General features: G+C 42.1%; 4 protein-coding genes across 5 annotated transcripts; all 4 read right to left on the bottom strand.

Annotated features, from left to right (window-relative positions):
* Positions 1-16,153: 16,153 nt before the first annotated feature.
* On the bottom strand, positions 16,154-22,811 carry LOC106571133 (myosin-6). The gene has a single exon (XM_045695585.1). The coding sequence runs from the start codon at positions 22,708-22,710 to the stop codon at positions 16,912-16,914; it is 5,799 nt and encodes a 1,932-aa protein (XP_045551541.1). The 5' UTR covers positions 22,711-22,811; the 3' UTR covers positions 16,154-16,911.
* A 4,562-nt stretch (positions 22,812-27,373) lies between these two features.
* On the bottom strand, positions 27,374-70,888 carry LOC106571135 (serine/threonine-protein kinase PAK 6). Of its 2 annotated transcripts, none has more exons than XM_014143847.2 (10): positions 70,660-70,888; positions 56,550-56,695; positions 42,809-43,048; positions 37,606-38,250; positions 36,949-37,434; positions 34,076-34,209; positions 33,404-33,530; positions 32,839-32,964; positions 29,658-29,792; positions 27,374-29,593 (listed from the first exon to the last, which is right to left on the bottom strand). In XM_014143847.2, the coding sequence occupies exons 3-10, from the start codon at positions 43,010-43,012 to the stop codon at positions 29,426-29,428; spliced, it is 2,025 nt and encodes a 674-aa protein (XP_013999322.2). In that variant the 5' UTR covers positions 43,013-43,048; positions 56,550-56,695; positions 70,660-70,888; the 3' UTR covers positions 27,374-29,425. The 2 variants fall into 2 exon arrangements, with proteins under 2 accessions (XP_013999322.2, XP_013999321.2); XM_014143846.2 differs by lacking the exon at positions 70,660-70,888 and adding an exon at positions 61,259-61,483.
* Positions 70,889-90,792: 19,904 nt separating this feature from the next.
* bub1b (Mitotic checkpoint serine/threonine-protein kinase BUB1 beta) lies at positions 90,793-91,668 on the bottom strand. The gene is given in 1 exon segment (NM_001141511.1): positions 90,793-91,668. A coding segment is annotated over 1 exon segment (273 nt). The 5' UTR covers positions 91,147-91,668; the 3' UTR covers positions 90,793-90,873.
* Positions 91,669-99,785: 8,117 nt separating this feature from the next.
* On the bottom strand, positions 99,786-108,902 carry LOC106571138 (protein phosphatase 1 regulatory subunit 14B). Its single transcript, XM_014143851.2, has 4 exons — positions 108,395-108,902; positions 102,092-102,172; positions 101,776-101,808; positions 99,786-100,778 (listed from the first exon to the last, which is right to left on the bottom strand). The coding sequence occupies exons 1-4, from the start codon at positions 108,581-108,583 to the stop codon at positions 100,716-100,718; spliced, it is 366 nt and encodes a 121-aa protein (XP_013999326.1). The 5' UTR covers positions 108,584-108,902; the 3' UTR covers positions 99,786-100,715.
* Positions 108,903-115,546: the final 6,644 nt, after the last annotated feature.

Below are 115,546 nucleotides of genomic sequence, written 5' to 3' on the forward strand. Positions count from 1 at the left end.
TTTACTGGGTGACTTTCAATTTTTCTTGAGTCATTTTTACTTGACTCAAGTAAAAGTGAAAGTCACCCAGTAAAATACTAGTTATTCTTGGCTTTAGACCAGTTGAAGTGCCTATTGTTGTCTGTATTGTATTTGTCATTGCTAAAAGATCTGGATCAGGCCTTGATCTTTGCCACCCCGGACCCTAGTGGTTAGAGCATTGGGCCGGTAACCAAAAGGTTGCTAGATCAAATCCCTGAGCTGATAAGGTAAAAATCGGTTGTTCCTCCCCTGAGCAAGGCACTGTTCCTAGGCTGTCATTGTAAATAAGAATTTGTTCTTAACTGACTTGCCTAGTTAAATAAAAAATTTAAAAATATATCTTTGCACCATCAAAAGGCTATCTGTAAGATAAACCCCCTTGCCCTTCCACTTCCCTTACTCTCAAAACCTCCTACCGACACTCAACATAACATGAAGTGAAGTAGTATGCATCCATTTCTCATGCTTGAAGGACAGAAAGGCCCACATGACACCTTGAGCCCTGAATGGGCTTTGGGCACTTTAGTGTTCACCAGACTCTCATTTGGACTAGCATCTGTTTGTTAGTTTCCTCCTAAGAAAACACACTGGTCTCTCTAGAAGAAGGGTGTTAAAGACTGAAAGGAGGGGTGCATGTGATAGTCCTCTGAGGGTACAGTTATTTGTGGCAGAAGCTGCCAGAACTAATGCAGGTCCCATTGGGGAGGGAGAGCTATTACTCGGATGAGCGGGAGTGCGGTAACTCATGGTGTTGAAGAGCCCAGCCCAGCCTCGCCTTTTGTTGAACAATGGCCAGGTTTTGCCATCAGAGCCTGGGAGCATACATGGTACGGTGCAGGGCACAGGTAAATGCAGGGTCGGACTGGGACCAAAAAATGGACCTGGCATTTCTAACACACCAGACAACTTTTTCCTCGAGGCCCCATTATTAGCCAGATAATTATCATGCTGCAACAAAAAAAAAAAAAATTGACAAGCCCACTAGGCTTTAAATTGGAACAGCCCATCTGGCATTTCCCCGAAACGCCAGATGGCCAGTCCGACCCTGGGCAAATGATTCTAGAAGGTGGTCAAGGCAACAATTTAAAGCCCACTGTGGCATAGAATGATACAGAGTCAAGCTAAGATTAGTGGAGGACGCTCTTACGACACTGAAGAGTGGAGCCCATTCTGGTCTCAGGAGTATGGAAGGATAGGGTGGAAGGATAGGTTAGAAGGATAGGATGGAAGGATAGGGTGGAAGGATAGGATGGAAGGATAGGAAATAAGGATAGGGTGAAGGATAAGGTGGAAGGATGGGTTGGAAGCATAGGGTGGAAGGATAAGGTAGGTGGTAGGTTGGAAGGATAGGGTGGAAGTCTATCCTGATTAAGAAATTCTATTCCTCTTGAAGTTCAGTCTGATTAGATGAAAACTCTCCCCTTCATTAACCTTTCCCTTCCTCTCTGGTACCGTTTCTTTCTATTTTCATTCACACATTCACAAAGCATTTAATGGGCAATGCCCCAGAACTTTGAAATATATTGTTAATGTAAACGTTATGTGTAATTTATTAGGAAATGTGTCAGCCTGTAAACTGTTGTCACTCTGGTATTTCCCAATGTCTGCAGTTTGCAAGCAACCCATTTCATGGCCCATTGCCAATACACCAATATCGAAACAGCTGTCATACTTTGTAATATGTCATATTTTTTCTCAGCTGAGGGCCGTTGTGTCATCGTTTCCTCCATCCCAGCAATAATTTGTTTACAACAACGAGAACATGCTTTCTTGTACAGAACCTCTGTATATTTTGATAAGACATGGACACGTTCCAAAATGTTTAATGTAGCATATTGTTCTCCACCTGCCCTGAAAAATTATCCCACGCGCCAACAAGCAATATCTAATTGAAAAATATTGAAGACAAAGCAACATTTCAGAGCATAAAGATTTCAATGGTTCCCATTTGAAATAATAAGAACGCCCTACTCTACTTGATACTTGGGTGATTGATTTAGTCAACAAAGGTGTGCGTGCAAAAAAAGTTATTGAAATAAGTGCATAAAGCATGATCTCAAGTCCAAATAACATACTATAGTGTAAACGTGACAAACCATGAAAAACAATATTATTCTCAAAAGGCTTTATTTGTGTGTTCATACAGGCTACGTATTGCACATGGATATTGTAAAAAGGAGGCTACATTTGGCTATAACTTCAACAAAGGTCGGTGCGCACAATGTTACTCCTACTGAAAAGACCAAAACACAGTGTATTTTGCGGCTAAATGTGTAAGTTTATGGACATAGGCTACCTGAGAGGGTCTACATATTTTTCTCTGCCAATCCATTCCTGATATCATCTTACCTTGGTACAGAGACAATAAAGATATACCATACAAATGCCTTCCCCGTTAAATAGCTATAGGCTGTTTGTGTATCATGGCTCCGTTATCCTCCGTAAACAACACATTTAAACATAAGCCTATAGCTCGAATCCAGACGCACAAATTATTTCGTTCATTTCCTCAACATTATGGGGTCACATTTGAAGATGCTTCGATAGAAATGTTGTGATGCCAACAATCCAAATAAGGGTACCAAATGAAGGCATAACTTAAATATTGGAATGTTAGGCTATAATGCTAATTTTCAAAAAGCGTTAATGCATCATAAGAATAGGCCCTATAACGCAGTTTGAATGGTGCCCAAAAAAGCATGTGCGTTTAGGATTGTGTAGTTCTCGCTGGAGCATCTCCGTTTTCCATGGTAACTATCTCCTCCTGCCTGTGCTCTGGTACGTTAGAGGACCGATCCATTATTAAATCCGAATCACGTTGTGCATCGGTAAAGGTAACCGGTCCCCACGTACCCTGGGCCTGGTCAGAGGTAGAGTCGGTGGGCAAAGTCTGATGATCTGCGATTGTAGCCGTTGCGGCTTCCGCCAGCGTCACTCCGCTCATCCGATAAGAATCCGTAGCTTGGCTCTCTTGAATATAATCCAGCCCAGATCCTTCCACAGGCTCGTGTTGTACTCCAACAGCAGGAGAGACCAAGCTAAACATCCACCACTTATCCTCTTGGTCCATGGTTGCGTGCGTCGGCAAGTTCACTGAATCCTCTCCAGTGACACTTGGAGACCCGTGTCTGACTTCTGTTGGAGTTGCCAATTTGTTGTTTGTGGCTGCGTCGCTTTGCGCGGAGATCAAGTGTCCATTCGTTGGTCCGATATTTGCTGTTTTGGGCGTATTGTCGTCCGCGGAGACCGTGGGACTTTTACTACTACTATCCGCCCACTGAAATGCCTCAGTCCCGGACGTCTCTGTTTTGATGGTAACTGGTGATGCCTTGGACCTCGTGTCGTCGCGTATACTAGCGTCCGTCTGCGTACCTGTGTGCATTGTATTATTTGGCGCACTACTGGTGGTTATGTTCGCAGTAGTATTCGCCGCGACAACGGTCACAGCATTGGGGCTCGCAAATGATGAGGAGGCGGCAGACGTCGGTTTCCATATTAGGCTGTAGTATATGGCCAATATTATAGCCGCCAGAGAAACGGACAACACGTATGCGAAAACAGTGGCCAGTCTCACCCACTTTTTGTTAGTCTTCGCAGCCATTTTCGCCTTTTTGTCCCCCGTGTATGTGGCGGGTTTCCCCCGTTCCATGTTGGGCATGAAGTCCCTGTCCCTCATTTTCGACCTTCTCCCTCTTCGCTCCGCCGCGCCGTCCGTCTTGAAGGATTAGATGGTATCCACGGTGCAAGAGAAGATGCTTACCCGCTTAATTAACGCACACAAAATGTGTCTTCCACACCGACGTATCACTTCGTAACCAAACAGATTACTATCGCGCTCATCTTGGCTCGGATATAACACCGGCTCACTTCATAAAGCGGTTGCACCCTTCCGTTATTTACCAGGCATTTACTGGGAAGATAATGAGATGGTGCGGCGCGCTAGTCTCCGTGGTCCATGCGCTTTCTGCTACGCTCACTGCAATTGTTTATCCCGACGAAAGCTCTTGTAGGCGATTATTTAGAGGCTTTGAGTCCAGGCAGCTATGATGTGATTAATTCGACTCATTAAATGAGGTAACGTACAAGGGCGCCTCTCTGTTGTCCAGCAAATTAAGTGGAAGGTCTGGTCTCAAAACATGGTCAGGAGGCGGGCCTTTGATGAAGCGAAGAAATTTCAATATTTTTTTTTACCCTGCATTGATCAATTTTACTGTCCTCAAATGCCATGATTTCAAGACATCAGACTTCATGAAAATAGGCTCCATGTTTCTCTCTCGTTGCATTAGCCTATACTTATTGTAATCTGCATAAGGATAGATGAGTGCACATGGTGATCTTTCTTTTTTACGTCCATGTAAAAACGCAAAGATAAAAACGAACCATACTGGACCACATGCAACACACACAGTATGTCACCTATCAGCCTATAGACTATATTATAGACCTATAGCCTGCCTGCCTGCCAGAACACCCAATTACAGGCAATTAACCAATGCCCACAAACCAGACACACTAAAGGTTATTTTTGTATTATAAATAAAAGATCCCTGAAATGTACCATACGCATAATTCCTTAATCCCCCAGGATCTATTTGGATTACTTTTTTGTTGTTGTCATTGTTCAGTCATCATCAAATACTTGAACTACATAAAGTCTTGATGCGCAATGAGTGATGTTGGCATTGAGCACAAGCGATCGATTGCATGGACAGCTCCGCGTAGTAAAACATTGGGACAAACAGAGGTATGAGCTAAGCTTAGGTGCACCTGTTGGCAATTGTGATAGAATACAGAACTGTCATCTTACTGAAATTTTGTAAAAGCCCAAGAAGGGTCTCTCTGGCTATCAAAGTCTAATTTAGTTTGAAGGATGGAGGAATTGCTTCATGAAGCCCACGCACTATTGCGCCTAGGCCTATACAATAAGCTACTTATTAGTTGTAGCTACCTCTTAAGTTGAGGAAGGCTTTTATTTCTTACCCTTCTATTGTGGTTGGTTGAAGTTAGTGACACTTTTAACTTCGCTGATATAAGACCTATCTATCAATTTCTACCCAAATAAATGTTCAGATCAGATGCTCAGATTACCAGACAAGGAAGGCTGTGCACAAATAATAATTTATTCCATTTCTGTAACTCTTTTAGTAGAATAACAAATACATTTAAGCTACATTGTCTAGGCGAAACAAAGACCACAGGAGACCGTTATTTTTTTTTTTACATGCAACAATCCATGTTTTCACACTTCACATTTTAGTCACACACCGGCGTCGGCTGTGCCTCCATGATGGCATTGCGCGAATCACGTCAGCGCCATGACGCAAGCTACGTTCCAAAGCAAGCAGGCACAGCTCTTTCAGCTCCGTGACGCACCCAGGACTGTCAAGGGAGGGGACCTTGTTGTTCTGGGACACCATCCAACTAGCACAGCCAGGAATGCGGTACTTGTTTCTTTTTACATAGTCCATTTATATTGACTTCCTGTGTTGGGTCCAGACCTCTGTCATAACTGAATGTAGGCTATGAAAAGGTTCATCATGGTCCCCATAGCTGCCTGGTACTTTGATCTAAATTGAATTTGGTGATCAATCATTGATGCTTTAGTGTTTGTTTTCAAGGTCATTGTGGAGCATCATAGTATCATGTTCTGTCTTTGCACAAGGTATAGGCTTGAATAAGGGACATTCCAAATAAAGGTGCTCTTAAAAACAGATATTAACAGATACACCCACTCATTGCCTAGCAGAGAAAAAGGTAATTGCTTGAGAGAGAGAGAGAGAGAGAGAGAGAGAGAGAGAGAGAGAGAGAGAGAGAGAGAGAGAGAGAGAGAGAGAGAGAGAGAGAAAAAAAACAAGCATTTCCTGGATCTTACATAAAATGTGATTTGCATTTAGGCAGAGGCTCAAGGATGAAGCTCATTGATTTGTGCTGATGAGGGTCTTACTTTCTGCCAGATGAGGTGTGTGTGTGTGGCAGGGGCGAAAATCTGATATCAACTTTGGAGGGGACAATTACATGAAATTTTCTCAAGAGCAATTCCTGAGGGGGACACCAAAAGTAGTGCTGTAACACATAGCCTACATTGTAATATGGTAAATGTATATTGAGGAACCAAAGAAATAAGGTGTTTGCCGTACTCCTAACTACCGGTACCCAAAACTACACAACTAATCACAACAGCAATACCATTGCCTTTAACTAATCTTAGTTCAGTCACCAGTTTAAGTTGAGAGTGGGGGTATCCATGGCATTTTCCAATTATGCTCCTATTTTACAAGTCCAAAAAATTGAGAACCTTTCATAATGTTGCCAAACAAAGACTCAACAAACTTACCTGAGACTCCCTGTCTCTGCCAGTCTGTCCCTGCATATCTGTCCCCAACTCTGCTGTCTGTGTGCCATCTGTTGCCTGCTCTGCCTAATGACATCATTGTGAAACATTTCCATTAAAATGTCATTTCTTTCTTATGAACATTTTATCAACTAGTCTTTGAGATATTAGGCTACTAGGGTTCTTACTATGCGTTTTGGTGTATTGAAAAATACTCTGATGTCCGTCTTTTATTTTTCTGCCATTTTTCTACCTGGCTGGCTGGCTGGTTGGCTGGCTACACACACACACACAGTGTGTAGGTTATTTACAGTAGGAGATGGGCTTCTATCATCTTCTATCATTCTATTTGGGCTTCGATCTAAAAGGTAGCTAGCAAATGTGAAACGGATTAAAATGACAAGAGTTGACAGCTGTATGAGTTCACCATTTACACAACATATGCTGCAACCTTTTGTAATTTTAATAGTTTGTTTCATATTGGCTGGCTTCCAACAATAGCTGAATTTGCAAAGCTAGCGAGCACCAATTCAGTTTCAGTGGTGTTTGCTATAATCTTTGCTACCCGGGTTAAATAAAGGTGAAATAAAATAAATAAATAAAAGTTCCCTTGCGACAATTTAGCTTTTGCAACGAGACCATTAAATATATTTAAGACAATGGTAGAAGAGAGTGTAGTTCTGTTCAGTTTGGTCTTCAGTTTATCGCTAACCTTATCACAGGGACTTTGAAGCACTAATTTACATCATCTGCATGCTGATCTTGGAATAAATTGACGATAGCAAAGACGACGCCTTTGACGACGCCACATAAATGGAATAGGTACTAGCTAGCTTAATAGTTAATATTTGCGTGCTAGCTCTGCATATTCAGCTAGTGTGTGTGCGCGATTGACTAGATTAACCTCACGTCAGTTACGTTCATTGAGTGCCTTTCAGACAGTAGATACGACCCCTCTGTTACCTTGCCAACTAAGGAACTGGCAGTGGATCAAACCATTGTGAGGCAAAGGGTGGGGGGTTCGCAATCTTTTGAAACTTAAAAACGCGCTATTAAGTGTCTATAATCAGCACAATTGCTTTCATTGCGTATTATTCATATTATTTAAATTACATAGTTATGTTTCAGTGATATATTGGGGGGGACACATCATATTTTTCCCAGGATGGGGGGGTCTTGTCACGCCGGTCCCACCCGGGATTTCCGCCCCTGGTGTGTGGTGAGAACTATAGCCTATTTATCCCTAATAAGCACATTGTCAACAGATGTTCCATCAGCCCCAAGTTTTACTCAACCATATGCAAACCCAACACCTTCCACTTGTGTATGTTGTAAACACGTGTGTATATGACCAGATCTCTTCATGAAATAGCAGTACATAAATTAGTAGCCTATGTCTGCACTACTGCTCATGCCAACCACTGCCCAGCTTAGGTGTGCGACTGAGCGTACCCGTCTTCGTGAAAAGGGACATATTCTGTGCTCTGTAACCTTTTCCATATTCCCTCTGGGATTGCTGTATGAATTTTGGATGGATGGTCTCCTGGGAGGCAGAGACAGGGGCCACTGGGTTAATGTTGCTGACTGACAGCAGGCCTACGTCAGTCAGTCTCCCCTGGTGACTGTCTCCAATGGCGACAGCCTCCGGCACACATCTGTGCTCCTCTGCGTTTCATCCTCTAGAAAATGGGGGGAGTGAGTGTATCTGTAATATTTTAATGAAAAAATAAGCACACACACTGTACATGCTTATTCCTGCAAGTGTGTGAAATGTAGGAAATGTGTACTTTTTGCAGTTTTTGCTCTTTTTTGTGAGTGAGTGTGCTCATTCATGTGTAACTAGTGATCTGTGTGTTAGAGTGACAGATGTAACCAGTCACTGCAGATTGGCAATCCACTTGTATCCATTTTGGTGCTCAGCAGGTGGCCTCCAAATCTGTTCTGGAACATGGCCTCTATCATGGCATCATGACGTCCTCTTTAGAGCAATAGTTAGCCCATCTGTCAATACTCCTGTGACATCATTTCCTGTCTTTACGTAGTTTTTTATGCTATTGGCATCTTGTGACACAGTAACAAGAGTGAGAGTGTGTGTGTGTGTGTGTGTGTGTGTGTGTGTGTGTGTGTGTGTGTGTGTGTGTGTGTGTGTGTGTGTGTGTGTGTGTGTGTGTGTGTGTGTGTGTGTGTGTGTGTGTGTGTGTGTGTGTGTGTGTGTGTGTGTGTGTGACAAAATCCCTTGATGCCCTTTGAGCAGCGGGGTTGGGTAATAAAGTGTCTGGCGCCAACAGCAGCAGCTGGGCACTATAAACTCAGGGGAAGAGGCACTCTGACTCTTTGGCGCTGCCAGGCATTCAATTACAGCCAATTAACCAATGCACACAAGCCAGACAACCTGAAGATTATTTTGTATTAAAAATAAAAGATCCCAGAAATGTTCCATACGCACCAAAGGCTTATTCCTCTCAAATTTTGTGCACATATTTGTTTGCATCCCTATTAGTGTCCTTTGCCAAGATAATCCATCCACCTGACAGGTGTGGCATATCAATAAGCTGATTAAACAGCATTATCATTATACAGGTGCACCTTCTGCTGGGGACAATAAAAGGCCACTCTAAAATGTGCAGTTTTGTCACAAAACACTGCCACACATTTACATTTACGTCATTTAGCAGACGCTCTTATCCAGAGCGACTTACAGTAGTGATTGCATACATTTCATGCATTTTTTTTTTGTTGTACTGGCCCCCTGTGGGAATCGAACCCACAACCCTGGCATTGCACACACCATGCTGGCGTTGCAAACACCATGCTCTACCAACTGAGCCACACATGCTTCAAGTTTTGAGGGAGCGTGCAATTGTCATGCTGACAGCAGGGATGTCCACCAGAGCTGTTGTCAGAAAATGTAATGTTAATTTCTCTACCATAAGCCGCCTCCAACTTCGTTTTAGAGAATTTGGCAGTAGGTCCAACCGGCTTCACAGCAGCAGACCACGTGTATGGCGTTGAGTGGGCAAGGGGTTTGCTGATGTCAATGTTGATGCCCCATGGTGACGGTGGGGTTATGGTAGGGGCACGCGTAAGCTACGGACGACAAACTCAATTGCATTTTATCGATGGCAATTTGAATGTACAGAGATACCGTGATAAGATCCTGAGGCCCATAGTCGTGCCATTCATCCGCCGTCATCACCTCATGTTTCAGCATGATAATACACGGCCCCATGTCGCAAGGATCTGTACACAATTCCTGGAAGCTGAAAATGTCCCAGTTCCTGGATCGACGTGTACGACAGTGTGTTCCAGTTCCCGCCAATATCCAGCAACATCGCACAGCCATTGAAGTGGAGTGGGACAACATTCCACAGGCCACAATCCAGCTTGATCAACTCTATGCGAAGGAGATGTGTTGCGCTGCATGAAGTAAATGGTCACACCAGTTACTGACTGGTTTTCTGATCCATGCCCTGAACTATTTTTTTGAAGGTATCTGTGGCCGACAGATACATATCTGTATTCCCAGTTATGTGAAATCCATAGATTAGGGCCTAATGAATTTATTTGAATTGACATTTATATTTTTGTTCAGTATGTTTTACAATTGTTTTTCATTCATATTATTTCAGCACTTTTGTATGGCTACACAATCTATGTTTCATATGTTACATAAAGAAGTGTCGTGTTTGACAGGTATGAGGTGTTTGACAAGAATGTCCGATTTTATCAGGGATGGGTGTGTGTGTGTGTGTCTGTTTGTGTCTCTCTCTGTGCGTGAGCATGCGTGTGTGTGTGCACGTGTGTGCACGAGCGTGCGCGTGTCCCAAAGTTATTATAGTTTTTTTTTTGTACTTTTTATTTCCATTAGTTGTTTATTTGGAATTCAGTTTAGTTTCAGTTGTCAGACCTGATTGGCTAGTATTTACTTCATTTCAATTGTGTAGAAGTATTTCTATTTTGTTTTGATATTATTAAGTTTCAGTTTTAGTGTTAGGGAGAGAAAACATGCGTGGCTTGGAGACATTATGTTGTCTATGTCTGGGGGACAGCAATGCATAATGGGATGGGTCAGGTCATAGGTCAGGTTTAAAAGGGGCAATCAGCAGTTGCTCCATCCATTTTTTTACTTATAAATTATGTGTACACATTGATTCTTGAAGAATATTACTTATAAATGCCTCATTAGCTTAGTTCGATTGTCGTTCCCCATCAGAACCCAAAATATAAGCTTGTTTTACTTCAATGTTTGTAAATGTGAACAAGCACTGTGCAGCTTCAAAACATGGTTAAAACTATAATCCTTGTCTGTTAATTCTAGAGTGGTTGCAATTCTCCATCCCCATCCTTCAGCTTTTTACCAAAACAGTGGCGGAGAGGATGCTTTGTTATTGTTTAACCTGCTGATTGGTCCTTTAAATTAGGAGGTCATTTGCAATTTGACTTGAATTTAAAAGGAATAGCGCTAAAACTGGTGTAAAAAGATATGGTGGAAGGAAACTCTTTCTCGCCCATGTTTACACCAATCCAATGCTTTTTCACCTTAGTAGGACAAGTTAGCTACATAGCCTGTTTTTGCCCTGTTAGCTAGTGATAGTGATGTAGTCTCATATATCACAGACCTTGGAGCATTGTAAGCTAGGCAAGCAACTCATCTGTCTAGAGGCTAAAAGTGACATCGCCATCTCCTGCCAGCATTTACCCCACAGATTCAGTAGCTTGAAAACGCCTCGGAATGCTTGAATAACCCATTGGAAACCCAATTGGATTTTTGCCCAAAGCTTAGATAAAAACGAAAACAACATAACTCATGAGAGTTTTTAAAATGTATTTTAGTTAGTTAGTTTTGGAGTCAAAGATAATAGTTTCATTATTGTTTTAGTTATAGGTTTGTTAATTATTTTTATTTCAGTTTACTAAATTGTTTTTTCATCATTTGTTTTCATTTTAGTTTCAGTTTTAGTTTACTGTAATAACCTAGGTGAATGCTCTGAAAAATGAGTCTTGATATTCACAACACTTCCAAAGATGGCGTAGAATATCTTTGTCATACAAACCAATACCCAAACTATCTTCACCTTATGGTTCTACAAGCTGTGCTGTGATTCATCGCTTCTGATTTGACCACCACCAAACAGAATGAGATACAGCCTCTGTAGACTGTAATGCACGGACACACAACCATACTAGAGATAAAGGGTCTCAATGCCTGGTTCTAATTGGCCTCTGTCTGCACATCAAACAGGCATCTCTAGAGAGGCATAATAGTGTTGAAACGCAATGAGTGAGTGTGCATGCACCTTTATCTGTCAATGCGTGTGCGTGCACAAATTTGTGTATACTTGTATCCCCCCCACCGATATATCTTGTAGTTTTCAATGAATTCCCTTATTCATTTAAACGTGGTTTCATATGATTCTTCTCATCACGTGTATACATCTTATTTATTAAGTACGAAATGACATTTGAGGAAATCTTCATAACACTGTCCTGTTTTTGTCCTACACAAGAGCAAGAGCACAAATAGAACTATATCTCATGACTTACCAATCATAAAAATATTAATCATATTTGGATGATCAACTGTAAATTTACTGTACTGTACACTGTACGCACACACACATGCATACATATATACACTGTATATACAGTGCCTTCAGAAAGTATTCAGACCCCTTGACCTTTTCCACATTTTGTTACGTTACAGCCTTATTCTAAAATGTATTAAATTGTTTTTGTCCCTCATCAATCTATACACAATACCACATAATGACGAAAGCAAAAACCTTTTTTTTTATTACAAATAAAAATGGAAATATCACATTTACACATTTATTTAAGTATTCAGACCCTTCACTTAGTACTTTGTTGAAGAAACTTTGGCAGCGATTACAGCATAGAGTCTTCTTGGGTATGACGCTACAAGCTTGGCACACCCGTATTTGGGGAGTTACTCCCATTATTCTCTGCAGATCCTCTCAAGCTCTGTCAGGTTGGATGGGGAGCGTTGTTGCATAGCTATTTTCAGATCACTCCAGAGATCGATTGGGCTCAAGTCCGGGTTCTTGCTGGGCCACTCAAGGACATTCAGAGACTTTTCCCGAAGCCACTCCTGAGTTGTCTTGGCTGTGTGCTTAGGGTCGTTGTCCTGTTGGAAGGTGAACCTTCGCCTCAGTCTGAGGTCCTGAGCGCTCTGAAGCAGGTTTTTATCAAGTATCTCTTTGTACTTTGCTCCGTTCTTTGCCTCGATCATGACTAGACTCCCAGTCCCTGCCGCTAAAAAACATCCCCACAGCATGATGCTGCCTCCACCATGCTTCACCGTAGGGATGATGCTAGGTATCCTCCAGACGTAACGCTTGGCATTCAGGCCAAAGAGTTCAATCTTGGTTTCATCAGACCAGGGAATCTGAAGGTGCCTTTTGGCAAACTCCAAGCGGGATGTCATGTGCCTTTTGCTGAGTGGCTTCCCTCTGGCCAATCTACCATAAAGGCCTGTGGTGGAGTGCAGCAGAGATGGTTGTCCTTCTGGAAATTTCTCCCATCTCCACAGAGGAACTCTAGAACTCTGTCAGAGTGACCATCGGGTTCTTGGTCACCTCCCTGACAAAGTCCATTCTCCCCCGATTGCTCAGTTTGGCCGGGTGGCCAGCTCTACGAAGAGTCTTGGTGGTTCCACATTTGATGGAGGCCACTGTGTTGTTGGGAACCTCCTTCAATGTTGCAGAAATGTTTTTGTACCCTTCCCAAGATCTGTGCCTCGACACAATTCTGTCTCGGAGCTCTATGGAAAATGATTTCGACCTCATGGCTTGTTTTTTGCTCTGACATGCACTGTCAACTGTGGGACCTTATATAGACAGGTGTTTTCCTTTCCAAATCATGTCCAGTCAATTGAATTTACCACAGGTGGACTCCTGGATGATCAATCTCAAGGATGATCAATGGAAACAGGATGCACCTGAAATCAATTTTGAGTCTCATAGGAATGGGTCTGAATACTTATGTAAATAAGGTCTGTTGTTTTTATTTTTATACATTTGCTAAAATAAAAAATTCAACATTTTCACTTTGTAATTATGGGGTATTGTGTGTAGATTGCTGAGGGTTTTTATTTATTTAATCCATTTTAGAATAAGGCTGTAATGTAACAAAATGTGGAAAAAATAAAGGGGTCTGAATACTTTGCGAAGGTACTGAGTACATACAGTACCACGCAAAAGTTTGGACACATACTCATTCAAGAGTTATTCTTAATTTTTTTTAAATGTTCTACATTGTAGAATAATAGTGAATACATCAACTATGAAATAACACATATGGAATCATGTAGTAAACAAAAAAATGTTCAACAAATCAAAATATATTGTCTAATCTTCAAAATAGTCACCCTTTGCCTTGATGATAACTTTACACACTCTTGGCATTCTCTCAGTCAGCTTCATCTGGAATGTTTTTCCAACAGTCTTGAAGGATATCCCACACGTGCTGAGCACTTGTTGGCTGCTTTTCCTTCACTCTGCGGTCCAACTCATCCCAAACCATCTCAGTTAGGTTGAGGTTGGGTGATTGTGGAGGCCAGGTCAAATAGCCCTTACAGAGCACCTACTCTGCGTCTCATAAAGACACAGCAGTTGGAACCAAAAATCTCAAATTTGGACTCATCAGACCAAAGGACAAATTTCCACCAGTCTAATGTCCATTGCTCGTGTTTCTAGGCCCAAGTCTCTTCTTCTTATTGGTGTCCTTAAGTAGTGGTTTCTTTGCAGCAATTCGATCATAAAGGCCTGATTCACGTAGAAACCTCTGAGCAGTTGATGTTGAGATGTGACTGTTACTTGAACTCTGTGAAGCATTTATTTGGGATGCAATTTCTGAGGCTGGTAACTGTAATGAACTTATTCTCTGCAGCAGAGGTAACTCTGGGTCTTCCTTTCCTGTGGCGGTCCTCATGAGAGCCAGTTACATCATAGTGCTTGATGGTTTTTGTGACTGCATTTGAAGAAACTTTCAAAGTTCTTGAATTCTTCCAGATTGACTGACCTTCATGTCTTAAAGTGATGATGGACTGTTGTTTCTCTTTGCTTATTTAAGCTTTTCTTGCCATAATATGGACTTGGTCTTTTACCAAATAGGACTATCTTATGTATACCACCCCTACCTTGTCACACAACACAACTGATTGGCTCAAATGCATTAAGAAGGAAAGATATTCCAGAAATGAACTTTTAACAAGACACACCTCTTAATTGAAATGCATTCCAGGTGACTACCTCGTGAAGCTGGTTGAGAGAATGTCCAAGAGTATGCAAAGCTGTCATCAAGGCAAACGGTGGATACTTTTTTGTGGTTACTAATTTCATACTTTTCACTATTATTGTACAATGTAGAAAATAGTTTAAAAAAGGAGAAGAAAAAAGGCTATGTGTACTGTGTAGGTTGTATGACACTTCTCCATACAGAGTCTGAATTAAAGGAGAATTACATTTATATTAAACATTTTGTTAGTTTGTCTTTACCGTGAGTACTATGAATGTGTTTCACATGCTGTTGTTAATGTTATTAATTTTCTTTGTACAGTAGTTTTAACGAATCACAAACATTCCCCGTAAACACCTCTAGAGGTCAGTATTGGTCAAGAAATGCTGTCGCTGATCAGCGAGAATACAATTTACACAATTTGAAATACTGTGCAATCCCTGATTCATGTTTGTTTCAGTAAAACGATAGATCTATTTACATGTAGGGAATGAACTAGCTCATTTTAAAGAGACAGATATATGACCCTAATAGGAAAAGGGCGGGATATAACGCAGTTCCCCCTCAGACACTGCCAAAACAAGAGCAATAGATTTGTTTGGCTACCTCTGATCGGATCGGTGTGTGACTGAGTGTACCTGTATTTGCATGTGTAGCCTTTGGCTATGTAGATAAGCAGGCCTCAGCGATCATGCTTATGGTGCTTTTTAACCCTACTGTTTTGACACTACAATATTGAAATAATCAATTTTCTAAAACGGAGCTTAGTAGAACTAGTGTATGATTTTACTTAACAAAAATGAATTATTTTAAACCAAACCCAGCACAGTTGCAGTCACAGTTTCAGTCTGGTCGGGCGAAGATCCTCTCTCCCTTGTTTGATGAGAAGCTGCGGGGTTGGGATCGAGTACAGGCCTGTTACCCTGTTTCCCCTGTATTCTGATGTATGATACACCTGCCAAGTATTTTACATTCCTCAAACTTTATTCATCATATTACATAATCCTTAGAAAAACCACGGGATACATTAAGCAATGTGCCGGAGGCAGTTTTTAGTGCAGAGCAATGCTTCATTTTCATAGTTGTAATACAATGTTGTTAGTTTAATCCTTTAAGGATTTAAGATGTTATGGTGCACAATTGGTAGCATTCATTTCCAATGTACTTTACAAATGTGGAGACAGTTTGTCATTGTTACATTGACAATGGACACACTGTTGGAACAGATTAAAAGGAAAGTCTGACAATAACTCATGTTTTGAGAGTTATATATCTGACAAAATCATTTCAGGAAATATCTTTGTTGACATCAAAACATTTCCCATCCTTTTTCTCTGCTTTAGATCAACAATATTACACAGCATGTCCCCGCTACGGTTTACAGACTATCCTCAAAAACAACATGACCACTTACTAGACATGAAGCCACGCTTACAAATCCAGCAATGCATCTTTCTCCTGTATAGTTTAAACATGTGTGTACGATGCGGTAAAGACATGCACAGGCCCTAAGCAAGACATTTTTGTAATCATCATAACCAACCATGGTATTCACATTTCACTTTAATTGTGTAATTACAATACAATGTGATTTATGTAGCACAGTGAAATGATTTAGGGCATTACAATTAGGTATGTATTCTTAAACTAATGAAGCCTATTCCTCTTAAATAATTAGGTACATGTACATGCATTCAATAATATTATTATTGTGATTACTCTCATTACTATAATAGCTTGATTAAAACATTTATATGCTTTGCAAGAAGATCGATTTCCCTTAGAATCCGGTTAACATGGACAGCTGTTAATCAGGCTACCTGATGAGGCTTTGAAAAATGCAGAAAATACCCTATCAACTTAAACGTTTTATCACAGTGATCATATACTTTTTGGGAAGCCTATTTGATTCTGAGTTTAGACATATAAAGTTTGCATCTGAAAATCATTTCTATAATGCATACTTTCCAAACTCACTTCACTCGTGCCGAAGAGGGAGGCTCGCACTGCTGGTGAGAGCAGATCAAATACACAACTCCGATTAAGGCGTTTACATGTCCTAATTATTTAAAAAATCTAGGTATTTTAATCGGTTTATGCTTACTTAGCTTATGACCTTATACCGATTAAGATTATCAGAGTAAGTAAGGAAGTAATATTGAATTATAAGTATGCATGTAAAATGTACTCATTGTCTGGAATATATTCTTCATATCCTACATTCTGCTCTATAATGCAATTGTGAGAAAAAGGTGTAATTGTTCTAATCAACACACCTGTGACATTGCTGTGTTGGGACCTCCTCACTCATCCAAGCCCTTCTTGCCAGACCCGTCCCTGGTCTTGGCCCGGAGTTTGTTCACCTGGGACTCGGCGATGTCTGCTCGCTCTTCAGCCTCCTCCAGCTCATGCTGCAGCTTGCGGAACTTGGCCAGGTTAGCATTGGCCTGTTCCTCTGCCTCCTCGGAGGCGCGCTTGTAGGACTTCACCTTCAGCTGCAGCTTGTCCGCCAGGTCCTGGATGCGAGCCATGTTCTTGCGATCCTCCGTCGTCTGGTAAGTGAGCTCCTTGATGCGCCGCTCGTACTTGCGCACCCCCTTGATGGACTCTGTGCCCCTCTTCTGCTCCGCCTCCAGCTCGCTCTCCAACTCCTTAATGCGTAACTCCAGCTTTTGGAGCTGCTTCTTCCCACCCTTCATTGCGATTTGTTCCGCCTCATCCAGACGGTGCTGCAGGTCCTTAATGGTCTGCTCCATATTCTTCTTCATACGCTCCAGGTGGGCACTAGTGTCTTGCTCCTTCTTCAGCTCCTCTGCCATCATGGCTGCATCGGTGATGGCCTTCTTGGCCTTCTCTTCAGCATTGCGGTTCTCCTGTACTGCTTCCTCCACCTCGGTCTGCAGTTGGAGCAGATCAGCCTCTTGTTTCTTCTTCTGGTTGATGAGGCCTGTGTTTTGAGAGTGCAGGAGCTGCATGCGCTCTGTGGCTTCAGTGAGCTCCTGTTCGGCCAGCTTGCGGCAACGCTCTGTCTGCTCAAGAACAACCCGAAGTTCCTCCAGCTCCGCTTGGAACAGATTGTTCCTGCGCTCCAAGAGAGCAATGTTCTCCTTCAGGTCTTCATTCCCATGTGTAGAGTCATCCAGCTGCAGCTGGGTATCCTTCAGATATGACTGGATGCTCTTAAGCTGCTTTTGGGCATCAGCCGCTTGTCTGTTGGCTTGGCTAAGCTGGATCTCCATCTCGTTGAGGTCGCCCTCCATCTTCTTCTTGACTCTCAGGGCCTCGTTGCGGCTCCTGGTCTCAGACTCGAGGGAGGTCTGCAGTGACTCCACCATGCGCTGGTAGTTTCTCTTGACCTGTTCCATTTCCTCATCTTTCTCTGCCAGCTTGCGCTCAATATCCGCCTTCACCTGGTTGAATTCCAGCTGTGCCCGAAGGATCTTGCCCTCTTCGTGCTCCAGGGAACCTTCTGCCTCCTCCAGTGCTGACTGGAGCTCTGCTTTCTCTTGCTCCAGCTGCTTCCGAAGTTTCTCCAATTCATGGGCGCTTTTTCCTCCCTCACCAAGTTGATCAGTAAGGTCAGAGATCTCCTCCTGCAGGTTCTTATTCTCCCTTTGAATGGTCTCCAGGTGATCCAAGGACTCCTCATAGGCATTCTTCAATTTGAAGAGCTCAGTGCTGAGAGACCGAGCCTCCTTCTGGGAACCTTCAAGCTCACACTGTGACTCCTCATACTTCTGCTTCCACTCAGCCATGACTTTGTCAAAGGTTCTCTGCTTCTTGTCCAGAGCTGCAGATGCTGCATTAGATCTTTCAAGATCCAACATCAGGTCCTCAATTTCATTTTGGAGGCGACTCTTGGTCTTTTCGAGGGAGGAACACTTTGCGTTCACAGCCTCCACAGCCTCCTCTGCTTCTTGCAGTCTTTGGACTAACTTCTTTTTAGCTTCCTCCAGCTCCTCAGTTTTCTGGATTCCATCAGTCTCATACCTTGCCCTCCATGTGGACACTTCAGTGTTGGCCTTGGATAGTGCCCTCTGCAGCTCTGCCTTGGCCTCCTGCTCCTCCTCAAACTGTTCCCTGAGCAGGTCACAGTCATGACGGGAAGATTGCACAGCATGGGCCAGTGAATTCTTCGCCTTGACCTCCTCCTCGAGCTGCCTGCGCATATCCTCCACCTGCTGGGTGTAGGAGCTCTTGCCCCTGGTGAGTTGTGAAATCAGGCACTCTTTCTCCTCCAACTGACGTCCCAACTCTCCATTTTCAGTGAGCAGCCTGGCCCTCTGTGAGGAGAAGTCATTGAGGGACCTCTGGGCCTCCTCATACTTGGTCTTGTTCTCATTCATATTGTCTTCCATCGATCGGCACATCTTCTCCATGTTGGATTTGGCCTTTACCACACTCTCCATATTTGAGGACAGGTCGTCTAGCTCCAGCTTCAGCTCACTCTTCTCTTTCTCTAGCTTCTGTTTGACACGCTGGAGGTTGTCGATTTGCTCACCCAGTTCGGCCACACTGTCCGCATGCTTCTTCCTCAAGGATGCAGCAGTGGCCTCATGTTGAAGCGTGGATTCCTCCAGGTCCCTACGAAGTTTCAGAAATTCATTCTCCCTCTTCTTGTTGAGCTCCACCTGGACAGATGTGGCCCCTCCCGCTTCCTCCAAACGCTCACTTATGTCCTCTAGCTCGCGGGAGAGATCAGATCGCTGCTTCTCCACTTTGGCTCGGGCTGCTCGCTCAGCGTCCAACTCCTCTTCAAGCTCTTCGATTCGTGCCTGGCTTTCCTTCAGTTTCTTCTGGAGCTGAACTCCAGCCACCTGCTCATCCTCAATCTTTACAGTCAGGCTGCTCATCTCAAATTCTTTCTTCTTGAGTTTCTCGTCTTGCTGCTGTTTGTCGTTCTCCAAATCCATCAAATTCTCTTGGTTCAGTTTTAGGTCTCCCTCAAGCTTTCTCTTGGAGCGCTCAAGCTCCATTCTGACTTTCTTTTCGTGTTCCAGGGAGCCCTCAAGGTCATCCACCTGTTGCTCCAGCTTAGCTTTAGCTTTGGTCAAGGTGTTGGCTTTGTCCTCCTCACTCTGTAGGTCATCGAGTGTCTGCTGATGAGCCTCCTGCAGTGCCTTCTTCTCTTTGGTCAGCTTCACAATGTTTTCATCCTGGGAAGCCATCTCCTCTGTGAGGTTCTTCACCTTGTTCTCTGTGGCATGTTTCTCTTTCTCAACCTTGGCTAATGTCAGCTCAAGGTCATCTATATCTTTCTTCAACTCAGAGCATTCATCCTCCAGCTTGCGTTTCTTTGCTGTGAGATCTGCATTCATCTCCTCTTCATCCTCCATACGTTCTGTCAGTTCTTTGACTTTTGCTTCCATTTGGATCTTACTTTTTATGAGCTGCTCACAGCGCTCTTCAGCATCTGTTAGTGTGTCCTGCTCAGACTGGCATTGTAGGAGCAGGTCGTTCTTCTCTTGGAGAATACTCACCACTTTCTCCTCAAGCTCCTTCCGTCTTGCTTCAGATTTCTCAAAGGCCTCTTTGAGCTTAGTGAACTCGTCCTTTATGTTTGCCATCTCCTTGTCAGACTCAGCACTCTTCAGCAGTGGCTTGATTTTGAAGAACATCTTCATCCAGGGCCAGTTCTTAACCCCTAAAAAGGCACGAAGGTTCCACTGGATGACCATTAGAGCATCCCTGCGTTCCACAAGCTTCTGGTACTCTGCCCTCATGAGTATGGCTCTTGCGTTGGCCTGGATCATTGTAATGATGCGGGAGAGTTGTTCATCTCGCATCTCCTCCAATGTACCCAGCAAGCCTGCTTTGAAGAAGACCTTGGTGTTGCCAAACCGGTACTGAGTGTGATCAATGTCCAATGATCCCAGTAGCTTTTCAGCGGCTTTCTTGGAGTCAATAAACTGGCCCTCAGGAATGACGGATGCATTCAGGATTCTATATCTCTGTTTGAAGTCGCCATAGAGGACTCTGTTTGGGAAGCCCTTTCTGCAGATTCGAATGCCCTCCAGCACACCGTTACAGCGAAGCTGGTGCATCACAAGGCAGTTGTCCATGGTCCCTGGCGTTTTGCTCTCATTTGGGATCAAGCAGCGGACAAAGTGGGGATGGGTGGTTTTCAGGGTGCTCATCAGCTTGTTTAGGTTTTCCCTGTGAAGTGCAGATACAGTCTGGAAAGCAGACCCTTTCTTTTTGCCTCCTTTTCCACCAGCTTTGTCACCTCCCTCCGTTGCTATGATGGCAAAAAGATGGCTCAACAGCTTGAGGGAGGATTTTGCATAAAGACCACACACTGTTTCATTCAATGGATCTTTGTTCTTCACCAGCCAGCCAGAAATATTGTAATCAACAGTGCCAGCATAGTGGAGCAGGGCAAAGTGTGCCTCTGCCTTGCCCTTACCTGGAATTGGCTTCTGAAACATTCTATTCTTGCCCAAATGGTTGTCATATAGCTTAGCCTTAAAGGTCTGGTCACTGGCCTTGGGGAACATGCACTCTTCCTCTAGAATTGACATGATCCCAAGTGGCTTTTCAATGAGGTCAATGCAAGCTTGCAAGTCCATCCCAAAGTCGATGAACTCCCAGTCAATGCCCTCCTTTTTGTACTCCTCTTGCTCGAGCACAAACATGTGATGATTGAAAAACTGTTGCAGTCTCTCATTTGTGAAGTTGATGCAGAGCTGTTCAAAGGTGTTGAAATCAAAGATCTCAAATCCAGCAATGTCCAGTACGCCTATGAAATGCTGGCGTGCCTGTTTTGTGTCAAGAGAGTGGTTGATTCTCACCACCATCCAGTTGAACATCTTTTCATACACTGACTTAGCCAATGCACCGAGGGAATAGTAGACCTGATCTACACCTTGACCTTTGGTGACATACTCATTGCCAACCTTGACTCTGGGATGGCAAAGTCCTTTAATCAGATCTGCAGAATTTATCCCCATTAGGTAAGCTGACTTGTCAGCAGCCTCTGTACCGTCAGGCTCTGCCTGCTCCTCCCGCTGCTTTTGTTTGAACCTCATGTTGCCGTAGTGCATTATGGCACCTGTCAACTTGTAGACCCCCTGTTTTTCCTCTGCAGTAAAGCCGAGCACATCGAAGGCACTATCAGTGGCCATCAGTTCCTCAGAATCATTGATGGATGCTACTGTTACCTCTCCTTGGGAGATGTAGGAGTAGTCATATGGATTGTTGGTGATTAACAGCAAGTCCAACAACTCTGGCTTTTGATTGGACAATATCTGGAAGAAAATATGGTAGTTCCTCTCAGCTTTGAGCTGAAAGGTGATACGGGACTTCTCAAGAAGGTAAGTCTCTATGTCGGCAGAGGACAGTTTCCCACTGGTCCCGAAGTGAATACGGATGAATTTGCCGAAACGTGATGAGTTGTCATTTCTCAGTGTTTTTGCATTACCGAAAGCCTCTAGTGCAGGGTTAGCCTGGATGATTTGATCTTCCAGGGTGCCCTTGCTTGGATCCCTCTTAACCCCACTAACTGCTGCAATGCTGGCAAAGTACTGGATGACTCTCTTGGTGTTGACAGTCTTTCCAGCACCGGATTCTCCTGTGATAAGAACAGACTGGTTCTCCCGATCAGTAAGCATATACTGGTAGGCATTATCTGAGATGGAGAAGATGTGAGGGGGGGCTTCAGTCCTCTTCTTTCCCCTGTAGGCAGACACCACCTCAGAGTCATAGACAGGAAGCCACTTGTATGGGTTCACTGTCACACAGAACAGCCCTGAGTAGGTGTAGATCATCCAGGCTGCGTAACGCTCTTTGAGGTTAAACAGAACAGCTGGCTCGTGGAGGAAGGTGAACATGGCCATGTCTTCGATTTTATCGTATTTTGGCGGGTTCTGGGGATGGACGTCCACCTCCTTGACGGTCACGATAGTCTGGTCCTCCCTCTTTACGATCACCTTTCCCCCCTCTTTGCTTTGGATCTGCCCCTTGACATATTCTACTTTGTCATCAACCACGAAGCACTCGGTCTTGATGTCAAAAGCCCTGGTCTGGGCTTCCAGGCGCTCCTTGTCTGACTTCCTCAGAAAGTGAGCAGCCTTCCCAAACTCGGCCATGAGAGCGTCACCCATTGTTGCTGTTGGAGGTCCACAGACAAAGAGATAATCAGTTGGGGTGAACACAGAGCAAAGATCTTGTTTCTGTTGACTCTGTGGGTAACTGCGAGCTCATCTCTGCTGTCTGATCCTTATAAAGGGGGACCGAAGGCCAAATTAGGATGTAGCTGGTGGCATGACAAAAAAAGAACCCAATTTTATCCCAAGACTGAGAAGTGCCTTGGGGGCAGTTTCCAAGACCTTTAGCTGTTAGTATCCATTTTAGGGAAAGTGACATGTCTCTGCTTATCTCCTGCCGTTCACCCTCCTTGAAATATTTTCCACACAGCTCTGCCTAATAGACCTAGCCTGAAAGTTTACTGTAGCTCTTTAGCATTGGGTGTCCATTCATATTTGTTATTATGAACCAACCGTATTATGCAAGAGTAGTACACAAAATTGGACAATTTTGAGAGGTATCATAAATGACAGTAGATATTGCTGTGTTTAGCTGAATAGTCATGACATGGTGGTTCGGCTGAATTGGTTCCTTATCTGTGGTCGGCTGCTTGCCATGGTCCCTATCTAAGAGATGACATAGACACCTCTCACAGCTCTCACAAAACAAGCTGTCTCGGCTCATCTCCACTCAACAATGCCCTTCAAATAGCACAGCACACAAAGGCACTCTGGCCTTTTTAATGGGGTGTTTCACTGATTCAGGTCTGCATGTAAGTCGTGTATGGACTCTCAAACTGTGTAGAGGTTATTTAGTTTCATTCTACTGTATATTGCAGTCTGGTAGTTACCTAGCATCTACTGGACAATTACATGGTAAAAGGTAATTGCGTCATAACAACCAAATTATTTATATTTTGTTTGTTTGTGATGAATTAAAGCCCCAGTGCAGTCAAAAACTTGATTGTTCTGTGTTTTATGTATATTTCCACTCTATGAGGTTGGAATAATAGTGATATTGTGAAAATTATGATAATGCCCTTTTAGTGTAAGAGCTGTTTGAAAAGACAGCGTGAAATTTCAGCCTGTTTTGGTGGGATGGAGTTTTGGCCTGCCTGGTGTCATCACCAGGCGATTAAATAGTTACCTAACCTCTTTGCCAATAACAGCTAGTTTTCCGCTCCCCACTCAGACCACTCCCAGACAGTCATAGCAAAACTCTTGCTTAAGAAATTGCTCTTTGCTAAGAAGATATTTTTGTTCATTTTTGACCATTTTAATTTAAAATGGGTACTTAATTGTTACACAGAAAGGATTTGATATTCAGATAAAAATGGCTGCATTGGACTTTTAAAACAAGCACCATTACATAGGACTTGGTAAGGCCACAAATTATGTTGAAGTATTTTTAAATTATGTTTTTGTCTTTTTCTTTACAGATGTCACATTTTAGATGACGATACCACTGCCCCTCTAAAACAACTATGCTAAAGTGTATGTATTTTGAAAAGTAATGGGATTGAACAACACTGAACAAAAATATACACGCAACATGTAAAGTGTTGGTCCCATGTTTCAAGAGCTGAAATAAAAAAATCCTAGAAATGTTCCATACGCACAAAAAGCTTATTTGTCTCAAATATTTTGCACAAACTTGTTTACATCCCTCTCAGTGAGCATTTATCCTTTGCCAAGATAATCCATCCACTTGACAGGTGTGGCATATCAAGAAGATGATTAAACAGCATGATCATTACACAGGTGCACCTTGTGCTGGGGATAATAAAAGGCCACTCTAAAATGTGCAGCTTTGTCACACAAAACAATGCCACAGATGTCTCAAGTTTTGAGGTAGCGTGCAATTGGCATGCTGACTACAGGAATGTCCACCAGAGCTGTTTCCAGATAATTTAATGTTAATTTCTCTACCGTAAGCCTCCAATGTCATTTTAGAGAATTTGTCAGTACGTTCAATCGGCCTCACAACCGCAGATCACGTGTATGGCGTCATGTGTGCGACAGTTTGCTGATGTCAAAGTTGTGAACCGAATGCCCCATGGTGGCGGCGGGATAATGGTAACGGAAGGCATAAACTAAGGACAACAAACCCAATTGTATTTTATCGATGGCAATTTGAATGCACAGAGATACCGTGACGAGATACTGAGGCCCATTGTCGTGCCATTCATCCACCTCCATCACATTACATTACATTACATCACCTCTTGTTTCAGCATGATAATGCACAGCCCCATGTTGCAAGGATCTGTACACAATTCTTGGAAGCTGAAAATGTCCCAGTTCTTCCATGGGCTGCATCACAGATGTGTCACCCATTGAGCATGTGTGGGATGCTCTGGATCGATGTGTATGACAGCGTGTTCCAGGTCCAACCTACTGGTTTTCTGATCCACGCCCCTACCTTTTTTTTTAAGGTATCTGTGACCAACAGATGCATGCATGTCTGTATTCCCAGTCATGTGAAATTCATAGATTAGGGCCTAAAAAATGTATTTCCATTGACTGATTTCCTTATATGAACTGTAACTCAGTAAAGTCATTGAGTCATTGAAATTCTTGCATGTTGCGTTTATATCTTTCTTCAGTATATACATATACTCCACAACTCTGAACATAGATGTTTACTATATAATCCACAACTCTGAACATAGATGTTTACTATATAATCCACAACTCTGAACATAGATGTTTACTATATAATCCACAACTCTGAACATAGATGTTTACTATATAATCCTATATAATCCACAACTCTGAACAGACTAACCCTATATTCTTGCTGCCACAATTGGAGTTGAGCTATGTTGCCATGCCTAATTATAGAAACTGAGAACATGCATAGCCTTAAATTCTCAATGACTCTTGAAGAGTATGTTGATAACAAGGCCTATCATCACAAAGTGCCTCACTAGCTTGCCATACGTCACTCCTGCACACTTTCAAGCACTCTCCGTCCTTAATTCCGAGATAAGTTTTACAGAGTGTCACACATAGGGCTTTTGAAACCGCTTTGCTATAGCATTTCTCTTCATAAGACTGCATTAAGAAGTCCTGTGCATTTGATATCATCTAAATGTCCATGGACAGCCAAAGTTCATATTTCACAGTTGAATTGATTCAAATTAAATTATGGTTTCAGGACATGGACATACTGTTTAATTCCACTGTTTCTGACTCTAGAAAATGTTGAACAACTTCTAATCTTTAGTGGCTGTGAGGGACATAAAAAAAGCATTGCCTGCCATTTGCCAGATCTATTGACAGCAGTGTAGGTTTGTAAAACTCCCGGTAATTTACCAAAATAACTTTTTATTTTTTAGAAATGATTGTAATTTAAAGGTAATTTTGGAAATCTAAATGTATTCATATTTTCTTCATATTCTTTATATCTGTTTCCACGATGTCCATCGTTTCTAGTAGATAGGCCATGTGGTTCAGGAGAAAATAACCTAATAATGAAAAACACATCTAATGAACAATGATGTAATTTCCAATTATCTCTGCAACTCTTCCAATTACCTTTTTTCACAACTGCCACCAATTTGTCCCCAAAACATTTACAACAAAGATATATTGGCATTGTAAAATAAATAAAACCCCAAAATATAAAGGATATTGCATGCTGAAACCCTCATTAAAGAGTAACAGCGTTCACTAAGTTGATGGGTTATATTTCCGATAATGTTTTACAGCTTTGAGATTTTTTTTTCATATTAAAACAATTTATTATTTTATATTTTTTTTACGTTATGAAAACTCAAGTTTCCAAAAATCTGTTTGTTTACTGGTACATTTCTAGAGTTACTGGTAAAATTCCCTCCCTTTGCAATCCTACAGCAGTGTTAAATCTCTTCTGAGACGGTTCATTCTCCTTCATACTTCAAGTTGAACATTCTTAAAATGAGGGGGAAAAAACATGGCTGTGTTAAACGCTATGAAAAGCTGCAGTGCCAGTTTAACTGCTCTTACGTGTTACATACTGTGTACCAGTTTTGTGCTGTATACAATAACTGATATGACATTTCATTTGTAATTACGAAACTATTGTTAAGGAAACATATTGAATATCTTTATCTGTATCTATCTATTTGATTTCTTCACCCAAATTGTCATGCTTTATAAGTGATGAAAATGTTTTCAAAATGACCGAAAAGGGTTTTCATTGCAAACTTCATCGCACATTATTTAGGTGAAAACTGAGTCACGCTGAAATTCACTGGGTTGTTTGCTACCTGAAACTTTGTTTGTCATCCTTTTTTCAACAAGATTTCCATATTTCTTACTCATTAACGTAAGGCAGGTTAATACAGATCGCTCTGGGAAACCTTTCTCTCACATCACTTATTTTACATTGGTATAGTGTGTGTTGTAGAAATTACTGCAATTATTAAAACTCTGTGAAACACTTTGTCACTCATACCATAATTTAGTGCTTTTCATCACATTAAAAGATGCCATGATAAGGTGTAATGACAGTCACAGAAAGCTCGGTCACAAAACACCTGATAAAAAAAAAACACAAAATTAAAGAGATCCTGGGTATCCTGTGAAATTGTTAGGACATCGATGATCTTACCTGAATGGCAATGACTTGTATACGTATTTGATCATTTATCAGAGGCTCTTATATATATATATATCATATATGCTTATATCATGTTGTAGGCCAATTAACTGTATTTAAATCATAATCAATATGATATTTGCAACAACAAAAAAATAATTTGTTCACAGATATTTATTTTAAAAAATGTAAAGAAGTACCTTCATAGGTTTTGTCCTTTACCAGTACTTACCAAGTACTAACGTGCAAAGTGAAGTCACATTTTTGAAGTGTATGAAAAATATAAACTGCTGTACAGGGTCAGATACAGAACATTCTGAAGGACAAAAATGCATGTGAAAATGGGTGTTGACATAAGAAAGCTACAATACATAGGTATCCAGTGTTGGCAAACAGTACAGTAGCCTAGTCAGCTAACAGAGGTACATCAGTAGCCTAGTCAGCTAACAGGGGTACAGCAGTAGGCTAGTCAGCTAACAGGGGTACATCAGTAGGCTAGTCAGCTAACGGGTACATCAGTAGCCTAGTCAGCTAACAGGGGTACATCAGTAGCCTAGTCAGCTAACAGGGGTACATCAGTAGCCTAGTCAGCTAACAGAGGTACATCAGTAGCCTAGTCAGCTAACAGGGGTACATCAATAGGCTAGTCAGCTAACAGGGGTACATCAATAGGCTAGTCAGCTAACAGGGGTACAGCAGTAGGCTAGTCAGCTAACAGGGGTACATCAGTAGCCTAGTCTGCTAACAGGGGTACATCAAAAGGCTAGTCAGCTAACAGGGGTACATCAGTAGCCTAGTCAGCTAACAGGGGTACAGCAGTAGGCTAGTCAGCTAACAGGGGTACATCAGTAGCCTAGTCAGCTAACAGGGGTACATGAAAAAGGCTAGTCAGCTAACAGGGGTACATCAGTAGCCTAGTCAGCTAACAGGGGTACATCAGTAGCCTAGTCAGCTAACAGGGGTACAACAATATGCTAGTCAGCTAACAGGGGTACATGAAAAAGGCTAGTCAGCTAACAGGGGTACATCAGTAGGCTAGTCAGCTAACAGGGGTACATCAGTAGGCTAGTCAGCTAACAGGGGTACATCAGTAGGCTAGTCAGCTAACAGGGGTACATCAGTAGGCTAGTCAGCTAACAGGGGTACATCAGTAGGCTAGTCAGCTAACAGGGGTACATCAGTAGGCTAGTCAGCTAACAGGGGTACATCAGTAGGCTAGTCAGCTAACAGGGGTACATCAGTAGCCTAGTCAGCTAACAGGGGTATGTCAATAGGCTAGTCAGCTAACAGGGGTACATCAGTAGGCTACAAAACAATCCGGACTTGAGATTTTGAACTACCTCATGTCCGTGTTATATTCCATTTCAATATATTGCATGCCTATTTTGTCAAAAACATGTTTAACCAAAGTATGGCGGATCCCTTTTTATACTTTAAATACAGGTGATCGGTTCTGATTACAATAGTGTTTTCCCAGGGATACCTGTCCCAGAATAGAACATTGACTATACTTAGTACAGTCTTACTCTTTACTATACTCCTCACATTCATATCTGCAATATCCCAAAATACTTTATCCATTTTGAAATTCTATAAAAACATGTTTCTCCAGCAATACCAAAACAAAGCTTCTGCTTGGGACAACTTTGTAGATCATCCCCTTATCAAGTCCAGGGGTACCCCTATGTGATCTGGTAGAAAGGGTCTGGTCATTCATTTGTTTAACAGAATGAATTACCGAACAAGTATAGTACCAAAGTCAGTCGTAATTGTTACATTTCAAAGTCAGTAAGACAAATTGGACAGCGATGGTGGGGATGATCAGTGATCAGGTCACTGTGATTCTGCATTGGGGCTTGTTGCACTTTTTGCATAGAATTAATTAACAAATCCTTAAATTCAGATATCCAATTCCATCCTGCCCTACACTGCCCAACAAGGGAGCGAGGATGCTCCTGTGGATCTGAAGGGATTCCAGAGAAAAGGAGCAAATAAAAAGGGACAAGATAAAGAAAGAGAGGCTTTTCTGATCGACTCCATATCTATCCATCCACACACCGAGTGACAGTAAATCCACTTCCTGTAGTGGGCATTGAGACTCAATACCAATGCGGTGGATGGAGCGACAGGTTGCCTGTTAACCTAGGGTCAGACGTCAGGGGATCAGCCCATTCTTCGGCCATCATGGATCCTGTGCGTTTGGGTGAGTCAGCAGCGGGACATGCGCTTACGGTATCGTTCTACTAGGGGCACCAGGCACTGCCGCGAGCCACACTGCAGCAGGAAGGGGTGCTCCAGCAGGTCGCTAGCGGTAGCCCGCTCCTGGGGGTCCCGTGTTAGCATACGATCCAGGAAGTCCTTCAGCACAGGGGAGATCTACAGAGAGAGAGATGGGGTGTGAGTAGTGTGTGAGTGTGGTATGTATCTATATGTATTTCACCTTCTGTGTGTTCCTGACTGTGGGTGGCGGCTCGTCCCTCAGTTTCTTCATAGCTGCCACTGGCGTGTCACTGAAGTACGGAGGCTCTCCATCCACCATCTCTACCACCATGATACCCAGGGACCACACATCCACCTGCCAGACATCACAGAGACATTTACAGTAATAAACACACACAGAGCCTCACGTACCCTCTAACAGCATATCCAGAGACCTTCCATCCACCTGACTGACACAGGAACATAAACACACACCAGTGGAGGCTCCTCAGAGGAGGAAGGGGAGGACCATCCTCCTCAGTTAATTTCATAAAAATAAAAATGGTAAAACATTAAAAAAGTGATCCCTTTTAGATAAAACTATACTAAATATTATCAAGTCACCAAAGAACTGATTCAATTATTATATTTTGCAAAGAAGGTCTACAGTAGCCTCAACAGCACTCTGTAGGGTAGCACCATGATGTAGCCGGAGGACATCTAGCATCAACCCTCCTCTGGGTACATTGACTTCAATACAAAACCTAGGAGGCTCGTGGTTCTCATGTGGTGAGTAGCTGACTCAGAGAGAGAAAGACAATAGTTGAACCGTTTTGAACAAATTATTTTCTTCCAAAATGAAGGAGATGCAAGAGTGAAATATATATATAGAAAGAGATTGAAACTGAAAAAAAGGACACTTTCTGAGCTAGCAAATGCAGCTAGCTAGTTTAGCCTACTGATACACCCTGCTCAAACAGAGGGATGCTATGTTAGCTATCTGGCTATGACTAGCCAACACAACACTGGAACTCTTCCAAGTCAAGGTAAGCTTTTGGTTTTACTAATGTATTGCCACCGGGGCCCGCCGGTGTAACTGCTAAACTGCTTACTGACTATACACTGTAACGTTACTGCATGATTGTAGTGGGTTTACCAACGCGTTAGTTCTATTAGATATGCTGATTATGACGTTACTTTATCTAATATGGTGACAACGATGTAGGCTGTGTGTAGCGGTTTGGCTTGTAAAGTTTTTTTGTTGCCTGGTCACATATAGCTGATGTGTTGTGCATTGAAGTCCTCAAGCGAAGGGGAGCGGTGAGAGGAGGTGAGCGCATGGATGCGAGAAGGAATACAAAGTGGCTGTGAGTGGTCAGGGGTGTATTCATTCCGCGGATTCTGTTGAAAAATGTTTCTTAAACGGAAACAAATGGAACAAAACGGGGATAAACATACTTGAATTTGTCCAATAGAAACTCTCGTTTGCGACTGTTGGACTAATGATTACATCCTATATCAGCTAGATGCAAGGCGGTATTGAATGTCACTGTCTGTTACCTCAAATGCGTCTCTCGACCTGTGTGCAACTACGTTGTAAACTTTAATTCATAGGCTAGGTTGTAGCAACCTCATGATGGGAACAGGGAACATTAGAGTATCATGTAGTAGCCTAAACCTATCGATGTTACATTGAACTAGGTGAATTGAATGTGAATGACAGTCATCCAATAGCTGTAATAGGCCATGCTCAGGAAAAAAAAATCATCCTCACTCATTTTAAACTGCACTCATCGCCACTGACACACACCAATAAAACGGCATGTTCATCCATGTCATATCCTGTACAAGCATTCATTGAACATCACAGGAAAAGGCAGACACCATCACACACATTCAGTGACAGTACACACACTGTCTTTCTCTCACATCAAACACACATTTAAGGATGGAAAAAGGTCCCTCCATCTCTGTTGAATCCCAATAAGAAAATACCTCGGTGGGTAACATTCATCTTCTGCACATCTACCATTCCAGTGTTTAATTGCTATATTGTAATTACTTCGCCACCATGGCCTATTTATTTCCTTAACTTACCTAATTTGCACTCACTGTATATAGACTTTTTGTTTTCTTTTGTTCTACTGTATTATTGACTGTATGTTTTGTTTATTCCATGTGTAACTCTGTGTTGTTGTATGTGTCGAATTGCTATGCTTTATCTTGGCCAGGTCGCAGTTGCAAATGAGAACTTGTTCTCAACTAACCTACCTGGTTAAATAAAGGTGAAATAAAATTTAAAATAAATAAAAACAGATAATCCTGTCTGTCTGTTTTAGGCAGTATTCTCTAGTGCAAGGAGTATCCGGCCTGAAGTGGTGAAGGAGTGGTGTAGGCAACAGTAACAGGATCATGTGTGTGCTTTGTGTGTGTGTTTTTGTGAGTGTGTGCGTGCTTTGTGTGTGTGTTTTTGTGAGTGTGTGTGTGTGTGCGTGTGTGTGAATAAAACACAATGTGCAATACAATAAGATCAAAACATACAGTGAGCTCCAAAACTTTTGGGACAGTGACACATTTTTGGTTGTTTTGGCCCTGTACTCCAGCACTTTAGATTTTAAATGATACAATGACTATGAGGTTAAAGTGCAGACTGTCATATTTAATTTGAGGGTATTTTTACCCATTTCGGGTGAACAGTTTAGAAATTATAGATTTTTTTGCATACAGTCCCCCAAAAGTATTGGAACAAATTCACTTATGTTTTTTTGTATTTTTTATTTAACCTTTATTTAATTAGGCAAGTCAGTTAAGAACAAATTCTTATTTACAATGACGGCCTACCCTGGCCAAACCCTAACCCGGATGATGCTGGGGCAATTGTGCGCCGCCCTATGGGACTCCCAATCACGGCCGGTTGTGATAGAGCCTGGAATCAAACCAGGGTCTGTAGTGACGCCTCTAGCACTGAGATGCAGTGCCTTAGACCGCTGCGCCATTCATTTCTATTGTGCACAAAATAATCTGAAACACAACCTAAACAAACAGCAAATGCATCCAACAAGTTTGTAGAGTCACAAGCTTGATGTGATCATTGCGTGCTAGGAATATGGAACCAAATACTAAACGTTTGACTACTTTAATACACATAACTGAATTTGTCCCAAAACCTTTGGTCCCCTAAAATGGGGGAACTATGTACAAAAAGTGCTGTAATTTCTAAACGGTTCACCCGATATGGATGACAATATCCTTCCATTTAAGCTGCCAAAACAACAACACAATTGTCACTGTCCCTAAACGTGTGGAGTTCACTGGATGTGTTTGAGGGACACATCAGTGTATCAGATACTCTGTTCATATTGTAGAATGAGACAACCTTCTAGCAGTCAAACAAACACAGTTTTGGTTGGTTGTTCTGTTACCTGAGTTCCATATGGCGTCTTTGACACAACCTCTGGAGCCATCCAGTACGGTGTTCCAACCAAGGACTTCCTTTTGGGGATGTCTTTGCTGATCTGAGCACAGAATCCAAAGTCTGACAGCTTGATCTAGGAAAATAATACAATAAGACATAAAAAAAAATACAAAATAAAAGGCCATAAAAATTATTGGATACATTAGAAATCACTGAAAGGGCCAAATTCCAACATGCTCATCATAGCTTTAAATTTAGCTTTAGCTTGAACTTTATGCCATTGATATCAATACAATTTGTATTATCTCAATTTAAGATTTGGTCTTCAGTGATTGAGAGTTTCTAGAGGTTATCTGTAGGGATGGACTGGTAAATAGGGGATGGATAGGTAGAGGTGCTGGGTAAGGGCTTTTGGAGACAGTTTCTGCCCTAATTTTGTTAGTTCAAACCCAGCCACTGCTGCCCCCAGGAGTAAATACAGTTAGCTAGCAAGCTAGCTAGAGCAATATTTTGTCATCTGTTCTGAGGCTACAGACCGGGTAGAAATTATTTCTGGATGTGGCCGTACTTACCCTCCCATCCAGCGTGAGCAGTATAGAGTCACTCTTGATGTCACGGTGGATAACTCCCTGGGAATGGAGATAGGCTAATGCCTGTAGTACAGCCTCGCACACGGTGGCTATCTGCTCTTCATTCAGCCTGGTATGAAATGACATGCAACTTAAACTTGTTATCCAACATTCTAGTCAGCCTTTGATAGAACATTTTAGTTTTTTGCCTTTGACACAACATCCATCAGGTTAATCATGTTAGCATTAGCATCATGTGAATCGTTCTCTTCTTTTGTTGTCAGATCAACATTGTACTGTTCTCCAGTGGACCAAAACGTAGCAGGCAATTACAGAGGAATCTTGTTGCAACACGTGCCAACTTGTGTTATTGTTAGACCCTCCTTTACTTTGGCATTTAGAACAATTACATTTCTCCTTTAATGCAAAAGAAGGTATGCAGGAGTGGGTGGCAATACAGTTACTTGACATAACTTCTTGAACAAATGGGATTTTCCCAAAACAAACTACTACTCATCTCATTCTACCCAATGGGTTTGGTTTGTGTACATTGTAATGGCATTCTGAAAATGATTATTAATATATATAATATGATTAATGAACATCACTGTTGCTAGGAAGTATTCCGTGTTTTAAGTTTCACAACATTGCTCCTCTTATTGACAGACCCTTTACCTGGTTTCAGACACAACGTTGGTTAGAGCGCCGCCCTGCAGGTACTCCATGATAACCCACAGCTCCTCTTCCACCAGGGCACTCCTGTACATCTCCACAACATTGTTGTGCCGGTAGTCCCTCATGATCACCACCTATGGTTACAAATATACATGAGAAGAGGTGCTTAGAGGGCCAGTATGTCTATACAGTTGAAGTTGGAACTTTACATACACGTTAGCCAAATACATTTAAACTCAGTTTTTCACAATTCCTGACATTTAATCCTAGTAAAAATTCCCTGTATTAGGTCAGTTAGGATCACCACTTTATTTTAAGAATGTGAAATGTCAGAATAATAGTTGCGAGAACGATTTATTTCAGCTTTTATTTCTTTCATCACATTCCCAGTGTGTCAGAAGTTTACATACACTCAGTATTTGGTAGCATTGCCTTTAAATTGTTTAACTTGGGTCGAACATTTCAGGTAGCCTTCCATAATCTTCCCACAGTAAGTTGGGTCAATTTTGGCCCATTCCTCCTGACAGAGCTGGTATATCTGAGTCAGGTTTGTAGGCCTCCTTGCTCGCACACACTTTTTCAGTTCTGCCCCCACATTTTCTATAGGATAGAGGTCAGGCCTTTGTGATTGCCACTCCAATACCTTGACTTTGTTGTCCTTAAGCCATTTTGCCACAACTTTGGAAGTATGCATGGGGTCATTGTCCATTTGGAAGACCCATTTGCGACTAAGCTTTAACTTCCTGACTGATGTCTGAGATGTTGCTTCAATATTTCCACATCATTTTGCCATCTATTTTGTGAAGTACACCAGTCCCTCCTGCAGCAAAGCACCCCCACAACATGATGCTGCCACCCCCGTGATGGGATGATGTTCTTCGGCTTGCAAGCCTCCCCCTTTTTCCTCCAAACATAACAATGGTCATTATGGCCAAAATGTTCTATTTTTGTTTCATCAGACCAGAAAACATTTCTCCAAAAAGTATGATCTTTGTCCCCATGTGCAGTTGCAAACCATAGTCTGGCTTTTTTATGGCGGTTTTGGAGCAGTGGCTTCTTCCTTGCTGAGCAACCTTTCAGGTTATGTCGATATAGGACTCGTTTTACTGTGGATACAGATACTTTTGTACCGGTTTCCTCCAGCATCTTCACAAGGTACTTTGCTGTTGTTCTGGGATTGATTTGCACTTTTCGCATCAAAGTACGTTCATCTCTAGGAGACAGATCGCGTCTACTTCCTGAGTGGTATGACAGCTGCGTGGTCCCATGGTGCTAATACTTGCATACTATTGTTTGTACAGATGAATGTGGTACCTTCAGGCATTTGGAAATTGCTCCCAAGGATGAACCAGACATGTGGAGGTACATTATTTTTTCTCTGAGGTCTTGGCTGATTTCTTTTGATTTTCCCATGATGTCAAGCAAAGAGGCACTGAGTTTGAAGGTAAGCCTTGAAATACATCCACAGGTACACCTCGAATTGACTCAAATGATGTCAATTAGCCTATCAGAAGCTTCTAAAGCCATGACATCATTTTCTGGAATTTTCAAAGCTGTTTAAAGGCACAGTCAACTTAGTGTATGTAAACTTCTGACCCACTGGAATTGTGATACAGTGAATTATAAGTGAAATAATCGGTCTGTAAACAATTGTTGGAAAAATTACTTGTGTCATGCACAAAATAGATGTCCTAACCGACTTGCCAAAACTATAGTTTGTTAAGAAGACATTTGTGGAGTGGTTGAAAAACGAGGCTTGCAAGCCGAAGAACACCATCCCAATCGTGAAGCACTGGGGTGGCAGCATCATGTTGTGGGGGTGCTTTGCTGCATGAGGGACTGGTGCGCTTCACAAAATAGATGGCTTCATGAGGGAGCAAAATTATGTGGATATATTGAAGCAACATCTCATGACATCAGTCAGAAAGTTAAAGCTTAGTCGCAAATGGGTCTTTCATATGGACAATGACCCCAAGCATACTTCCAAAGTTGTGGCAAAATGGCTTAAGGACAACAAAGTCAAGGTATTGGAGTGGCCAACACAAAGGCCTGACCTCTATCATATAGAACATTTGTTGGCAGAACTGAAAAAGCGTGTGCGAGCAAGGAGTCCTACAAACCTGACTCAGTTACTCCAGCTCTGTCAGGAGGAATGGGCCAAAATTGACCCAACTTATTGTGGGAAGCTTGTGGAAGGCTACCGGAAACATTTGACCCAAGTTAAACAATTTAAAGGCAATGCTACCAAATACTAATTTAGTGTATGTAAACTTCTGACCCACTGGGAATGTGATGAAAGAAATAAAAGCTGAAATAAATCCTTCTTTCTACTATTATTCTGACATTTCACATTCTTAAAATATAGTGGAGATCCTAACTGACCTAAGACAGAGAATTTTTACAAGGATTAAATGTCAGGAATTGTGAAAAACTGAGTTTAAATGTATTTGGTTAAGGTGTATATAAACTTCCGACTTCAACTGTAAGTAATCAATCCATTTAGATAGGCTATCTGTCCATGTAGATAAGCAAACTTGACAGACAGATGATATCTAAAGGTAGCTTTTCAAGCTCATTGGGAGAAAGTCCGTGTCTATCTACCTTTCAGACTAGACATGCATTGATTAATTGAACAGAATGTTCAAATTCCAAGAAACTGTTGTATAGTGAGTTTTACATGTCATTAATTGTAACTCACTATACAATAAAGTCCTCTGTTCTGTCCTATACCATTTATAGAGGCATGCTGTTTCATATCTTGTTTTAGTCCTTCAGGCCAGATAGGAACCCACAACCTAATGATATACTAACATAGTTTAGCCTTTCTTACAGTCCAATTCTGACCATTTACCTCCCATTAACATACTGCATACCTCATTAAAGAGCAGCTCTCTGCGCTGCTGCTTACGGAGATCCATCATCTTCACTGCCACCTGCCGACCACTATGCCTCTCGCGGGCAATGCACACAACCCCCGTGGAGCCCTCCCCGATCTTCACAAAGTTCTCCAGGGAGGTGCGTGGGTCGCCCTTGTCCACCACCATCTGCAGGGCCGCCTTGAACTGTTCATGGGTCACTTTGGCCGGCTCGGGCTCTGGCCCAAGCTTGGGTTTGGGCTGTTGCTGCTGGGCCGTTCCTGTTGAGCTGGTGGCCGGGGAGCCCGTGGGAGAAGGCCGGGGCTGGGATGGGCTGTCCTGTTTGGGGAGTAGGGGCATGGTAGCCCCCTGAACTATGGGTGATAACAATCCAATGGTGTAGCTGGAGGAGGAGCGTGAGGGTCTGTGGGTTCGCCCTCGGCCTGCGATCAGGCTGCTGGTGCCATTGGGTAAGGACATGGCCGAGGGCCCTAATGAATTCATCTGGGAGATGACAGGAAAGATATTTTAGCATAGGCCTTCGACAAACTACAAATTCAGGTGATCTGCAATGACAGGTGTTGGCAACTTCAGTCTTGAGGTGACCACAATGTTTCCTTCCAACAAGACACAGCATCAACATATCAATGCTAAATGGAAACGGAAGAGGCTTACCTTCAGGTCACAGGACGAGTGGGGTCTCTGAGGAGAAGTATCCTTGGAGGAGGTCAGAAGGTCCGGCAGATGACTGACCCCAGGCTTGACCCTCATGTTGACCTGCTGCTGCGTCTGCAGGGTCTGCAGGTTATAGCAGGATGCCGGCCTCTGATTGGCTACCTTGCCCTTTTGCGGCATCCCCATCTGCTGTCCCGGCCTATTTATATGTCCGGCCCATTCGCTACGTGTATAATGACCTGTGCCTCCTCCTCTAGGGGGCGTGGGGACTGGCCCCTTCGGCAGAGGTGCAGGTTTATCCCCAGCCGCCGTGCTCATCTCATGCGTCGACTTTGCCCGAGGCAGTACCCCATTGGGCTGGAGGGTGGAGGTTTTCCTAAGAGCCAGTTTTGGGCTGCCGCTCTCGCTTTGTACCTGCCAGTAGTTGTTACCGCCGTTATGACGCGTCTCTTGGCCCAGCTCCTCATACTGATACGTGTCCCCTTCGACGAGGTCGCCCAGGCGCCCCATGGAGCGTGCCCGTTGCCGCGCCGAAGGACTGCTCTTCCGAAGCGAGTTGGAACTGGTGACGGTAAGACGAGTCATCTCGGAGATGACGTGGGAGATGTAGTCTCCGTGTCCAATGAAACTCCCCCTACAAATGGTCTGAAAGGGAGAAATTGGACATGAACAAAAACAGTCAATATTGGTTCTGGAACATGGTAGGCACAACCAGGGCCCTATTTCATGGGCTGGCTGATAATTAGAAATGATATAAATTGTTAATAATCTCTTTAGATGCGCTGTGTAAAAAAGACACCTATACTGATTTTTATCCCTTCCTATCCCTCTCTGTGCAAAACAGACTTGCCTCAGGTCAGAGGTCATTGGTCAAGGATATTTCAACCTCTCCTACAGTACATAAAGTGTTCTTACCGCTGGTCTCGCCCAGAGGTCATAGTTCAACTCTCAGGCCCCAGTCTTCAAAATACTAACTGCAAAGACAGACCACTTAAGGAGCAGTTTAAATTTACGCAATTGTTACCCGGAGGAAAATGGGGGAGGGTCATGCTTTTTTCATTTCAATCAGGGGGAGAGTTTAGTATTTTTATATTTAGTCCATGGGAGGGTCATGTAATTTGTAAACGATTAAATGTCATATTGCTCAAGTGTTAATACTTAGTTGCTTATAATATCTCAATGTGTGCCCGACGCTGCCCCTCATCCCTGATTCGCTGCTGGGCGCTCATTATCAATTATGCCCAGTGTGGTCTTAATGAAATTATTCAAAGCCTATACTACAGGCTATAGGCCTCGGCTATATGACGATGCTGGGAGAAGCACAGGGCAAAGCTATGTTTCTAACAAAATGTACTTCCTTACCAAGTTTTTGCGTTGCTGAGATGGTTTACATAAAACTAGGCTACACTGCATTACACACTGCCATGGATAGGCGTTCCCAATCATGGGCCCTGGCCTGCCCTGCTCTTGCTGATGTAAACCCTATTGTGCTGCCTAACCAATGACTGTGCTGTGTACAGTGGCACTTCAGGAGGCAAGTCAAAGGCTTCTTCCAAAAATGATTGTTTATTTTGTTTAAAAAAAATGCAATATCTGTGCGTGCGGACTAGACCTACTGATGTCCTTTTAAGTTTGAGAGGGAGAGTGCGAAGATGAGAAGGAGGACCGGAGGTATGCTTGCTACTGCTATAATTGATTTAAATAAAATCTGTATATTCCATTGCCCATAATGAAGCTATGTGTCAGAGTTATTGACCTCACAATAAGCCATATTTCAGTCATTTACTTAACTTACATTACTATGAAGCGGCAACCACAAAGATGGACTGCGCATGGGTGCTGAAAGTAGGCTAATTCATTTAAACAGTTTTCATTTCAATTTGACTTTAGGCTACTAACAACGAGGGCTTTGTGTCGGAGCCTATTTCTTCCTATTCAAGAAATAAGAGGTAGGCCTACCTGTTTGACAGACTAAATGATAGTCTACTATCCATAGATTTTGTCAGCCAATTCCTTCAGTCACTGTGCATATCTCAGTGTCAGTGAAGGGCTTGGTGTGTTAAGTTAAAACCAGTGCTCGAATTGTAATAATTGTATTATTATTTTGGGTATAGGGGAGATTCACTTGTTTTTTTTAAGCATTCAGTGAGGGTTGGGTAAAAATATATTTCACCGAGGGGGGGGCCATCCATTTTCATTTCACAGAAGCCCATTTTTCTTTAGGTATCCCTCATTATAAATAATGTAGTCAATGACAGGAGCCCCCAATGATCTTTCTAATGAACAACAGAGAGCGAGAAAGTAAGAGAGAAAAATAAAGAATGAGAGAGGGAGAGAGATGATGATGATGATGATGATGGGTTAGCTATCAGGGTCAGGAGCATGTTCTTGACAGCCTCTCAGCTAATGAATTACTAGGCATGACTTAACATTGCTCGTGTTAAAATTCTGTGTGACAGTTTAGTACAAAATTAACTTCAAGAGTATCACCATTATCTCTTATTTGAATCCTCTCGCCAAGTATATCAATAGACATCCAGTCTGCACGTAGAAATCCAGTCGGCAGAACCTGTGGTCTAGCGGTAACACTCCTGGCGTAGACAGGCCGACTGGATTTCTACGTGCAGACTGGATGTCTATTGATATACTTGGCGAGAGGATTCAAATAAGAGATAATGGTGATACTCTTGAAGTTAATTTTGTACTAAACTGTCACACAGAATTTTAACACGAGCAATGTTAAGTCATGCCTAGTAATTCATTAGCTGAGAGGCTGTCAAGAACATGCTCCTGACCCTGATAGCTAACCCATCATCATCATCATCTCTCTCCCTCTCTCATTCTTTATTTTTCTCTCTCACTTTCTCGCTCTCTCCTATCGGAGACTGGGGTTCAATTCCCACTCCTAACCCTTTAATCAGTTTTCCCCTCCTGTATCCCCTCTGATTTACTCCCTCGCTAAATAAAGCGTGTAAAAATACCCTAAGAATATATTTAAAAGGAAGAATTCAGAATTCCAGTCTGAAATGGAGTGTATATAAACTAACAATATATAGGCGGTCTAAGAGTGTGACACTATCTTGGAAACTATTTTCATTGCTCCTGTTGTGTACCTTGAAACCAGGTCAGGTCTAAATGGTGCGTGAAAATAGAGCCCTGTGTGTAAACAGTTGCACCCAACACGAAGCTTGATAAAAGTGGCTTGAGATTGCTGGGAATGGTTCCATAAACAAATGCGTGCAAATAGAAGGTAAGAGCAAAGGTTGGTTATGGTAGGCCTAAACTGTGCTCTGCTGGTCAACGATGTGTGTGTGGTCATGATAGTTAAAAAAGTTAAACATCTCTGTGCGGTATTACACAATGAATCAAGTTTTTGAGTTTTGACAGTATATTGGTTTAGTTAGTCGCAAACAAGTTTCACTTAGTTTGAATGCACAGATACATTTTTGCAAGATTACGTTCATTGGTGAGTTATGTTAAATGTAGGACTGACACAAAATCAGTTTGTGGGTTGTTGAGTAAAAAGAGCTCCTTGATTAATTTACATGCTGCAAGTATTGGTACTTACCTACTATCTATTAACTTAATTTCATCTCATTCCATTATTTGCTATACTCAATCTGTTTAATACCAATATCCCCCTAAAGCATGTTTGTGTATACACCATTCTAGTATACCATCCTGTTTGCAATGATTGAAGATAATGAACATATCAACTTTCACATTTTGAACATACCCATAACAATTGTATTATTTTCTTGAGGGACTTTTTAGGTGTGAGGTTACTTTTTAAACACAAGGACAATGTATCAATCAAAACGTGCCGTAAAAAGGGTAATTTGTGCCAATACATGGGGAAGTGGTGAGGGTACAACAGGCACATAAGGTAACCAACCTATATCCTCAGGGGTTTTCTCACAGTTTTTTGTTGTTGTTGTTGCAATTTCTCCCCATGGTACGTTAACACACCATGGATGACATGTCAGTGTGTCATGCAAGGTGTAAACTAAGCTAAGATTCTCTTTTTGTCACAGGATTAAATATGACCTAAAAGATCAACATACTGACAGGGAGAATGTTGCCTCGAAAGACTACCACAAAAAGTTGGCTCTTTAAGCGCTTTACCAAACACTTCCTCTAACTGTGTCTCTGTCTCTATTGTACTAACAAACTTATAAACCCGTCATTCAGTATTTCATATGCATGTCCTGGTGTCACTAAAACAGGTGTGTATTTTTACCAATGCTTTCATATACAGTACGTATAAAGACACACAGATATTTATCTGAGTCCTGTATAATAAAGTATATGCATGAAACACACTGAATACACAGAAGCATGCATTATTGTTATTTACTTGAATTGGGACAGGTTAAACTGAACATCAAATGTACAGTAGTTGACAACAGCAAATCCACTTCCGTACATTTAACTCTGAAGGTGTTAAATATAACACTTTCAGTGCCCATATTAGTTCCTCTGAATCCAGTGTTAAATTAACACTTTCGAGTGTTGAAAAAAGAACACTGCCTTTAGAGTTAATTTGTTAATGATAATAATAATGATGATAATGATAATAATGCTGATAATAATAAATATGACAATAATACTAATAATGGTAATAATAAATATGATGATAATGATAATAATAATAATGAATATAGATAAGATAATAATAATGATTATAATAATAATAATAATAATAATAATAATAATAATAATAATGACAAGAATGATAATGATGATAATAATGATAATAGATAATAATTATTAGAATCATTATTATGATCTTATTATTATCATTATGATAATAATGACAAGAATGATAATGATGAAATAATGATACCGATAATGATAATAACGATAATGAAAATAATGATAATACCGATAATAATAATGATGATAATAATGATAATAATAATAATAATGATGATAATAATAATAATAATGATGATAATAATGATAATAATAATGATGACATGGCTCAGTTGGTAGAGCATGGTGTTTGCAACGCCAGGGTTGTGGGTTCGATTCCCACGGGGGGCCAGTACAAAAAAAAAAAATAATAATGTATGAAATGTATGTATTCACTACTGTAAGTCGCTCTGGATAAGAGTGTCTGCTAAATGACTAAAATGTAAAAAATGAAAATGTAAATAATGATGACAATAACAATGATAGGGCATGAGGCACCCCACTGTACCTTCTTGGGCCTGAGCTCCACATTGGTGATCCGGGACGGGTCCACCACCGGTTTTGGCCTCCTCAGGATGTCAATGACGCTCTGCCACTGGGGCGGCAGGCCCACGAAGCACCCCTGCACTGCGTCGAATGACGTGTGGACCCGATGCTCAAAGTCCTGTGGTGCCGAGATCTCTGGCCTCCGCTTCTTTTTCCGCCGGAACATGACGAGACAGCCGGCGAGGGGCGGGAAGAAGGAGGGCTGGGGAAAGCAAGGGGAACCCTGTTACCACAGGACGTCAACAGCTTCTCAGCCAAAGCCATGGTGGCAGTATATCAAGAACACACACACACACTGACACACACGCACACTCTCTTTCGGTAGTGACACACTCAAGCAGACATGCAGGGGTCCAGGTAAGATAACCCTCTGGTGCGTTGCAGTCAATGGGAAAAGGCGAGTATCACAGGGTTGATGTTTTTCTCAACAAATTGCAGTCGATGGGAAAGATGAGTGTCACAGGGTTGATGCTTAAGTGAATACATTGCATTCAATGAGGTAAGATTAGAATCACAATATGGACGCATAGACAAAGCCATCACAAAAATGACACCCTCCCTCCCTCCCTCCCTCCCTCCCTCCCTCCCTCCCTCCCTCCCTCCCTCCCTCCCTCCCTCCCTCCCTCCCTCCCTCCCTCCCTCCCTCTATATTTATCTTTCTCATCCCTCCTTCACCCTCTCCCGCTCTCTCTCCTTCCATTCTCTCTCTCCTTCTTTCCCCCTCCCTCTAATCTATGTATTTTTCTCATTCTCTCCCACTCTCTCGCCCCTCTCTCTCTCGCCCTTCTCTCTCTCCCACCTCTTATTGGTATGGGAAACGTGTTAACATTGCCAAATCAAGTGAAATAGATAATAAACAAATGTGAAGTAAACAAGAAAAAAATGAACAGTAAACATTACACTCACAAAAGTTCCAAAAGAATAAAGACATTTCAAATGTCATATGATGTGCAAATAGTTAAAGTACAACAGGGAAAATAAATAAACATAAATAGGGCCAAATAGCATTCTAGTTGGCTCTGTTTTTTGTTGATTATTTTCAATGCTTCAAGTAATTATCTTTTTGATTTCTCGTGATTTGGTTGGGTGGAATTGTGTTGCTGTCCTGGGACCAGCTTGTTAGAGGGCTCTTCTCCAGGTTCATCTCTCCGTAGGTGATGGCTTTGTTATGGCAGGTTTGGGAATCACGTCCTTTAAGGTGGTTGTAGAATTTAACGGCTCTTTTCTGGATTTTGATAATTAGCAGGTATCGGCCTAATTCTCCTCTGCTTGCATTATTTGGTGTTTTGCATTATCCATAGAGGATATTTTTGCAGAATTCTGCATACAGAGTCTCAATTTGGTATTTGTCCCATTTTGTGAATTCTTGGTTGGTGAGCGGACCCCAAACCTCACAACCAGAAAGGGAAATGGGTTCTATAACTGATTCAAGTAGTCAGATCCTAATTGGTATGTCGAATTGTATGTTCCTTTTGATGGCATAGAAGTCCCTTCTTGCTTTGTCTCTCAGATCATTCACAGCTTTGTGGAAGTTACCTGTGGCGCTGATGTTTAGGCCGAGGTTTGTATAGTTTTTTTGTGCTCTAGGGCAACGGTGTCTAGATAGAATTTATATTTGTGGTCCTGGCAACTGGACCATTATTATTGTCTTACTGAGAATTACTGTCAGGGCCCAGGTCTGACACAATCCGTTCAGAAGATCTAGGTGATGTAGGCCTTCCTTGGTTGGGGACAGAAGCACCAGATCATCAGCAAACAGCAGACATTTTAATTCAGATTCTAGTAGGGTGCGGCTGGGTGCTGCAGACTGTTCCAGTGCCCTCGCTAATTTGTTGATATACTGTACAGTCATGGCCAAAAGTTTTGAGAATGACACAAATATTAAATTTCAAAGTTTGCTGCTTCAGTGTCTTTAGATATTTTTGTCAGATGTTACTATGGAATACTGAAGTGTAATTACAAGCATTTCATAAGTGTCAAATGCTTTCATTGACAATTACACGAAGTTGATGCAAAGAGTCAATATTTGCAGTGTTGACCGTTCTTTTTCAAGACCTCTGCAATCCGCCCTGGCATGCTGTCAATTAACTTCTGGGCCACATCCTGACTGATGGCAGCCCATTCTTTCATAATCAATGCTTGGAGTTTGTCAGAATTTGTGGGTTTTTGTTTGTCCACCCGCCACTTGAGGATTGACCACAAGTTCTCAATGGGATTAAGGTCTGGGGAGTTTCCTGGCCATGAACTCAAAATATCGACGTTTTGTTCCCCGAGGCACTTAGTTATCACTTTTGCCTTATGGCAAGGTGCTCCATCATGCTGGAAAAGGCATTGTTTGTCACCAAACTGTTCCTGGATGGTTGGGAGAAGTTGCTCTCGGAGGATGTATTGGTACCATTCTTTATTCATGGCTGTGTTCTTAGGCAAAATTGTGAGTGAGCCCACGCCCTTGGCTGAGAAGCAACCACACACATGAATGGTCTCAGGATGCTTTACTGTTGGCATGACACAGGACTGATGGTAGCGCTCACCTTGTCTTCTCCGGACAAGCTTTTTTTCCGGATGCCCAAAACAATCGGAAAGGGGATTCATCAGAGAAAACGACTTTACCCCAGTCCTCAGCAGTCCAATCCCTGTACCTGATATTTTTCCTGGAGAGAAGTGGCTTTTTTGCTGCCCTTCTTGACACCAGGCCATCCTCCAAAAGTCTTCGCCTCACTGTGCGTGCAGATGCACTCACACCTGCCTGCTGCCATTCCTGAGCAAGCTCTGTATTGGTGGTACCCCGACCCCGCAGCGGAATCAACTTTAGGAGACGGTCCTGGTGCTTGCTGGACTTTCTTGGGCGCCCTGAAGCCTTCTTCACAACAATTGAACCACTCTCCTTGAAGTTCTTGATGATCTGATAAATGGTTGATTTAGGTGCAATCTTACTGGCAGCAATATCCTTGCCTGTCAAGCCCTTTTTGTGTAAAGCAATGATGACGGCACGTGTTTCCTTGAAGATAACCATGGTTGACAGAGGAAGAACAATGATTCCAAGCACCACCCTCCTTTTGAAGCTTCCAGTCTGTTATTTGAACTCAATCAGCATGACAGAGTGATCTCCAGCCTTGTCCTCGTCAACACTCACACCTGTGTTAACGAGAGAATCACTGACATGATGTCAGCTGGTCCTTTTGTGGCAGGGCTGAAATGCAGTGGAAATGTTTTTGGGGGGGATTCAGTTCATTTGCATGACAAAGAGGGACTTTGCAATTAATTGCAATTCATCTGATCACTCTTCATAACATTCTGGAGTATATGCAATTTGCCATCATACAAACTGAAGCAGCAGACTGTGAATATTAATAATTGTGTCATTCTCAAAACTTTTGGCCACGACTGTATGTTTTGAAGAGGGTGGGGCTTAAGCTGCATCCCTGTCTCACCCCACGGCCCTGTGGAAAGAAATGTGTGTGTTTGGATTTTATAATGTTGTATGTTTTTCCCCAACACCACTTTCCATCAATTTGTATAGCAGACCCTCATGCCAAATTGAGTCAAAAGCTTTTTTGAATTCAACAAAGCATGAGAAGACTTTGCCTTTGTTTTGGTTTGTTTCTTTGTCAATTAGGGTGTACGTGGTCTGTTGTATGGTCATTTGGTAAAAAGCCAATTTGACATTTGCTCAGTGCATTGTTTTCACTGAGGAAATGTATGAGTCTGCAGTAAATGATAATGCAGATAATTTTCACAAGGTTGCTGTTGACACATATCCCACGGTAGTTATTGGGGTCAAATTTGTCTCCACTTTTTTAGATTGGGGTGATCAATCAGTCCTTGGTTCCAAATATTTGGGAAGATGCCAGAGCTAAGGATGATGTTAAAAAGTTTAAGTATAGCCAATTGGAATTTCTGATCTGTATAATCATTATCATTTCATTTAGGATACCATCAACTCCACAGGCCTTTTTGGGTTGGAGGGTTTGTATTTTGTCCTGTAGTTCATTCAAAGTACCCGGAGAATCCAGTGGGTACTTGTAATCTTTAATAGTTGATTCTAAGATTTGTATGATCATGTAAATGTTTTTGCTGTTTGTTCTTTGTTATAGGGCCAAAAAGATTGGAGAAGTGGTTTATCCATACATCTCCGTGTTGGATAGACAACCCTTCGTGTTGTTGTTTGTTAGAGTCTATGGATTCTTCAATTACATTGAGCTGATCTTTGATGTGCTGTTCCTTCTTTTTCTGTAGTGTATTTCTGTATTGTTTTAGTGATTCACCATAGTGAAGGCTCAAGTTTTCTGGGTCTCTGGGTTTTGGTTGGATAGGTTTCTCAATTTATTTCTTAGGTTTTTGTATTCTTCATCTAACCATTTGTCATTGTTGTTCATTTTAATGTTTAATTTTATTTTTTAGATTTGATAGGAAAGCTGAGGTCAAATATACTGTTTAGGTTTTCAACTGCCAAGTTTACACCTTCACTATTGCAGTGAAACATTTTGTTCAGGAAGTTTAGTTTTTTTGGTACGTTTCCACACTACTTTCCTTCCATATAGGATTCCTTAAATATGATTCAGTTCCTTTGGCTTTGATGCCTCATGATTGAATATTGCTTTGTTCAAGTAGACTGGGATTTTGCTGGGATTTTGCTCCTCTCTGTCTCCCACCTCTCTCTCGGAGTAAAGATGTGGAGATGAAGCGAGGGTTAGGGTTAGGGTTGATCTGCCCCTCCCCACTACATGGTAGAAGGTAGGCCTCACTTGAAGCCTGGCCTATATTTACTATGCTTTTGAGTGACATCGCTAGAACAGTTGAGGATAGAAATAAAATTCACACGGGATCGTTCAACAGAACTGTTGAGGATAGAAACAAAATTCACATGGGATCGTTCAACAGAACAGTTGAGGATAGAAACAAAATTCACACGGGATCGTTCAACAGAACAGTTGAGGATAGAAACAAAATTCACACGGGATCATTCAACTGACGCTTCCGATGAATGCAAGCCTACATCTGACCATGTGAAATGAACTCTTCACAGAGAACAAGGCTTTTCTTCCATAGAAAAGCATTACCTATAGCCCTCACATAACCATGAAGCCCCTGTTGACTGCGATTGAACCGTCGTTGCAGACAACAAATCATGACCATAAAGGGATGCCCTGTATTGAGGTTCAGCTTCCTGTGGTAACAGGAAGTGTCTTACTTCATCTTCAACATGGTCCTTCATTCTCTCCCTGCAGTCACACAAAAACACTGTCTTCCATCCTCTGTAGAACGGTCATTTCTGAAGAACGTACAGACTTGAAGGGGACCGTTAAAGTGTCCCCAGTAGGCTTTACATTGAATTTCAGCTTCCTGTGATTACACGAAGTGACTTAATTGGGGGTCATAGGGGTCACATATTTTACATATTTGTGATTGGGGGACTGTCATGACTCAGCATATAAAATGTAAATTCAATCGAACCAAAAGCCTTTTTAACAGGCAGGCAGACAGACAGACAGATTCAAGTTAAGTCAATCTAAAACAAATGTGACCAATATCCTCTTCAGAATTCATTCAAGAATTCATAAAAAGGATCTTAGTTTCTAGAACTGCAAGACCCTTGTGTCCACTACAATGCCTGTCTGTCAAATCAAAAATCGAATCAGATTTATTTTTCACATGTGCCTGATAGGACAGGGCCAGCGCTACAGATGGCTATATCGGTCCATTGAAACACAGCTAGTAAAGGCTCAGTACAATACCTTTGTGATAAAAACATAAATACATAACATTACTTTTTTTTATGTATTCCAATTTTTCAGGAGGTGCTGCAGCAGCACACCTTTTTCTCCCTCGCTCTGTCGGGCCACATCTCCCCTTGTTAATTAAAAAAAAAAATAGAGGCTATACAGTGTTTGTTTACAAATATTGGAGTAAAACAAGCTTAAATGTTGGGTTCTTCCATACTGTAGTCCAAAAATGTATGTAGCAACTGCAGATTGCCACTTTAATGATTAGGAGGGAAAATAGAAACTGACCTTAGATCAGTTTATAGGGTCAACTTCCCTACTCTATCTCCTTCAGTTAGCACAACGATAATGGTCCCCGTTAAGCCATTACTACACTACATAGACAGTCACCCACCACAGCATTACTACACATGCTATTGTTAGCTGTCTGTCACTTTCTGCACTAACAAGCACTGCTAGGACGGGCACCTGAGCGTGATTGTTCTGTTAAGGGTTTCAAGGCCGTTTTCCCCAGACCCAGATTAAGCTGGTTCCTGGACTAAAAAACACTTCCATAGGATATTCTCGATTGAGTGTGTTTTTTAGCCCAGGAGTTAGGGTTTGAAACGATTTCAGCGTCAATGACACAATAGGCGACCTGTCATAACCTAGAAAACACGGATGGGAAGAGGCTGTGCTGTCTTATCCAGTGGAGATGGATTGATCTCCAGAGAGTATAGAGAGGATGTGAATTTGGTAGTTGTTTACTGCTTCTTCAAATGACAGACATGACTTTAAGCACTTCCAGGAAGCCTTTAAGGTTTTGACCACGTGTGTATGCACAAGGGTGAGCTTGCATGTGCATGCACGCAGGACTAGTCAATGGTATGTCCTGTAACCTGTACAAACCACAGGCCCTACTTTATTGGCTATGTTTTTCTTAAACGCTTGTGTAAGAAACTACGATAAGCCTCTTTGAAACTTACATGTCCCACTTCACACCTAAAAACAAACTATCAACATTTTCTTACTGAAGGTTGAAAAGGCTCTGAAACCTCGATCAAACTAATTATTTCTACGTCATATTATATGACAGGTAGTTCCGGTCCTGGCTGCTCCACTTCTCAATAAATAACAAAACAAATCCCTGGATTACGAAATGTAACATAAATATCTTCCTTTTCAAAAGGACGGAAACAGCCGAAATGGAAATAAGAAACACTCGTTTTTCTGTTGCAAAAAGTTTTTGCTACTGTGAGCTCTTAATGAATACACTCCAGATCTACAGTGATCATCCATGTGACATGAATTATCATGATTATTAGCATACCTGACATTACCCAGATGCCGATTTGCTGTTATATCTGATTCATCACTGTGAATCCAAAACAATATTTCACTGTCACTTTTCCTTTCTATGTCCAGCTTGGCAATGCATAACTTCCCCTCCACTGAAAAAAGCAACCAAAACTGCTACCAGTGTTGTACTCTCTGTAAGTACCAGAATTTACCATTTGCCAATCCACATAGACAAATATCATGTAGATACCTGTAGAAACATGACAAAAATATATACTTTAGAAAGAAAATGTATCCATGTGAGAGACGCAGACTTTATTAAAGACTCATGGCTTCAGTAGGTCCTATGATTGAGTGTAGTCTGGCCCAGGAGTGTGAAGGTGAATGGAAAGGCACTGGAGCGATGAACCGCCCTTGTTATCTCTGCCTGGCCAGTTCCCCTCTCTCCACTGGGATTCTCTGTCTCGGACTCTATTACGTGGGCTGAGTCACTGGCTTACTGGTGCTCTTCCATGCCATCCCTAGGGAGGGGTGTGTCACTTGAGTGGGTTGAGGCACTGACGTGATCTTCCTGTCCGGGTTGGCGCCCCCTCGGGTTCGTGCCGTGGGGGAGATCTTCGTGGGCTATACTCAGCCTTGTCTCAGGGTAGTAAGTTGGTGGTTTGCGGAGTTGGCCCAGTTCGGGGGTATCGTTGGACGGGGCCAGTGTCTCCCGACTCCTCCTGTCTCAGCCTCCAGTATCTATGCTGCAATAGTTTGTGCCGGGGGGCTAGGGTCAGTCTGTTATATCTGGAGTAATTACCCTGTCTTATCTGGTGTCCTGTGTGAATTTAAGGATGCTCCCTCTAATTCTCTCTCTCCCAGAGGACCTGAACCCTGGGACCATGCCACAGGACTACCTGGCCTGATGACTCCTTGCTGTCCCAAGTCCACCTGGCCGTGCTGCTGCTCCAGTTTCAGCTGTTCTGCCAGCGGTTTTAGAACCCTGACCTGTTCACCGGACATGCTACCTTGTCCCGACCTGCTGTTTTCGACTCTCTCTCTACCGTGCCTGCTGTCTCTAACTCTGAATGCTCGGCTATGAAAAGCTAACTGACATTTACTCCTGAGGTGATGACCTGCTGCACCCTCTACAACCACTGTGATTATTATTGTTATTATCTTTGAACATCTTGGACATGTACTGTTATAATCTCCACCAAGCACAGCCAGAAGAGGACTGGCCACACCTTAGAGCCTGGTTCCTCTCTAGGTTTCTTCCTAGGTTCCTGCCTTTCTAGGGAGTTTTTCCTAGCCACCGTGCTTCTACATCTGCATTACTTGCTGTTTGGGGTTTTAGGCTGGGTTTCTGTATAGCACTTTGTGACATCGGCAGATGTAAAAAGGGCTTCATAAATACATTTGATTGATTGATTGATTGATCATTGGGGCATTGATACTTCCCCAAATGATGGTGTGATAATGGCTCTGGAGGGGATGGCTGCCGTTTTACGGGCTCCTAACCAACTGCCCTATTTTGTTCGTTTTTTTGCATTGTTTGTAGCTCATTTTGTACATAATGTTGCTGCTACTGTTTCTTGTGACCGAAAAGAGCTTCTGGACATCAGAACAGTGATTACTCACCTCAAAGGATATACTGCTTCTGAGACAAGGCCCAAATCCCTGTCATTTGCATGAAGAAAAGAAGGGAGGAGGGCAGGAGGGAGGAGGGCAGGATGCCCTGTAAGAATTTGCCAACGAGTAGGTTAAACCACCACTACCGTCCATATAATTGGCCAACGTGCAAGCATTGGAAAACAAACTGGACATTCTACGATTAAGACTATCCTACCAACGGGACAGTAAAAACTGTAATGTCTTAAGTTTCACCGAGACGTAGCTAAACGACGACATGGATAATATAGAGCTGGCTGGCTTCTCCGTGCAGCGGCAGGACAGAGCAGCTACGTCTGGTAAGACAAGGGGCGGGGCTGTATGTCTATTTGTCAATAACTGCTGGTGCACAATGTCTAATATTAAAGAAGTCTCGAGGTATTGCTCGCCTGAGGTAGAATACGTCTTGAAAATCTGTAGACCACACTATCTACCAAGAGAGTTCATATCTACACTGCTCAAAAAAATAAAGGGAACACTTAAACAACACAATGTAACTCCAAGTCAATCACACTTCTGTGAAATCAAACTGTCCACTTAGGAAGCAACACTGATTGACAATAAATTTCACATGCTGTTGTGCAAATGGAATAGACAACAGGTGGAAATTATAGACAATTAGCAAGACACCCCCAATAAAGGAGTGATTCTGCAGGTTGGGACCACAGACCACTTCTCAGTTCCTATGCTTCCTGGCTGATGTTTTGGTCACTTTTGAATGCTGGCGGTGCTTTCACTCTAGTGGTAGCATGAGACGGAGTCTACAACCCACACAAGTGGCTCAGGTAGTGCAGCTCATCCAGGATGGCACATCAATGCGAGCTGTGGCAAGAAGGTTTGCTGTGTCTGTCAGCGTAGTGTCCAGAGCATGGAGGCGCTACCAGGAGACAGGCCAGTACATCAGGAGATGTGGAGGAGGCCGTAGGAGGGCAACAACCCAGCAGCAGGACCGCTACCTCCGCCTTTGTGCAAGGAGGAGCAGGAGGAGCACTGCCAGAGCCCTGCAAAATTACCTCCAGCAGGCCACAAATGTGCATGTGTCTGCTCAAACGGTCAGAAACAGACTCCATGAGGGTGGTATGAGGGCCCGACGTCTACAGGTGGGGGTTGTGCTTACAGCCCAACACCGTGCAGGATGTTTGGCATTTGACAGAGAACACCAAGATTGGCAAATTCGCCACTGGCGCCCTGTGCTCTTCACAGATGAAAGCAGATTCACACTGAGCATGTGACAGACGTGACAGAGTCTGGAGACGCCGTGGAGAACGTTCTGCTGCCTGCAACATCCTCCAGCATAACCGGTTTGGCGGTGGGTCAGTCATGGTGTGGGGTGGCATTTCTTTGGGGGGCCGCACAGCCCTCCATGTGCACGCCAGAGGTAGCCTGACTGCCATTAGGTACCAAGATGAGATCCTCAGTCCCCTTGTGAGACCATATGCTGGTGCGGTTGGCCCTGGGTTCCTCCTAATGCAAGACAATGCTAGACCTCATGTGGCTGGAGTGTGTCAGCAGTTCCTGCAAGAGGAAGGCATTGATGCTATGGACTGGCCCGCCCATTCCCCAGACCTGAATCCAATTGAGCACATCTGGGACATCATGTCTCGCTCCATCCACCAACGCCACATTGCACCACAGACTGTCCAGGAGTTGGCGGATGCTTTAGTCCAGGTCTGGGAGATCCCTCAGAAGACCATCTGCCACCTCATCAGGAGCATGCCCAGGCGTTGTAGGGAGGTCATACAGGCACGTGGAGGCCACACACACTACTGATCCTCATTTTGACTTGTTTTATTAAGGACATTACATCAAAGTTGGATCAGCCTGTAGTGTGGTTTTCCACTTTAATTTTGAGTGTGACTCCAAATCCATACCTCCATGGGTTGATAAATTGGATTTCCATTGATTATTTTTGTGTGATTTTGTTGTCAGCACATTCAACTATGTAAAGAAAAAAGTATTTAATAAGATTATTTCTTTCATTCAGATCTAGGATGTGTTGTTTAAGTGTTCCCTTTATTTTTTTGAGCAGTATATATTTATTCATAGCCATCTATTTACCACAACAAACCGATGCTGGCACTAAGACCGCACTCAACGAGAAAAATACTCTAGACCACCTTTACTCCACACACAGAGACACATACAAAGCTCTCCCTCGCCTTCCATTTGGCAAATCTGACCATAATTCTATCCTCCTGATTCCTGCTTACAAGCAAAAACTAAAGCAGGAAGTACCAGTGACTCGCTCAATACGGAAGTGGTGAGATGACGCGGATGCTACGCTTCAGGACTGTTTTGCTAGCAAAGAATGGAATATGTTCCCGGGATTCATCCAATGGCATTGAGGAGTATAACACCTCAGTCACCGGCTTCATCAATAAGTTCATAGACACGGATTACAGGCAACATTCGCACAGAGCGAAAGGCTAGAGCTGCTGCTTCAAGGAGCGGGACCCTAATCCAGACGCTTATAAGAAATCCCGCTATGCCCTCCGACGAACCATCAAACAGGCAAAGCGTCTATATAGGACTAAGATTGAATCCTACTACACCGGCTTTGATGCTCATCAAATGTGGCAGGGCTTGAAAACTATTACAGACTGCAAAAGGGAAACACAGCCGCGAGCTGCCCAGTGACACGAGCCAAACAGACGAGGTAAATGCCTTTTATTCTCGTTTTGAGGCGTGCAACACTGAAGCATGCACGAGAGCCCCAGCTGTTCTGTACGACTGTGTGCTGTTCTGTACGACACGCTCTCTGTAGCCGATGTGAGCAAGACCTTTAAACAGGTCAACATTCGGGAGGGTTTGACCGGCAGGCATGATCTTCTCCCATCGTGCAGTAGCGGCTCCTGTGGTGGACCGGGCGCAATGCATGCTGACACGGTCGCCAGGTGTATGGTGTTTCCTCTGACACATTGGTGCGGCTGGCTTCCGGGTTAAGCGGGCATTGTGTCAAGAAGCAGTGCGGCTTGGTTGGGTTGTGTTTCAGAGGACGCACGGCTCTTGACCTTCGCCTCTCCCTAGTTCGTTTGGGAGTTGCAGCGATGGGACAAGACTGTACCAATTGGATACCATGAAATTGGGGAGAAAAAGGGGTAGAAAATGTGAAAATATTTATAATATTAAAAAAATATATAAAAATAATAAACATTCACAAGGTCGCAGTGCCAGATGGATTACATGCTTGGACCAACTGGCAAGTGTCTTTACTGACATTTTCAACCTGTCCCTGACCGAGTCTATAATACCTATATGACTCAAACAGGCCAGATCCTCTACAGCTGCACCATTGAGAGCATCCTGACCAGCTGCATTACTGCCTGGTATGGCAACTGCTCGACATCTGACCGTAAGGCTCTACAGAGGGTAGAGCGACGGCCCAGTACATCACTGGGGCCAAGCTTCCTGACATCCAGGACCTCTATACCAGGTGGTGTCAGAGGAAGGCCCAAAAAATTGTCAATGACTCCAGTCACCCAAGTCATAGACTGTTCTCTCTGCTACCGCACAGCAAGCATTACGGGAGCTCCAAGTCTAGGACCAAAAGGCTCCTTAACAGCTTCTACTCCCAAGCCATAAGACTGCTGAACAATTAATCAAATGGCCACCCAAACTATTTTAAATTGACCCCCACTTTTGTTTTTACACTGCTGCTACCCGCTGTTTATTATCTATGCATAGTCACTTTAAAAATTACCAAAACTAACCTGTACCCCTGCACATTGACTCGGTATCGGTACCCCCTGTATATTGTTATGTAATTTTCTTGTTACTTTTCGATTTTATATATATTTTTTTTACTTTAGTTTATTTAGTAAATATTTTCTTAGCTCTATTTCTTGAACTGCATTGTTGGTTAAGGGCTTGTAAGTAAGCACTTCACGGTAAGGTCTACACTTGTATTTGGCGCATGTGATAAATACAATTTGATTTGATTTGACAAAAGGAAGGAATGTAGTTTGCTCCCTGCACCTGATAATTGCAGACAAGAAGGCATTTATAAATGCCAAAATGTGATACTTTGATCAACTGTTCAAGGCCCACATTGTCATCCCTCTGCCTAGGGCTAGAATGGTCACCCCACCCCTCTTTTGTTGTTTAGTGGTACAGTCCATGACTTAGAAGTGCTGGTTGGTGTGTCTCCAAGTCCAGGTAGGGTTGGCAGATGCAACATAAAGTCTCACTAAAGTAGATAAGTCAATATTTATCTAAGGTCGGAAAGTAAACTAAGGGAGCTGTCCCGAGAAGTGGGATATTGAAATGACACATTCACTCTAAGCTAAACGGTTGTGTCAATCTCACTTACTGCACTGTACTGAATGTACAGACGAGTTTACATTTTGAACGTAGGTCAAGCTTACAGTTACAATAACTAAACATGGTTAAGAAAACATTTATTATTAGATTTTTTGTCATGGTTCAGTCATGCCATTGAACCAGGAGTTTATTCTAATAGTATGTCAGTACTCCTACCAACATGAATCTTTCTCTAAACTGGCCATACTGCACTAATGTCCTTTCACTCAGCCCTCGCTTAGTTGCTCCTCATTAAAGCACACTATTCACAAGATCAGAGGGGTCGTCACGGTAATATGTTATGACACTATACATAACTGCTTCTGCTACCCTCATGAGCAAAGTGTTCCGAATAAAAGTTCTGTGCGGGACATCAGAGAATGAAACTGATCAGGGTTGGCAACATTTCAAGTAAATTCAGGATATTAATTTAAAGGGGAGGTTCATTCATTTATCTCCAATGATGAAATGTTCAATTCTTGATTTGAGATGAATGGCTTAACTTTATTTGAAGGCTACCTACATAAGGACTTCATAGCACAAATACTTATTTTATCATGTACTCATTCTCCATGTCTCATATAAAATATATTGATTATAATGTACAGTTTCCATATCTGGTGTCAAACATCACATAATAAACAGATTAGCCACAGATCTCGGGACATGCTGTAGTTGAAGTATAAACACTGTCAAGAAACAAGAGTCCTCTGGAGGCTAGAGAAGAGAGGAAGCTGTGTTGAGCCTTACCTGTCTTTGCCGTGGTCTTTACTGTGGTCTTGTGTCTTCTGCCTCTCTTAGTCCCTTTTTAATCCCGGACGAGCGAGGGCTTTATGTCCAACGTCTGTCTGTCCGTCTACCCTTAACCCACCACTGGGGTCTTAGTGATTCTCGACCTGGAAGGGAAAGAAATGTTAGATAAAATGAATGTTATTTTCTTTCCCTCTCCCTCTCTTTATTTCCCTCCTACTGTTTGATCTGTGGGTGTGGTGGAGGATACAGAGAGACAAAAAATTAGATCTAGAATAGTGTCACTCATCTGCCGCTACGGAGGATCTCTTCCACTCCTCTAACTGGCTTGATCCAGAGTGTAGATTGTGGAGGCTAATGGATAATAATGTGTCGTGGGATCCCTGTTCAAGTCAATTTATTACACTTTATTTATCCCCAAGGGCCAATTATTTCTGATAATTAACAGGCATGGCATGCAGACAACACATGACAACAGGATAAATACATCTCCTACAACATATGCCATACTGTACGTTGCATGAACAATATGTTGACTATTTCATTGTTATTAGAAAGATGTGCAATTATGAGTATTCAGGACATGTATTTCAAAGTGCATACAGCAAAAACACATCTGTTTATCCAAGCGGCCATGGTATGAGTCCCAAATGCAGTGGTGTAAAGTACTTAAGTAGTACTTTAAAGTATTTTTACTTAAGTAGTTTTTTGTGGGCTACCTGTACTTTACCTATTTATATTTTTGACAACTTTTACTTCACTACATTCCTAAAGAAAATAATGTACTTTTTACTCCATACATTTTTCCTGGCACCCAAAAGTGCTTAAATTTTGAATGCTTAGCAGGACAGGGAAATGGTCCACTTCACACACTTATCAAGAGAACATCCCAGGTCATCCCTACTGCTTCTGATCTGGCGGACTCGCTAAACACAAATGCTTTGTTTGTAAATTATGTCTGAGTTTTGGAGTGTGCCCCTGGCTATCTGTATATTTAAAATTAAAATTGTGCCGCCTGGTTTTCTTAATATAAGCAATTTTAAATGATTTATACTTTTTACTTTTGATACGTAAGTATATTTTGCAATTACATTTACTTTTGATACTTAAGTACATTTTAAACCAAAAAGTTTTAGACTTTTACTCAAGTAATATTTTACTGGGTGACTATTCACTTTTCTATTAACGCATCTTATGACTATACTCAAGTATGACAATTTAGTACTTTTTCCACCACTGCCCAAATTACACCATATTTCCTATAAAGTGCACTACTTTTAATCAGAGCCCTATGGGCCCGAATCAAAAGTAGTGCAATACATAGGGAATACAATTCTATTTGGTATGCGCTCATGGTGAGTCATTGTCACACTGTAGAAGATAAGACTTATTGGGCCAATATCTCATCATGTAGACAAATACAGATAGTACAGGAAGTACACTTCAGCGGATGAAACCAAACACTAAAATAAATGAATTGACCATAAACCTACAGGGTAGATGATCCTGGAGACAGACTGGAGCCTGCAGGATGCAGTGCACACACACCAAAGAGAGGAAAGCAGAAGAAAGAGAGAGAAAGAGAGAGAGCAAAAAGAGAGAGAGAGAGAGAGAGAGAGAGAGAGAGAGAGAAATTAGAGAGAGAGAGAAAGAGAGAAAGAGAGAGAGAAAGAGAGAGAAAGAGAGAAAGAGAAAGAGAGAGAGAGAGAGAGAGAGAGAGAGAGAGAGAGAGAAAGAGAAGGAGAGAGAGAAAGAGAAGGAGAGAGAGAAAGAGAGAACGGGAGAGCGAAAGAGAGAAAGAGAGAGAGAGAGAGAGAGAGAGAGAGAGAGAGAGGAGGTGGTAAGGGGAATGTGCCAGCTATTTCATGATTCCAGTTATGATGCATGGTTCAGAGTTGTTGTTGTCATGACAACTCCTTCAAAAGAGTAAAACAGCAAATAATTCCAGTTTCAGATAATGAATAGGCTAAAAATTTCACAGCTTAGAATCTGTCTCTACAGCGGAGCACTGGATTGGTATGAGAGCTAGGTCCTGTGACATGACAACATACAGTGAGCAAGGTGCTCCTGGAATGGTTGTAGACGTTTTGAATAATGTCTCCACTCACTGGTGGGGGGGGATGATGGCATTTCACCAGGAAAGGTAATCCAGTTATTTTGGTTGGAGGATACCAGGGTAGTATTCATTAGGGCACACACCTTAGATAAACGTCTTGCAACAGAAAATGAAAAAAAAAGACTGTTTCTTACTGGACAAGTTCAGGTAGTCCCTCCCTGTTTAGTGGGTTTTCCTCTGTTTGGTGCTTAATGAACATGACCCAGGCGTTCCACAGACCAAACAGGTTCAAGGGGATCTGGGACATCTCTTGGTCTTTGTGTTCGTGTCACAGTCAGTAATCTAAGTCAGGGTTTCCCAAACTCGGTCCTGAGTTGATTATTTGAATAAGCTGCGTAATGCTAAGGCAAAAACCAAAACATGCACCTAGGGGGTGCAAACTAAGATGGAGTCTGAGACTGAGTTTTAGTCTACTTCTAACTATTCATGTAGGAAATGACTTCATAGTGACTCGCATACCTTGTAGTATTATTTCTACACGAGGAAAGGACCCCCCCCCCCCCCACCCCCACCATTGTCATTAGCTATGAACTAGTAATAATATCTAACATACAGTGAGGGAAAAAAGTATTTGATCCCCTGCTGATTTTGTACGTTTGCCCACTGACAAAGAAATGATCAGTCTATAATTTTAATAGTAGGTTTATTTGAACAGTGAGAGACAGAATAACAACAACAAAATCCAGAAAAACGCATGTCAAAAATGTTATAAATTGATTTGCATTTTAATCTCGGCCTACCGTTCTCATGGTTTTGGTGTTAACACAAGCCTTACGGCAAGTTTGAGATCGGTTCCTCTGTCATGTCCTTGTCACAACTGACAGAGTCATGTTAACCATACAGAAAACCTAAGTAGCTTTTAATTTAAACTTTAATTTTAAATTGTTCTATCTTTTATCTTTTCCCCTCTCTCTTTTTTTGCTGTACAGTGTCCTGGGTGTTTTGAAAAGTGCTTAAAAAAATGTATTATATTATTATCATTGAAACCCATCATTCATATTGTACGGACAAACCCCCTAAGATGTGGTATTGTAACAATAGAAAAACGTATGTTTGATGCTAACTTGAAGGATTTAGGATCTATGCCTTTGACACCACCACTATGTGAGATTTGTGAGGTTTTCCTTTATACTATGCTGTAGGACTAGGACTAAATACCTGAGGAGTCCATGCTCCTTACAGGCTGCATGACCAGACATCTCTGAGATGCCTCACTATTCAAAACAACACATATCCAACTCAACTGAGCTGCCAACAGCTCAACTGCCAACACCCAGTGTTCAACTAACAAGTTGACTGTTGAAATGTGTAGCAGCCTAGGCTTGTCACGAAGAATGCAGATATTTAAAAAAGAATGTAGTTAAATTGGGACTGGTGAACTACAATGTGCTTTCGGAGTTTGGCACTGATCAGGAGTCAGCTGTAGATATTGTATTAAGTCACATCCTGTCCAATGGTGGTAGTGGTGGTACCACACAGATATCAACCTGACTAAATATCAATGCATCTCAAATGGGTTAACTGGTGTGTTGATTACAGCATTGGTGAAAAGCCAAAAGAATAGTGCCAATTTAAACAGGGGTATATTCACTAGGAACCGAACGGAACCGAACAGAAGCAAAATGTTGAAACGAGGGACTAAGATGAACTTGTCCCATATGAAATGCTTGTTTTTGTTATAAGAAGTTTTCAGTTGCAAAACATTTTGCTATGGTTTGGACTAATGAATACACCCCAGGTAGGTAACAGATAAGTAACAATACCCAAGCACCGTATCAGTGCCCCAGTAACCACCTGTTTCTTGCTTTTGTGAATCCTGCAGTGAAAATAGAGGCTAAACCCTCTATTGAAATGTATCCCATTCCCATTGTACACTGTCCTCTACCCAAGACATGCACTGTCCTCTACCCAAGACATGCACTGTCCTCTAAGACAATAATTATATTCAATATCAATTGAAGTGTTGGTTCTGTTTGTTTGATCTTCATTTCTGAAGCCAAACATCCCACGTTTTGTTCCATCTGATCTATGTTCAATTCAGCGTTGGGGTCAATACAAAAAGTAAACCAAATTTACTTTTTTTGAATGGACCCCAACCTTGATTTGAACATGAATCAGATTAAACATAACTTGGGATGTTTTACTTCCTGAATTGACTGCAATTTACCCTGATTCAAATGTCAACTCAAGCACCAGATAGAGTTGCAGTACTCCAATCTCTGTACAATGACTGGCAGAAGTACATAATGAGCTACTGTATGCCTTCAAACAGTGTTCATTGTAGCAGCCTGATGCCTTGTCTGTATCGTAGCGGATCAGAAGCAACCCTTTTGAACACACACCAAAGAGAGACTCAGAGAAGAAGAAGACCAGAAGTCATTCCCACTACCAGCTCAGAGACAGTCCCTTCAGGCAGTACCACGTTGGATCTCTCTCTATTCTGGCCTGGCACTGTTGTTGGAAAACTGCATGGTTCAATGCTCTGCTCTCAAATTCTGTCAAATGAACAGAGGTACTTGCTAGAGCGGGTTTTAAAAGAGACGAGAGAGGTGGTGAGTAGAAGCAGCAATTTCAGTTCCATTTGTTCACTCACCTGGTGGGAAGGGGTTTAGCTTCTTTGCGGGGAAGGTGAGGGGAGAGGGGGAGAGGGATTGGACCGGATCGGTGGATAAAGCTGGTTCCTCTGTGGCATGACGATGACCTATCTGTTCCTCCTTAGTTTACTCTATTCTAACGCTTGCCGTTTTGCCACATGGTCTGTAATGACTCCTCTCTCTCCTCCCCCTCTTCACCGAGCCAGTAGAGCGTAGCTTTTTTTTTCTTTGTCCAACTCGCTCCCTTCTACCTCATCCTGCCTCCTCCCTTCCCCCGCCAAACCCCTGTCTCACCTCTTTCCTACAGGTAAGAGAGAGGATGAGAAGGGGAATCTGAGACAGAAAACAGCTCTTACATCATTACCATCACCGTCTAATGAATGTGGCTCCTCTGTGAGGGAGGTTGGAGTGGGAATGTGGTCTTTCTCTCTGTCACAAATCAAATTGTATTTGTCACACACACCGAATACAACTGGTGTAGACTTTACAGTGAAGTGCTTGTTTAGAAACCTTTTCCAGTGATGTAGAGTTAAAAAAAAATGTTAAAAAATGTTTAAAAAAATAGTTACTAACACAAGAGGAATCAAATTAAATACATAAGAATGTTGCTATAATACAGGGAGTAACAGTACCAGATCAATGTGTAGAGGTATGAGGTATTTGAGGTAGATACACTACATTACCAAATGTATGTGGACAGCTGCTTATCGAACATCTCATTCCAAAAACATGGGCATTAATATGGAGTTGGTCCCCACTTTGCTGCAATAACAGCCTCCACTCTTCTGGGAAGGCTTTCCACTAGATGTTAGAAAATTGCTGCAGGGACTTGCTTCCATTTAGCAACAAGAGCATTAGTGAGGTCGGGCACCGATGTTGGGCGATAAGGCCTGGCTCGCAGTCAGCGTTCCAATTCATTCCAAAGGTGTCTGATGGGGTTGAGGTCAGGGCTGTGTGCAGAGCAGTCAAGTTCTTCGACACCTATCTCCACAAATCCTTTCTGTATGGACCTCGCTTTGTGCACAGGTGCATTGTCATGCTGAAACTGTTGCCACAAAGTTGTAACCACAGAATAGTCTAGAATGTCATTGTATGCTGTAGTGTTAAGATTTACCTTCACTAAGGGGCCTAGCCAGAACCGTGAAAAACAGCCCCACACCATTATTCCTCCTCCACCAAACTCTACAGTTGGCACTATCCTGGCATCCGCCAAACCCAGATTCTTTCGTCGGACTGCCAGATGGTGAAGCGTCACTCATCACTCCAGAGAATGCGTTTCCACTGCTCCAGAGTCCAATGACGGTGAGCTTGACGCCACTCCATCCGACACTTACAGTGAGGGAAAAAAGTATTTGATCCCCTGCTGATTTTGTACGTTTGCCCACTGACAAAGAAATGATCAGTCTATAATTTTAAAGATAGGTTAATTTGAACAGTGAGAGACAGAATAACAATAAAAAAATCCAGAAAAACGCATGTCAAAAATGTTATAAATTGATTTGCATTTTAATGAGGGAAATAAGTATTTGACCCCTCTCCAAAACATGACTTAGTACTTGGTGGCAAAACCCTTGTTGGCAATCAGAGGTCAGATGTTTCTTGTAGTTGGCCACCAGGTTTGCACACATCTCAGGAGGGATTTTGTCCCACTCCTCTTTGCAGATCGTCTCCAAGTCATTAAGGTTTCGAGGCTGACGTTTGGCAACTCGAACCTTCAGCTCCCTCCACAGATTTTCTATGGGATTAAGGTCTGGAGACTGGCTAGGCCACTCCAGGACCTTAATGTGCTTCTTCTTAAGCTACTCCTTTGTTGCCTTGGCCGTGTGTTTTGGGTCATTGTCATGCTGGAATACCCATCCCTGGCTGAGGGAAGGAGGTTCTCACCCAAGATTTGATGGTACATGGCCCCGTCCATCGTCCCTTTGATGCGGTGAAGTTGTCCTGTCCCCTTAGCAGAAAAACACCCCCAAAGCATAATGTTTCCACCTACATGTTTGACGGTGGAGATGGTGTTCTTGGGGTCATAGGCAGCATTCCTCCTCCTCCAAACACGGTGAGTTGAGTTGATGCCAAAGAGCTCCATTTTGGTCTCATCTGACCACAACACTTTCACTCAGTTGTCCTCTGAATCATTCAGATGTTCATTGGCAAACTTCAAACAGGCATGTATATGTGCTTTCTTGAGCAGAGGGACCTTGCGGGCGCTGCAGGATTTCAGTCCTTCACGGTGTACTGTGTTACCAATTGTTTTCTTGGTGACTATGGTCCCAGCTGCCTTGAGATCACTGACAAGATCCTCCCGTGTAGTTCTGGGCTGATTCCTCACCGTTCTCATGATCATTGCAACTCCACGAGGTGAAATCTTGCATGGAGCCCCAGGCCAAGGGAGATTGACAGTTCTTTTGTTTCTTCCATTTGCGAATAATCGCACCAACGTTTGTCACCTTCTCACCAAGCTGCTTGGCGATGGTCTTGTAGCCCATTCCAGCCTTGTGTAGGTCTACAATCTTGTCCCTGACATCCTTGGAGAGCTCTGTGGTCTTGGCCATGGTGGAGAGTTTGGAACCTGATTGATTGATTGCTTCTGTGGACAGGTGTCTTTTATACAGGTAACAAGCTGAGATTAGGAGCACTCCCTTTAAGAGTGTGCTCCTAATCTCAGCTCGTTACCTGTATAAAAGACACCTGGGAGCCAGAAATCTTTCTGATTGAGAGGGGGTGAAATACTTATTTCCCTCATTAAAATGCAAATCAATTTATAACATTTTTGACATGCGTTTTTCTGGCTTTTTTTGTTGTTATTCTGTCTCTCACTGTTCAAATAAACCTACCATTAAAATTATAGACTGATCATTTCTTTGTCAGTGGGCAAACGTACAAAATCAGCATGGGATCAAATACTTTTTTCCCTCACTGTAATATTGCGCATGTTGATTTTAGGCTTCTATGCGGCTGCTCGGCCATGGAAACCCATTTCATGAAGCTCCCAACGAACAGTTCTTGTGCTGACGTTGCTTCCAGAGGCAGTTTGGAACTCAGTAGTGAGTGTTGCAACCGAGGACAGAATATTTCTACGTGTTTCAGCACTCGGCAGTCCCGTTCTGTGAGCTTGTGTGGCCTAACACTTTGCGGCTGAGCCGTTGTTACTCCTAGACGTTTCCACTTCACAATAACAGCACTTACAGTTGACTGGGGGCAGCTCTAGCAGGGCAGAAATTTGACCAACTGACATGTTGGAAAAGTGGCATCCTATGACGGTGCCACGTTGAAAGTCACTGAGCTCTTCAGTAAGGCCATTCTACTGTCAATGTTTGTCTATGGAGACTGCATGGATGTGTCCTCAATTTATTACACCTGTCAGCAACGGATGCGGCTGAAATAGCCAAATCCACATACACTATATATACAAAAGTATGTACATAAAGGCAGGGTAAAATGACCAGGCATCACGATAGATAACAATAAGAGAAAATAAAGAACAGAGTAGCAGCAGCAAATGATGAGTGTAAAAGTGTGTGTGTATGTATGCATGTGTGTGTTGTGTGTGTGATGTGTGGGTGTGTGCGTACGTAGTGTTGGAATGTGTGAGGGATTTGTATGGGAGTGCAAGTGTAGTGTGTGTGAATGATTGTGTATATATAGTCTAGTGAGTGTGTATATGGTGTGTATATATAGTATAGTGTGTGAATGATTGTGTATATATAGCCTAGTGAGTGTGTATATGGTGTGTATATATAGCCTAGTGAGTGTGTATATGGTGTGTATATATAGTCTAGTGAGTGTGTATATGGTGTGTATATATAGTCTAGTGAGTGTGTATATGGTGTGTATATATAGTCTAGTGAGTGTGTATATGGTGTGTATATATAGTCTAGTGCGTGTGTATATGGTGTGTATATATAGTCTAGTGAGTGTGTATATGGTGTGTATATATAGTCTAGTGAGTGTGTATATGGTGTGTACGTGCAGTTGAAGTTGGAAGTTTACACACACTTAGGTTGGAGTCATTAAAACTTGTTTTTCAACCACTCCACAAATTTCTTCTTAACAAACTATAGTTTTGACAAGTCGGTTAGGACATCTACTTTGTGCATGACACAAGTAATTTTTCCAACAATTGTTTACAGACAGATTGTTTCACTTATAATTCACTGTATCACAATTCCAGTGGGTCAGAAGTTTACATACACTAAGTTGACTGTGCCTTTAAACAGCTTGGAAAATTCCAGAAAATTATGTCATGGCTTTAGAAGCTTCTGATAGGCTAATTGACATCATTTGAGTCAATTCGAGGTGTACCTGTGGATGTATTTCAAGGCTTACCTTAAAACTCAGTGCCTCTTTGCTTGACATCATGGGAAAATCAAAAGAAATCAGCCAAGACCTCAGAAAAAGAATTGTGGACCTCCACATGTCTGGTTCATCCTTGGGAGCAATTTCCAAATGCCTGAAGGTACCACGTTCATCTGTACAAACAATAGTACGCAGGTATTAGCACCATGGGACCACGCAGCTGTCATACCACTCAGGAAGTAGACGCGTTCTGTCTCCTAGAGATGAATGTACTTTGATGCGAAAAGTGCAAATCAATCCCAGAACAACAGCAAAGTACCTTGTGAAGATGCTAGAGGAAACAGGTACAAAAGTATCTGTATCCACAGTAAAACGAGTCCTATATCGACATAACCTGAAAGGTCGCTCAGCAAGGAAGAAGCCACTGCTCCAAAACCGCCATAAAAAAGCCAGACTACGGTTTGCAACTGCACATGGGGACAAAGATCATACTTTTTGGAGAAATGTTTTCTGGTCTGATGAAACAAAAATAGAACATTTTGGCGATAATGACCATTGTTATGTTTGGAGGAAAAAGGGGGAGGCTTGCAAGCCAAAGAACACCATCCCAACCATGAAGCATGGGGGTGGGCAGCATCATGTTATGGAGGTGCTTTGCAGCAGGAGGGACTGGTGCCCTTCACAAAATAGATGGCATCATGAGGGAGGAAAATTATGTGGATATATTGAAGCAACATCTCAAGACATCAGTCAGGAAGTTAAAGCTTGGTAGAAAATGGGTGTTCCGAATGGACAATGACCCCAAGCATACTTCCAAAGTGGTGAGTCAAAATGGCTTAAGGACAACAAAGTCAAGGTATTGGAGTGGCCATCACAAAGCACTGACCTCAATCTACATAACATTTGTGGGCAGAACTGAAAAAGTGTGTGCGAGCAAGGAGGCCTACAAACCTAAATCAGTTACACCAGCTCTGTCAGGAGGAATGGGCCAAAATGCACCCAACTTACTGTGGGAAGCTTGTGGAAGGCTACCCGAAACGTTTGACCAAAGTTAAACAATTTAAAGGCAATGCTACCAAATACTAATTCAGTGGATGTAAGCTTCTGACCCACTGGGAATGTGATGAAAGAAACAAAAGCTGAAATAAGTCACTCTACTATTGTTCTGACATTTCACATTCTTAAAATAAAGTGGTGATCCTAACTGACCTATAACAGGGAATGTCAGAAATTGTGAAAAACTGAGTTTAAAATTATTTGGCTAATGTGTATGTAAACTTCCGACTTCAACTGTATATACACACCATATTCACACTCAGTAGACTATATATACACACCATATACTGTACACACACACCAGACTATACATACACACCACATACACGCTCACTAGACTATACATACACACCACATACACACTCACTAGACTATATATACACACCCACTAGACTATATATACACACCATATACACACTCACTAGACTATATATACACACCACATACACGCTCACTAGACTATATATACACACCATATACACACTCACTAGACTATATATACACACCATATACACACTCACTAGACTATATATACACACCATATACACACCCACTAGACTATATATACACACACACACCAGACTATATACACACCATATACACACTCACTAGACTATATATACACACCATATACACACACACTCGACTATATACACAGTAGACTATATATACACACCATATACACACACACTAGACTATATATACACACCATATACACACTCACTACAGTTGAAGTCGTAAGTTTACATAGACCTTAGCCAAGTAAATTTAAGCTCAGGTCCCATGGTCTTTATACTTCCGTACTACTGTTTGTACAGATGAACGTGGTACCTTCAGGTGTTTGGAAATTGCTCCCAAGGATGAACCAGACTTGTGGAGGTCTACCATTTTTTTCTGAAGTCTTGGCTGATTTCGTTAGATTTTTCCATTATGTCCAGCAAAGAGGCACTGAGTTTGAAGGTCGGCCTAGAAATACATCCACAGGTACATTTCCAATTGACTCAAATGAGGTCAATTAGCCTATCAGAAGCTTCTAAAGCTATGACATAATTTTCTGGAATTTTCCAAGCTGTTTAAAGGCACAGTCAACTTAGTGTATGTAAACTTCTGACCCACTGGAATTGTGATACAGTGAATTATAAGTGAAATAATCTCTCTGTAAACAATTGCTGGAAAAATTACTTGTGTCATGCATAAAGTAGATGTCCTAACCGACTTGTTTGTTAACAAGACATTTGTGGAGTGGTTGAAAAACAAGTTTTAATGACTCCAACCTAAGTGTATGTAAACTTCCGACTTCAACTGTATATAGTCTAGTGAGTGTGTATATGGTGTGTATATATAGTCTAGTGGGTGTGTATATGGTGTGTATATATAGCCTAGTGAGTGTGTATATGGTGTGTATATATAGTCTAGTGAGTGTGTATATGGTGTGTATATATAGCCTAGTGAGTGTGTATATAGTGTGTATATATAGTCTAGTGAGTGTGTATATGGTGTGTATATATAGTCTAGTGAGTGTGTATATGGTGTGTATATATAGTCTAGTGAGTGTGTATATGGTGTGTATATATAGTCTAGTGAGTGTGTATATGGTGTGTATATATAGTCTAGTGGGTGTATGTAGGATCAGTGCAGATCGTTTCTGGTACCATTAATTGACTATTTAGCAGTCTGGCTATTTAGCAATCTGGCTATTTAGTAGTCTTATGGCTTGGGGTGGAAGCTGTCTCTGAGCCTGTTGGTCCACTCTGGTACCATTTGCCAGATGGTAGCAGAGTGAACAGTCTATGGCTTGGGTGGCACATTACACACACAAAGAGTTTGAAAGGGCTGCTCTCCTACACAGTGCAGGCTCAGGCTTGTCTTTGAGAGCTGGGTGCGTTCCTGCCTTCAGGCCCTGAAGCACATAGCTGCTTTAAGCCTCTCTCTACGGCTGGTGACTCATCAACACGCCACGGCTGAATTAGTGTTCGTGTGGAGTCACCCAGCTTGGGACAACTCCCCTTGGTAACGGTGGACGGCCACGGTTACAGATCCACGCCAGAGAGGTTAGAAAGGGAGCTTTTACGGTCCTTACTACCTAACTATTCCTGAACAATAAATATTGACCAATGTGTTTTTGTATGAATGAGGAAGAAAGAGCTGTAGGATTTTCAAACTAAATTTGCCTTTACTGAGAAGCATAGAATGAGAATTGTGAACAGGGCGGAGTGAGTGAGTGAGGCTACGTGTAACAATTTATGGTCTCAAACACCTGAACCTCTAGAAAAAAAGACAGTGATGTCAGTTAGTTTTAACAACCCCTTTCCCCATTCGTTCCCATCCCCCCACTCTGACAGCTGAATGGCTATTCACTAGCCGATCCCCTAACTTCACACATGGCTCCCCAGTGAAGTTTCCCCTAGGTACAGATCTAGGATCAGCTTCCCCTACTCCAATCCTAACCTTAAACCAGTAGTGGGTAAAATACAAAACAGACCCAAGATCCCCATGAAGGGACAACTTCCCCCTATTCCCCTCACATGCTACAGAGAGGTCAAGGCAGTGCTGCTTCTGAAGACGTGTCATTGTATTTGAGTCATTGCATTTCCAAACCACCTGAGCAACCGTGACAGAATTTACATAACCGGTCACAAGACTGGGACTGCATCCCATATGGCACCCTATTAAGTACGTAGTGCACTACCTTTGACCAAAGTGTCGGCCCAGCACCACAGTGAAAAGTAGTGCAATATATAGGTTGCCCTTTGGAATGTACACTGGGGTTTCCCTTTTGCTAGTAACAACCACTTTAGTGGTTGAATCACAGATAAGCCAGGTCCTTGGGATGACAATCCTTCACTCTTGTAAACTACCACAGGGCAAGTCCAGACAGTGTAGTCACATGATTACTGTTAAGTTACAGTGTAACTAGGTAGTGATACTTTAAAAGGTCAAAGTGTCGGCCCGGCACCTTCAGTGGCCCAGAAACAGCAACATCTTCCTGGTTCACTGCCATATATAATGAGAAGTGTGAATTAACTCAGTGTACTTAATATATGCAAAGAAAATCAAAACGCATGTGTCAACAGGCACAGAGCCGAACCAAAGTCCAAACAATTTCAGATGTAAAAAGAAAATGAGTATTTCTTATTGGACAAGTTGGAGATTGAGTACCTCACACTCTACTTCAGCCGGTCTTCTTCTGTTTGGTGCCTAATGAACATGACAGACGTCTCAACAACACCTGGTTGTCATTAGCGGCTGTGACACATTGAAGTCATGCAGGTATAGGAGAGGGAGTTGTGACTCACAAAGACAACTTTCTGCACAGTAGTGATAGGAAGAATGCCTGTCTTCAAGGGTTGCAGTGTTTGCTGGTTTCATTTATAACCTTTTAGGATGGAAAAACCTCTAAACCAGGAACAACAGGATAGAACATAAAATGGAAACCGTTTAACACTCCTTTTTTCTCCTTTTAACTCATATTTTGACCTTTATATCATTCTGGAAAAATGAGAGCAAACTTGCACTGCAGGAAAGCTTAGTAAATTCTGCTGACAAACGATATGTCTATCTTGAAAGGACAGACAACAAAGCCAACTGAGACCAATGCACAGTCAGTGGGCCTTAAAAACTAACATCAAGCTCCTCCGTTATAGGCCTACTGGTACAAATTCTGTATGTAAAACAGCAAGAGAAGGATGAGTCCAGGCAAGTGCAGAAACGTTGGCTGATTAAGAGAGAGAGAAGTGGTTGGCTGACTCAGAGGAAGAAGCCGAGCCAGACATGGTATCGGTGAACAAACTGACTACCCACAAAGCATGAGCAATAGCTGGTCCGACAGCTGCATGAAACAATTTCTAATTAAATTAGGCCAAGCAGAGCTGCTCTGTATTTAAAAGCCATGAAATACAAATACTGTACATTGCAATGATTAATATTACAAATTAAGGCTATTAAGTAATATGCTAGCCAGACCAACTTCCTTTTTTGTCAGTCTATATGCACTTTATCCAAATCCTCATCATTTTATCTTTATACCAATGGCACATTTTTTTTTACTTACCACAGTTGAACTACTGTGCTTCAGACACCAATACCCCATCTCTGAACTGAATTGCTTATCATTCTACCAACTTCGTTTGCCCTTGGACTGGACAAGTGTGTGACTTTTCTCAGTGGAGGCACTAGGTAGGGTAGAGGGAGGGAATGGACCGTCTGTACTGTCAAGACACCAATTCATGAGCGACCAAGCGGGTTCCTCCTCTCTCTCTAGCAATATTCTGATTATGGAGGATTTTACTTGCAAACTAGCCGCCACTCCTCTCCTATCAAATATTAACTTCACCGTGGGATAAGCTTGTACGCCTCACCACCTGTCCAGGCAGGCAGACAGACGTCCTTGGGAGAGAGAGCGATTTCCTTGAGCCTCTGGCCTAAAGGCAGAATGTTCTAGTGTTATTGTTTAGAGTTAAAGAGCTACTTCCATCTTTTGGTCATTAGTCCACTTGCGATACAGTGGTATTCAAACTTTTTCAGCAGGTATCCCATTTTTCTGCCAGAATTTCTGGGGACCCCATTTTTTCTGCCAGAATTTCTTGCGACCCCACCACACCCCAAATCTAAGGAAACAAACATAATTGAAAAAATGATCAACATTTTTTTTTTTAAATAAGCAAAATCAGTCCATTTCCATTTTTACATCAACAAATAAGCTTAAACTCATTGAATTGTTTTGTTTTCTCTTATCAAAATGAAAAGAAACCAATTAATACATTTACATCTTTCAAATGATCTAAAAAAATGTTGTATATTGTCTTTTTTTTTTTTAAATACACTGCTCCAAAAAATAAAGGGAACACTTAAACAACACATTGTAACTCCAAGTCAATCACACTTCTGTGAAATCAAACTGTCCACTTAGGAAGCAACACTGATTGACAATACATTTCACATGCTGTTGTGCAAATGGAATAGACAACAGGTGGAAATTATAGGCAATTAGCAAGACACCCCAATAAAGGAGTGGTTCTGCAGGTGGGGACCACAGACCACTTCTCAGTTCCTATGCTTCCTGGCTGATGTTTTGGTCACTTTTGAATGCTGGCGGTGCTTTCACTCTAGTGGTAGCTTGAGACGGAGTCTACAACCCACACAAGTGGCTCAGGTAGTGCAGCTCATCCAGGATGACACATCAATGCGAGCTGTGGCAAGAAGGTTTGCTGTGTCTGTCAGCGTAGTGTCCAGAGCATGGAGGCGCTACCAGGAGACAGGCCAGTACATCAGGAGACGTGGAGGAGGCCGTAGGAGGGCAACAACCCAGCAGCAGGACCGCTACCTCCGCCTTTGTGCACGGAGGAGCAGGAGAAGCACTGCCAGAGCCCTGCAAAATGACCTCCAGCAGGCCACAAATGTGCATGTGTCTGCTCAAAAGGTCAGAAACAGACTCCATGAGGGTGATATGAGGGACCGACGTCCACAGGTGGAGGTTGTGCTTACAGCCCAACACCGTGCAGGACGTTTGGCATTTGCCAGAGAACACCAAGATTGGCAAATTCACCACTGGCGCCCTGTGCTCTTCACAGATGAAAGCAGGTTCACACTGAGCACGTGACAGACGTGACAGAGTCTGGAGACGCCGTGGAGAACGTTCTGCTGCCTGCAACATCCTCCAGCATGACCGGTTTGGCGGTGGGTCAATCATGGTGTGGGGTGGCATTTCTTTGGGGGGCCGCACAGCCCTCCATGTGCTCGCCAGAGGTAGCCTGACTGCCATTAGGTACCGAGATTAGATCCTCAGACCCCTTGTGAGACCATATGCTGGTGCGGTTGGCCCTGGGTTCCTCCTAATGCAAGACAATGCTAGACCTCATGTGGCTGGAGTGTGTCAGCAGTTCCTGCAAGAGGAAGGCATTGATGCTATGGACTGGCCTGCCCGTTCCCCAGACCTGAATCCAATTGAGCACATCTGGGACATCATGTCTCGCTCCATCCACCAATGCCACGTTGCACCACAGACTGTCCAGGAGTTGGTGGATGCTTTAGTCCAGGTCTGGGAGGAGATCCCTCAGGAGACCATCCACCACCTCATCAGGAGCATGCCCAGGCATTGTAGGGAGGTCATACAGGCACGTGGAGGCCACACACACTACTGAGCCTCATTTTGACTTGTTTTAAGGACATTACATCAAAGTTGGATCAGCCTGTAGTGTGGTTTTCCACTTTAATTTTGAGTGTGACTCCAAATCCAGACCTCCATGGGTTGATAAATTGGATTTCCATTGATTATTTTTGTGTGATTTTGTTGTCAGCACATTCAAATATGTAAAGAAAAAAGTATTTAATAAGATTATTTCTTTCATTCAGATCTAGGATGTGTTGTTTAAGTGTTCCCTTTATTTTTTTGAGCAGTATATATATATATATATATATATATATATATATATATATATATATATATATATATATAGGCGGCCCCACTGCAGTTTCACCACGATCCCCGAATTTGAATACCAGTGACTTAATACAATCTCAAAAAACAGCCTGGTCTCAGACTAGACTTAACAAACATAAATTACTATATGTTACATTTGGTAGGGTTACATAAGACAGAAACTAAACATAGGGTGGTTGGTCAGGGTGGGAATATTATGCAAATGTCTAGCAACCCAAAGGTTGCGTGTTTGAATCTCAGACAACTTTAGCATTTTAGCTAATTAGCAACTACTTATTAGCTACTTCGCATGTTAGCTAACCTTTCCCCTAACCTTCACCCCTAGCATAGGTAACATTCACCACCTAGCTAACATAAACCCAGCAAAAAAATAAACTTTTTCAGGACCCTGTCTTTCAAAGATAATTTGTAAAAATCTAAATAACTTCACAGATCTTCATTGTAAAGGGTTTAAACACTGTTTCCCATGCTTGTTCAATGAACCATAAACAATTAATGAACATGCACCTGTGGAACGGTTGTTAAGACACTAACAGCTTACAGACGGTAGGCAATTAAGGTCACAGTTATGAAAAACGTAGGACACTAAAGAGGCCTTTCTACTGACTCTGAAAAACACCAAAAAGATGCCCAGGGTCCCTGCTCATCTGCATGAACGTGCCTTAGGCATGCTGCAAGGAGGCATGAGGACTGCAGATGTGGCCAGAGCAATAAATTGCAATGTCTATACTGTGACACGCCTAAGACGGTGCTACAGGGAGACAGGACGGACAGCTGATTGTCCTCGCAGTGGCAGACCACGTATAACAACACCTGCACAGGATCGGTCATCCGAACATCACACCTGCGGGACAGGTACAGGATGGCAACAACAACTGCCCGAGTTACACCAGGAACGCACAATCCCTCCATCAGTGCTCAGACTGTCCACAAAAGTCTGAGAGAGGCTGGACTGAGGGCTTGTAGGCCTGTTGTCAGGCAGGTCCTCACCAGACATCACCGGCAACAACGTCGCCTATGGGCACAAACCCACTGTCGCTGGACCAGACAGGCCTGGTGAAAAGTGCTCTTCACTGACGAGTCGCGGTTTTGTCTCACCAGGGGTGATGGTCGGATTCGCGTTTATCGTTGAAGGAATGAGCGTTACACCGAGGCCTGTACTCTGGAGCGGGATCGATTTGGAGGTGGAGGGTCCATCATGGTCTGGGGCTGTGTGTCACAGCATCATCGGACTGAGCTTGTTGTCATTGCAGGCAATCTCAACGCTGTGCGTTACAGGGAAGACATCCTCCTCCCTCATGTGGTACCCTTCCTGCAGGCTCATCCTGACATGACCCTCCAGCATGACAATGCCACCAGCCATACTGCTCGTTCAGTGCGTGATTTCCTGCAAGACAGAAATGTCAGTGTCATGCCATGGCCAGCGAAGAGCCCGGATCTCAATCCCATTGAGCACGTCTGGGACCTGTTGGATCGGAGGGTGAGGGCTAGGGTTATTCCCCCCAGAAATGTCCGGGAACTTGCAGGTGCCTTGGTGGAAGAGTGGGGTAACATCTCACAGCAAGAACAGGCAAATCTGGTGCAGTCCATGAAGAGGAGATGCACTGCAGTACTTAATGCAGCTGGTGGCCACACCAGATACTGACTGTTACTTTGGATTTTGACCCCCCCCCCCCTCCTTTGTTCAGGAACACATTATTCCATTTCTGTTAGTCACATGTCTGTGGAACTTGTTCAGTTTATGTCTCAGTTGTTGAATCTTATGTTCATACAAATATTTACACAGCTTGCTGAAAATAAACACAGTTGACAGTGAGGACGTTTATTTTTTTGCTGAGTTTATATGTTTTGCACACACAAATTGTCATTCATAACATCAGAAATGGATCGACATCCACAAATTAATAAATACAGTGCCTTCAGAAAGTATTCACACCCCTTGACTTTTTCCACATTTTGTTGTTAAAGTGGGATTAAAATTGTATGTCACAAAATACTCTGTCAAAGTGAAAGAAACATTCTAACATTTGTTACAAATGTATGTAAAGTAAAACACTAATATCTTGATGAGAAGTATTCATCCCCGAGTCAATACATTAGGCACCTTTTGCAGTGATTACAGCAGTGAGTCTTTCTGGGTAAGTCTAAGAGCTTTCCACACCTGGATTGTGCAACATTTGGCAATTACTCTCCCAAAATTCTTCAAGTTCTGTCAAATCGGTCGTTGATCATTGCTAGACAACCATTTTCACGTCTTGCCATAGATTTTCAAGTAGATTTAAGTAAAAAAAATAATAATTCAACCACTCAGGAACATTCAGTGTTCTTGGTAATTAACTTGTGTAGACTTGGCCTTGTGTTTTAGGTTATTGTTCTGCTGAAAGGCGAAGTCATCTCCCAGTGTCTGGTGGAAAGTAGACAACCCGGTTTTCCTCTAGGAATTTGCTTGTGCTTAGCTCCATTCCATTTATTTATCCTGAAAAACTCCCTAGTCTTTAATGCAGGGTTTCCCAAACTCAGTCCTCAGGACCCCAAGGGGTGCACCTTTTTTTTGTCCTAGCACTACACAGCCGATTCAAATAATAAACTAATCAAGCTTTGATATGAAATCAGCTGTGTAGTATTAGGGCAAAAAAATAAAAATGTGCACCCCTTGGGGTCCCGAGGACTGAGTTTGGGAAACTGCTTTAACGATTACACGCATACCCATAACATGATGCAGCCACCACTATGGTTCAAATATGGATTGGTATTCAGTAATGAGTTGTATTAGATTTGCCCCAAACAGGACACTTTTCAGGACATTTGAATTGCTTCACATTGTTTTTGCAGTTTTACTTTAGTGCCTTGTTGCAAACAGGATGCATATTTTGGAATATTTGTATTCTTTACAGGCTTATTTTCACTCTGTCAATTAGGTTAGTATTGTGGAGTAACTACAATGTTTTTGATCCATCCTCAGTTATCACAGCCATTAAGCTATGTAACTTTTTTATTTATTTTTTAAATCACCATTGCCCTCATGGTGAAATCCCTGAGTGGTTTCCTTGCTCTTCAGCAACGGAGTTAAGACAGATGCCTGTATGTTTTCAGTAACTTGATGTATTGATACACCATCCAAAGCATAATCAATAACTTTACCATGCGCAAAGGGATATTCACCCCCCCCCCCCCCGGGGTTTGAAATTCACTGCTTGACTGAGGGACCTTACAGATAAATTGTGTGTGTGGGGTACAGAGATGAGGTAGTAATAAAAAAGTCCATGAAACTAGTGACTTAAACAAATGTATACTTCTGATTTTATTTAGTCTAGACATTTCAGCTTTTCATTTGTACAAATTTCCCAAAACAATTTCACTTTGACATTTTGGGGTAGTGTTTAGGTGACCAAAAAAAAAATCTACATTTATTCCATTTTCAATTCAGGCTGTAACAAAATGTGCAAGAAGTCAAGGGCTGTGAATACCTTCTGAAGGCACTGCATGTCAGACCAAATGTAACTTACACTAATTGGAGTGTTCTAGATTTACTATGTTATTTTTACCCCCCCCCCCCAAAAAAACCACACAATACAAGTCTGGCTGGTTAACTGCAAGTGTATGCCGTGCTCTAACATAAGACATAAATCTGAGTTATGTCAGAACAGAATTCTCTCTTTATGTACCATAAAACTGTTCAGGAGGTGACTGTGGTCCATGATCGATGCCACCAGGACAACACCCTCTACAGGCCATATGTAGGCAGTACATCCTAAAAATGAATACTACCATTGAAAAAAAAAAGAAAGAAGCAAAACAGTCAATGAATAAGACCTATACTTTATTATGAACAAGCAATCAATTACAAGAAAAACAATTACATTGAAATTAGGAAAAAACAAAAGGGACTAGCAAAACAATAACAGCAACATCTAGGAGACAAATAAAATCTAAATAGCCACACTGATAAATCACAAGGAAGGCAGTGCTAAGAAAAATAACTAGGCGCCATAGCAAGCAAATGTAGACTTCTTCATGTCTTCAAGTAGCTCTGTGAGAACTGATACAGAATCCCTGTCTCCGGGATTCAGAATGGTCCGGAAGAACTTGCTCCAAAACGCATCGCTCCGGTCACTGTAAATAAAAAGAGTTTGCTTGAGGGACAGGGGATGAAAGACAATATCTGCATCCCAATAATCTAATAATGTGTCCTTTCTCCCGAATTGTGCACTCCTTCATGGATTTGGTACAAGGCCGCAGGACCAGACGGATTGCTAGGACGCATACTCAGAGCTTGTGCTGACCAGCGTCTTCACTGACATTTTCAACCTGTCCCTGTCTGAGTCTAATACCAACACGTTTCAAGCAGACTACCATAGTGTTCTTGGGCACAGGGACTACCGACCCGTAGCACTCACATCTGTAGCCATGAAATGCTTTGAAAGGCTGGTCATGGCTCACAACACAAGTATCACAGAAACCCTGGATCCACTTCAATTCGCCTCAGATGTCGCAAACACTATTGTACTCCCCACTGCCCTCTCCAATCTAGACAAAAGATTAGCCTATGTGAGAATGCTGTTCATTGACTACAGCTCAGCAGCGTTCAACACCATAGTACCGTCCAAGGTCATCATCCAAGCTAATGACCCAGGGACTGAACTTCTCCCTCTGCAACTGGATCCTGGACTTCCTGACGGGCCATCTACAAATGAAGGGTAGGCAACAACACATCCGCCACGCTGACCATCAACACGGGAGCCCCCCAGGGGCGCGTGCTTGGTCCCTCCTGTACTCCATTCACCCACAACTGTGTGGCCGTGCACGACTCAGACGCCATCATTAAGTTTGCTGACGACGCAATGGTGTTAAGTCTTATCACCGACGACATGACCTAGCAGTTTGGTGCCAGGACAACCTCTCCCTTAACATGAGCAAAACAAAGGAGCTGATCATGGACTAGAGTAAACAGAGGGTCGAGCACGCCCCCATTCACATCAACAGGGCTGTCGTGGAGCTGGTCAAGAGCTTCAAGTTCCTCAAAGTTCTACAGCTGCACCATTGAATGCATCTTGACTGGCTGCATCACCACTTGGTATGGAAACTGCTGTCAGAGGAAAGCCCTAAAAATGGTCAAAGACTCCAGCCACCCAGGTCATAGACTGTCTCTGCTCCCGCACGGCAAGCGGTACAGGATAGAGGGCAACCGATTAATCGGCATGGCCGATTTCAAGTTTACATAATCTGTAATCAGCATTTTTGGACACCGATTACATTGCATTCCATGAGGAAACTGCGTGGCAAGCTGACCACCTGTTACGCGAGTGCATCAAGGAGCCAAGGTAAGTTGCTAGCTAGCATTAAACTTATAAAAAAACAATACATCTTAACATAATCACTAGTTAACTACACATGGTTGATGATACTAGGTTACCTAGCTTGTCCTACGTTGCATATAATCAATGCAGTGCCTGTTAATTTATCGAATCACAGCCTACTTCGCCAAACGGGGATGATTTAATTAACAAAAGCGCATTTGCAACACAAAAAGCACAACCGTTGCACGAATGTACCTAACCATGAACATCAATGCCTTAAAACCTGCATATTTAGTTAAGAAATTAATGTTAGCAGGCAATATTAACTAGGGAAATTGTCACTTCTCCTGCGTTCATTGCACGAAGAGTCAGGGTATATGCAACAGTTTGGGCCACCTGGCTCGTTGCGAACTAATTGACTAGAATTTTACATAATTATGACATAACATTGAAGGTTGTGCAACGTAACAGGAATATTTAGACTTAGGGTTGCCACCCGTTCGATAAAATACTGAACGGTTCCGTATCTCACTGAAAGAATAAATGTTTTGTTTTCGAAATGATCGTTTCTGGATTTGACCATATTAATGACCTAAGGCTCGTATTTCTGTGTTTATTATAATTAAGTCTATGATTTCATATTTGATAGAGCAGTCTGACTTAAGCAGCAGCAGGCTCATAAGCATTCATTCAAACTTTACTGCTTTTGCCAGCAGCTCTAAGCAATGCTTGTTTCACATCTCTGTTTATGACTTCAAGCCTATCAACTCCTGAGATTCGGCTGGCAATACTAAAGTGACTATTAGAACATACAATAGTCAAAGGTATATGAAATACAAATGGTATAGAGAGAAATAGTCGACGCGTCATAAGTCCTATAATAACTACAACCTAAAACTTAACTGGGAATATTGAACCACCAGCTTTCATATGTTCTGAGCAAGGAACTTAACCGGTAGCTTTTTTTTAACATGGCACTTTTACTTTCTTCAACACTGTTTTTGCATTATTTAAACCAAATTGGTTTCATTTTTTATTTGTGAAATTTTTTGTTTCATTTTTTATTTGAGAATATACATAAAATCTATTTTGTAAATTAAAATAAAAGTGCTTGTCCAGTATTGTTGTAATTGTCATAAAAAACAACAACAAAAAACTGGGCCGATTAAATCGGTATCGGCGTTCGAAAAAATAAATAAAATAAAATTTAAAAAAATAATAAAAAAAATAAAAAAATCACAAAATTGGTCAACCTCTAGTACAGGAGCACCAAGTCTGGAACCAAAAGACTGCTGAACAGCTTCTGCCCCCAAGCCATCAGACTGCTGAACAGCTTCTGCCCCCAAGCCATCAGACTGCTGAACAGCTTCTTCCATCAGACTGCTGAACAGCTTCTGCCCCCAAGCCATAAGACTGCTGAACAGTTCATCAAGTGGCCAACCCGACTATTTACATACACAGGGTATTATCTATCCCGATTGCCTATTCACCTTTACTCCTACCTAAGTGTAGATATTACCTCTACCTCATATCCCTGCACATACTCCTTGTATATTGCCTCTGTCATTTTATTGTGTTGCCAAAAAATAAATGGTAAATCTGTAAAAAAAAAAAAAAACTAAACTCTGCATTGTTGGGAAAGGGCTCATAAGTAGGCCTTTCACAGTGAAGTCTATACCGGTTGTATTCGGCGCATGTGACAAATGTGTTTGATAATATGGTGAAAAACAAGAGGATTGGAAGACAGGAGTCAGTTGTGTTCCAACATACCTAAATGGCTTCCTAACCTCATCATGTTCTCTCCATGACCACTTATCAGGCAGGGTCATCACTAGTTACCACAGGCACAGTCAGAAGGCCCGCCTACTGGACCAATCAGATGAGGGTGTGTGATGAGGCATATTCCGGTTGGAGGGAAATGCCTCACTTTCGAAATAGCATCTCGAGTTCAAGTTTGATATATAATGTGTATATCAAAACATAATACTGTGTATTAAAAGTAACGTATGTAAAGTGCAGGAATAAATGTAACAAAATATCAGTAAAAAACTAAAAATGTAAAACAAAGTTACATTTGTCCTCCTAAGAAGGGGGTGGATGGGCTAATAGAACATTTCCAGACAGGATTCACCCCAGTGTTTTACCCAAAAGGCTCAGACTTAGTTTCCATCTATGCGGGCCGGCACCCATCTCTCACTTGGGGCCAAAGCCAGGCCACTGGTACTTTTCAGATTTCATTAACATAAATGGCTAAGTGAACTTTTAACACCTCACAAAGCAAAAAAGGTTGAAGTTGTCATATATATATATATATAAAAAAAAAAAAATGAAATATGTGAAACTACATTTTACAAAATCAAGGTGTCAATTTGTCAACATTCCATTTTAAAAACAATGCAGATATTAAACCTATTTTGGTTTAACACAAGTAGTAAGGGAAAACAAGCTCGCTAGGAGAGTTTGAATAAGACATCAATTAGGACTCTGCATTTAAAACGGTTGGTTTATTAGATAATAAATAAGCTCATCATCGATGAACACTAGATTCAAGCAACGCAAGTCTCTCCTGCATACACATACTCCCTCATCTGATTGGTCGTTCCCCACAAACCGTATGCCGGGGTACACCTCATCACACCCCCTCATCCGATTGGTCGAGTAGGACAGGCCTTCTGACTGTGGCAACTGGTGAGGACCCAGCGGCAGGACATGACAAGAGGAAACCGTACTATACCTTGGATGTGCTTCCTGATATTCCTCCAGTGTCCACACAGAGTCTTCCTTAACCAGGCGCATGGTTCTCTTCTTCAGCAGAGTGTGGACAGTCTCTGCAATGCCCAGGAGATCCACCTGTAATCAGGGAGAGCGACAGCTACTGAACTAGGGGAGAGCAACTCTCTCAATTGTAAATGGAGGTATCGGGTAGATTTTTAGAATGGGTATTTTTAAATATACGTGCCACATTGGAACATTTTACATGAAAAGAAAAAATAATTGCAGTGCAGCTTACATAAGGGAACATACATCCTACATAATGTAAATAAAGTATAAAGATGCTGATGGGGCAGGCCAGGGGTTTTTGGGGCGTGCATATCAATTAAAAATAGTGAAACTGACTTTATTCTTGAAGTCTTTCAACTTTCCTCTGGAAAGCATGTAGCGATGTGACGATGCCAACAAGAGGCTGTAGAGGTGTACCGTACCTGATAGGGGCTGGCAGAGGGGTCTAGTAGGCCCTGTGTGATGAAGTTCTGGGCTGCTGGGAGGCTGTGTGCTGCCGTCACCTCTGGCTGAAGCTCCAGGTCTACGCAGCAGGAGAAGTCCAGCGCAACGGCAGCACCAATCTCATCCATTGGTTGATCATAAGGACTGAGGGGGGAGCAGAGAAAAAGAAGAAGACTTGACTAGTAGATTATATGACTGGATTTAAAGACCAAATCCACATGTAGGGAAACGGCCCTACTGTTCATCTCCCACAGCGAGTGAATGCAAGCATGCAAGGACTACAGTGAGTCTAAGTAATATGCTTGTATGTCAGGAGTCTGAACTACGCATGCAAGTCTGCGTTCAGCAACTCATATGCATGCGTGGCTGGCCGTGTCTGTGTGCATACCGATTCATGACCAGTGTGTCTGGACTGAGAGCTCCGTGGATCAGGTGGCAGGAGTGCATGAGTCTCACCAGCTCCACAGTCTGCATGGCCAGGGAGGCCACGATTTCCTCAAAGGACTCCTCAGCCACCTCCTGTGTATGCCAGAAGGAGAGGAACCACAGACCTTAATGGTTCTTTCTTATCAGAATGCTGTTCTTCACATCATAACTATGTTTTTTTTGCAAAAAGAACACTCAACAACTAGCGGTTCTTATTGGACAAGTTCAAATAGAACCTCCTCGTTTCAGATCCCTTACTTCCGTTTGATGCCTACTGAACACAACCCAAGGTCGACTATAAAATGACATCTTGCAAATGGTTTATACACCGAGCTATTGTTATTTTATGGGTGGGGAAAGGTTGCAAGATCGAATCCCCGAGCTGACAAGGTAAAAACCTGTCATTCTGCCCCTGAACAAGGCAGTTAACCCACTGTTCCTAGTCCGTCAATGAAAATAAGAATTTGTTCTTAACTGACTTGCCTAGTTAAATAAAAGGCAAAAAATAAAAAGCAGATTCTATAAGGGTACAATAATGCAAGGAGGACAGGGGTGGAACTACCCACACGCAGTGTGCTCTGCTGGGGGGCCTTGTGGACCGTGACGCAGCCATCCTGGAACAGGAAGCAGCGCCCCGCGTCGTGGACAGGTGCCTGGGAGTCCCGGGCTAGTCGCTCCCTCAGTTGTGAGCCGATGTAGAAGTCCCACGGCACCGCGGTGCGCTCCAGCTGCACAAGGCAAGAGTGACGTGTTAGATCTCAACTCACTGGAGAACACCTTGTAAAGTAAATGTCAAAACCATCATGTTGATCTCATGGACTGTCAGTCATTGCATCCATAGAACCATATATGGACTTGATTTCTCCAGCTACATCCCTCAGCTTTATAGCAAAACAAGTGGCGGGGAAAAACTAAACTTTGCCGTTATAATAAAGCCAACGTTCCGAACGAACCAGCAGTGCAATTTTGCTTAATCTGCAATTCTAGAGCGATAGAGGTGGAGTCTACATACAAACAGTTTGAGGTGGAGCGTGCATGTAGGAAATTATTCAACTCATCAACTCACATGAAGGACAGATATTTAAATCTACTTTGAGTTCAGTCATTCACTGCCTTACCTTAATGGCAACGTCACCCCCACCTTGGCCTGCATAGATGGAAAAGTTCTCATAGTCCATCTTGGAATAGGTAGCAAAGGTGTCGTTCCCTTTAAGCAAGATGGTACAAAGAAGAAAAAAAGATGAAAAAGCGGTGTAGAATTATAATCCGTCATTTAAACCAACCGTCCAGCCTTTTATTAGTTGAACTACCTAGAATCAGCACATCATCTTCCTCAGCCATGGGAAGGGGACCATCCTCTGAGTAGAAGTTTAGAAAGGAGCTCAGGTCCACTTGATCCAGCAACCGTTGTCTCACCCTCACACTGCAAGGGTCCTCAATCACAGGTTGTACTGCAATACCAGGAAGGAAGAACAAGGCATTCCAACATCAAATAGACTTTCCTTATTCCTTACAGCGCCTAGTGAAGCCAGGAGTCTTAAATATACTAGTCATACAAAATGAATAGAATCCAAAGTGAATGGGCACTGGGTTGAAGCCCCAAATAGTCAGATTCAGCAGTGTTAAATAGGTGAAATGAAATGTCAGTGTGCAATTGAGCACATGAATTCATAACTAATAGTTTCTTATGGACCACATGGAGTTAAGTTACCTACTATGGACCAATGCTTCTACTGTAACATAAGATTACAAACAATCAATGAAAAGGTATTTTAATAAAATGCTTATTGTTTTGTCCACTAAACTGCCATGTGCCACACAATTCCATGATTTTTACATTGATTGAGGTGAAATACAGCTTTCTTGGACAGCCAAAGAAAAGGCAGGCAAGAATTTATACTGGAAGTAGGATTGTGTGTAATTCAGCACTGGCAAAGTTTTTTTTAATTATTTTTTAACATTTACGTCATTTAGCAGGCTCTTATGCAGAGCGACTTACAGTAGTGCATACATTTCACAGACCCCCCCCCCCTTCTCTGTCTTGGTCCCCCATGGGAATCAAACCCACAACCCTGGAGTTGAAACCGCCATGCTCTACCATCCAGATACTCACTGCATGGTGAATTCTGGTCCATGGCTTCGGGGTGGGGTTCTGCGTGGCTCTCCTCCAGCCTGCCGAGCTGGTGGACGGCCTTGCCTCCAGAGTTTGTGCACACAGAGGAGGCGGAGGTGGGGCCTGAAGCCATGGAGCCCCAAGCCTCCAGACTGGCTTCTTCGATGGGGCTGCAGAGCAAACATCAAGGAGATGGTCACAAGTGCCCTGTTCAAATAGATATTATCTTGAAGTAATTACTGTTCTGACATAATTGGTGAAAGCAATACAATGGGTTTTAGAATGTTGGTAGCTCATTAGAGCTGCACGTTATGACTTTTCCCTTTATTTTCCATTTGAGCGGGGTTGTGTTCATTAGGCATGAAACTGAAGAAAAGGTGTAAAGAGGGGAGGTACTACCTGAACTTGTCCAATAAAAAAAACGGGTCATTTTCAGATACCGTCACAAAACATTTTACAACGGTGTGCCCGCATCAATGAACACAGCCCCGGCTTATCATCATGACTTGCACTGGCAGAGACGGTTTAGAATGACTCTGGGAATGACTCCGGGAGGGAAAGGGGACAAGCGACAGAGCTCGCTGCCATCAAACTCTCAATAAGGCTCGTGGACCCTTGTCCGTCAGGTCAAGACATTGGGTGGTCAAACTATACCTGAGCTTCTTCCTTCCGTCTGAGTCAGCGTCAAGTTGAGGGGTAATGCCGGGCTCCTTGGTCAGAATGCCAGCATTGGGCAAGACCACCCTCTGTCCCATGGCGTGATAAGGAGAGGAGGCCATCTTGGCAGCCTTCACAAAGTCCTGCGTGTCCTCTGGGCTGGAGCACAGAGTCTTGTTCTTGTGGCCGCTGACCACCTCCTCGTTCAGGGACTCTGTTCTCTCTGGGAAGTTCTGGAAGGTACAAGTCAATCAATCTACCTATTGATATGATTTTTTTGTGCAACCAGGAATTTCCAACAGAAAACATACGTACACTAGACTGAGCTCAGGTCTGAGTTAGCAAGACCACACAAACAGATCTGGAAACAGGCTATACATTCAAAGGCAGCGGATCATTGATGGTCTTGCCTGAGCTGTACTAGATTAGAGAGGTCACTTCGTAGCACAAAATAAAAAAATTCTGTTCCAAAAACTGTCCAAACCTTAGATAGAGTCCGTTCAGAGTGGGGGATAGTGCCAGCTGTCAACAAAAACAAAAACACGATCACCTTTGAACCTCTGAAACACTTTGATTAGTGTCATTGTTCCCACATAATTATTAGTTATCCAAATAATACTGTGTTAAAATAACATGTTTTAACCCATGTTACAAAACTTCCTTAATACAGTTTTGAAGCAGGTTGGTATTTAGAAGACTTGTGTACATTCTGAATTACCTGGAAACGGGTATGGAGTCTTAAAGCAAAGACCTCTGTCTCCAGCAGGTAGGAAAACATCATCTAAAATAGCAATCAAGTCAGATAAAGGCCAAGTACAGGTCAAAGTTGATAATTGACTATCAAATACCTATATTTTTGTACATGTTGCATGTATAGCACAGATGCATACTGTAATGAACACAAACCTGTACACATGTCCTTTTCACGGGGAATAGAGTTTCTGTAAAGTAAAATGGGGGGAGATATTTCATTGTCAGAGCCTAATTCATGCATGTCAAAGTATGACTTGTTTGACTGTCCATGACAATGTAAACCAGACTTAAGTAATCAGGCCTGAGGTGTGGCATACAGCCAATATACCACGGCGCAACGCGGAGTGCCTGGACACAGCCCTTAGCCGTGGTATACTGGCCATATATATTATTAACTAACCCTAGAGGTGCCTTATTGCTATTATAAACTGGTTACCAACGTAATTAGACCAGTAAAAATAAATGTTTTGTCATACCTGTGGTATATGGTCTGATATACCACGGCTGTCAGCCAATCAGCATTCAGGGCTCGAACCACCCAGTTTATAATGTTTATTAATGCAGTGACATATGACAGGAGTCTCAATGGCTTACCCAGACCCATGTGCGGCACCAGACTGGGATCCTTCATCAAAGATCTGGAAGGCCATTGCATTCTGTTGGCTGGTAGGTAGGGCAGATCCAGACCTACACTCTGTTATTTGCATGTACTCAGTCCCAGTGACCTAGGAGCAAAAAGTCAGGAAAATTGTTAATTTTGCATGAAAACACTTTTAGACAGCAGGGTTGTGTTCAGTAAGGAGAAAAATGTTTAGAAACTAACTTGTCCAATAAGAAACTAATTTTCCTGTTGCAACCCCTAGGATATTTTTCAGAAGCAGTGGCAGAGTGGTGTTGGGTATTCCTGGGGCATACATCTACACAAATAAAAAAAAATGCCTGATGCATACAGGGGAAATACTGGCTACGGTGCGCTCTACTGAACACGACCCAGATAGTCTAGTAGCAGATAGTTAATATGGTTATCCCAAACAAGTTGCTTTCACAGTCGACGTCAATGACCTCTGCAGTTTGTCAAAACACTTTCTAGCTGGGTTTCCTAAACAGACCAACTGAAAAGAAAAAGGGACGGCAAATCACAATTGCAAAACACATTGGACATTTGCAATGCAAGCTCGGATATCTCAAACCAGGGTAGTGTTCAGTAGGCACAAAATGCACCGAAAGGGGTAGATAATAGCTGAATTTGTCCAATAAGAAACCTTTTCTGTTACAAAATGTGTCGCTACGGTGTGCCCTAATGAACACAACCGTGGATTAAGAGTCTTTGCCACTTGCCTGTTGTGGTCGTTGCTGTGATTGCTGCAACTGAAGCAGTCGTTGCGTCTCATCTATCTGTTGCCTCAGCCTCTCCTTGGCTTGGCTCTGCTGTTGAATCGTCTCTATCCAAAGGAAAGGGAGGGAATAAACAATGAATAAAGGGGCATGGGTGGTTGACCTTGAATATGCCAATATGAATTGAGAAAAATCTGTGAAAAAGACAAAAAGGGAGGCCCCGGGTGACGGTGTGAAACAGCAGTCGAAAGCAGAGTAGCCCATGTTATTCCCCGACAATTTGCATGAACATGGGATACACACACACAGCTTTACCCAATTATTTTGTCCAAAACAATATCGGTTGTATCTCTATACTTTGGATGCATGTGAAAACAGGAAATATGTCCTGGAACATCCCAGGTATAATGTGACAGTTACTGTCCAATGGTAACCTTCGATTTCTTGCCGCTTGCGTGCAAAGTAGTGTTCGGCGCGCAGCTCTTCGATGCTCAGCTCCACAGGGCCATTCAGCAGCAGCTCTTTGAGGTACATGCTCTGTTCATTCACCCCGCCTCCTCCCTCCTCCAGCGCAGACTCCTCTTTGGAGGGGGGCGGGCGATCAGAGAGGACCGTGTTCACTGCCGGGTCAACCTTACACGCAGACCTGTAGCCGTGGAGAAAGGGGAGGAGATTATTTTTGCAGCATTTAGTCAGAGATAAAACATTAGCTAGCCTACTTGGTTAGTTAGCTACTACAAACAAGAGTTTCCATGGTTTCTAAGAGCGTAACCTGATCATTGAGAGTTTATGCATCATCAACTTGTTGTAATTTACTCCTTTTACTAAAACACATTTTTGACCAGAATATGCACCAACATTAATTCTGAACAGGTAGAAAATTCATGCGAGTGGTCTTTATATGCATTTATGAATCTTACTCTTTACACTTGAGACATTTGTAACAACGAAATTAGTTGGCAGAGTCCATCTTTAACCATGAGGGGACTTACTCTAAACTGGCCCTAGATCAGCTGCTTGAGATAACTTTAGTCCTCCTCCATTACTCACACAGAAGGGGTCTGGTCTAGAGGTCAACCGATTAATCAGAATGGCTGACGAATTAGGGCCGATTTCAAGTTCTCATAATCGGTAATCGAAATTTTTGGACGCCGATTATATTGCAATCCACGAGGAGACTGTGTGGCAGGCTGACCACCTGTTACGCGAGTGCAGGCAGCAAGGAGCCATGGTAAGTTGCTAGCTAGCATTAAACTTATCTTAACATAATCACTAGTTAAACTAGTAATATCAACCATGTGTAGTTAACTAGCTTGTCCTGCGTTGCATATAATCAATGCATGCCTGAAGTTGTCACTTCTCTTGCATTCAGTGTAAGCAGAGTCAGGGTATATTAAGCAGTTTGGGTCGCTTGGCTCGTTGCGAACTGCGCGAAGACCATTTCTTCCTAACAAAGACCGTAATTAATTCGCCAGAATATTACATAATTAGGACATAACATTGAAGGTTGTGCAATGTAACAGGAATATTTATACTTAGGGTTGCCACCGGTTCGATAAAACACAGAACTGTTCCGTATTTCACTAAAACAAGCGTTTTGTTTTCGAAATTATAGTTTCCGGACTTGATCATATTAATGACCGAAGGCTCGTATTTCTGTGTTTATTATAATTAAGTCTATGATTTCATATTTGATAGAGCAGTCTGACTGAGCGGTGGTAGGCAGCAGCAGACTCGTAAGCATTCATTCAAACCACACTTTCCTCCGTTTGCCAGCATATTTTTGCAATGCTTGAAGCATTTTATTAATTTTATTATATAAGCTGTTTATTACTTCAAGCCCATCAACTCCTGAGATTCGGCTGGCAATACTATAGTGCCTATAAGAACATCCAATAGTCAAAGGTATATGAAATACAAATGGTATAGAGAGTCCTATAATAACCTAAAACTTCTTAACTGGGAATATTGAAGACATGTTCAATGACAAGGAACTTAAACGGTAGCTTTTTTTTTTTAACATGGCACATATTGCACTTTCACCTTCAACACCGTTTTTGCATTATTTAAACCAAATTGAAAACGTTTCATTATTTATAAAACTAAATTGATTTTATTTATGTATTATATTACGTTAAAATAAGTGTTTATTGAGTATTGTTGTAATTGTTATTATTACAAACATTTATTTAAAAACACATTTTTAAACTATCTGCTTTTTTTGGTCCTCCACTACTCACACAGAAGGGGTCTGGTCACCCCCCTCCACTACTCACACAGAAGGGGTCTGGTCACCCCCCTCCACTACTCACACAGAAGGGGTCTGGACATCCCCATCCACTACTCACACAGAAGGGGTCTGGACATCCCCATCCACTACTCACACAGAAGGGGTCTGGACATCCCCCATCCACTACTCACACAGAAGGGGTCTGGACATCCCCCATCCACTACTCACACAGAAGGGGTCTGGACATCCCCCATCCACTACTCACACAGAAGGGGTCTGGACACCCCCCTCCACTACTCACACAGAAGGGGTCTTGACACCCCCCTCCACTACACACACAGAATATGTCTGGTCACCCCCCATCCACTACACACACAGAAGGGGTCTGGTCACCCCCATCCACTACTCACACAGAAGGGGTCTGGTCACCCCCATCCACTACTCACACAGAAGGGGTCTGGTCACCCCCATCCACTACTCACACAGAAGGGGTCTGGTCACCCCCATCCACTACTCACACAGAAGGGGTCTGGTCACCCCCATCCACTACTCACACAGAAGGGGTCTGGACACCCCCATCCACTACTCACACAGAAGGGGTCTGGTCACCCCCATCCACTACTCACACAGAAGGGGTCTGGTCACCCCCATCCACTACTCACACAGAAGGGGTCTGGTCACCCCCATCCACGAAAGGCTGGAAGTTGAGCCTGCTGGCAGGGACCGTAACACTGGAGGCAGAACACCACGACTTCTGGGGAATCTGCCATGACAAAGAACACCCCCTTAAAATGGCTTAATAATAACAGTTATAAACAGCCAAATACAAAAAGGTTTCACAGAAAATGGTATTAGTTCCATATTAAAACAAACTCAAGTCTACCAACTCAATTCACTACCGGCAAGCTATCTCGACAGTCTCAGATTAGAAACAGTGCACATTGATGCAATGAAAATGACAGGTCAAGTTATCTGTGGAGATGGGCATCTGCGGTCAAACCTTGATGTGGACCACTTGCTCAGGTACGACTTCGTTGTCTTTGGCCCTGCTGCTGGGTGGTGCCATCCAGGGTTCCAGCTTCAGTTCTGCAGCTTCAAGGGAATCCGCCTGGTTCTCGTTAAACCCCGGGATCGGGTTTTTCTGGATGTGGCGAGCAGACCGTCTGGGCAACTGCAAGTTCAGCCTTCGAGAGTGTCCTACCAAAGACAGCAAAACAGTTCAACCTCTTCATCCCTACTTTACTTTTAACCAAAGACTCAGTGGGATTTTCTTGCGTCAAAGTACAGAATTCCATCAGAAAATACTGCATTTTAGAACATTTTCTAAACATCAACCAAGATCGACTCTGGAGCCACTTTCCTCTAAGACGGTATTGAATTCAGAACAGCGCCGATTGGCTGAGAAAGCCCCATCTACCCACCCATTGGTAGAGGAGCAACTTTGCAGCAAAACCCCTAGTAACGACCACAAAGGGCTAACCTGCAGCCTCTGTTCGATTGACTGGTGCAACAGCCTTCTTCCTCCCCCGTGGTCTCAAGTCTACCATACTGGTTCTTGCTGGTTCTGTTTCCTCCTCAGCTGCAGACATAGCCTGATGGGCCACCCTGGCCTGGAAACCACTAAAAGGAAAAAAATAATAATCACCAAACCACAGATATGCAAGGACAAGGGCTGTGCCTGAATACTCATTAAATCACTATAAAGTAATGAACTAATAGTACATACTGTTCAGTACAAATGAAAATCTAAATACTATGGCTTATTTGTAATGAATGATGTGGCATGTTGTTTACAGCCTACTCCCTTCCGTATATGACGTAGACAGAGGCAGACATTGGACAGCTAACAAGGAATGGACAGAGACAAGGAGCACACACTTGTGATATTGCTGAAGTTTATCCATGGGCTGGGCTCTGCACTTAAGTCCCTCTTGGAAGATGGCGTCTGCCTTCTGGAAGTTGCCGTGCTTCTCGAACTCCTCCGCCCAGGTAATGTAAAGGTCAGCTCGAGTGAGTCCGATGCCGTTGGCCTGCATGTAGCTGAACATTTCCAGGGGCTCCATGCTGTTCTGGGCCTACAACACAACCCAAGATGGGTCAATTGTTCAGAGTTCTGTATTGATGCAAACAGGTGGGTAGTGATAGCATGCAAGTCAATGTCTGTGCTTTACCCACTAGTAATGTACAGTATATTGAACGGCAGGGGTTGGAACAGAACCCAAAAAATAACATTGAGGAAATGAAACAAACGTTCTTTTCAAATCTTGAGAACCGGTTAATGTTGTTTTTTGTTCCAAAAATATTCCTAATGTCTAGTCTATAATTCAGTGAAATGATGATGCTAGTAATAGCCTAAACACATTCCAATCCACATCATGATGTTCTGTATTTTAAGCCAAGCTCCCTCCATGTCCACCCTCTCTCCTCACCCGCGAACTGTCCGTTGCATCTATCGCTTGCACTTACAGTATCTGTCCATCAAACTAGCTTACCCATTCCATAGCCAGCTGCTCTATCCATGCTAATAAGTGGAGTAAATTAAATAATTAAATAGCCAAATGTAAAAACGATTGATTTCACTAGGTAATTAAAAAAAAAAAAAAAAGTAACTTTGAACTGATACTTTTTGGGGTTCTAACTGGTTCAGAACTTTATTCTTCCGGTCGGAACACGAACAGAACAAAATAAATAGGGATTATTTTCAGAATGATTGGAAAATGTATGTTCCAACACATTCTCAATTTGTTTGAAAATGTTACGAGCATTTAAATATGGCTGTAAATATACATTTTTACACCTAGTATTAGCTTGGGGAATACAGCGAATATCGCTCCATTTCACTATTGTCAATGAAGGGAAACAGTGAAACTGAGCAATATTTCATTTGGATTACAATATTCCAGGCTATACTTAGTAAAGCATGTGTTTGCAAATGCGATATTGTATGAGTGGGCAATAAACTGCCTTAGCTCTTGCTTAGCGCAATAAACAAATTGGATATGAACAAGATCACGCATAAAATGTAGATATTCTCATTGACCACCAGAGTGTGATCATAGAAGCGAGGCACACAAGGCTGTCGGTATTCCTTAATCTTTTGGCAATCCATGTCATGTTGCCGCTCACTAGCTCTGGTCCAGGGCGTTGGCAGAGTTTGTCTATGGAGTTCAACGTCGTTCAATACAGGGCGGTAGTGGAGGATCACGCACTAACGACCTGGACTAGCAACTCACCAAATTGATCCAGAGGTTGATGTAACGGGGGTCATCGTAGTATTTCTTGTCATGAGCAAAGAGCTGCACAGCCCTCTCCAGCATGACCGTAAGACTGCTCTCCTTACTACCCTGGGGGTAGGTCTTGAGTGTCCATTTTAGGTACCTGCACAACACAGAAGCCAAAGTTGTGTATGGTCCCAGAGTGTGTGTGTCTGTGGTCAAACTATTGTCCCGAGGGACATTTAGGATTGGAAGCAGGTTTAACAAGATAAAAAAATAAAAAAAATTAAATGCTTTATACAAAAGTTAAAAACAGATCACACAAAAACACAGAAATACCATCATGGCAGGTGAAGTTAGGGAGCATGGGGAAGTGTATGTCTAACTGTGTGTGTGTGGTGATATTGAGTGAGGTGAATTGCATATACTGCTGCACATCTCACCTATCCCAGATATCAAGTGGATCATCTCCAGTGTACATACGGAGTTCCAATTCAAACGCTCTGTGGGGCACAACACGGAGCTTTAAATTTTATAGACTGAGCCTTGTGAACTTTTAAAGATATGCCTCATGTAGAAACGCACCAAATCCACACAATACCAAATTCTAGAACATATATCTCTACACAAAACCAAAACAGAATAGCCCGGACAGTGATTCTTATCATCAAACCTAAAATGGTTGAATATAGCTAGCTAGTAACATTGTGAAGACAACGTTGTCGACATACTGTCTCTGTTGCTGGATAGCTGCATGGCTGGACCCCTCTTGGTGGCTGAGGTGCAGACCAGTCACAGCCAATCCCTCTCTCAATGGCTGGATGTTCTCTTTACAAAGCTCCCGTTCTGCCATAACCACAACTTTGAAAGAAAGGGTACGTTCACTAGCTAGTTACTTTAAAATTGTTAATATATAAAAAGTAGCCTACAATATAGATTACAACATGACACCGTACATACGCACTTCACTAAAGTTTTATTGAACGTATTGTACTGAATTTGTCAGTGTTCATTCTACATTACTAACGCCAGCTAACTAACGTATATTCATTTACGACTAGAATGCAAAACAAAAACACTTAGGCACTTACACTTGGTAATAGTAACCGAAGCTAGCTAACAGACAGTATGTGGCTGAAGTAACACTTACAGTTCAGTCATTTAGCAGACGCTCATATCCATAGCCATTGACAGGATAAATTAGGTTTAAGTGCCTTGCTAAAGGGCACATCGACAGACTTTAGGCCAACTTAGATTTTATCAACGACACATTTGGTGATTTAACTAGCCAGCAATCTGCTGTTCATGACACACTAGCTAGCTAACTTTCTTGGTTTGCATTTTTGTTATTTTAGTAATAGTGAAACGCCACTCGTTAAAATGCTAACGTTAATTTGGCAGCAACACAGTTATTGTATAGCTAACGTTAGCTAGCCTAATGAAAGGGACCGGTCGAGTTTGTGAGCTTGTAACGTTAGTGGTAGCTAACGTTACATACATTATGTAACGTACAACTCAAACTTAGCTAGCTAAAGACAACTTACAGTTTCTGTAATTATACAAAATATATTTACCGTTTCTTTTCTGAAATCTTAGATTGCAAAAGGTGGCTACAGCTGGTTACGCCTGTGCTTTACACACATTTAAAATGAACCGCCAGCAAAGGACGAAAGCGATTGGATGATTTATTTTTTGATCCGCCTATTCGTCTTCTTCTTCTGTGGGTTTTATGGCGGACTACAACCCCAAAAGGTGTGTTGCCGCCACCAACTGGACGGGTTGAAGCCAAAACAAGGTCAAAAGAAAAGCCATATGTTATAGGGAAACTAACTTAATCCACCCAAATAAAAATAGTACAATGATAAAGCAAAACAAAACTCCCACTTCTTCCTTCTTTCAATTCTCCATATCTCCCTTCTCAGGCTCTAGGGCCTGAGAGGGTGGTACGGCTTGTGAAAATATTCCATGTAACTCCTTCTTCGGAAATCTTTCAGCCCCAGGAACCGCTCTGCCGCTTCCACAATGATTTCTATCTTCCTGAACCTTCTCTCCACCTTGGCAGTGCCATTTATCACCATAGCTATAAAGGCCACAAAGTCCCCCTTCTTAACCTTTTAAATGTCAGGATCCTGCAAGTGAAAGGCAACCCCTGCAGCCTGCAGTGAAGGCCTATCTACCACCATGGACTCCATTCACACCTCATTTTCTTTCACCCTTGTGGGGCATTTGAAAGACGTGGCTTCATGGTTCCAACCACAATTGCAACATGTCACATTTTCATCACTTTTATAACATATAATATGATATTTTCCACAACTTGGACATCTCGGTTTCTCCCTTCTGCAAACACTTAAAACATGACCAAAATCTTTACAATGATCATTGGTCTTGGGATAAATGCTCTAACTCCGTAGTTAATATACCCTAACTGCACTTGAGTAGGGAGAGACTCCATATCAAAAAACAAAAGAACAGATAGACTCTTCACTTTTTCTTAATTCACCACACAATTAATCCGAAGTACATCAATCACTCCAGGAATATTTTTCATCTCTTCAACATCTACTTCCCATGAGACTCCAGACATAACCCCCTTGAGGGGTGCCCTGTTCCTAAGAGACACACACACACACACACTTCAAACTTATCAAATCGGGTGAGACGCAACACACGTTTCTTCTGATCCTCAGAAGCACAAAAAATCTAAACCAACCCGAGTCTCCTGATCCTCACAGCCTTCACTTTACCCAGCACTCTCTCCACCAGTCTGGATATCTCAAATGGATTCCTCAAGATTGGTAATTCGATGATCTGCTTCTAATTTATAAACCGTACTCCTACAAGATACGAAGTGACATTCTCATCACTGTAGTATAGTTTGCTCCGTTTTCCATTCTTTTGGACAATATTCCAATTCTCCTTGATTTTACCTCTATGAGATTCAGAATCCACTTCTTCATTCCCCTTCCTCCATCTTTTTCTCCTTTCTGAGTGGATAATGTCACTGCACTTCCATAGAAATGGGTAGATTCAATTATTCTGAGCCGCGGGGCACCGGCCAATGGCCTGTGACATGACCAGGCAAAAGGGGTATTGGAGGAGCACCCTTTTGAAATGGAACAGTAATCTGAGCTGCTCCGTTATGTTGTCAACAAGGCAGCATGGTGCATCGTCCAGAAACATCTCTTTTCCATAAAATATATGTTTGGATTTTCAAAATAGTTGTCATTGGGAAGGCAGATTTTTACCAAAAGCAATCCCTTTTGCATGTGAAAACATAGAAGCGTACCTCGTGTTTAATTACGTTACTTTGTTTTAAGGCGACTTCCCGTGGGCTTTAAACGAGGCATCTGGCCAAACGGTTCCAAAACGAATGCAATTAACTTTCGCTCTATGCAAATTACCCAGGTGCCTGAGACAAATATGACTTAACTAAAGGTAAAAAAATATATTTTATATATATATATATTTTATATTTTATATATTTTTTTACCTTTAGTTGAGTCAGTTAAAAAACTTCTTCAGAATCGGTGGGTCCCCTGTGGGACGGTTGAGCTAATGTAGGCTAATGTGATTAGCATGAGGATGAAAGTAACAAGAACATTTCCCAGGACATATACATATATGATATTGCCGGAAAGCTGAAATTCTTGTTAACCGAACTGTACTGTCCAATTTACAGTAGCTATTACAGTGAAATAATACCATGCCATTGTTTGAAGAGAAAGCACCGTTTTGAACATGAAAAATTATTAATGAAGAAATTAGGCACATTTGGGCAGTCTGATACAAAATTTTGAACAGAAATGCGATGGTTCATTGGCTCAATCTAAAACTTTGCACATACACTGCTGCCATCTAGTGGCCATTAATAATACATTATGGGTTTTCTACATTATGGCCTTTAATTTCAAAGATGATAGTACAAAAAATACATTTTTTTTCATTTTTTTTCTTTGTATTATCTTTTACCAGATCTAATGTGTTATATTCTCCTACATTCCTTTCACATTTCCACAAACTTCCAAGTGTTCCCTTTCAAATGGTACCAAGAAAATGCATATCTTTGCGTCAGGGCCTAAGCTACAGGCAGTTAGATTTGGGTATGTCATTTTAGGCTAAAATTGAAAAAAAATTGTCCGATCCTTAAGTTAAGAAGGTAGAGCAGCGCTTTATTATGGACAGACTTCTCCCCATCCTCGCTACTCTTCAATATATACTGCTCAAAAAAATAAAGGGAACACTAAAATAACACATCCTAGATCTGAATGAATTAAATAATCTTATTAAATACTTTTTTCTTTACATAGTTGAATGTGCTGACAACAAAATCACACAAAAATAATCAATGGAAATCCAATTTATCAACCCATGGAGGTCTGGAGTTGGAGTCACACTCAAAATTAAAGTGGAAAACCACACTACAGGCTGATACAACTTTGATGTAATGTCCTTAAAACAAGTCAAAATGAGGCTCAGTAGTGTGTGTGGCCTCCACGTGCCTGTATGACCTCCCTACAATGCCTGGGCATGCTCCTGATGAGGTGGCGGATGGTCTCCTGAGGGATCTCCTCCCAGACCTGGACTAAAGCATCCGCCAACTCCTGGACAGTCTGTGGTGCAACGTGGCGTTGGTGGATGTAGCGAGGCATGATGTCCCAGATGTGCTCAATTGGATTCAGGTCTGGGGAACGGGCGGGCCAGTCCATAGCATCAATGCCTTCCTCTTGCAGGAACTGCTGACACACTCCAGCCACATGAGGTCTAGCATTGTCTTGCATTAGGAGGAACCCAGGGACAACCGCACCAGCATATGGTCTCACAAGGGGTCTGAGGATCTCATCTCGGTACCTAATGGCAGTCAGGCTACCTCTGGCGAGCACATGGAGGGCTGTGCGGCCCCCCAAAGAAATGCCACCCCACACCATGACTGACCCACCGCCAAACCGGTCATGCTGGAGGATGTTGCAGGCAGCAGAACGTTCTCCACGGCCTCTCCAGACTCTGTCACGTCTGTCACGTGCTCAGTGTGAACCTGCTTTCATCTGTGAAGAGCACAGGGCGCCAGTGGCGAATTTGCCAATCTTAGTGTTCTCTGGCAAATGCCAAACGTCCTGCACGGTGTTGGGCTGTAAGCACAACCCCCAGCTGTGGACGTCGGGCCCTCATACCACCCTCATGGAGTCTGTTTCTGACCGTTTGAGCAGACACATGCACATTTGTGGCCTGCTGGAGGTCATTTTGCAGGGCTCTGGCAGTGCTCCTCCTGCTCCTCCTTGCACAAAGGCGGAGGTAGCGGTCCTGCTGCTGGGTTGTTGCCCTCCTACGGCCTCCTCCACGTCTCCTGATGTACTGGCCTGTCTCCTGGTAGCACCTCCATGCTCTGGACACTACGCTGACAGACACAGCAAACCTTCTTGCAACAGCTCGCATTGATGTGCCATCCTGGATGAGCTGCACTACCTGAGCCACTTGTGTGGGTTGTAGACTCCGTCTCATGCTACCACTAGAGTGAAAGCACTGCCAGCATTCAAAAGTGACCAAAACATCAGCCAGGAAGCATAGGAACTGAGAAGTGGTCTGTGGTCCCCACCTGCAGAACCACTCCTTTATTGGGGGTGTCTTGCTAATTGCCTATAATTTCCACCTGTTGTCTATTCCATTTGCACAACAGCATGTGAAATTTATTGTCAATCAGTGTTGCTTCCTAAGTGGACAGTTTGATTTCACAGAAGTGTGATTGACTTGGAGTTACATTGTGTTGTTTAAGTGTTCCCTTTTTTTTTTGAGCAGTGTATTTTGACCATGACAGTTTACAATCCAGGGTTACACCAAGCAGTTTAGTCTCCTGAGCTACAGGCAGTTAGATTTGGGTGTCATTTTAAGCAAAAATTTTAAAAAAGGGGTGGATCCTTATTAAGAGGCATTAAGAACAAATTCTTATTTACACTGACAGCCTACCGGGGAACAGTGGGTTAACTGCCTTGTTCAGGGGCAGAACAACAGATTTTTACTTTGTCAGCTCGGGGATTTGATCCAGCAACCTTTTGGTTACTAGCCCAATGCTCTAACCACTCAGCTACTTGCTGGGATTTGTAAAATTGTTTTTCTTTAATTTGACTGTTTTCCACCCAACAACATTCAAAAAGGGTATTTGCCACCCCTGTATCCAACTGCAATCCATCTTTCACTGAAGTGTAACTCCCTATTACTCCTCCATGGTTAGATAAGAGCCGATGAAATGTATCTGGCAAAGATAGACAGTCATGTACAGTAACTACAGTAAGGAGAAAGATACAGTATGGTAAGAAGAAAAATATTATCCTCTTATCCAGTTATGGAAACAGTCTATATAGGCTATATCATTTTGTGACCGTTTTGCAAAGGTATGCTCATTACTGTAATATGATACAGTATATACCGTTTTATATATTGTATGTTATATTATAAAACTTAACACAAAAAAAACAAGCTCATTTGTATCAGTTGGTGGTTGTTGACGTGGTCGTTGGCTAACATGTCTCTACCTGTAATCCCTTAACCTTTGTTGTCTGTCAACTGCTGTACGGTGTCAAATTATGAGCTGGGCGTTAAACCATATTCCCTTACGTTATATTTTTATTCAGTATAAATAGATAAAAAAGGGCAGTAGCTATGCCTAGAGTATAGACTAGCAAGCAAACATGGAGCAAGACAGAAAAGTCAGAAAATGCAATATAATACATAAACTAATTCAATGGTAAGAACATTTGGGAGTAGTTTGAACCAGCCTCAAATGAAATAAATTACGTTTAATTAAATATTTGTGGATAGGTGCAGTGAAATGTGTTGTTTTACAGATAGGTGCAGTGAAATGTGTTGTTTTACAGATAGGTGCAGTGAAATGTGTTTTACAGATAGGTGCAGTGAAATGTGTTGTTTTACAGATAGGTGCAGTGAAATGTGTTGTATTACAGAGAGGTGCAGTGAAATGTGTTGTTTTACAAATAGGTGCAGTGAAATGTGTTGTTTTACAGATAGGTGCAGTGAAATGTGTTGTTTTACAGATAGGTGCAGTGAAATGTGTTGTATTACAGATAGGTGCAGTGAAATGTGTTGTATTACAGATAGGTGCAGTGAAATGTGTTGTTTTACAGATAGGTGCAGTGAAATGTGTTGTTTTACAGATAGGTGCAGTGAAATGTGTTGTATTACAGATAGGTGCAGTGAAATGTGTTGTATTACAGATAGGTGCAGTGAAATGTGTTGTATTACAGATAGGTGCAGTGAAATGTGTTGTTTTACAGATAGGTGCAGTGAAATGTGTTGTTTTACAGGGTCAGCCATTGTAGTACAGCACCCCTGGATCAATTTAAGGTTAAGTGCCTTGCTCAAGTACACATCGACACATTTTTCACCTTGTCGGCTCGGATATTCGAACCAGCCACCTTTTGGTTACTGGCTTAACGCTCTGCTACCTTCTGCCCTGAAGAATGTCACAACTCTGATATGCTTCCACTGATTTATTGAAATGCACAAACAGCAAAAGTTTAGATCCCCCATTGGGATCTTTCGCGGTTCCTCAGCTCATCGACATTTTGTGATGCCTAACTGCCCTTTTATGGATTGAAGTGAATTTGTTTTAGGTGAGATATTTTCCAGAATATCATAAGTAACATCACAGTACACATATTTTCTATTAGAGATCCCATTTGAAATTCCGATGTAACAGTTGGGGCAAGTTAATGACAGCACTGCTTCTTTTAAAACAATACCTTAAGCTAAACACAAACATTAGTAACCATATTCACAGTACATTCTTGGGCTAGTCATAGCAGGGGATTAATCAGAGAAAACATTTCATTCAAAATAAAAAATAAATAAAAAAGAATGTCAACATAACAATAAGCTGTGATCTGATTATTCAAAATGCCAGAAGTGTCCATTAACACTGAAGAACTAAACAAACCAGGCCATGGTGAATTGGTGAACCATTCTGTAACATAACAGTGAAAAACATCGACATAAACGATAGACTGGATAATCCATCAATACTAGACTGCATGATCTCTCATTCTACTTCAGAGGCAACTGATACCAAGAGGTGTTTGAATCTAGTAGGATATCTCTATGCTATATTACGTCATATTTAAACTCAGTTTTACACAGATGCCCCATTGGAAGACCCACCAGGCTTATGTGAGTAAGACATATATGGTATCAAATAGTCCTAATAATATAAGGCCAAGACGGACTGGCCATGGGGACCCTCTTTGACAAGGGCTGCAAACCACTAATATAGACACTGATAGTGCAGATTGTGGATACATAAGGATATATCTAGATACATGAGGACTGTCACTGTACACACATCCACAGCTACAGGTGAGAGAGGATGGTGTCTCATTTCACATGGTCTCCGCTCCAACTAGTTCGGTTCATTTTTTCAGGGACATCTTGCGAAGACCCTTCATCCGATACAGCAAGCCGTCGATGAAGTCCTGCCAGGAAACAGTGGAGAAGATGTGAGTGAGAGGTGGTTATACTGTGTACAGGTTAAACAGTCAATACGTGCATGCACAACACAGTTTTAGGTGTGTTCATGGAAACTTAGTGGAAGTATATCTCACTTGTTGTGGTTGTAAGAGCCATTTTGATAGGGTGTATGTTTGGGTTTGTTTTGGGCTGTCACTTCTCACCACTAGAGAGCAGTCTCACTGGGGTAAGGGGTTGTGTGGTGGGGTCAGGTCCTGGGGTCGTGTGTATGAGGGCCCAGGTAAACAAGTAGCAGTCATGCATGGGTCAAAGGAAGAGTCACCGTTTTTTACCGCACCTCACAAGATAATAATCAATCATTTAGGGGCTGCTTATATTTGTCCTTTTACACACTTGTACAAGTGTCAGTGTGTCATGGAAATGTGTTTCTTGCATATCCCAACTCTCCCTGAGACACCCACAGGGAGTGGGGTCAGGGCCAGGGTCACCATTGTCCAGCGCCCCTGGAGCAGTTGGGTTTTCACCTTGTCGGCTCTGGAATTCAAACCACCAACCTTTAGGTTACTGGTCCAACGCTCTAACCTCGAGGCTATCTGTCTCCCGTTAGAAAGATTGCCTGTATCATTGGATTATTCATTAAACGGTGCCTCACCCATCATTAGCTTGTCAATAACAGTTTCCACATCCTTCATGAATCATGTAGGTAACTTTGAAATAGCCAATACCGCGGTAGTTACTATATCAGGCTTTTAATTTCTCTCAGCTGAATGTGCATGGGGCTCAGAGGGAAGCTGCTTAGGGGAGGACGGCTCATAAAATGACTGGAATGGAGTGTAACGGCTATGAATGGAGTGAATGGAATGGTATCAAACACGTGTTTGATACTATTCCATTCCGGACATTATTATGAGCCGTCCTCCCATCAGCAGCCTCCACTGCTAACTACATTATCAAATCCAAAGGGCCTTGCCTCTCAATACAATTTGTTTGGTGCTTCCTTACCTCTTTGGGCTTGCCACAGTCTTGAAGAAGGTCCTGTAGAAATAGAGATGGGAAACATGAACCCTTTCACTCTGACTCTTTATTCAAAAAACATAAGGTGTTTTTGACAGATTTAGAACAGGGTTGAAATAGTTTCATTTCTCGTTAAAATAGTGTGAGCGTTTGGTTGAGCCTGTCAATGCCAGATGGGCTGAGTTTTGCACTTTGGCGACCGTTCCAATGCCAGCCAAATTCAATTAAGCACAGCTACAGTATTTGCAGGAAGATGAATAGTGTTTGTACCCAGGTCTGAGTAGACCAAGGATTTTGCGCTCACATGTAGCTTTGCTCTCTGTTCTGCGTCTGACAGATCCAGCAACTCATCCATGTCAATTTCTAACTCTGGAATATCCTCCTCCTGAAAAAAGGGCAAAACACAAACAAAAAGAGAACTGGAATAAAACAAGAACCCAAATGTCAACAAGAGAACTCTCCATTTATTCTAATAATACATTTAACCAATGAAAAAAGGCTACTCTGAGTCTGAATGTCCTCTCTGGCAACTGTACACTACTGTATTTCTTCATCCAGAATATACATTCTGAGAAAGGGCATCCTTTGCTTTCTCACTCAACAATTTTCATTAACCTGATTGTTGATGGATGAACACACACAATGATCACTGTGAAATGAACAAAGCAAATAAGAACATTCCCTTTTTTTTCTCCGGTTTTTTTGTTGTTGGTTGCCAGCAGATTTCCATGTTGATAGGAAGTGATAGCATTTTTGTGACCCACACAGTCACGCACAGATAATAGTTTAGACACTTAGTCTTTTGTGTTGACGGCCAACAAGCTCAACATTCCCTGGCATACACTGGGCTTTGGTGGACCACAGTTGTCCCACTAATCATGCAGCCACAGCTACCAAAGAGCCAATGACATACTTTAAAAGTAAACAACCACAAAAAAAAGAGAGAGAGAATATATTGTGCATCTATAACTACAATTCCCATTCACACTGTTCTTCCATTTTAATATCAATGAACTATCGCAAACTTCTGACATAATGTGGATGGTAGATCTCCAGGAAGAGGTTTAGGCATACAGAGGGCTAATAGATCATACGATTTACCTAGAGAACACTTTCCCTGGCAAATTAGCTTCCATTGAAATGACCCTTAGGTTTCAATGATCATTTCATGAGTATGTTGGCCTATACTAGTAAATCTGTTCCCTATTGTATCTACAATTTGCCTAATGAGACAAAATGGCTGGCGATCCTGACAGTAGAAGATGGGAAATGACTGTTGACATCATTAATGAGTGGAGAAACAGCCAGGAAAACAAAACGCAAGTGCACCTAATGTTCCCTGCACACTTACAGAAAGACAAAAAGGTTCTTATTCCACGCAGCAGAATTTTTTGTCTAATTAATGCATGAAGATCATTTGTCATTTGTGTTGAGATGTTGCTTTTCAACAGCATTAGGGAGGATAATGGAGAAATGGGTTGGGCACTGAAATGGTTTTCGAGAACCGCAATCAAGAGTACAGTGCATACATTTTTCAAACCTCAAAATGACTTTGCAACTTATTTACAGCTGCATTACAACTGACAAACGGGCTAATTATAAAGCTCTTAATTTACAGTTGTCATCTCCTGCATTAAGGCACTTTTTTGTTGTACCACTCCAGAACAGGAAATTGTGGTAAAGAAGGAAGTTAGGCCTTGCCCTGTTTGTTTTCTGTTAGGTTGAGATAAAACAAGGACACTTTCCAAAATACATTCTAGCTTATTGTAGTGACATTTTTTATCAACTTTAACTTCCTTTATTTTTTCTCTTAATTAGTTCCACTAACTGAGAAGGCATCAAGAAGCAAATACATATTCTGCCCAATAGATAATATAGTTATAGACCAATGAGGGTAGTACGCTACAGAGGATAGTGCTTCAATCAATCAGAGGGTAGTGCTTCCTGCCATCCAGGACCTGTCTACTTCTTCCATTTAAGAATGCTGGAGGCCACTGTGTTCTTGGGGACCTTCAAATGCTGCAGATTTTTTTTTGCCACCCTTCCCCAGATCTGTGCCTCGAATTCCTTCGAACTCATGGCTTGGTTTTTGCTCTGACATGCACTGTCAACTGTGGGACCTTATATAGAAAGGTGTGTGCCTTTCCAAATCATTTCCAATCAATTGAATTTGCCACAGGTGGACTCCAATCAAGTTGTAGAAACAGCTCAAAAAATGATCAATGGAAACAGGATACACATGAACTCAATTTCGAGTCTCATAGCAAAGGGTCTGAATACTTATGTAAATAATGTATCTGTTTTGAAATTTTAATACATTTGCAAAAATGTATAAAAACTGTTTTTGCTTTGTCATTGGGTATTGTGTGTAGATTGATGAGGATTTAACAAAATGTGGAAAAAGTGAATGGGTCTGAATAATTTCCGAATGCACTGTACATATTACCTCAAATACCTCGACCAACCTCTATCCCCGCACATTGACTCGGTACCCCCTGTATATAGCCTCGTTGTTGTTATTTTATTGTGTACCTTTTTTTCTTTTACTTTAGTTTTTTATTATTTCTTATTTTTAGCAAATATTTTCTGCATTGTTGGTTAAGGGATTGTAAGGAAGCATTTCACAGTAAGGTCTACACCGCATGTGACGAATAATGTTTGATTTGATGAATGGGTGTACTTTTTGTCCCCTTGGACCTGGAACTAAATGTAGTCCCTCTGGCTCATCTAAATCAACAAGACAGCCTATTCCGCTGACACGGCAGCCTTTAGCATCACAACTCTGGAAAGCCAGAACAAGCTTGTCAGCAACAGTCAGACTCTTAGATGTAATGATCATAAAACAAGGACAAGGAAAATCATTAGGCTATAAAGCTAGATAAGGCTAACCCTGCAAGCTAAATGGGCCATTATCCCTTAAATGCAATACATTAGCTAATGTTTTGTATTGTATGACCTTGGAGCTTTAAAGTTATGTTCACCCCTCCTGCGGTAAACTTCAGTTGTAGGATCTTAATTTGAGCCAATTTGTTAGAGCAGGAAAATAATCTTGCAGCAACAGGAAATGTGAATTATTATGTGGATTATAATTTCTGGACATTTTTGTAGGGGTTGATACATTTTTCATTTGGGCAAATCAAGTCAAATTTCGAAGTGAAAATGACAAATGTTAGAAACCTTTTTAAAACTCAAATACACGACAAGTTTGCATGTCCTGATTTGCAAAAATTCTCAGTAACAAAAGAGTGATCAAATTAAGATCCTACAACTGTAGTTGTGCATTAAACTCTATTCAAATCCACACAATGACACCTCTTTATAGGTATAGTACAGGGGTTCCAATTAAGGTAATTTGGCAGCTGATGCTTAAGGTTACGCTGTGGGGTATTTCGACACAGACGCCTAGGGTCATGTGTTGAATTATTGAAGGTTATTCCTTAATTCACGTGTGGTTCCAGGGGTAGACTTTATCGGTAGCTTGATATCTTTTTTGCAATTTTTCTCTTTAAAACACACATTGTTCTAGAAACCCAGTGGAATTTAACAACAGCTAGGACTAGCTTCATAGATTGTGTTTATGCGGCCTGTATGTACCAGCCCTGCCTGCATTCAACACCATACTCTCATCATCGGTACTCTATAATCTGAAACCAACTATTACTAAACCATTAAAGGTCAGGTTCTATAATTTAGGGGGAAATTAGTTTAGGTATTGGGAAGCCAATGTCATTCACCGTGTGAAGCTAAGAGGAGATTTAAGCACAAATAGCTGAGAAATTAAGCTGATCCCCAGAATATTAATCAAGTCAAGGATATTTGAGCAAGAAATGTTCAGTGCCTTTATCTACGCTGTGGGCAAACGTTAAATCTTGGTAGGCTAACTGATGGAGGTAATCGCTTACCTGCCGTAGCATGCAGAGAGGATTTTCTCTGCAGGGGGAAGTCAATAAGTCAGCCATTTTGTTTTTTGGAATGAACCCCACACACAAAAAAGAATGTGACCTCTGACCTGTGTGTTATTGGAAGCTTAAACCACCTTTGTGGCATACTGGAGGGTAATGGATATGTTTCTGCTTCTACAATGTTTTCCTTTTAGTTTAGTGAATATTAATAAAGTCCAGATTACTTTCGTTTTCCCCCTCCCATAGCAAACCACTTCAGAGCTTCCTTGTATCACTTGGCAAGCTCCTTTACTCAATTCCTACTTTCTTTCCCCTGGCATAAATCAAATAGAACACACGTACTGACTGCTACTTAGGAAGCTTCAGTATTTACTCTATGAGTAACAAGTAGATTGTTATTGTCTTGATCTTTCCATCCTTTCTCAAACATATATGAACTATTTCTAACCTCAGTGTCTTGGAAAATAATAATGCTATCTGATACTTTATCATGAATGCAATGCGGGTCCAATCCCTCAGATCTGGCTAGGTCATCCTGGAGAATGTCAAGATTAAATGGCTTTGTCTTAATTTGAACCCACAACACAGTCTGTTGTACACTACTCTGGTATTTCCATTAATATAGGAACAAAGAAACAACTATTGAGAGACAACAATGAGTGCCTACAAGGGACGAAATATCTAGGAAACTTTCTAGAAAATTAACAATATTCTTTTGAAGGAATATGATAATAAGCTGGTGGTGGTTTCTCAGGCCAGTTCACTGTACTTCTCCACCCATACAAATGTGAGGCCTTACACTGTGAAAGCAGCTTCAGTTTTAATAATCCATATTTATCTTTCAATCAGAGCTACTGGATATGGTGTTAGTACTAAAGATGCAAATACATTGTATTTCAATGATTCTATTATTGATTATGTAAAAATTTTTTGACCACCACTGTACTATACAGTGCATTGTATAGCAGCATACCACCCTGCATCCCACTGCTGGCTTGCTTCTGAAGCTAAGCAGGGTTTGTCACCAGACACCAGATGCTGCTGGAAGTGGTGTTGGAGGGCCAGTAGGAGGCACTCTTTCCTTAGGTCTAAAAAGAATGTCCCAATGCCCCAGGGCAGTGATTGGGGACGCTGCCCTGTGTAGGATGCCGTCTTTCGGATGGGACGTTAAACGGGTGTCCTGACTCTCTGAGGTCATTAAAGATCCCATAGCACTTATCGTAAGAGTAGGGGTGTTAACCCTGGTGTCCTGGCTAAATTCCCAATCTGTCCCTCATACCATCATGGTTACCTAATCATCCCCAGCTTACAACTGGCTCATTCATCCCCCTCCTCTCCCCTGTAACTATTCCCCAGGTTGTTACTGTAAATGAGAATGTGTTCTCATTCAACTTACCTGGTTAAATAAAGGTAAAATAAATTGTTTCAGGCCAACTTTTATTATGGACTTTCTTACAATGGGGGCAAAGGGGACATTGGATGGGGGCCAGCACACCGACTCTATTGTCACCCACGCTGCCAGTCATATGACGCCTTAGTTGAACCCTGACTGGGCCCTTTTCTCTCTCAAACACTGGGGTCTTTAGCCACCAGTTATTTACTTCCATATAGGCTTCACTGGCTGAGGGACAACTGTGTCCCAAGGTCATGTGAAAAAAGACAGCGTTCCTGACAATGTCCTCCAGGAGGGAAAAGTAGAAAACTTTAGCTACAGTAGTTCACTTACAGTACATGTGATTTTAGACTTTTAATAACGAAAGTTGGTTTAATGGGTCACATAATATGAATATGTGTATACTGATATGTGTTAATCAAATAAAAATAAAAATTATCCTAATGTTAGCATTGGTTGAGGATAAACTGATCCTGGATCTGTTTCCACAGGCATCTACAGTATCTTCTATCATCTATATATCTTCTACTTATGGTCTATCTATCATCTATATATCTTCTACCTATGGTCTATCTATCATCTATATATCTTCTACCTATGGTCTATCTATTATCTATATATCTTCTACCTATGATCTATCTATCATCTATATATCTTCTACCTATGGTCTATCTATCTTCGATCTATCATCTATCTATCCTCTATCTATCGACTATCTTCTACCTCCCAAAACAAACGTTTTATGGTACACAGACAAGGAGCCAAAACTGGAGGCCAAATTTTAGTTTCCATTTCATTTCCTAGGGGCCTGGTAATCAAATTGCCACAGCTGAGGTTATAATTGGACCGAGCTCCCTCTGGTTCCGGGACTAATTATTTGAGTCAATCAAGCCTTCATACTTAGCCTCACCCAGCCTCATTCAGGTTCCCAATTCAGTTTATCTGGTCTGGAAACCCACAGAGAAATATCCCAAGATAGCTAGATCCTGTCACAGCATGAAATAATCAAAGTACTGAACTCTATCTCCTACTCTCTATCCTTTCAGTGTGAATTATTCACAGTAGAAACAAGGGAGCACTCTCCCCTCTTCCCTCACCTCTCCTAAACTCTGTTCATCCCCTTCACTAGCAAGCAACTGTCGCTATGGGAGCTCCCTTGTCTAAACTAAAGCTTGCTTACTTTACCATTATATTTACATCATGCCCTAATAAGATAGCCCAGGACTAGTTTTGATATATTACACCACAATGGTGAAGATCATCACTGGTGTAAAAGGAGCTGACCTTAGATCAGAAGATAGCTGAAACTCACCTCGCAGTCAAACAGGAGATGCAGCTGCCCATCGATCCACTCCTCGATGTCCAGCCTCTTTTGCAGGTCCTTGCGGTTGTACTTGACCGTGAGTTTTCCCAGTCTGCGTTGAGGAGGCTCCTCTTCCGCCTTCTCCTCACCTGGGGTTTGGAACAAGACCCTGTGCTGGGGACCCGTTTGGTTGGACATGCCTCTGTCTGTCTGTCTGTCTGTCTGTCTGTCTGTCTGTCTGTCTGTCTGTCTGTCTGTCTGTCTGTCTGTCTGTCTGTCTGTCTGTCTGTCTGTCTGTCTGTCTGCACTGCTGTCTGTCTGTCTGCAATGATGTCCGTCTGTCAGCACTGCTGTCTGTCTGGCTTCCTCTTGTGCTCTCTCATCTGTGTATTCCTACTTCCAATCCCCCTCTGTATCTCTCTCTATCTCTATGGCCTCCTCTCTTTCTCCCTCTGCCCTGCTTTCTCTTCTCTCTATCATTTCCTCATACTTTCTCCTGTGCTCCCTCTTTGACTCCACCCTCCTTCTCTCTCTCTCTCTTTCTCTCTCTCAACCCTCCCCTCTCAGTCTCCTCCCCTTTGCCTTGCGTGCCCTCTTCTTCTTTAATTTCCTCTCCTCTTCCTCACTCCTGTTACACTCTCCTCTTCGTCTCCCCTCTTCCTCTCTCCTCTCTTTATCCCTGTCAATTTACTTTTTTATTTTCTGCCTCTGTCTGACTGTCTCTCGCCTTTGCTCTGTACATGGTAAGAGAGCAAATGATTTCCTTTCCTTTTTGTGTGTGTGTCTGTGTGATATATATATATATATATATATATATATATATATATATATATATATATATATATATTACAGTAGAGAGAGAACGAGAGAGGGAGTGAGAGAGAGAGAGAGAGAGAGAGAGAGAGAGAGAGAGAGCAATTAAAAGTTTGTTAGAAAAGTGATAGCTTGTTACTTGGAGGTGCCGGTGGATAATCATTGACTTCAAATCCCAAAGGAAATGATTGCTATCAAACCCACAACATGGGGAGATTTTGACAGATGGCTTGCTGCCCTTACTTCGAAAATACATTTAAAAAATGTACAGTATTGCAGAGTACTTTTTGCAAGTCATCTATAGGCTGCTGCTTGAGAAAGAAAACATTTGCATTGTAAATTATAATTTACCTTCCTTTTTCCATATCCCCACTGTGACTGGAATCCACGACTCTTTCCCCTACAGTGAAATTAATTGAGAAGGAGAACAACAGCAATGAAAGCCAACAACAAATTCTGAACCTACACATCAATGCATAACTGACCAAATAATGAAAGACAAGCATTGGAATTTTGAATTCCGTAGTGAGTGTGGAAGAGGTGAAACAAATATTGTTGTCTATCAACAATGACAAGCCATCTGGGTCTGACAACTTGGATGGAATATGACTGAGGATGATATTTCCACTCCTATTTGCCATCTCTTCAATCTAAGCCTCCAGGAAAGTGTGTTTCCTCAGGCCTGGAGGGAAGCTAAAGTCATTCCGCTACCCAAGAATAGAAAATCACCCTTTTACTTGCTCAAACAATCGACCAATCAGCCTGTTACCAACCCTTAGTAAACTTTTGGAAAAAAATGTGTTTAGCCAGATCCAATGCCATTTCACAGTAAACAAATTAAAAACAGATTTTCATCACGCTTATACGGAAGGGGATTCAACATGTACGGACGGCACGTAAACAAATGACTGATGATTTGCTGAGAGAAATATATAATAAAATGATTGTGGGAGCTGTTTTGTTAGTGCAGCTTTTAACATTATCGATCAAGTATCTGCTGCTGGAAAAACGTATGTGTTACGGCTTTACATCCCCTGCCCTGCTATTTTGTGAATTGAGAGGTACCAGTCTAACAGAACATAAAGGGTGTTCTTTAATGGAAGCCTCTCCAACATAATCCAGGTATAGTTAGGAATTCCCCAGGGCAGCTGTCTAGGCCCCTTACTTTTTCAATCTTCACTAATGACCTGACATTGGCTCTGAGTAAAGGCTGTGTCTATATATGCTGATGACTCAACACTATACACATCAGCTATCACAGCAAGTGAAATCACTGCAACATTTAACAAAGAGCAGCAGTCAGTTTCAGAATGGTTGGTAAGAAATAGGTTAGTCCCAAATATTTCAAAAACTACACGCACTGTATTTGGGACAATAAAACCTAAACCTCATCTAAATCTTGTAATGAATACTATGGAAATTGAGATAGTTGAGAAGAATAAACTGCTAGTAGTAACCTTGGATTGTAAACTGTCATGGTCAAAACATATTAATGCAACAGCAGCTAAGATGGGGAGAGGTCTGTCCATAATAAAAGATGCTCTGCCTTCTTTGTTGCACCTGAACTACTGTCCAGTCGATTGGTCAGGTGTCACAAAGGGACTTATGAAAATGTAAATTGGCACAGATGAGGGCAGTATGGCTGGCCCTTAAATGTACATGGAGAGCTGACATGAACAATATGCATGTCAATCTCTCCTGGCTCAAAGTAAAGGAGAGATTGACTTAATCCGTTCTTGTATTTGTGAGAGGTATTGACATGTTGAATGCACCGAGCTGTCTGTTTAAACTACTAGCACACAGCTCAAACACCCATGCACACCCCACAAGACATGCCACAAGAGGTCTCTTCACAGTACCCAAGTCCAGAACAGACTATGGGAGGCGTACAGTACTACATAGAGACATGACTACGTGGAACTCTATTCCACATCAAGTAACTGATGCAAGCAGTAGAATCAGATTTAAAAAACTGATGAAAATACACCTTATGGAATAGCGGGGACTGTGAAGAGACACACACACACACAGGCACAGTCAAATACATACACACACACGGTAACATATGCCCTATACACAAATGTACACATGGATTTTGTATTGTAGATACAGTTGAAGTCTGAAGTTTAAATACACCTTAGCCAAATACATTTAAATGCAGTTTTTCACAATTCTTGACATTAAATCCAAGTAGAAATCCCCTGTCTTAGGTCAGTTAGGATCACCACTTTATTTTAAGAATGTGAAATGTCAGAATAATAGTAGAGAGAATGATTTATTTCAGCTTTTATTTCTTTCATCACATTCCCAGTGGGTCAGAAGTTTACACACTCAATTAGTATTTGCTAGCATTGCCTTTAAATAGTTTAACTTGGGTCAAACGTTTCGGGTAGCATTCCACAAGCTTCCCACAGTAAGTTGGGGGAATTGTGGCCCATTCCTCCTGACAGAGCTGGTGTAACTGAGTCAGGTTTGTAGGCCTCCTTGCTCGCACACACCTTTTCAGTTCTGCCCACACATTTTCTATAGGATTGAGATCAGGGCTTTGTGATGGCCACTCCAATACCTTGACTTTGTTGTCCTTAAGCCATTTTGCCACAACTTTGGAAGTATGCTTGGGGTCATTGTCCATTTGGAAGACCCATTTGCGACCAAGCTTTAACTTCCTGACTGATGTCTTGAGATGTTGCTTCAATATTTCCACATAATTGTCCCTCCTCATGATGCCATCTATTTTGTGAAGCTCACCAGTCCCTCCTGCAGCAAAGCACCCCCACAACATGATGCTGCCACCCCCGTGCTTCATGGTTGGGATGGTGTTCTTCGGCTTGCAAGCATCCCCCTTTTTCCTCCAAACATAACAATGGTCATTATGGCCAAACAGTTCTATTTTTGTTTCATCAGACCAGAGGACATTTCTCCAAAAAGTACGATCTTTGTCCCCATGTGCAGTTGCAAACCGTAGTCTGTCTTTTTTATGATGGTTTTGGAACAGTGGCTTCTAACTTGCTGAGTGGCCTTTCAGGTTATGCCGATATAGGACTCGTTTTTACTGTGGATATACATACTTTTGTACATGTTTCCTCCAGCATCTTCACAAGGTCTTTTGCTGTTGTTCTGGGATTGATTTGCACTTTTTGCACCAAAGTACGTTCATCTCTACGAGACAGAATGCGTCTCCTTCCTGAGCAGTATGACGGCTGCGTAGTCCCATGGTGTTTATACTTGCGTACTATTGTTTGTTCAGATGAATGTGGTACCTTCAGGCATTTGGAAATTGCTCCCAAGGATGACTTGTGGAGGTCTACAATTATTTTTCTGAGGTCTTGGCTGATTTCTTTTGATTTTCCCATGATGTCAAGCAAAGAGGCACTGAGTTTGAAGGTAGGCCTTGAAATGTATGTATGTAAACTTCTGACCCACTGGAATTGTGATACAGTGAAATATAAGTGAAATAATCTGTCTGTAAACAATTGTTGGAAAAATTACTTGTGTCATGCACAAGTAATTTTTGTGGAGTGGTTGAAAAACGAATTTAAATGACTCCAAGCTAAGTGTATGTAAACATCTGACTTCAACTGTATGTGGTAGTAGAGTAGTGGCCTGAGGGCACACACTTAATGTGTTGTGAAAAGTGTTAAAATGTTATAATTACCTTCATTTTGCTGGACCCCAGGAACAATAGCTTCTGCCTTGGCAGCAGCTAATGTGGATCCATAATAGACACAAATGCAAAAGCTCCTTTAGCTGCCAAAGACATTAAACAACTGTTTCATTTACACAGTTTAAAAGTAGACTTAGTGATATGACGTAATCAATAGAGTTGGCCAACTTCCTGCTTACGGACATCATCAACAACAACAAAATTCCACAACCATTGGATCTTTACAAATGATGCCCTCCCTTGAAGCATGACTACAGTAGGAGGAGACAATCGTAGTCGTGTCAGATTCAGATTTGAATTGTATTATTGTTGATTGTACAGCCTGTTGGGCCTGGTCCCAGATCTATTTGTGCTATCATGTCAACTCAGTTTGTTATAACATGTTATATCATTGTTATGAATAGGAACTACACTGTCAACCTGAACATTTACGTTCTAACAAAAAACATGGTTGACATGAACTAAGTGTAACTATGCATGTCATGATTTCTGCCGAAGTCGGTCCCTCTCCTTGTTTGGGCGGTGTTCGGCGGTCGACGTCACCGGTCTTCTAGCCATCGCAGATCCATTTTTCATTTTCCATTTGTTTTGTCTTGTTTTCCCACACACCTGGTTTTCATTTCCCTCATTACGTGTTGTGTATTCAACCCTCTGTTCCCCCCATGTCTTTGTGTGGTATTGTTTGTTGTAAGTGCTTGTGCACATTTGTTTGACTGGTGCGCGTCGGGTTATTGTGCCCATATTTTGTATTTCTTATGCCGTTGGTTTTACTATTAAACTGCACCGGCTATTACCAAGTTCTGCTCTCCTGCGTCTGACTTCCCTGCCACCAGTTTCGCACCCCTTACAATGCAGGTGCTGGTCTGACCTTTGACCTGTATCCTTGTATACTGTGTCACGACGTGGCCTTTTGGGTGTATAACATGGTTCCCCCCTTCTCTCTCTCTCTCTCTCTCTCTCTCTCTCTCTCTCTCTCTCCCATGTCAGGTTTTACAACGGTCATAAATACCTGGTAGAAACTGCCATGCAGTATTGAGGGAGAGAGTCTACCAGAACAAAGAGCTTCTCTTCGTTCAAAACTCCTAATCCCCAAAATGGGAGAACTAAACAATATTTATATTTTTGAGAATGTGGGAATGGTCTGTGGACACGTAAGGGACAGTCATGTCGAGTGTGTTTCATTTGTGATCTCATGAAGGACAGGAAACACACATAACTGTATCTCTTAAAGTGTACTTTTCCCAGCTGTCAGGTTTACATCTAAATATTGTGAAACGTATGTGATTAAACATTCAACTATTTGTGAAAGATGTAATGTGATGTTAACCTTCTAAATGAGAGTTTGGATTTTCATATAAAGATTAACTAGTCAGTGGCCACACCCCTGTGAGCACAGACATCACATTAGGCGTCATAGAACCCCACTTCCTACAAAATATACATTAAGTCAGAGAACGCCGGGACAGAGTCCCCACGTTGGAATGGTTACAATTCTATAGACCATTTGTCACGTCCTGACCAGTTTAGGGATTATTTGCTATTGTAGTTTGGTCAGGACGTGGCAGAGGGTATTTTGTTTATGTGTTTCGGGGTGGTGGTGTATGTAGTAATGTGTTTGATTTATTATTTCTGGGTTTTGGTCTATGTTCTTTCTGGTTTGTTGTATTTCTATGTTTAGGTTGATGGGGGTTGGACTCTCAATTGGAGGCAGGTGCTTTCTCGTTGCCTCTGATTGAGAGTTCTATATATGGGTAATTGTTTGGTTTGGTGTTGTGGGAGATTGTTTCTTGTTTTGCCTGTGTGAGCATGGCAAGACTGTTTTGTTGTTCTTCGTTTTGTTATTTTGGTGTTCTCTTTATTCAAAATAAATAACAAGATGAGCATCCACATTCCCGCTGCGTTTTGGTCTTCTATTCCCGACGACAGCCATTAGACCATACAGCTGTAGTTTTGACTACATGGCTGGAAATGGTTAAACTCTGACACTATCAATCACCGCAGAATAAGAGCAAATCTTAGATGTATAATTACTAGTCTGCAGCTAGAAATTACGTAAGTCTAGAATGAGAATACCGACAACCGCATTTATCTATGAGAACATTTCCGAATGGTACTCTGAAGTATCCATTCTAACCACCTACAACTACGAAAGACATTGTGACTTCTGGGAAAGTTAACCATAGACTCCGATGAACTCTCCAGCAGACAGCATGGATTCCAACAGAGAAGACAACAACGACAAAAGGCGTAAATATATACATTGCAATTATTCTCGAATGAGCGGCCATTCATGTGCAAAGGATTACGATAGCAGTGATTATTATTATCCACTGTGTGTAGTGAATCCATTTTGTCTTTCCCGCTCTTTCTCAGTCCCCAACCCTTTCCTTTGTCTACCAAGCCATCATATTGGCTAGGGACTTTTTCTTTGTATCATGTAGTAACGGAAATATCTACTGTTTGTTTAAGTAATTCTGTGTGATTATTTAGTTAGTTAGTAAATAAATAATTAAGACCATTTTTATATTGCTGATTCATTATAGAAACGATGGTTTGTGCAGATATCCAAGGGTTTGCGACGTTCAGTAATGAGAACTGATGAGGTAATAATAATTCATTAATAAGCGACTGGTTTGATCAGATATTAAAATATCTGAAGAGTTATATTCAAGAAATGATCATTC

The sequence above is a fragment of the Salmo salar genome, chromosome ssa15, assembly GCF_905237065.1.
Source record: "Salmo salar chromosome ssa15, Ssal_v3.1, whole genome shotgun sequence".
NCBI lineage: Eukaryota > Metazoa > Chordata > Actinopteri > Salmoniformes > Salmonidae > Salmo > Salmo salar.

Excerpts from the sequence above, each read along its gene's own strand:
- LOC106571133 (XM_045695585.1), bottom strand. The coding sequence starts at position 22,710 with ATGGGTGACGCTCTCATGGCCGAGTTTGGGAAGGCTGCTCACTTTCTG.
- LOC106571135 (XM_014143847.2), bottom strand. The coding sequence starts at position 43,012 with ATGTTCCGGCGGAAAAAGAAGCGGAGGCCAGAGATCTCGGCACCACAG. Across the intron at positions 32,965-33,403 it reads TGCTCACGCTGGATGGGAGG|ATCAAGCTGTCAGACTTTGG; the intron begins GTAAGTACGGCC and ends TTATTTTCCTAG. Across the intron at positions 29,793-32,838 it reads AGACGCCATATGGAACTCAG|GTGGATGTGTGGTCCCTGGG; the intron begins GTAACAGAACAA and ends GATGTCTGGCAG.
- LOC106571138 (XM_014143851.2), bottom strand. The coding sequence starts at position 108,583 with ATGTCCAACCAAACGGGTCCCCAGCACAGGGTCTTGTTCCAAACCCCA. Across the intron at positions 102,173-108,394 it reads ATCTCCTGTTTGACTGCGAG|GAGGAGGATATTCCAGAGTT; the intron begins GTGAGTTTCAGC and ends CCCTTTTTTCAG. Across the intron at positions 101,809-102,091 it reads AACAGAGAGCAAAGCTACAT|GACCTTCTTCAAGACTGTGG; the intron begins GTGAGCGCAAAA and ends CTATTTCTACAG.